We start from the raw sequence: 144,179 nt of genomic DNA, 5'->3' as shown, positions 1-144,179 counted from the left end.
CTGCTCCTGGATCCCACTCAAACCCATACACCTGCCTTCTCACCATATCCTCTCAATAAATGCAGAATAGAATAATAACTGTAATAAAATGAATAAAAGACCCCAAAAAATACCATTCAATCAACATGCAAGAGACAGCAAACTGTGCAAGCACAACAAGAAAGAAATAATAATAATAAATATATAAGCAATAAATATTGAGAACCTGTGATGACGAGTCCTTGAAAAGTGAGTCCATTGGTCATGGGATAGTTCAATGATGGGGCAAAGTGAAGTTGAGTGAGATTACTTACTCATACTTATGTGCACATGAAACAGAGAGAGGATTGAAAAGAGAGTCACTGATGCAGTTCAAAATAAATTTATTATCAGTGTATTTACTGTATACATCACCATATATTTCTCTGAGACTTATTTCCTTACAGGCATTCTCGGTAAAGGAAAGAAGTACAACAAAATATTGAGTATTGTGTGCAGCTTTGGGGTTCTTACCTTAGAAAGGATGTGCTGAAACCTGAGGGTTCAAAGGAGGTTCACAAAAATGATTCCAGGACTGAACAGCTTGTCATATGAAGAGCGTTTGATGGCTCTGGCCTTTATTCAATAGAATTCAGGTAAATGAGGAGTCACCTCATTGAAACCTATTGAATGGTGAAAGGCCTTGAGAGAGTGGATGTGGAGAGGATGTTTCCTATGGTGGGAGACTCTAAGACCAGACTACATGGTCTCAGAACAGAGGGGGGTCATTTTTGAACGGAGACGAGGGGGAATTTCTTGGACTGGAGAATGGTGAATCTGTGAAATTCATTGCCACAGATGTGGTAATATCACGTGTCAGAATGTGATTGGACAGAGTTCTGAGCATGCCCAGAGATCTATGAAAGACCTAGAAACATCTAGAAGCATGGCGCTGTAAGACACATGTGTAGTTGTTGCTGCTGTAAATAAAAGTTTTAGTTCTAGTCTTCCAGAATATGTTTTGTTATTAGAAACCCATGGTACGTATAAAGAACACAACATGGTGCCAGAAGTCGGTCTGGAAGAATAAACACGGGAGAAGTGAAGATAATCGGAAAAAAAGAGCGCAAACGTTTTTTGGGTTTGGTAACAGCTTTACAAATGGAAGGGCTGCAACCTCCGAAAACACTTTAGCTGACTGGGAACGTAGCTGAAAACTGGAGAGAATTCAAACAGCATTTTAAAATTTATTTATCGGCAACCAGAGCAGGAAATAAAATGGAAAAAATGAAAGCAGCAATCCTACTCCACGTAATAGGGGATGATGCAGTTGAGGTATATAACCATTTTACTTTTGAGAATGGAGATGGTTTGAATCTAAAAGCGATACTGGACAAGTTTGAAGCATTTTGTATACCCAAATTGCAATGTGACTTAGGAAAAGTACAAATTCTTTACCTGCCAGCAGAGAGCTGGTCAAACGATTGATCAATTTGTTAGCAAGTTGAGAAACCACAGTAAAACGTGTGAGTTTGCAGAGCTGATGGACTCTCTCATGAAAGACAGAATTTTTGTGGCATTTTGGATAATGGTCTGAGAGGAAGACTATTAAGAGAACCAGACGTGGATTTGGAAAAAGCTTTGATTCTCTACAAAGCTCCGGAATCTGTGACGTTGCAGGCTAAAGAGCTTTTTATTGAGAGCTACGTAGATGCTGTAAAGCGTGAACCTATTAGAAAAAGTAATGAAGTGACAACAGAACTGACAGAGAACAAAACATTGTTTGAAAGGAAAAAACTTTGTGATCGTTGTGGGTGGGAGCACCGACCTAAAAGTCAGAAAAATGTGCAATGACTGCGGTAAGAGCAATCATTTTTCACACCGTTGCAGAAGTAGAAAGAAAATAAAACAAATAAATGCAGCGCTTGAAGATGAACGTGAGGAGTTTTATCTAGATGTGCTTTGTGGAAACAAAGTAAGAGCGACTGGACTTTTCCATTGCAAGTGAATCAAAACAAAATTCTGTTTAAACTGGATACTGGAGCACAAGTAACTGTTCTTGCAGAATCTGAGTTTAATGCTTTAAAGCCAAGACCGAAGTTGCATCAGATGAATATAAAAGTGACTGGGTATTCAGGTGCAGACATTCCGGTTAAAGGATCATGTGTGGCAAATGTATCACACAAACATATTGTGCACACGCTTTCATTTGTGATCGTGCCAAAGAGTGTACAGTCAGTACTGGGTTTATCTGCCTGTGAGAGACTGAATTTGGTGAAAAGAGTCTTAGTCCTGGACAGTGACACAGAGTCAGAATAGAGTGACTTGATGAAAGAGCAAGAGAGAACAGAATTTGATTCCAATGCAGCAAAAGTAAAAGAAGTCATAAAGAAAGATCCCAGAGCCATCCCTTTGTTACCAGCACCTGGCGAAGCATTGCCACCTAAACCAAACTTGCCGGTACAGTACAATACTGATCTGAAGCCAAAGAGTAACAAGAATCAGGATCCAATTAAAGAAGTGAAAGCACAAGTGAAGGAATTGAAAAGTTTTATTGAAATGATAAAGTGTCAGTGTAAAAAAGAGATTACACAGTTAATGAATGAATTAGATGAAGAAAAGAAGATTCGTATTTCATTACAAATGGAAGTGGAAGGAATTCTTGAAGAAGTACGACCTAGATCATACATGGTCCAAACAGAAGAAGGAGCAGTGTTAAGAAGAAATCGCAAAGACCTCAAGAAAGAGCCAACTTCAGAGTTTCAGTTAACTGATGTAGACCAGACAAAACATGGAAATAACAACGAAACAAAAGAACTGTGTGAACCACTTAGAAGGTCTACTCGTGTTCATAAACCCCCAGAGAGACTGATAGAGACGTGTTAAATTATGCATTTGATTAATGTTAAGGAAAGGAAGATGTGGTGATATCATGTATCAGAACATGATTGGACAGGGTTCGGAGCATGCGCAGAAATCTATGAAAGATCTAGGAACATCAAGAAGCATGGTGCTGTCAGACACACGTGCAGTTGTTGCTGTTGTAAATAAAAGTTTTAGCTCTATTCTTCCAGAATAGGTTTTGTTATTAGAAACCCATGGTACATATAAAGAACACAACAACAGGTGACTGTGGAGGCTAAATCTTCATGTATATCTAAGGCGGAGGTTGATAGATAGTTAGGGTGTGAAGAGATACGGGGAGAAGGCGGGAGATTGAAGCTGAGAGGGAAAATGAATCAGCCATGATCGATTGGTGGTGCAGACTCGATGGGCCAAATGGCCTAATTCTGCTTCTATGTCTTATTGTCTTATGGTTTTATAATCAATGAAAAACTTCACACAAAGACAGACAAGCAACCATTTTGCAAAATACAAATAAACAGAAGTAATAAATAGCTAAGTAAATAAATATAACTGAAAACATGAGTTGTAGATTCCTTAAAAGTGAGTCTTTGGGTTGTTATTCAGGGTTGAGGGTTTGATAGTTGACTGTACCTGAACCTGGTGGTGTGGGACCTGAGGCTCCTGTACTATCTCCCCGATGGCAGCAGCAAGAAGAGAGCGTGGTGTATATGGCGTGGGCCTTGATGATGGATGCTGCTTTCTTGTGGCAGTGCCCGTTGTAGACGTGATCAATGGTGGGGAGGGCTTTACTTTTGATGGACTAGGCTAGATCCACTAACATTTGTAGGCTCTCCCATTCTTAAAAACATAAACAAGTTGCCATAATCATTGAAAAATAAATGTAGGGAATAGGCCACTTGGAACTTCAAACTGGGGAAAAAAGGATCAGCCATGATGGAAGGCAAAGCAGACTGAACGGCCTAATTCTGCTGCTACGCCTTATGGTCTTTTGCTTTAAGGATGGTTGTGGGCAGGGTACTGTATGTTGGCACCAGAATGTGTGGCTAAATATGTGGGCTGCTCCCAGCAGTTCCTTACATTTTGTTGGTTGTTAACACAGACAACATATTTTAAAGCAGCTTCGATATCCATGCGATAAATAACTCTGAAACTGAATCTGAGTGAGTTCGGGGCTGATTTTCAGAGTCACAGAGCACTGCAGCACAGAAACTGGTCCTTCGGCCCATCTACTCCATGCCGAACTATTAATCAAATTCCATTTAGACGATGGAATCGATGGTTTTCTTGCCAGGTTTGCAGATGATACAAAGATTGACAGAGGGGCAGGTAGTGCTGAGGAAACAGGTAGGATGCAGAAGGGCTTAGACAGATTATGAGAATGGGAAAGAAAGTGGCAAATGAAATAAATACAATGTTGGAAAATGCATGGTCATGCACTTTGGTAATAGAAATAAATGTGCAGACTAATTTCTAAATGGGGAGAAAATCCATCAATCTGAGAGGCAGAGGGACTTGCGAGACCTTGTGCAGAACAGAAGTTTAACTTGCAGGTAGAGTCGGTGGTGAGGAAGGCAAATGCCATGTTAGCATTCATTTCAAGAGGTCGAGAATACAAGAGCAAGGATGTGATGCTGAGGCTTTATAAGGCACTGGTGAGGCCTCACCTTGAGTATTGTGAACAGTTTTGGGCCCCTCAACTTAGAAAAGATGTGCTGGCATTGGAAAGGGTCCAGAGGGGGTTCACAAGGATTATTCCCGGAATGAAAGGGTTATCATACAAAGAACGTTTGATGGCTTTGGTTCTGTACTCACTGGAGTTCAGAAGGATGAGGGGAAATCTCATTGAAACCTTTCGAATAATGAAAGGCCTAGACAGAGTAGATGTGGAAAGGATGTTTCCCATGGTGGGACAGTCCAGGACAAGAGGGCACAGCCTCAGGATAGAGGGGTGTCCTTTCAAAACAGAGATGCAGAGAAATTTCTTTAACCAAAGGGAGGTGAATTTGTGGAATTGGTTGCCACATGCAGCTGTGGAGGTCAGGTCATTGGGTGTATTTAAGGCAGAGATTGATAGGTTCCTGAATGGTCATGGCCTTGTAGTTTACAGGGAGAAGGCCGGGAACTGGGGTTGAGGAGGAGATAGAAAAAAAGGATCAGCCATGACTGAATGGCAGAGCAGACTCAATCGGCCAAATGGCCTGATTCTGTTCCTATGTCTTATGGTCTTACAATATATGTGCACCCAGTACATGCAGTTCGGGGGGTGGGGGGAGGTTTTGCAGGCCACTTGGAGGAGCTACTGGTGGGCTTGCTTCTGAGACTGGCCAAGATGGCCGATGCCCATTTGCAGGTCCAGGTGGAGGGCAGATGAGGGCTAACTGCCTGCCCTCTTCCAGGGATTCATTCGTGCCCAGGTATCCTTGAAGAGGGAGCATGGGAGATTTCTGGGAATGTAAATATTTTATATTTGTATTTCAGGTATTTTATAGATTTGTAAAGAAAATGGCATGAAAATAAGCCATTTAGTCCAGTTTGTCCATTCTGACCAATGAGTACTCTTCCTCATGATCCAATCTCCAAGCACTTGGCCAATAGCCCCCTTTGCCCAAACATTCAAATGTTTGTCCAGAACCCTCTAAAATCTGCCAACAACTCTGCTTCCACTACTTGCTCCTGCAGTGCATTCGGAGTACTTTCCTCTTTCTGGGCAAAGCAGATCCCATAAGACACAGGAGCAGAATAGGGGCAGCTCAGTAGGATAGTAGTTGGTGCTATTGCTTCACAGCACCAGCAATCACTGACTAGGGTTCAATTCCCGCCACTGCCTGTAAAGAGTTATGCATCCGGACACAATGCTTTCAATGGTGCATCAATAGATGTGGATGTGGAGAGGATGTTTCCTGTGGTGGGGGAGTCTAAAACCAGAGGACACAGCCTTAGAATAGAATGCAAATGATGAGGAATTTCAGAGTGGAATATGTGGAATTCATTGCTACAGGCACTTGTAGGGGCCAATTCATGGGGTATACTTCAGGCAGAGGATGATAAATTTTTCATTATTTGGGGCATGAAAGGATACTGGGAGAAGGCAGGAGACTGGGGCTGAGAGGAAAAACGGATTAGCCACGATGGAATGGCAGAACACACTCGATGGGCCAAATGGCTTAATTCTGCTCCTAAATCTTATGGTATTCTGGTCAATAAAATTTGGTAAGAGTCGATGGGGACACACCAAATTTCTTTAGCCTCCTGAGGAAGTTAGAGTCTTTGATGAGTTTTCTTGTCCATCTGCTCCAAAATGAAGAATATTTCTTGGCAGGTGTAGAGTCCTTGGGCTGAAGTTTTTGCATCTAGACTGCCTGACTCTGTACTTATCCTGCGCCCAGGATGATTGGAAAGCAACAGATTTGGCCATTGCTTCTAAGGAAGGTTGTGAGCTTCCTTAGCCGCGATGTTATGCCTTGATCTGCCTCTTTTGATTGGGGAACTTTTATGGGATCTGAACATTTGTCACCTTACAGCAAATTGTTACTGCAGCGGGCCCTGGCACAGAGAAGCAATAAAGAGTGATGATCACTTCCTGAGATACCAGGTCTCCGGCTGGATAGCATGCTTTGTGTCTGCGTCCGAAGCGTCTAATGCAGACTGTTCAGGCTGCACCCTTCCATTGCCTTGCCGGCCACTAAAATACCCATTGGCAGAATGTTTCAGATGCTGCAACTTGTGGCCGGTGGTCTGTTTAATCTGCAAGGCTGCACACTTCGGGACATGTCCCACTCTGCATTTAAAACACCACATAACTTCTGTTTAATTACACGGCAGAAGCTTTGGAGAGGGAAACTCCTTTTTCCTGTCTGGTGCGGGGGCTTGTAAAAGATAATGTGCCTGGGCTTGCAGCCCTGTGGGGAAGTTCAAACGCCTTGGACGAGCGAGGAATTCCTTGTGCGGATTTTTGTAATTTCAAAGGACTGGCAGGGGGACCCCACAATTTCTGAGGCAGACTCTCCTTCCTGCCCTGAAGGCGGTAAGTTGCACAGAGGGTGTTGAGGGCTGGTGGAGGATCTACTTTATAACTCATACTTTAACAGAACCAGTCATTGCATGTCACCTGGACGACAACAGTCCTAGACTCACAGAGCATAGAACCAAGCCCATCAGCCCATCTAGTCCATGTTGACCTGATCTCCTACCTAGTCTGATCAATGTGCACCTGGACCACACCTTTCTAAACATTTCCCACTCAAACTTACAGAATCAGAATCAGATTTATTATCACTGACATATGCAATGAAATGTGCTGGTTTACGATGGCAGTACAGTGCAACACATAAAAAATTACTGTAAGATACAATGACAATACAGTACTGTGCAAAAGTGTTAGTCACATATATATATGACTAGGGTGCTAACACTTTTCATCGGTACTGTAGTAATTTTATACTAATTTTGCACTGGACTACAGAAAACAGAACAAATTTCATGACATATGTGAGTGATGATAAACCTAATTCTGATATGGGTTTCTATTGTGGACTGAGAGTGGAAAGGGGGCAATCATGGTTGGGAAAAGGGGACGGGAGAGGGGAGGAAGCAGGAAGCACCAGAGAACATTCTGTAATGATCAATAAACCAGCTGTCTGGAGTCAAATGACCTTGCCTGGTGTCTCAGGGCTGGGTGTATCCGCACCCTTGCTATCCTCCATCCCAGCACTCTTTCTCTGCCACCTGTCCCACACCCCTCCCACGGAGCTCCACCCTCGCCATTCCCAACATCCTTTGCTCCTGCCAGATTTACAAACTCACTCTCTGCTCCACCGTGACGAGTACAGCACTGGCAAAAGCCTTAGGCACCCCAGAGCCATGGTAGTGCAGCCATTAGCTTGACGCTATTACAGCTCAAGGCATTCCAGAACTTGGGGTTCATCATCGCTCCAAGTCTCCATCGCTCCAAGGAAAAAAGCCCGAGTTAACTCAATCTATTCTCAGAAGGCAGGCTCCCCAATCCAGGCAGCATCCTTGTAAATCTCCTCTGCAGCTTTTCTATTGTTTCCACATCCTTCCTGTAGTGAGGTGACCAGAACTGAGCACAGTGCTCCAAGTGGGGTCTCGGCTCCTAAACTCAATCCCACAATTGATAAAGGCCAATGCACTGTATGCCTTCTTAACCACAGAGTCAACCTGAATGTCCTATGGACTTGGATCTCAAGACCCCTCTCATCCTCCACACTGCCAAGAGTCTTACCATTAATACTATATTCTGTCATCATTTCATAGAGATATATGAGATCTTGACAGGATGAAGGCACACAGTGTTTTTTCCCAGAACTAGAAGTCATAGGTTTAAGATGAGTGGACAAAGATTTAAAAAGAACCTGAGGGCAATTTCTTTCATCCAGAGGGAGCTCTGCACATGGACCGAGCTGCCAGAGGAAGTGGTTGAGGTAGGTACATTAACAACATTTAAAAGACACTGAGACAGGTAAAAGAACAGGAAAGGTTTGGAACAATATGGGCCAAACACTGGCAAATGGAACTAGATTAGATCTGCATCTTAGTTGTCGTGGACCTGCTGGGACCAAGGGCCCGGTTCTGTGCTGTGTGGATCTACAGCTCCAGGATTCTAAATATTATCCAATAAACTATCCGCAATCGAAAGTGAGCAATAGTAACAATTAGTGCAAGAGCTTAAGACATAGGAGCACCATCTGACATTCAGCCCATCGAGTCTGCTCTGCCATTTAGTCATCGTGATTGTTTTACAGCCCTGTTCTCCTGCCTTCTCTCCATAACCTTTAACTCCACTGCCAATCAAGAACCAATCCATCTCTACCTTAAATATACACAATGATTTGGACTCCACAGTCATCTGTCACAATAAATTTCACAGATCACTACCCTCTGGTTGAAGAAGTTCCTCCCCATCTCAGTTCTAAAGGGTCATCCCTGTATTCTGAAGCTGTGACTCCAATCTGGAACTCTCCTTCTGATATCTAGTTCATCTAGGCCTTCCGGTAATCATAAACACAAGAAATTCTGCAGATGCTGGAAATCCAGAGGAGAAACTCAGCAGTTCACGCAGCGTCTATGGGAATGAACAAACAGTCAGCTCTAGAAGACTGAAAGGGAAGGGGGAAAGTACCATTTCTTCCTTCTTCCTTTCCAATTCTGAAGAAAGGTCTTGGCTCAAAACGTTGACAATTTCTTCATTTCCACAGATGCCACCTGACCCGCTGAGTTCTTTCAGCATTTTGTGTGTTTTGCTTTGGGTATTCAGTGGGTTTCAGTTAGCTTTCACCTTCATCCTTCTGCAGCCCATTGAGTACAGGCCCAGAGCCAGCAAACACTCCTCAGCAAACACTCCTCAGCCCCTCATTCCCAGCTTCATTCTTCTACACCTGCTCTGGAACCTCTCCAGGGACAACCCATCTTTCCTGAGATACCGGGCCCAAAATTGCTCAAAACATTCCAAACGTGATCTGACCAATGTTTCCAATCAACCTAATTACTATTAAGATTCATTGTTCTCCTTCAGAAAGGAAATCTTATGTGTTCAACCAGTAGGTGACCCCAGACTCGAGATATACGAGTACTGTGCAAAAGTCTCAGGCACGTATATATCACTAGGGTGCCTATGACTTTTGCACAGTACTGTAGTAATTTTACATATTGCACTGTACTGTTGCCGCGAAAAATAAACAAATTTCATGACAAATGAGAGTGATGGTAAACCTGATTCTGATCTGGGTCTCTATTGTGGACTGAGAGTGGGAAGTGGGCAGGGAGAGGGGAATCATGGTTGGGAAAAGGGCAAGGGAAAGGGGAGGGAATGGGAGGGACCAGCGAGTCATTCTGTAATGATCAATAAACCATTTATTTGGAATCAAATGACCTTACCCAGTGTCTCAGGGCAGGGTCTGTCTGCACCTGGGAAAAAGGGAAGGGAGAAAGGAGGGAATGGGAAGAACCAGAGAGACATTCTGTAACGGCCAATAAACCAATTGTTTGGAATCAAATGCCCTCAGTGCTGGGTGTGTCTGCACTCACACCACTCTCAGCCCCTGACAACTCCTCCTCTGTCAATTATCCCACACACCGACCTGCGGCACTCCACCCTCGCCATTCCCATCATCCTTTGCTCCCGCCAAATTTACAAGCTCATTCTCTTCTCTATGTTTGCAAGGTACTGTACAACTAAGAGCCACCCTTTGCCTCAAAACTTTTTCTTCAATCATTCCACAAGGTTTTTTGAAAGGACTGTTCTTTTTTTCTGCCTGTTACAACATCTCTGAGACAATATACTTCTAAAATCAGGAAGGAACTCAGCAACATCTATGAAGAGGAATAAAGATTCAATGTTGCTCCCTTGATGCTGCCCGACCTACTGAGTTCCTCCAGCATTTTGCGTGCTTTGCTCTGCATTTCCAGCAAATACAGATTCTCTTGTGTTTATGCCTCTTGAGATAATGTGCCCAGGCTTGCAATCTGGTGAGGAAGTGCAAGATTGCTGGAAGATAAATTAAATTCCTTCTGCTGAAGCTTGCAATTCCACAGAAATGGCATGGTAACAAACCAAAGATTCTTGCATACAAGTTAGGGAGCATTGGACAAAAATAGTCAGTCATCCCCCTTCCTTTCCTGAGGGCACAAGCTGACAAGAGTGGCTGGTTTCTGAATAAAGGGTGAAGCATGATGGAGTGCCCTACCCTACCATTGAAAGTAATGTCAATCTCTTAGCAGCCCGGCGTGTAACGTCTTGTAACCTTACTGTTGTGTAGGATGACACTCTTTAGTTTCATGTGCAGGGAGAGGCAATAAGTTTGATGTAAGTACAAGAGATTCTAGAAATCCAGAGTAACACACACAAAATGATGGAGGAATTCCATGAGTCAGGCAGCATCTTCAGAAATGAATAAACAGTCAACTTTCCAGGCCAAGACCCTTCACCAGGACTAAATAAATGAATTTGATCTGAGACAATCTCGAAAAGGGTAAAACAGATTGAAGTTGCTCCATTAACAAATGGTTCCGGAATGAGTGGACACCATTTCGTGGAGTGGAATGAACAGTTAATGTTTCAGGCCAAGGCCGTTCATAGAAACATAGACATCTACAGCATATTACAGGCCTTTCAGCCCACACTGTTGTGCCAACCATGTAGCCTACTCTAGAAACGGCCTGGAATTTCCCTACTGCATAGCCCTTCCTGATGAAGGGTCTTGGCCAGAAATGTTGACTGTTTATTCCTTTTCATGGATGTTCCCTGACCTGCTGAGTTCCTCCAGTATTTTGTGTGTGTTGTTTTAAATTTACTTTACTTTACATTGACTTAACATGTACCAAGGGACAATGGAAGACCTTGTCCTGCTTGCCATCTGTACAGATCATCTCATCACATCAGTGCCACGAGGTCGTACAAGGAGAAATAATTTCAGAATGAAGAATAAACCATTACACTTATGAAGAAAATGCATGTCCAGGCTCACAATCAGGTGCAAGGGCAAAATAAGGTCATTTGTGAAGAGTCCAAGAAGTACAAACAAGCCAAACAAAATGTCCGACATCATAGACTGAAAGTGGCCAATCTACAGAGTACCACGGATACAGAATCAGATTTATTATCACTGACTTTTATGACATGAAGTTTGTTGCTTCACTGAAGCAGCGCAGTGCAAAGACATAAAACTGTTATAAATTACAAAATAAATATTTTGTACCATAAAAAATGACTGATAGGGAAATGTTCTTGGGATCATTATCCATTCAGAATTGTACTGGCGGAGGGGAAGAAGCTGTTCCTAAAATGTTGAATGTGTGTCTTCAGGCTGCTGATGAGAAAAGGGCATATTCCAGACGATGAGGGTCCTTAGTGACAGATGGCACGAAAAAACAGTCAGTGAGGACTTCTGCAAAGAAAAGTGAAATACACGTCATTATTGTATGCTTACGTATACAAAACTAATTTCTGATTTCCCCCTCTCCCAGTTTCAAGCTACAGTAGAGTTTTTGTTCATTATAACTAATGTCTCATGCTCACTGGTATTTTCCTGCATCGCCCTGCTGTTTATGGGAACTGGCTCTGCATAAATTGACTGTCACATTTCCTGTATGAAAACCATGACTTCATGTCAAATGCATTTCATTGGCTACAAAGTGCTGGGGGGAATCACGAGGCCATGATAGGATCTATAAAAATGCAGCTCATTATTTTATTTCTAAATGAGAGCAAATTCTGCAGAAACACCACTTTTTAGGTGGTTTTGATCTGATATTTAGAATCCCCAGAGCTACAACGTCGGAGCGAAACACTTTCCAGTCAATATCTTACTTTCTTACTCTCTGATGGGAATTGTTTATTGTGCAGTATAAAATAAAGCCTCTGTACATTCTCACTTCACTGGTATGGTCCATTTAACCTTTTACCATCCGGTTGCAGGAAATTATCGTAATAGAATCATAGACTCATACAACACAGAAACAGGCTCTTCAGCCCATCTTGTCAATGCTAACCATAATGCTCATCTAAGCTAGTGCCACTTGCCTGCGTTTGGCCCATATCCCTCTAAGCATTTCCTAGCCACGTACCTGACCAAGTGATGTTTTTAATGTTGTTACTGTTTATTACTGTGCAAAAGTCATATATATATATTGTATAGCGTTGAACTGCTGCTGCTAAGTTAACAAATTTCACGTCACGTGCTGGTGATAATAAACCTGATTCTGATTTTATATATATATATCACTAGGGTGCCTATGATTTTTGCAGTAATTTTATGTATTTCAGTCTACTGCTACCACAAACAAAACAAATTTCATGTCATACATGAGTGATGATAAAGTTGATTCTGATCTGGGTCTCTATTGTGGACTGAGAGTGGGAAGGGAGCAGAGAGATGTGAATTATGGTCAGGAAAAGGGGAAGGGAAAGGGGAGGGAATGGGAGGGACCAGTGAGTCATTCTGTAATGATCAGTAAGCTATTTATTTGGAATCAAATGACCCTCTCAGGGGAGGGTCTGTCTGCACCCGTTCATCCCCCGCCTGTGGGATTCCTTCCCTGCCCCCTGTCCCACACCCCTCCTCTGGCGTTCCACCCCTACCATTCCCAACACCCTTCACTCCCGCCAGATTTACCAACTTGCTCTCCGCTCCACATTGTCATCAGTGCCCTGACTGATGAAGGCCAGTACATGATGCTTTCTTCACCACCTTGTCTGCCTGTGATGCCACTTCCAGATGTCCAAGAACAGTGATCTAATTCCGTTCATTAGAATTTTATGTTACTTATAAAATACCGTGTGCACAATATATACTCAGTGGCCTCTTTATTACGTACCTCCTGTACCTAATAAGGTGGCCACTGAGTGTGTGTTTATGATCTTCTGCTGTGTAGCCGATCCACTTCAAGTTTTGATGTGTTGTGCATTCAGAGATGCTTTACTGCACACCATTGTTGTAATGTGTGGCTCTTTGAGTTGCTGTTGTCTTCCTGTCAGCTTGAACCAGTCTCCTCTGACTTCTCTCATTAGCGAGGTGCCCACAGAATCAGAATCAGTTTTAATTTCACCGGCATATGTCATGAAATTAGTTAACTTTGTGGCAGCAGCACAGAGAAATACATGATAGATAAATACAGAGGGAAAAACTGAGTTATATTAATTATATATATATATATATATGTCTATAAAGTAGTGAAGTTAAAAAATTTAGTGCAAAATAACAGAAATTAAAAAATAGTGGGGTAGTGCTCATGGGTTCAGTGTCCATTTAGGAATCAGATAGCAGAGGGGAAGAAGCTGTTCCTGAATCGCTGAGCGACTGCAGCTTACTGGTGCAGCAAGACAAAAAAAATCTCACGACATATGTCAATAAAGATAAACCTGATTCCAGTTCTGATAATCCAACATTATTCTCCACTAAATTCTCATTAGGTCTATCACTCACCTACACAGCGGCCAATTAACCTGGCAACCCACATGTCTTGGGCAAGTGAGAGAACAGGAGCGGATGCGGCAGTGTAATTCTCATTGTTACTGTCAGGAAGGAGGTACAGGAGCTGGAGGCACACACACATCGATTTACATCTTGATTTGACCACGACATCTGCAGTGTACTTTGTGTTTACGATTCAAGAACAGCTTCTTCCCCTCTGCCATACGGTTTCCGAATGGACATTGAACCCTTGAACACTACCTCACTACTTTTTTTTAATTTCTTTTTTTTTGCACTACTTATTTAATTTACCCATTTAATATGTGTATATATATACATATTTACTGTAATTCGCAGTTTTTTCTCTATTATTTTGTACTGCATTTTACTGCTGTTGCAAAGTTAACAAATTTCACGACATGTTCCAGTGATATTAAACCTGATTGTGACTGTGATTATGATTCTGATTCGCACAGATTCCTTAAGTAAAGAGACTGAATTGTCTTAACGTGGCCTCCCATCCCTCGCTGTGCATTGGCAGGAGAGCCATAAACTGTGATCTTTCCCCAGAGAGCCTTTGCAGCCGCTACAGACAGACAGAGTACGAACTCAGAGACATCAAATACTCCTCGTACATTAAGCCTTTCATTACTGGGGTTATTCTTGTAAACCACCTCTGGACTCTCTCCAGGGCCAGCACATCTTTCCTTGAGTATGGAACCCAAAGTTGCTCCCCTAATGAACCACCATGAAAACCAGCTCACGACTTTTGCTCTCTTTTTACATACAGAAAAAGGGAGTTGTTTTTGTTGTTTTTATATATATAAGATCCTGTGGGACTTCCAAATACAGACTGATAAGCAGGTACTGGCCAACCAACCAGACATAGAAATACTGGACAAGGAACTGAAGAAAGCAATAGTAATAGAAATGGCAATCCCGAGTGACAGTAACATCAGGAAGAAAGAATATGAGAAGCTGGAGAAATACCAGGGCTTGAAAGAACAGACAGAAAGGATGTGGAAAGATCAAGTAAAACCAATGGTGACAGGAGCATTTGGAGCTGTGGCACCTGGACTGGGAGAGTGGCTCCAACAAATCCTGGGAACAGCATCTGAAATCTCAGTCCAGAAGAGCACACTACTAGGAACAGGACAGATACTGCGTCGAACCCTCAAGCTCCCAGGCTTCTGGTAGAGGAGCTGAGACTGAGGGAAAAATATACATTCACACCATTCATAAGAGGTGAGAAAAAAAAATTAAAATATATACTGTAAATGGCAGGTCTGCTCTGCCATTTCATCATGGCTGATCCATTTTCCCTCTCAGCCCCAGTCCTCTGCCTTCTCCCCCAGAGCCCATTAGGCCCTGAATAATCTAGAACCTATCAAACTCTGCCTTAAATTAATGACTTGGCCTCCACAGATGCCTGTAGCGATGAATTCCACAGATTCAGCACCTTCTGGTTAAAGAAATTCCTCATCGTTCCCGTTCGAATGGACGTCCCTCTGTTATGAGGCCGAGCCCTGTGAACAAATTTCACAATATTAAGATAATTCAGGGATAATAAACATGATGCTAATTCTGATTCTGATTTTCAGCCAGACTCAGGAAAGTGTTTCCACTGCCCTGACCTGTCTCAAGGCAGAGTGAGAGGCTTTCCTGGAGCTTGATGCTGATAAAAACTGTCATTGTTTGCCCAGAGGACTTCATCACATTATCACAGGTAACTCTGCGAATAATTGGATTATTTGGTTGATAGGAACTGCTGGAGGTTACTCCATCATTCAGTGATCTCATGCCTGAACCACATTATTTTTGATATCCTTATAGAAATCTCACAGTCTCGGCCTTCAGAGCTCCGGTTGACCCAGCATCCACAGCCTTAAGGGGCATAGCGCTCCAGATTGCTCCTCTCCTTTGTGTGCTGAAGAAATTTCTGATTTCCCTCCTGAGTGACCCAACACTAATTTAAAGATTACATCCCCTTGCCCTAGATTCTCCAACCAAATGAACTAATTGCAGTTTAGCTGCCCTATCGAAGCCTTTTATCTTTTCACATCAGATCACCTTTCTGTCTTTCTAACTTCCAGGGACAACAAGGCCTCACTGCTGGACACAGGCCTCATAAATTAACCTTTTAAGAGCCCTCACCCTGTGATTGAGTTTATTGTGTTGTGCCCGCAGTAGGGTGAGGTAGATGTAGAATGAAAGATTGTTTGTAGCAGCACAGACACGTAGGTACAACCATAAGTACCTACAGTATGAGGCCATTTGGCCCATTGAGTCTGCTGCACCATTCCATCATGGCTGATTTATTTTCCTGCTCAACCTCATACTCCCGCCTTCCCCCTGTAACCTTTGACACCCTTACTAAACAAGGACCTATAAATATAGATTCTCCTCCACTTTAAATATAGATTCAAGATTGCTTAATGTCATTTCCTGCACACAAGTGTAAAGGAGACTGAAATAATTGCTATAATGAAAAATTGCAATAAGATAAAGAACACAATAAGTACACATACGTAAAATAGCTTTCATATATAGATTGGTTGCATGTTCATAAAGTGACGCTGGTCTGTGCATAAGGCAGGAAATGATAAAATACTGGTGGAGTTAGTGGCTGGAGATATTGAACAGCCTTACAGATCAGGGGACGAAATGGCTTTTGAGTCTGGAGGCCCTGACATAGACTACAACTAAGCTGCAAGAAATTGGAAACTGTGATTTACATTTTGATGGTATGTTTTGGGGCCGATTGAGCGATCTTGCGCTTTGCTGTCCCCCCCCCAGGAGTTTGGTGAGGTTTGGAGTGGAGGGTGTGGCCTGGTGGCTTGGAAGCCTGGAGACGAGGATTGAGGCGTCAAGGGCACGAGCCCATGATTGACTCCTTTGCTTCTGTCCGATTAAGGTTGAAGTTGACGAGTTAGAGAGTGGAGGACGGGCGGGTGTTCGGCACCATCTGCCTGTGTTTGGTCAGTCTTTGTCTCTTTCTCACTAACTGCTGTTGGAGGAAAGTGCAGGAGTTTTGGGATCTACATTGTCAGGATTAATCAGTTAGGCAATGGATTCATTTTGGGGGGCTTTGGGGTTCGTGCTACATGCGCTTCTGGATTCTGGTTATTCTTCGTTTTGCTGTTTTTGAGCTGTTCGATCGAGGTGGACTGGGTCGCTTTGTCCAAGAATTTCCCGGTACCCTCCAATGGCTAGTGGCGCGGTGTTGAACTGAACTAAACCGAATACTACGGGTTAGATGTTTGATTTACTCTGTGTTGTTCACTCACTTTTTTGCTGCTCGCACTATTTATTTGCTTTTATTGCACATTCACTGTTTGATGTTTTCTTGAACAGGTTCTATGGTGTTGCTTTGTTTTGTAGCTGTCTGCGGAAAGACGAATCTCAGAGTGTATTTTGTGTACGTACTTTGATAATAAATATACTTTGAATCTTTGAAACTTCTGTCCAAAATACTTACCCTGCACAGCTCCTTCAAACTTCTCCCCTCTCATATTTTAGCTATGTTTTCTAGTATTTGACACTGGAGAAAGGCTCTGACTATTGACCCTTTACACTCTGTGGCCACTTTCCAGGGTCCACTTGCATCCCTATTTGTTAATGCAAATTTCTATCAGGCAATTATGTGGCAGCAATTCAATGCATAGAAACATGTAGACTTGATCAAGAGGTTCAGTTGTCGTTTGGACAAACATCAGAATGGGGAAGAAATGAGAGCTGAGTGATTTTGACGGTGGAATTATTGTTGGTGGCAATAACAGGGTGGTTTGAGAATCTCAGAAACGACTGATCTCCTGGGATTTTCATGCACAGCAGTTTCTAGAGTTTATAGAGAATGGTGTAAAGAGCAACAAACACCCAGTTCTGTGGGTAAAAACACCTTGTTCATGACAGAGGTCAGAGAAGAATGGCCAGACTGATTAAGGCTGACAGAAAAGCTACAGTAACTCAAGTAACCACATGTTACAACAGTGATGTGCAGAAGAGCATCTCTGAATGCACAACATCAAGCACAACACGTCGAACCTTGAAGGTTCCACATAAAGTCACCACAGAGTATAAATTCCCCTAACACTTTATAAATTACGTTTTGCACCTTGGCCAAGAGGAACCTTGTTTCAGTTGGCTATATTCATGGGTGGTTGAATGATAGTTGAACTTGAACTTAAATCTCTATCAGGTCTTCCAGCAGTACAGAGGAAACAGACCAAGTTGATCCAAACTCTTCCTGCAGCTTGTACTCGCAACATCCTGGCGAATCTCTTCTGCCTCCTTCCCAAGGCGTCCACATCCTTCCTGTAATGGGGAGATCAGAGCAGCACATAATATCTCAACAGTCTCTATTTCCTCAAGAGATTTACCAAGTTCCCTGTGATGCTCACAATTTGTAATCAAAGTAAACAGTTTGGTAAGGCAACTGTTCTGCCCAAGACCACAAGGAACTGCAGAGAGCTGTGGACACAGCTCAGCACGTCACGGAAACCAGCCTCCCCTCTATGGACTCTGCTGATACTTCTTGTTGCCTTCAGAAAGCAGCCAGCATAGTCAAAACCTCACCCATCCTGGGCATTTTCTCTTCTCCCCCCACCCATCAGGCACGAGTTGCAAAAGCCTGAAACCACGTACCACCAGGCTCATGGACAGCCTCTATCCCACCGTTGTAAGACTATTGAATGGTCCCCTACTACAGTAAGATGAATCCTTGACCTCATTATGGCCCTTGCACTTTCTCTATAACTGTAACACTCTATTCTGCTTTCTGTTGTTGTTTCTGTCTTGCACTACTCGATGCACTGTTCTATTGAGACGATCCGTGTCAATGCCATGTATACTTGTGATAATTATAAACCAACTTACTATCGTACTTTAACAATTTACTAACCAGAACTGCACCTGATTTAGGAACGTATTTTAAAAACATAAAAGACAAACAACATAAGTCCATGATATAGGAGCAGACTTTGCTCTGCTGTTCCATCATGACAGATTACAGCTCTACAACAGGTATTTAAAACTGCTTAACACATCACTGGCACCAGCCTACCTGCCATCAAGGCCTTACAGTCATAAACGTGCTGGAAAAAGGCCAGCAATATCATGACGGATCGAACCCACCCTGCTCATGGACTGTTTGTCCCATTGCCTACATGGAGGAGGCTACGTAGCATCCACACCAAAACGACCAGTGTCAAATACAGTTACTTGCCCCAAGCAATAAGGCTGATCAACACCTGCACCCACTAACCCTCCCCTCCACACCCTCAACCACCACTATATACACATCACTTAGTGTACATGCAATCAATGCATATGAAGTTACTTATACATTGTATTTATAGGATTGTTATTATATTTAAATTTGTTGTGTTTTTAAAAAATTTTAATTGTATTTTTATGCTTATTGTGGGGTTTTTTATGCTGCATCAGATCCAGAGTAACATTTACAGTATTTTATTCTCCTTTTCATTCAAGTGCTGAAAACGCAATCTTGAATCTTGATTCTTGAGTCTATTTCCCCTCTAAACCCCATTCTCTTGCATCATCCCATAACCTTAGATGCCCTTATCAATTATGCTCCTATCAACCCGATAGAACCTCCACAGCTATCCATGGCAGTAAATTAGACAAATTCACCACTCTGTGGCTAAAGAAATTCCTTCTCATTCCTGTTCTAAAGAGACGCCCTTCTATTCTGAGGCTGTGTCCCCTGGTCCTAGACTCTCCGACTGCTGGAAGGATCTCCACTCTGTCTACACTTTTCAAATTGACATTTCTTGTCAACGTACAATAACTGGCTTAACTTCACTTCTGGCTACAATGTTGATTTGAGGGTAGACACGATCCCAAACAGTTGGTTACAACAGGAAATGAGAATAAAGTCTGAAGTAAAATGTTGGAAACACTCAGCAGGTTTGGCAGCATCTGTGGAGAAAGAAGTATAATTAATACTTCAGCTTGTAGATCCATTATTTTTGGCACCTACAGATTTCTTTATTTTCATGCTAGTGAAAATTCTGCATCTAAGACCTCTGAAAACATTTAACCATTGAGCATGAATTAGCTCATTTTGTTGTGATTCAAGCACAGATTAACATAGCAAGGTTTCTGAAGTGAACGATTTGATATGTGCTTACAATGGCCCTATTGAGTCATTCAGAAATAGAACATAGAACACAGAAGACTACAGTACAGCACAGACCCTTTGGCCCACAATGTTGTGCTCACCTTTTAACCCACCCAAGATTAATCTAACACTTTTGTCCCACATTGCCCTCCATATTTTTATCATCAGTGAGCCTGTCTAAGAGTTTTTAAAATGTTCCTGATGAATCTGCATCTACCACTCCCTTGACAGCACTTCCATGCACTCACCACTCTCTGTGTGAAAAACCAACCTCTGATAACTCCCCCATACTTTCCACCAATCACCTTAAAATTATGAGCCCTCATCCTGGGTAAAAAAATTCCAGCTCTCCACTCTATCTATGCCTCTTATCATCTTGTATATCTCTATCACCTTTCATCATCCTCCACTCCAAAGGGAAAAGCCCCTGTTGAACCATAGAACCATAGAACATTACAGCACAGAAGCAGGCCTTTTGGCTCTTCTTGGCTGTACTGAACTATTTTTCTCGTCCCACTGACCTGCACCTGGGCCATAACCCTCCAATCCCCTCTCATCCATATACCTGTCCAAGTTTTTCTTAAATGTTAAAAGTGAGCCCACATTCACCACTTCATCTGGCAGCTCATTCCACACTCCCACCACTCTCTGCGTGAAGAAGCCCCCCCCCAATGTTCCCTTTAAACTTTCCCCCTTCACCCTTAACCCATGACCTCTGGTTTTTTTCTCCCCTAGCCTCAGTAGAAAAAGCCTGCTTGCATTCACTCTATCTATACCCATCATAATTTTATATACCTCTATCAAATCTCCCCTCATTCTTCTACGCTCCAGGGAATAAAGTCCTAACCTATTCAACCTTTCTCTGTAACTCAGTTTCTCAAGTCCCGGCAACATCCTTGTAAACCTTCCCTGCACTCTTTCAACCTTATTAATATCTTTCCTGTAATTAGGTGACCAAAACTGCACACAATACTCCAAATTCAGTCTCACCAATGTCTTATACAACCTCACCATTTATACTCAATACTTTGATTTATAAAGGCCAATGTACCATACCAAAAGCTTTCTTTACAACCCTATAGATCTGTGATGCCACTATTAGGGAATTATGTATCTGTACTCCCAGATCCCTCTGTTCTACTGCACTCCTCAGTGCTCTACCATTTACCTTGTATGTTCTACCTTGGTTTGACCTTCCGAAGTGCAATACCTCACACTTGTCTGCATTAAATCCATCTGCCATTTTTCAGTCCGTTCCTCCAACTAGTCCAAATCCTTCTGCAAGCTTTGAAAACCTTCCTCACTGTCCACTACACCTCCAATCTTTTTTTCATCAGCAAATTTGCTGATCCAATTTGCCACATTATCATTCAGATCATTGATATAGATGACAAATAACAATGAACCCAGCACTGATCCCTGTGGCACACCACTAGTCACAGGCCTCCACTCAGAATAGCAATCCTCCAATACCGCTCTCTGCCTTCTTCCATTGAGCGAGTGTCTAATCCAATTTACTACCTCTCCAGGTATACCTAGCGACTGAATCTTCCTAACTAACCTCCCATGCGGGACCTTGTCAAGGGCCTTACTTAAGTCCATGTATACAACATCCACTGCCTTCCCTTCATCCACTTTCCTGGTAATTTCCTCGAAAAACTCTAATAGCTTGGTTAAACTACCTTCGTAATTTGTTATCAGACACTGTGGGAAGATGGGCCGGCTCCTTCACTGTACTGTTCTGTTGTCTATGTTCTAATTTTGTGAAAAACTGTGGTCAGTCGCAAAGTGAGACAAGACAGTGAACAAGCCGCTCTCTTTGACACAGAGGTTGGTAGGTGCCTGGGGCATGTTGCCAGGGGAGGTGGTGGCGGCAGACATAACAGTAAATGTTTAAGAAGCATTTAGACAGATACATGAGCAAGTGGAGAATGGAGAAACAGAAACCATATGCAGGAACATACGATTATTTGTCATTAGCATAATCGTTGGCACATACATGGCAAGGCCATACTTACTTCTGGAAAATGAATGTATTATCACCAATTTTTTTAATGGGCAAATCGCACAGGAATCAGTTCAGCCTGTGTAGGCTGTGCAAGCAATCATTTCCTGGTGTTGCCACACCTGCCAGGCATTTCTGTGAAGCATTCACATTAACAACCCCCAGTTAGGAGTGCACCTGACAATGCCAGCAGTCACACGTTTCTCTCTTCCTTCCTCACCGATATACACTGAAGCTTAAAGCTGCAGTCCACAGCTACCATGGAAACACCATCTGAAACTGTGTGGCCAACCCTGACACCAGGTTCAGTAACTGCAATTACCCGTGAACCATCAGGCTCCTGAACCTGCCGAATGTCGAATGGACTAGATAGCTTGGACATGGAGAGGATGTTTCCTATGGTGGGGGTATCCAGAACTAGAGGGCACAGCCTCAAAATTGACGGGCGACCCTTTAGTACAAAAGTAAGGAGGAATTTTTTTAGCCAGAGAGTGGTGAATCTGTGGAATGCACTGCCACAGACTGGCCAAGTCTGTGTGCAGATTTAAGGAGGAAGTTAATCACTTCCTGATCGGTCAGGGCATCAGAGGATTTGGCAATAAGGCAAGTGTGTAGTGCTGAGGGGGATCCGGGATCAGCCATGATGGAATGGCAGAACAGCCTCAATAGGCAGAATGGCCTAATCTTCTCCTATGTCATATAGTCTTATGGTCTTATGAACCTTGTAGATAATCTGACTGACCAGTGAACATTCCACAACCTTTGGACTCACTTTCAAGGACTTTATAATTCACGTTCTCAGAATTATCTATCTATCTATCTATCCATTTATTTATTACTAATTTATTGTTTTTGCACATACACATTTATTGATTTCCTGTTTCTGTTTGTGTATAGTTTTTTATTGATTCTTTTGTATTCCCTTGTTCTACTGTGAATGCTTGCAAGACAATGAATTTCAAGGTTGCAAGTATATGGTTGACATATACATACTTTGAGTATAAATTAAATTTAAACTTAGAAGAATAAAAACAGGTAAATAAAAAGTTGTAGATTGTGAGGCCAAGGGTTCATCATTGTGCGTAAGGTCCATTCAGGAGTCTGATATCAATGGGATAGAATTTGTCTTTGAGCCTGAGGGTAATGTGCTTTCAAGCTTTTGATTTGGAGAGGGGGGAAGAGAGAGTGTCCGGGGTGGATCGGGTTTTTGATTACGCTGGCTGCTTTACTGAGTCAGTGAGAAGTATGGACAGAGTCCATAGAGTGGAGGCTGGTTCCTGTGACGTGTTCACAACTTAAGCCTTTTCTTACAGTCACATGCAGAGTGGTTGCCACACCAAGTTGTTATGCATCCAGACTGAAGGCTTTCTATAGAGCGTTGATAAAAATTGGTAAGAGTCGACAGGGACATAGCAAATTTTTCGAGCCTCCTGAGGAACAGAGCCGTTGGTGAGCTTTCTTGGTAGCGACATCAATTTTGAAGATGGGCAGGAGGTTTTGATGGGTGGCGGGGGGGGGGGGGTGGATTTCTTCCCTCGGTGTAATCTAAAGTTCTCAGAACTGTATGCTGGATATGATAAAGTCTGAGTGGGTGTGGAAAATAATCTTAAGAATGTTGCCTGGACTGGAGAGCTTCATAAGAGGTTGGATGGAGTGGGAAAGGAGGCGAAGGAATGACCTTACAGAGGTTTATAAGTCCATTGGGGCATAGATAACGTGGATAGCCACACAACGGTGATGCTAAAATCTGGATGAACACACACAAATTGCCGGAGGAACCCAGCAGGTCAGGCAGCACCTATGGAGGAAAATGAACAGTCGATGTTTCAGGCCAAGACTCTTCATCCAAACCTACTGAGATTCTCCAGCATTTTGTGTGTGCTAAGGCGGATGGTTACAGCCTTTTTATTTTCTCAGGGTAGCAGACTCTAGAACCAGAGACACTGGTTTTAGGTGAGAGGGCAAAATTTAAAGGAGATCTGAGGGACAAAGTTTTCACTCGGGGGGGGGGGTGGAATCTATGGAACAAGGTGTCAGAGGAAGTGGTAGAATTTTTTCATTCATTATGTGCCATGTCATATGACATGGGCCATCATGGTCTTTCCATGAGTATGATTGTTCTTGGCAAACTTTCCCACAGAAATAGTTTGTCATTGCCTTCTTCTGGGCAGTGTCTTTACAAGATGGGTGACCCCAGCCATTATCAATTCTCTTCAGAGATTCTCTGCCTGGTGTCAGTGGTCGCATAACCAGGAATTGTGATATGCACCAGCAGCTCATACGACCACCCACCACCTGCTCCCATGACTTCACATGATCCTGACTGGGGGGCTAAACAGGTGTTACACCTTGCCCAAAGGTGACCTGCAGGCTAACGGATGGAGGGAGCACATTAAACTTCCTTTGGTAGAATTATGTGTAAAAGACATTTAGAAGATTGATTAAAGGTTAAAGATTAGCTTTATTTGTCACATATGCATCGAAACATATAGTAAACTGTGCCACTTGCAACCCGTATGTCTATGGAATGTGGGTGGAAACCGGAGCACCCGGAGGAAACCCAGATGGTCAGATGAAGAATGTACCAATTCATTAAAAATAGTGGCTGCAATTGAAACCCTATCGCGGATGAACTCACATATATATATATATATATATACATATATATATATATATATATATTTATTTATTTAATATACCATATATTTCTTACTGTAATTTATAGTTTCTTTTTATATACTGCACTGTACTGCTGCCACAAAACAACAAACGTCACAAGAAATGCCAGTGATACTAAACCCGATTCTGAAGTTTGACGTGTTTGTGACAGAGAGTGACATTGACTCCCAGGATCTGGAGTTGTCATGGTCTGGTCTGAAGTACGCATTCTGGATCATGTTCTGGTCCGCGAACTACGGACTCCGGGTCCTCCGACCGTCCCTTGTTTCGGTTGGACTCAAGCATTTGCACCTGATGCTCATCTTGTTGGCTGGGAATATAAGTGGCTCTGGGACTGAGTGTAGTTGGGGTGTTGTCTTGTCAGTCTATGCTTGGAGTAACCCATCGGTTACTCAGTGGGTTATGGATTTGGCTGTTCCGGAGCTCGCCAAGGTTACCGGCCGCCTCGAGTCTTGGAGCCACCCCAGACCGAGCTCCCTTCCTGTCCCTCGCCTCCATCAGGTAAGCCAGGTTGGTTACTGTTACCCTGCGGTTGGTTCTGTCCCTTCCTGTCCCTTGCCTCTGTTGGGTAAGCCAGGCTGGTTGCTGTTACCCAGCAGTTGATTCTGTCTCTTCCTGTTCCTTCCCTCCATCGGGTTGTGTCCCGCTTCCTGCCCAGGAGTCCCGCGGCCCGCCCAGGAGGCTGGCTCCCTAGAACTCCAAGCCTCTGAGAACTCCAAGTCTCCAAGAGCTCAAGGAACCGAAGTCTCCCAGTCTCCAACTCCTAGAACCCAGGCCTTGTCACGCCTTTGCCTGGTTTGGGGGTCCGAGCCCGAGTCAAGGCCCAGGCTCTGGGTCTGTGTCCAGTCTCAAGCTCGGAGCCCACCCCAAGCTCCTTGTTCCCAGTCCCTCGTCCCAGTCCTGCATCCCCAGCCCTGTCTGCGGCCTGTCCCGTCCTTTAGTTTCATCCCATCCTGTTCCTAGTACTTCGGTGTCTGCGTCCTGCATTTGGGTCAGTCCCTTATGACAGGAGTTTGGTGATGTGTTTGCTTGGAACAATAGTCTGTCATGACGTGTTCCACCCTCTCCATGGGTGCCTGTTTTCCATAATGTAGACAACTTAATTCTCTTACATAATCTTCTGTTCAGGGTAGACCCATCCTTAACGAATGACCTGCATCATACAGACAGCCTCTTTCTGGGGCAAACACAAGGAAATCTGCAGATGCTGGAAATTCAAACAACACACACAAAATGCTGGTGGAACACAGCAGGCCAGGCAGCATCTATAAGGAGAAGCACTGTCGATGTCAAGGTTCAGGTTGGAGTCTACCCAGCCGGTATATAAGGTGTTGTTCTTCCAACCTGAGTGTGGCTTCATTTTGATAATAGAGGAGGCCATGGATAGACATATCAGAATGGGAATGGGACGTGGAATTAAAATGTGTGGCCACTGGGAGATCCTGCTTTCTCTGGCAGACCAAGTGTAGGTGTTCAGTGAAATGGTCTCCCAGTCTGTGTCGGGTCTCAGCAATATATAAAAGGCCACACCGGGAGCACCGGACGCAGTATTCCACACCAACTGACTCACAGGTGAAGTGTCGCCTCCCCTGGAAGGACTGTCTGGGGCCCTGAATTGTGGTGAGGGAGGAAGTGTAAGGGCAGGTGTAGCACTTGTTCTGTTTACAAGGATAAGTGCCAGGAGGGAGATCGGTGGGAAGGGATGGGGGAGATGAGTGGACAAGGGAATGGCATAGGGAGCAATCCCTGCGGAAAGCAGAAAGAGTGGGGGAGGGAAAGATGTGCTTGGTAGTGGGATCCCGTTGGAGGTGGCGGAAGTTATGGAGAATTATACGTTGGACCCGGAAGCTGGTGGGGTGGTAGGTGAGGACAAGGGGAACCCTACCCGAGTGGGGTGATGGGCAGATGGGGTGAGGGCAGATGTGCGGGAAATGGGAGAGATGCATTTGAGAGCAGAGTTGATGGTGGAAGAAGGGAAGCCCCTTTGTTTAAAAAAGGAAGACTCCTCCTTCATCCTGGAATGAAAAGCCTCATCCTGAGAGCAGATGCGGTGGAGATGGAGGAATTGTGGGAAGAGGATAGCATTTTTGCAAGAGACAGGGTGAGAAGAGGAATAGTCCAGGTAGCTGTGAGAGTCTGTAGGCTTATAGTAGATATCAGTAGATAGGCCGTCTCCAGAGATGGAGACAGAAAGATCAAGAAAGGGGAGGGAGGTGTTGGAAATGGACCAGGTAAATTTGAGGGCAGGGTGAACGTTGGAGGCAAAGTTAATGAAGTCAATGAGCTCAGAATGCGTGCAGGAGGCAGCGCCAATTGGCCAAAGGATCTGTTTCCATGCTTTATGGCTTTATGACTCTATATATCCATAGATTGAGGGATGTACATGGAAGTATAAGCATGTATTTTTGGAACAGTTACTAACCCTCAAACACCAAGCCCCTGAACCAGCGTGGATAACTTCACTCACCTCAACACTGAAATGAATCCACAACCGATGAACTCACTTTCAATTCATCTTCTTACTGTTAATTATTTATTCATGTGATTTGCACTATTTGTCTTTTTTTAAAATTTTATTGAGATACTCCACAGAGTAGTCCCTTCTGGCCCTTCGAACTGCACCACCCAGCAACCCCCAACTTAACCCTGTCCTAATCACAAGGCAATTTACAATGACCAATTAACCTACCAACTGATACATCTTTGGACTGTGGGAGGGAACCGGAAAACCCTGAGGAAACCCACAAGATCACGGGGAGAACATGCAAACTCCTTACAGTTAGTGACGGGAATTGAACCCGGGTCACTGGAATTGTAAAGCATTGTGCTAACCTCTATGCTACTGTGTCTTCTTTTGCACATTGGCTGCTTTTCTATCCCTATTTATGTATCATCATCATCATTATGTGCCATGTTGTATGATGTAGGTAATCATGGTCTCATGACCATGATTGTTCTTGGCAATTTTTCTACAGAAGGGGTTTACCATTGCCGCCTTCTAGACAGTGTCTTTACAAGATGGGTGACTCCAGCCATTATCAATACTCTTCAGAGACTGTCTGCCTGGCATCAGTGGTGGCATAACCAGGACTTGTTTACATCATTTGCTCATACGATCATCCACCGCCTGCTCCCATGGCTTGACATGACCTTGATCGGGGGGCGGGGGGGGGGGGGTAAGCAGGTGCTACACCTTGCCCAAAGGTGAAATGTTGGCTAGCGGTAGAAGGAACACCTTACACACCCTTTGGTAGAGACGTATCTCCACCACACACTCCAATTATGTATAATACTTCAAAAATTTTGATTGCATTTCTTTATTTTCCTCTAAATGCCTGGAAGAAAATGAATCTCAGGGTTTAAAATGGTGACATATATGCACTTTGATAATAAAATTCCTTTGACATTGACTTTGATTTCAGTTGTTGCTCAGGTTTCACTGCACCTCCTGAAAGCAAGCTTTGTCCTACTGGATCTGTTTGATTCTCTCTAGACAAGTCGTTTAACTATATTCATGTATATTGACAAATGAGACAATGTTTATCCAAACCAGTGTGTAAGTAACAGTAGTACACATAACACATATATAACTCAAAGTAATTTACAAAAGTAAAGATGAAGTCTGCATCAATAAAGAGTGCATAAATTAAATATTTTAAATATTGAGCTCTGCTGCTTCAATACCAGATGGAGATGCAGCTTGTCAGGATGCTCTCAATGGTGCTCCTAAAATTCAGTTAAGATGGGAAGGGATGGAGGTAACCTTAATCTCCTTAGGAAGTGGAGGCACTGCTATACCTTCTCATTCTGGGAGGTGATATTGAAGTACCAGGTCTGTGCTGTGAACTCCCAAAAACTTGGCGCACTTAACTCTTCTGCAGAGGAGCCATGTATGCGCAGAGGGGGGGATGGTTCAACTCATCTTCCTGAAGTCCACAATCATTTCCCGTAGCACAATGGTCCTGCGGCAAAGCGCATTCGATATATTCATGGACAGGATGTGGCAATGATGGCAGCATCGGCTGCTGAACTGACACTGAAGTAAAACTCAACCACATTGGTCCATCTGGAGTCATGTGCAAGCCAAACAGAGTGAGGATGGCAGATTTCCTTCCTCAATGAAATCTATGAATAAGGTAAGTCAGGATGAGGATATGGTTATTCAGTGGCCACTCTTACTGAGGATATTGGCAAAGGTCCATAACTGTATGTAATGGAACCAATATTAAGTCAGATTTCTTCCTTCCTTATCGTCTCCTTTTGCTCCAATTCCTTATTTTCCAGTACTCTGGATGGCTATCAAGTGTTGAATCATTCAAAGCAGAATTCCCCTTATCCTACGATAGATGTTCTGGCCCTGGACAGGGTCCAGCGGAGGTTCACAGGAATGATCTTAGGAATGAAAGGCTTTGCATCTGAGGAGTGTTTGATGTCCTGGCACCAGCACTGAGTGAAATGAAGGCGAAGGCCCACCAGTGCCTCTACCTTCTTAGATTTTTGCGCAGATTTGTCATGACATCTGAAATGCTGAAAAACTTCGATAGATGCATTGTGGAGAGTATCCTTACTGTATGCGTCACAGCCTGTTATGGAAACACCAATGCCCAAGAATGGAAAAACTTACAAAACAGCCCATCACAGGCAAAGCCCTCCCCAGCGTTGAACACATCTACAAGAAACCCTACCACAAGAAAGCAGTATCTACCATCAAGGACCCCCACAATCCAGACCATCCCCTCTTGTCACTCTGCCATCAGGAAGGAGTTACAGGAGCCTTAGATGCCACACCAGCAGGTTTCGGGACAGTTATTACCTTTCAACCAACAGGCTCCTGAACCTCACTCACCTAAAATCTGAACTGATTCCACAACCTATGAACTGACTATCAAGGACTGCTCTCAGAATTATTTATTTACTTACTCCTTTGTTATTATTATTATTATTGTTATTATTATCATCATTATTATTTAATTGCACAGATTGTCTTCAATTGCAGATTGATTGTTTGTCTGACTTTGCTTGTGCATAGTTTTTCATTGGTTCTGCTGTATTTCTTTGTTCTACTCTGAATTCCCACAAGAAAATGAATATTGTGACATATATATATAATCTGATGATAAATTTACTCTGAATTTATTTTATACTCAACAGAGTTCAGAAAGATATTATTAAAACCTGCCAGTACTGAAAGGCTATGGTAGAATGGACATGGTGGGAGAGTCTGGGGTTCAACAACACTGTCTCAGAAGGGGATGTAGCTTTTGAACAGAGATGAGATGGAAGTTCTTTGTACAGAAAGTACTGAATTTGTGGAATCTATTGACACAAAGGGCTATGAATGACAAGTCATTGGATATATTTTAGGCAAAGATTGATAGACTCTTGATCAGTAATGGGGTTTAGGGGTTATAGGGAGCAGGAGAATGTTTTGTTTTTAAATCTGCAATGATTGACCAGCAGAGAAGATTGATGGGCTAAATAGCATGACTCTGATCCTATGCCTTATACCTGATAAAGAAGCCAGTGAGTGTATATCCATGGTCTTCTGCTGTTGTTGCCCATCCACATCAAGGGTCAACATGTTATGCTTTTAGAGGTGCTCTTCTGCACATTTACGATCCTCCTAAGTTCCATCGAGTACAGACCCAGAACTATCAAGTGTTCCTCGTATGGTAACCCTTTCATTCTGTGAATCGTACTTGTAAACCTCCACTGAACCTCCTTTGAATGCCAGCACATCTTTTTATAGGTGAGGAGCCCAAAACTATTCACAATACTCAAGGTGATACCTCACCAGTGCCTTATAAAGCTTCAGCATCACAGCCCTGCTCTAGTATTCTAGACCTCTTGAAATGAATGCTAACATGGCATTTGCCTTCCTCGCCACCAAATCTACCTGCAAGTTAACCTTTAGGGTGTTCTGCACAAAGACTCCCAAGTTTCTTTGCCTCTCAGATTTTGGATTTTCTTCACATTTAGAACATATTCAGCACATTTATTTCTGCTCCTAAAGTGCATGGCCATGCATTTTCCAACATTGTATTTCATTTGCTGCTCTCTTGCCTGTTCTCCTAATCTATATAAGTCCTTCTGTAACCTACCTGTTTTCTCAACATGACCTGCCCCTCCACCAAACATCGTATCATCTGCAAATTTGGCAACAAAGCCATCTATTCCATCATCTATATTATTGACTTACAACATAAAAAGAAGTGGTCCTAACACCAACCTCTGTGGAACACCAGGTGAAGATCTGATTGATTGGTGGGGCAGGTTTGAGGGGCCAAAAGGTCTATTCTGCTTTTCATCCTTCTGTCCTTACATTTGAATGACAATAGACAATAGATAATAGGTGCAGAAGTAGACCATTTGGCCCTTCGAGCCTGCACCGCCATTCTGAGATCATGGCTGATCATCTACTATCAATACCCGGTTCCTGCCTTGTCCCCATATCCCTTGATTCCCCTATCCATAGGATACATATCTAGCTCTTTCTTGAAAGCATCCAGAGAATTGGCCTCCACTGCCTTCTGAGGCAGTGCATTCCACATCCCCACAACTCTCTGGGAGAAGAAGTTTTTCCTTAACTCTGTCCTAAATGACCTACCCCTTATTCTCAAACCATGCCCTCTGGTACTGGACTCTCCCAGCATCTGGAACATATTTCCTGCCTCTATCTTGTCCAATCCCTTAATAATCTTATATGTTGCAATCAGATCCCCTCTCAATCTCCTTAATTCCAGCGTGTTCAAGCCCAGTCTCTCTAACCTCTCTGCATAAGACAGTCTGGACATCCCAGGAATTAACCTTGTGAATCTATGCTGCACTTCCTCTACAGCCAGGATGTCCTTCCTTAACCCTGGGGACCAAAACTGTACACAATACTCCAGGTGTGGTCTCACCAGGTCTCTGTACAAATGCAAGAGGATTTCCTTGCTCTTGTACTCAATTCCCTTTGTAATAAAGGCCAACATTCCATTGGCCTTCTTCACTGCCTGCTGCACTTGCTCATTCACCTTCAGTGACTGATGAACAAGGACTCCTAGATCTCTTTGTATTTCTCCCTTACCTAACTCTACACCATTCAGATAATAATCTGCCTTCCTGTTCTTACTCCCATAGTGGATAACCTCACACTTATTCACGTTAAATGTCATCTGCCAAGTATCTGCCCACTCACCCAGCCTATCCAAGTCACCCTGAATTCCCCTAACATCCTCGTCACATGACACACTGCCACCCAGCTTAGTATCATCAGCAAATTTGCTAATGTTATTCTCAATGCCTTCATCTAAATCGTTGATGTATGAACCAGATAGTATTGGATATTTGTACAGTCAACATTACTAACTATATTCTTTTCAATGGTTCAGAGGTTGATTTAATATCAGAGTATGTATACAGTGTACAACCTGAAATTCTAACTCTTTGCAGGCATCCACAAAGCAGAGGAAAAACTCCAAAGAATGATTGACAGAAAAATGTTAGAACCCCAAACCACCCCCACCCCTCCCACACACAAATAGCAGCAAAGCATCATCACTTCCGCTCTCCCACCCCACTTGCACCAACAGGAGGCATCAGTGCCCCCCACCACCCACCAAGCAAGTATTGAGGGAGAGTGTTGTCACCTCTTCTGCAGCAAGAGTGGAGACCAGCAGGTCACTGTTTCGGTGTTACAGTCTGAAGCTAACGCTTATTCGAGCTCACCTGACTCGAAAATCAGAAGACTTTCGAGAGAGAGAGAATGGTTGCTCAAGTGCAAAGGACTCTGACATCTTCACTGTCTCAATTTTCCAACCTCCTGAATCACTTCAACTGGTGACACTGGTGGAGAATTGAGCCCACAGGGGCCACCCAAGGCTGCACCCTGAAGATGCCCATCTTCCAGACTACTGCAGAAGATATCAAAAGCGGCCAGTCGACGAGCTCTGAGAGTGGGAATTCACCATCATGAAGAAACGCAGTTTGAGTGCAGCTGTAGATCACAGTCTCCAACAGAACCCCGACACCTCGAAAGGAAAAAAGAAACATTAAAGAGAGGAATATAAGCTGTTTCACAGAAGAAATCAAAGAAGTCACCTGCTGGCACCATCTTATGTTTAAACATACTGAGCCACATTTAATGTTTGCCATAACCCTGTTTGAATCTGTGTAGCCAATTAGTTATCATTACTAGGGTACTGCAATGCTAATTTAGGTACAAGAAGTGTTAATGTTATCTCTCAATAATGAGTTTCCGAGCAACAGAACCTTACTGGACCTGCAGAACCAGAGCTGCTTCAGCACTGTCAGTAACAGCTGTTGCTGTCTGTGTGGAGTTTGTACGTTCCCGCTGTGTCTGCAGGTTTCTTTTGGGTGCTCCAGTTTCCTCCCACATTCCAATGACTCGGTAGATTAATTGGATGTTGTAAATTGCTCCCGGTGTTTTGGTGAAGGGCAGAAACTGTGTGTGGGGGGGGGGGGGTTGTGCAGCGGATAGTAGAGTGAGGAAAATAATTTGGGATTGGTGTAGATGTGAGGTTAGCCAGGACTCAGCGGGTCAAGCAGCTGAATGAAAGTATGATATCGCTGGGCCCGAAGCTAGGATTGCGAATGATAGGATCTCTCACAGATCCAGTACTGGTTCATTATAGTCACAAATAACAAGATACCATGAAAAGCTTGTCTTGTATACAGTTCATACAGTGCATTGAGCTAGAACAAGGTAAAACTACCAAAGCAGAATAAAGTGTAGCAGCTACGGAGAGAATTCATTCAGGTAAACCATCGAGTGCAAGATCGTAATGAGTGAGGTTGTGAGACAAAGAATTCATCTTATCATGAAAGAGGTCCACCTGAGAGTCTGATACAATGACGTTGCTCTTGAGCCTAGCGGATGTGCTCTCAGGTTTCGTATCCCTTACCTGATGGGATGGGGGGGTGGGGAGGAAGAGAGAATGTCCCGGGTGGGTGGGGGTTTTGCTTTACTGAGCCGGTGAGAAGCGTAGACAGAGTCCATGGAGGGGAGGCTGGTTCCTTTGGTGTGCTGAGCTGTGTCCACAACTCTCTGCGGTTTCTTCTGGTCACACGCAGAGCAGTTGTCACACCAAGCTGTCATGACGCTTTCTATGGCACATTGATAAAAATTGCTAAGAGTCGCCGGGCAAATGCCAAATTTCTTTACCCTCCTGGCAAAGTCGAGGTAGTGGCGAGCTTCCTCGGCTATGACATTGATATTTAGATTGTATGGGGCGAATAGTCTCCAAGTTCATTAGAAAAGATGTGAAATGGATCAGTATTGGAGCTATGATGTGGTGGCCATTACAGAGACTTGGATGGCTCAGGGACAGGAATGGTTACTTCAAGTGCCGGGTTTTAGATGTTTCTGAAAGGACAGGGAGGGAGGCAAAAGAGGTGGGGTTGTGGCACTGTTGATCAGAGATAGTGTCACGGCTGCAGAAAAGGTGGACGCCATGGAGGGATTGTCCACGGAGTCTCTGTGGGTGGAAGTTAGGAACAGGAAGGAGTCAATAACTTGACTGGTTGTTTTTATAGGCTGTCCAATAGCAGATAGGGAAACATCCTGGAAAGGTGTAACAATAGCAAGAGTTGTCATGATGGGAGATTTTAATTTCCCAAATATCGATTGGCATCTCCCTAGAGCAAGGGGTTTAGATGGGGTAGGGTTTGTTAGATGTATTCAGGAAGGTTTCTCGACACAATATGTAGATAAGCCTACAAGAGGAGGGACTGTACCTGATCTGGTATTAGGAAGTGAACCCGGTCGGGTGTCAGATCTCTCCGAGGGAGAGCATTTCGGAGATTGTGATCACAATTCCATCTTTACAATAGTATTGGAGAAAGGGAGGAGCAGACAAGTTAGAAAAGCATTTAATTGGAGTAAGGGGAATTATGAGGATATCAGGCAGGAAATTGGAAGCTTAAATTGGGAACAGATGTTCTCAGGGAAAACTATGGAAGAAATGTGGCAAACGTTCAGGGGATAGTTCTGCATAGGCATGTTCCAATGAGACAGAGAAGTTATGGTTACAGGAACCGTGGTGTACAAAGACTAATAAATCTAGTCAAGAAGAAAAGCTTACAAAAAGTTCAGAGAGCTAGGTAATGTTAGAGATCTAGAAGATTATAAGGCCAACAGGAAGGAGCTTAAGAAGGAAATTAGGAGGGCCAGAAGGGACCATGAGAAGGTCTTGGCAGGCAGGATTAAGGAAAACCCCAAGGCATTCTACAAGTATATGAAGAGCACGAGGTTAAGGCATGAAAGAATAGGGCCTATCAAGTGTGACAGTGGGAAAGTGTGTATGGAACCGGAGGAAATAGCAGAGGTATTTAATGAATACTTTACTTCAGTATTCACTATGGAAAAGGATCTTGGTGATTGTAGTGATGACTTGCAGCAGACTGAAAGGCTTGAGCATGTAGACATGAAGAAAGCTGGAGCTTTTGGAAAGCATCAAGTTGGATAAGTCGCCGGGACCAGATGAGATGTACCCCATGCTACTGTGGGAGGTGAGAGTGGAGATTGCTGAGCCTCTGGTGATGATCTTTGAATCATCAGTGTGGACAGGAGAGGTTCCAGAAGATTGGAGGGTTGTGGATGTTGTTCCTTTATTCAAGAACTGGTAGAGATAGCCCAGGAAATTATAGACCAGTGAGTCTTACTTCAGTGGTTGGTAAGTTGATGGAGAAGATCCTGAGAGACAGGATTTATGAACATTTGGAGAGGTATAATATGATTAGGAGTAGTCACATGGTTTTGTCAAAGGCAGGTCATGCCTTATGACACTGATTGAATTTCTTGAGGATGTGACTAAACACGTTGATGAAGGAAGAGCGGTAGATGTAGTGTATATGGATTTCAGCAAGGCATTTTGATTGGGTACTCCATCAAAGGCTTATTGAGAAAGTAAGGAAACATGGGATCCAAGGGAACATTGCTTTGTGGATCCAGAACTGGCTTTCCCACAGAAGGCAAAGAGTGGTTGCAGATGGGTCATATTCTGCATGGAGGTCGGTGATCAGTGATGTGCCTCAGGGATCTGTTCTGGGACCTTTACTCTTTGTGATTTTTATAAATGACCTGGATGAGGAAGTTGAGGGATGGGTTAGTAAGTTTGCTGACGACATAAAGGTTGGGTGTGTTGTGGATAGTGTGGAGGGCTGTCAGAGGGTGCAGCGGGACATTGACAGGATGCAAAACTGGGCTGAGAAGTGGCAGATGGAGTTCAACCCAGATAAGTGTGAGGTGGTTCATTTTTGTAGATCAAATACGATGGCAGAATATAGTATTAATGGTAAGACTCTTGGCAGTGTGGAGGATCAGAGGGATCCTGGGGTCTGAGTCCATAGGACACTCAAAGCAGCTGCGCAGGTTGACTCTGTAGTTAAGAAGGCATACGGTGTATTGGCCTTTATCAATCATGGAATTGAATTTAGGATCCAAGAGGTAATGATGCAGCTATATAGGACCCTGGTCAGACCCCACTTGGAGTACTGTGCTCAGTTCTGGTTGCCTCACTACAGGAAGGATGTGGAAGCCATAGAAAGGGTGCAGAGGAGATTTACAAGGATGTTGCCTGGATTGGGGAGCATGCCTTATGAGAATAGTTTGAATGAACTCGGCCTTTTCTCCTTGGAGTGACGGAGGATGAGAGGTGACCTGATAGAGGTGTATGAGATGATTGAAGGCATTGATTGTGTGGATAGTCCGAGGTTTTTTCCCAGGGCTGAAATGATCACCACAAGAGGACACAGGTTGAAGGCGCTGAGGAGTAGGTACAGAGGAGATTTCAGGGGTGTTTTTTACGCAGAGAGTGGTGAGTGCGTGGAATGGGCTGTTGGCAAAGGTAGTGGAGGCAGATACGATAGGGTCTTTTAAGAGACTTTTGGATAGGTACATGGAACTTAGAAAAATAGAGGGCTATGGGTAAGTCTAAGGTAGGGATATGTTTAGCACAACTTTGTGGGCCAAAGGGCCTGTGTTGTGCTTTAGGTTTTCTATGTTTCTATGAAATCAGACTGACCCTGCCATCAAGCACAGAGAGTGCCCTGTGCTCAGCACAGACACATTGGGCTGAAAGGCCTCCTTTGAACTGTACAACTCTCATTCTTCGGTTGTCCATCAGAATTCGCTGACAGCATCCACTCCTTTAACGGTGAGATCTTTGATGACTATACAGTCCTATCCTGGACCCACAAGCTCTATTGCAGGTGGGACATGTATATGTGGTGGTGGCGGTAGTGATGACAACCATGGCTGTATTTCTCCTGGCTCTCTCCTGCTGTCTTCTGGTTGATCTTTCCATCTCCAGAATACGAACCCCGTCCCTACACAGCTGTCACCAAGTGTTACGGTCAGCAGCAACATCCTCCAGGTCCTCAGGTCTGATCTTGCACTTCCTTAAAGCATTCTTCATCTGATCCTTATAGTGCTTCTTTGGCCCTCCAGCTGAGCGTCGACCATGATGTAGCTGGCCGTATAACGCTCTGCGGGGTAGCCGACATTGGGGCATGCCCCCATGTACAACTATACATTTCATGACGTCCTCACCTGGTCAATGGATCAATGCTTAGGTGCGCTCATCTAAGCCCATTAATGTGGCTTAACTCAGAACTCAGTAGCATTTTCAGGAAGTTTGGAAGAAACATTAATGTTGACTAAATTGTGGGTGATGGGGGGGTGGGGGTGGATGGAAACTGGAGAGTTTGTATATTGGGATGAAGAATATTGATGATATCCATCTTATTCTCGTGTGTGTATCATTAAAGTAATTGCCTCGGGAGACGAGAGTCCACTTCAATTCTGAATGCTCAGCAAACTGTTCTAATGGATGAGCTCAGCCCCAGTTCTAAATTCCTGGGCCATGCTGACGTAATTCCTTGCCCAGAGGCACGAGGAATCTGTAGTTGCAAGCAGAGTGGAATGATTCGCCTCACCACTAAAAGCCCTGCCAGAAAGAGGCTCAAACAACACACACAAAATGCTGGTGGAATGCAGCAGGCCAGGCAGCATCTATAGGGAGAAGCGCTGTCGACGTTTCAGGCCGAGACCCTTCGTCAGGACTAACAGAAGGGAAAGATAGTAAGAGATTTGAAAGTAGTGGGGGGAGGGGAATGCCAAATGATGGGAAAAGACAGGAGGGGGAGGGATGAAGCTAAGAGCTGGAAAGGCGATTGGCGAAAGTGATAGAGCTGGAGAAGGAAAAGGATCATGGGACGGGAGGCCTCGGGAGAAAGAAAGGGGGGGGGAAGCACCAGAGGGAGATGGAGAACAGGCAGAGGGAAGGGCAGAGAGAGAGAAAAAAACAAACAACTAAATATATCAGGGATGGGGTAAGAAAGGAAGGAGGGACATTAACGGAAGTTAGGGAAGTCAATGTTCAGGTTGGAGGCTACCCAGCCGGTATATAAGGTGTTGTTCCTCCAACCTAAGTGCGGCTTCATTTTGATAGTAGAGGAGGCCATGGATAGACATATCAGAATGGGAATGGGACGTGGAATTAAAATGTGTGGCCACTGGGAGATCCTGCTTTCTCTGGCGGACCGAGCATAGGTGTTCAGCGAAACGGTCTCCCAGTCTGCATCGGGTCTCACCAATATATAAAAGGCCACACCGGGAGCACCAGACTCAGTACACCACACCAGCCGACTCACAGGTGAAGTGTCGCCTCACCTGGAAGGACTGTCTGGGGCCCTGAATGGTGGTGAGGGAGGAAGTGTAAGGGCAGGTGTAGCACTTGTTCTGTTTACAAGGATAAGTGCCAGGAGGGAGATTGGTGGGAGGGGATGGGGGGAGGAGTGGACAAGGGAGTCGCGTAGGGAGCAATCCCTGCGGAAAGCAGAAAGGGGGGGAGGGAAAGATGTGCTTGGTAGTGGGATCCTGTTGGAGGTGGCGGAAGTTACGGAGAATTATATGTTGGACACAGATGCTGGTGGGGTGGTAGGTGAGGACAAGGGGAACCCTATCCTGAGTGGGGTGGCGGGCGGATGGGGTGAGGTCAGATGTGCGGGAAATGGGAGAGATATGTTTGAGAGGAGAGTTTATGGTGGACGAAGGGAAGCCCCTTTGTTTAAAAAAGGAAGACATCTCCTTCGTCCTGGAATGAAAAGCCTCATCCTGAGAGCAGATGCGGCGGAGACGGAGGAATTGTGAGAAGGGGATAGCATATTTGCAAGAGACAGAGTGAGAAGAGGAATAGTCCAGGTAGCTGTGAGAGTCTGTAGGCTTATAGTAGATATCAGTAGATAAGCCGTCTCCAGAGATGGAGACAGAAAGATCAAGAAAGGGGAGGGAGGTGTCGGAAATGGACCAGGTAAATTTGAGGGCAGGGTGAAAGTTGGAGGCAAAGTTAATGAAGTCGACGAGCTCAGCATGCGTGCAGGAGGCAGCGCCAATGCAGTCATTGATGTAGCAAAGGAAAAGAGGGGGACGGATACCCGTATAGACTTGGAACATGGTCTGTTCCACAAAGCCAACAAAAAGGCAGTCATAACATTGACCTAACATAACTTGGGCCTATTTTGTCCTTGTTGACCAAGATGCCTCTCCCATTTGCTCACATTTGGCCCACATGATTCGAAACCAGGTGATCCCAGCCTTCATTATACCATGGACCAATACCATTAAGCAAGGGGACGTCACATTGCAAACCCCTACTCTAAACCCATGCTGTTATTCAGGTTTTACACTATTTATTTTTGTTATGTGCAGTACTTTTTAAGTCTTGCACTGTACTGTTGCCACAAAACCACAAATTTAATTACATTTAGTGACAGTGAACCTCATTCAGATTCCAGTTCTGTTTCTTATCCTAGTACTTGTCCAACGGTCGTCCAATAGTCATTATGTCTGTTGGAAATAATTCGGAAAATGTGTAGCTCAGGTAGTTGATGGTTGGGTCGAGTTGTTCTCCAATCTTGGCAATTTTGTTTGTCACCATGCGAGGAGACACAGCACAGTCAACAGCGTGCTGATATTGTCTTCTTGCATGGTGATGAAATGTTTGCATGCAAATTGCCAAGATCTGAGATCAACTCACCCAACCAGTTATTATGTCTGCTTCAAGCACTACCTCTGGCAGCTCATTACATATACAGTGCCTTCCACCATCTCTGGAAAATTCCTGTCCCTAAGCTCCTTTTAAATCTCACCTTTAACTTATACCCTCTTGATTCCCCAAACGTGGGGAAAAAAGCTGTGCTCATTCACCCTCTATATGTTACTCATGGTTTTAAGCACCTCTGCAAGATTACTTCTCAGTTTCTTATGCTTCAGGAGAATTTAAGGCAGTAACTGATTGGTAAGGCTGCTGGAAGGTGGTAGAAAGGAAACAAAAAAAACTATGATTAAATGGTGCAGATTCAATGGGCCAAATGGCCTAATTCTGTTCCTACATACAATGATTTTGGAAAGAAAGCCTGTCCAATCTCATCCTCTAACTCAATCCCTCAAGTCCTGGCAATGTCCTTACAAATATTTTCCATTTTCCTCCCACATTAATAACATCTTTCCTGTGATAGGGCGACCAAACCAAACATAACACACTAAGTACATTCATACAGAATTTATTCTGGCTTCTTCCCCCTTTCTTAGAAATCTTAATGAAGCTTCTTGGCCTGCAATATCGATTGTTTACTCATTTCCATATGTGCTGCCTGACCTGCTGAGTTCCTCCAGCGTTTTGAGTGTGCTGCTTCGGATCTCCAGCATCTGCAGATTCTCTAGTGTCAGCATAATTTGTTGTTTCTTGCTCACTGGTTGAACGCCCAAATTGGTGTCTTTCTTCATTGATTCTATTATGATTATTATAGATTTATTGAGTATGCCCACAAGAAAGTGAATCTCAGGGTTGAATATGGTGTCATATATGTACTCTGATCATAAATTTGCTTTGAACTTCGAACTTTAGTCTTTTTAGGTTTGCCTACAGGATGTGGTCTTTGCTGGCAAATTCAGATTTTAGTTGGCATGATTAATCTCTCACCTTTATATTCCATTCATACTTCCTGTACAGTCAACTTGTAGAGGTCAGTGCTATTTTCCAGACTGGGTATACTTTAGTCACAGTCTGGTTGTTCCAAGAATCATGTTCACACATACTAGCTTTATTTAATTACTTAATTACATCAATTTGATGGTGGGAGTCAGACTCATATTCTCCAGATGATTTGAACAAAGGAACAGTTCATCACAGGAACAGGACTTTGCACCCACAATATCTATCAGATCATAAATCATACGAGTAGAACTAGGCTATTCAGCCTATTCAGTCTCAAACCCACCATTAAACTAGTATAATAATAAGATAAACATAAATTCAATAATTTTTTACAATAAAAAATTGTAACTGGCTGCAACACCGTCTGGTATTGGGATGGGGGTGGGGGCGAAGGGCTACGACACTGGATCGAAATAAGCTGCAGAAAGTTGTAAACTTAGCCAGCTCCATCATGGGCTCTGGCCTCCACCATATCCAGGACATCTCCGAGGAGTGGTGCCTCAAACAGGTGGCATCCACCGTTAAGGATCCTCCGCCACCCAGGAGGAGGGCCCTTCCCGTTGTTACTATCAGGAAGGAGGGACAGAAGCCACACGAAGAAGGCACACACTTAATGGTTCAGGAACGGCTTGTTCTCCTCTGCCATCTGATTTATGAATGGACATTGAACCCTTGAACACTACCACACTATTTTTTTGGTACATGGAGCTTAGAAAAATAGAGGGCTATGGGTAACCCTAGGTAATTTCCAAGGTAAGGACATGTTCAGCACAGCATTGTGGGCCGAAGGGCCTGTATTGTGCAGTAGGTTTTCTATGTTTCTACTCTTTTAACTATTTAATACATATATATACTTACTGCAACTTTTTCTTCTCTATTATTATGTACTGCACTGTACTGCTGCCGCAAAGTTAACAAATCTCACAACATATGCTGGTGATATAAAACCTGATTCTGATTCTGATTCTGAAAGTAAGCCTTGCTTTTGTGTAAAGTGTGAGGGACTAAATCTCAGAGGATCACCACCTTGTTGGGGTGGAGTGTTCCTGAGATCCTGAGAGCGATGTCGTTTGGAGTTCAGCCATCCGTTGCTTAGGTCCTGGTAGGGTCACCCATGACTGTAAGGTCAAAGGGAGGTTCTAGACAAAGAGTGATCCACCAAGACCTTAGCGGTGGAGCTGTTGGAAGTTGATGACACATCACAACGGTGAGGAAGGTCTCAGCAGTGAAGATTCTCCAGTCATTTTGCACTCCATGCCACTGGACCCTGACCCCAATATGCCAATGGATGTCTGGTTGCAGTCCAGGCATCAGTCACCTGAGGAAGCACCTTAGGAGGACAGGTACAATGGAAGAAGAATTCCAGATCCAGTCACAAAAAAAACATACATAACTTTCACACAGATGTACATAATTAAGACAAAAAATTCCATTGTGGTGTAAATTGGTCAAAGTGTTTTTATACTGAGGTATAGTGTTAATATACTGAGTAGTGATTAGGATTCTGCAGCTTGGTTCAAGAGCCGAGTAGTTGAAGGGAAGGAGCCTCAGATGGTGCAGGACCTCGAGCTTCAGCACCTCCTGTCCAAAGGTGGCTGCGAGAAGATGGCATGCCTCAGATGGTGAGGATCTTTAATGATGGATGTTGCCTTGAGGCAATGCCTTGTGTATATACTACTGATGGTGGGGGTGGAGGTGGGCCTGTGAGGTATTGGACAGACCTACTCTCTGAAGGTGCTTACATTCTCATGCATTTAAATTGCTGTACCAGACCAGTAGGATACTTTCAATAGTACATCCACAGGAGTTTGTTAGGGTGCTTCTCCTGCTTTATATATAACATTCTGATGACCTTGTTTGTTGAGGTGAGTATTGGCCAGAACATCCTCATTCCTCCTGAAATAGTGAGGGCAATTGTTTTCACGCAGTGGGTGGCTGGTAGCTGAAACCACCCTGACAAGGTGGTTGCAGTAGGTACAATTGCTAATTTTAAAGATCAGTTTGACAGGTACATAGATAAAATAGAATAGAACTTTATTGTCATTGCTCAAGGCAACAAGCTTACAGTGTTACTCCTGTCCCTGCAAATACAGATATTTACAATGCATGCGGTATGGTTTAATTTTTTAAAAAATTCCCATCCACGCAACAGTGGACCTTGATAGTCCATGACACTCAAAGGCTATTGGCAAGCCTGGGGACAGTGATATTCAGCTGCACAACAGCTCCGGGAAGAAGCTGTTTCTCAGTCTTATTGTCTTGACTGAGATGTTTTGGTATCTCCTACTGTAAGAGATTGAACAGACAGTGTCCAAAAAGGGATGAGTCTTTAATGATATTACAGGAGTGTCCAAGGCATCGATTTTCTCCATGTCTGGAAGTTGAGTTCTATTGAGATGGTAGGAAAAGGTCAGAGGGATTCGGGCCAGATACAAGCAAGTAGGACTGGCTCAGGATGGCAACTTGGTTGGTATGGATGAGTTGGGCCAAATGGCCTGCTCCTGCGCTGTGGGAACACTTCAATGATGGAGCAAGTGAAGGTGAGTGAAGTTATTCCCTTTGGTTCAAGAGTCTGATGGCTGAGGGGTGATAACTGTTCCTGAGCTGGTGGTGTGAGTCTTGAATCTCCAGTATCTTCTTCCTGATGGCAGCAGCGAGAAGAGAGCATGTCCTGGGTGGTGGGTGTCCCTGATGATTGATGCTGCTTTCCTGTGACAGCGTTTCAGATAGATGTGCTCAATGATGTGTAGGGCTTTACCCATGATGTACTGGGCCATATCCCCAACACAGGTGACACATGCCGTTCTATGATTTAATGTTTCAATGTATATGTGACCAAAAAAAGCTAACCTTTAATCTTTAAAACATTCCTCCGCCAATCCAATGACACCTGTTCCGCTGAACATATCCTGTTTTCACTATATCAAGAAGTTCTCTTGTTTCGCTGCAGGAGTTTGCCAGGTTAATTGAACTCATCAGTGCCAGAATCAATTAATTAAGTATGTTATTATCGTGGTATGGTAGCGTAACGGTTAGCAGAGTGCTGTTACAGCTCGGGGCGTCAGGGTTCAGAGTTCCATTCCATCGCTGTCTGAAAGGAATTTGTACATTTCTCCCAGTGACCATGAGGCTTGCTCCAGGTATCTTCCCAAAGTACAAATACTTACCAGTTAGTATGTTAATTGGTTGTTATATATTGTCCTGTGATTATGCTAGGGTTAAATATGGAGGTTGCTGGGCGATGCAGCTTGTTAGGTCAGAGGGGCCTGTTCCATGTTGTATCTCTAAATAGAGAAATAAAATAAACAGCGAGTGCTAGTCAATTAATTAATTATGGTTTATTATTAATTAACAAAATTCTGTGGTTGATACTAAATGTGCAAAAGTTGATAATGTTTATCCTTGCTGTCAGGAGTCCATGTACAGTAATATTTTTAATAATCTCACCCAGTGCTTCAGAATGAACAGTGGATCATGCATAATGCAGCTTCTCCTCTTCAAAGCACCAGGTACAATTGGCAGAAGGAATAATTATCAGTTATTAACAGTTGGAGAGCATGGTGTCATATTGGGTGCCTTTGTAGTTCTCCAGAACGCCTGATGCAAGGGAGTTAGTGGTGCAGGTATGACTCACGCTGTTCAATTATCTGACAATCATGGGCTTGATGGAGCCTGGACAAGGCAGATCATTGTAAGCCTCAAGACTAAACCTGCTTTGATAAGAAGCTGCCACAGCCTGTTCAACAACAGTTCAGATTCGGGTACTTTTATCAAAACGCACATATTAACATAAAGTGAAATGCGTCATTTATGTTAATAACCATCACGACTTAAGAATGTGTTGGGGAAAATCTGCAAGTGTCACCACACATTCCAGCGCCAACATAGCGTGCCCACAGTGCTCAGCAGAATCACAACAGTAGAACAAGCCCCTTTCCTCTCACCCATTCGCACACATGAACAGTCCTCCAACTCTAGAAAATCATAAGAAACTGTAAAAGATAAGACATAGGAGCAGAATTAAGCCATTAGGCCAATCGGGCCTGCTCCACCATTCCATCATGGTTGATGAATTATCCTTCTCAACCCCATTCTCCTGCCTTTTTCCCATAACATTTGGCACCTATCAAACTCAGTCTTAAATATACCCAATGACTTGGACTGCACTGCTATTTGTGGCAATGAATCCACTGATTCACTACTGCCTAGCTAAAGAAATTCCTCCTCACCTCTGCTTCAAATGGATGTCCCTCAGTTCTGAAGCTGTGCCCTCTAATCCTAGACTCAGCCAATATAGGACAAATTCTCTCCATATTCACTGTATCTAGGCCTTTCAATAAGCAATATTCCAATGGCAGACAATTAGAAAAAGACTCCTTTATTCTCATTCTTTGCCTCCTGCCAGTCAGCCAATCCTCTACCCATAGCACACCAATGCAGCTGAGCAGCAACGTGGGAAAAGCAAGGAAGGTGCAGGATGGATGTTTTCCATAGATGATGAAATATTCAAATGGCAAAATAGTACAACCATGGCTGACAAGGGAAGAAAAAGCTAACGTGAAAGCGAATGAGAGGGCATACAACAAAGCAAAAATTAGCAGGAAGAGAGAAGAACTGGGAAGCTTTTAAAAAACTACAAAGAGCAACTTGTGGTGAACTACATGTGCCTGTCTGGACACGCCCCCTGCTGACTGCTCCTGTGGCTCCTCCCACAGGCCCCGGTATAAAGGCGATCGAGGCCTGAGCCCGGCCTCAGTCTCCAGGATGTAGTATGGTGGTCACTCACTGCTTGTTCCTTCTTCCAATCAATAAAAGCCGATGTCTCGCCTTTACGTCTCAGAGTGAGTCATTGATGGTGCATCACACCTAAAAGAATCATTCGGTGAGAAAAGATGAAATATGAAAGCAAGCTAGCAAATAATATCAAAGTGGATAGTAAAAGCATCTTCAAGTACGTAAAAAGTAAAAGAGAGATGAGAGTGGATATAGGACTGCTAGAAAATGAGGCCAGAGAAATAATAATAGGGGCAAAAAGATGGCTGATTAATGAAATGAGTATTTTGCATCAGTCTTCACAGTAGAAGACATGAGCAGTGTGCCTGATGTTGTAGTGTGTGAAGGAAGAGAAGTGGGTGCAGTTACTATTACAAAGGGAAAGGTGCTCAAAAGGCTGAAAGATCTAAAGGTACATAAGTCACCCGGACCAGATGAATTGCACCTGAGGGTTCTGAAGTTGGTAGCTGTAGAGATTGTGGAGGCATTAGCGATGATCTTTCAAAAATCGTTGGACTCTGGCATGGTGCCAGATGACTGGAAAATTGCAAATGTCACTCCACTCTTTAAGAAAGGAGGAAGATAGCAGAAAGGAGATTATAGACTAGTCAGCCTGATCTCAGAAGTTGGGAAGATTTTGGAGTCAATAGTTAAGGATGAGCTTATGGAGTACCGGGTGACACAGGACAAGATAGGACAAAGTCAGTGGGGTTTTCTTAAGGGCAGATCTTGCCTGATGAACCAGTTGGAATTCTTTGAAGAGATTACAAGTAGGATGGATAAAGAGGATGCAGTGAATTTTGGACTTTCAGAAGGCCTTTGACAAGGAGCAACACATGAGGCTGCTTACCAAGTTCAGAGCCCGTGGTTTTACAGGAAAGTTACTGGCATGGTTAGAGCATTGGCTGATTGGTAGGAGGCAGTGAGTGGGAATAAAAGGATCCCTTTCTGGTTGGCTGCCAGTGATTGGTGGTGTTCCGCAGGGGTCGACAGTGATGATGCGAAGATTGGTGGAGGAGCAGGTAGTGTTGAGGAAACAGGGAGGCTGCAGAAGGTCTTAGACAGATTAGAAGAATGGGCAAGAGAGTGGCAAATGAATTAAAATGTTGGAAAATGCATGGTCATACACTTTTGTAGTCAAAATAAATGTGCAAAAAATAGCACAAAGGGCAACAAGAACATCAACCACCCCTCATGCACTAAAAACAAATCTTGCAGACAGCAACAAGAACGTCAACCCCCAACCCACCTCACAAAAAAAAACAAATGAATCCCTCAAATGACAACAAGAACCTCAAACCCCAAACATCCCTCCACACAAAAATCAAGTTGTGCAACAAGAAAGTACGGCCAAAAGCACAGAATATAAAACAGAAAGCAGAGAGCATCCAAGAGAACCACAGCCCAATCCATAAATCGTAGTCCCAGAACTTCAGTACCATCCTCTGATGGCATCGTGGGAGAGAGGGAGTCCAACCGGGTGCAGGGGCTCTGCACCTGGAGCAGCGAGTGAGAGGCTGGTAGACAGTGTTGAAAACTCACTTACCCTCCGCACTTGCCTCACTGTCTCAATCTTTCTTGATGCTTTAATCAGCAAAATCTGCGAAAAATGGAGTCCATCGTGGGCTTGTGCCCTGTCTCTTAGCTTCCAGGCCTTGTGGCTGCTTGCCTTCTGGAATGTTCTCAGAGACAGCAAGGCACCAGATCACTAAATTTATCTTCAAATTGTTGATCACAAGCTTTAACAACACCAGAAACACATTTAAGATAAAAAGACTGAGAAAATGTAACAGAAACAGTTTTGTGGACTGTCTGAAAAATGTCATCTGATATAGTGTTTTTCGCTGTCTTTAGAATTTCTAGAATTTACAGAAAATGGTGCAGAAACCAAAAATATCCAGTGGCCAACAGCTCTGTGGGTAAAGACACCCTGTTGGGGAGAGTTCAGAGGAAAATGGCCAGACTGGTTCAAGCTGACAGGAAGGTAGCAGGAACTCAGATAACCACGATAGTGATGTGTGGGCATCTCTGAATGCACAACGTGTCGAACCTTGAAGTGAGTGAACTACAGCACCAGAAGACCATAAACCTACAATCAGGAGAGCATGCTTAATAAAATGGCCACTGAGTGTATATCAAGAAATCTATTAAGTATAGATTTAGATCTATGAAGATAGTCAATATGACTCTAAGATATAGGAGTAGAATCAGGGTGTTCAGCTCATTAAGTCTTCTCTACAATTCACTGTGGCTGATTTATTTTTAACCCCTTCCTCTAGCTTTCTCCCCACTTCATTAGGTGTGTATATACTGTATATAGTGCCAATATATATATACATACACAGTATATATAGTGCAGATATATAAATGTATGTTCAGTTTACTCACACTCACCAACGAGATAATGGGCATGTAATCTAATTTTTACTGATACTGACTATGCTTTTGGGTTAACCATTTCCTTTTCCTTGAATTGGTTCCATGTGATCTTGCAGATTCAGATTAGCTCTTTGCGTATATACCAGGGTGCAAAGAAATTCCTCGTTTGTGTGAGAGTCACTATGTAAGCAATGTAGATGGTAATAATAGAACGGTCAGCACAAAACAACTCAATGGTTAAAAAAAACACCCCAGAGATACACTTCACCCCCCAGGCTCCTTCAATATTACTTGCCAACCAACAGGCTCTGGAACCAGGGGGGATAACTTCAGTCAATCCCAACACTGAACTGTTCCCACAAACAATGGACACACTGTCAATGACTCTTCATCTCATGTCAGCAATATTTATCACTTATTTATTTATTACTATCTTTGTGTTTGTTTTTATTATTTTTGTATGTGCATAATTTGTTGTCTTTTGCACACTGGTTGTTTGTCCATCTTTGTTGTGTGTAGTTTTTCACTGATTCTGTTGTGTTCCTTTGTATTTACTGTGAATGCCCCCCCACTAAAATGAATCTCTGGGTAGCATATGGTGACATATATGTACTTTGATAATAAATTTATTTTGATCAAGTTCAAGTTTATGGTCATTCAACCATACACATGTATACAGCTAGAAGAAATAGCATTCTTCTGAGTGCAAGGTGCAAAACATAGCACATACAGTCATACACATCACATTTAGTAATGATAGCACAGACAGTCACAAAAGTAACGTTAGCACAAATGTGTCATGGTATGAAGACTGATGGTGCATGGGATGTTGTCCTGGAGCCACGTTTCTGCTCGAACATGTACACAACGATTCCTCATCTCCCGCAGTCGCAGACGAAGGCAATGCAGCTTGTCTTCAGGGAGGGAACACTGGGGAGCAGCACTGACGGGAGGGGCTAGGCCCCAAACCACACAGATTCCAGCATGCCCGCCATGCCTCTGCCTCATCTCGCTTTGAACCCGTGCCCTGCCGTTTTAGGTGCAGTGTGAAGTGGTGCTAAACATGAAACACTGAAGGGATAGGAATGGAATAACAAAGAGAGATGGAGTTAGGAGCCTGAGAACGTGGCATCACTGCCGGGAAGGGGATGTGAAAGCGGTGATTGGTTCAGAAGTCTGATTAGCAATGGGGTGAAGGCAAAGTCATTGGGTATATTTAAAGTGGAGTTTGAGAGGTTCTTGATTAGTAAGGGGCTCAAAGGATACAGGGAGAAGGCAGGAGAATGGGGTAGAGAGGGATAATAAATCAGCCATGGTAGAATGGCAGAGCAGACCCAATGGGTGAATAGCTTTATGTTATTATGGTCATAACCCGTACCTAAGAAAAACAGGGTAACATGCGTTAATAACTACTGTACAGCGGCTCTGACATCTGCCATCCTGAAGTGTTTTGAGAGGCTGGTCGTGGCACGCAGTAACTCCAGCCTCCAGGTCAACCTCAATCCAGCTGCCACAATAAGTCTGTGGTAGATGCTATCTTCCTGTCCTTGCACGCATAGCTGGCACAGCTAGACACAAAGATACCTACACCAGAATCCAGTTAAATGCCAAAGGCTCTGCTTGAGATACAATCATTCTAAGCCACAGCATCTTCAAGTTCCTTGATCTAGGGATCACCTCGCTTCTCTACATCAGGATCCTCAACTTCCTGCCCAACAGATCACAATCAGGAAGGATGGGCATCAACGCTATGATTATCCTCTACACTGGTGCCCCACAAAGGTGTGGATTCTACTCCGTGTACACTCACAGCTGTGTGGTCAGACTCTGATCTAACTCTGCCTACAAGTTTGCAGATGATGCCGTCGTAGTGGGCCATATCTCAACTAATAATGCGGAGTACAGGAAGGAGATAAAGAGCCCAGTGACGTGGTGTCACAACAACATTTCCCTCAATGTCAGAGAAAAAGAGCCGATTATTACTTTCAGAAAAGGAGGCAGTGCACATGCTCTAATGTGTATTAATGCCACGAAGTTGAAGATCTCTGACAACATTGGGTTGCCAGATGCAGACATCATCAATAACTTATCCTGGTCCAAACCACATCGACGCTGTGGCCAAGAAAGCTTGCCAGTGCCTCTACTTCCTCAAAAGACTAATGAAGTTTGGCATGACCGCAGTGTCCATCGCTAATTTTTATTGATGTGCCATCCTAACCAGATGCATCATAGCTTGGTACGGCAACAGTTCCTCATGACCTCAACAAATTGCAAAGAATCTGGACACAGTGGAGGCCATCATGGAAACCAACTTTCCCTCCATGATCTCTGTCCATACCACGCCAGGATATCAGTCAACATAATCAACATAGCCCATTCTTACTTCTTCTCTCTTCCATTGCGTAGAAGATAAAAGAGCTTGAAAACACACATCACCAGGATATCCCACTGTTATCAGACTCTTGAATGGATCTCCTGTACTATAAAGCTGAACTCTTGACCTCAAAATCCACTGCACTTTCTCTATAATTGCAACACCACACTCAGTGGCCACTTTATACCTGTACACATGTTCATTAATGCAAATACCCAGTCAATCATGTGATAGCAGCTCAATACATAAAAGCTTGCAGACATGGTCAAGACGTTCAGTTGCTGTTCAAACCAAACATCAGAATGGGTAAGAAACATGACCTAAATTATTCTGACCATGGAATTTTTGTATCTCAGAAACTGCTGATCTCCTGGGATTTTCATGCACAACAGTCTCTGGAGTTCACAGAGTAAGGTGCAAAACACAAAAAAAACATCCAGTAAGTGACAGTTCTGTGGGTGAAAACACTTCGTTAATGAGAGAGGTCAGGGGAGTATGGCCAGACTGGTTCAAGCAGAGAGGAATGTGACAGTAACTCAAATAACCACGTGTTTCGTCATTGGTGTACAGAAGAGCATCTCTGACTGAGCGTATATTCTGCTATTACTTTCAGCATTGTGCTATTTGGATGCAATTAGGCGAGCGGAGGGCAAAATGTCTTTTGATGGCTGGTGGGATTGCTCTGCTATGGAGAGAGGAGACTGTCTTTTCATTGCTGATGTAATCGCCCTGCTACAGAGAGAAGAGACTGCCTTTTGATCACTGGTCAGATCACTCTGCTATGGAGAGAGGAGACTGTCTTTTCATTGCTGATGTAATCGCCCTGCTACAGAGAGAAGAGACTGCCTTTTGATCACTGGTCGGATCACTCTGCTATGGAGAGAGGAGGTTGCCTTTTTACTGCAGGGTATCACACTGCTGCCAGAGAGGCAAATGCCTTCTGCTGTGTCTGGAGAATATTATCCAGGTTTTCTGCATTTTGGATATGGACTTGGACTGTAGCTTTTTTATATTCTGTATTTTCGCCCAATCTTTCTTGTTTTTTGTGTGGGGGGAAAGGGATTTGGGGGTGGATGTGCCTGTTCCATTTTGGTTCATTTTTTGTGCAGGGAGGGGAGATTTGGGGGTTGATGACTGTGCTGCTGATCCTTTCTTGTTTGGTTTTGTGACTATCTGAAAAATAGGGATTTGAGAGCTGTATACTTTGATAATAAATGAACCTTTAAACCTTTGAACAATACCAATAATAGCATTTAGACTGGTTATATTTCTGGCAATATTACCAATATTACTGAGAACGTGGTGCGGCCACAGGGCACGGCCTGAGGTTTGTATGATTCAAGCACAGGGCCAGGTTGAAGAGATTAGTGTGTTGGGGCTGAAGGTGAGGGATGGGTCTGTTCAGCTTGCTGCTCAGCAAGGTTTAACTGTCGTAGCACTGAACTGAAGCTGTGGTCTACAATCAACAGGCCCGCTGGCCTCATTCTGCCAACTCACTTTCATGAACTTCAGTTCTGCAAGCTACTTGCTTACTTTTATTGTTGGTACGATTTGTTTTTCTTCCCCCGAACATTGGGTGTTAGACAGTCTTTTTTATAAACGGGTTCTATTGAGTTTCTTTGTATTGTTGCTGCCTGGAAGGAGACAAACCTCAAGGTTGTCTATAGTATGTATACTTTGAGAATAATTGTACTGCGAACTTCGAACAACTGAAGTCAATCGCTGGCTAACGTTGTGACTGAATGAACCGTACAAAGCTCTAGATGTAATTGTCTTTATCCAGCACAAGCAAACGTTCAGGAGAAAAGATGATGGAAAACTCTCTCCTGGATAAATCTCTCAGAAGAATCTCTATGAATTCAAAGTACCTCACATTTTTATACTCTTAAAGTGCAAATATGACAGCAGGTGATTACATACAGTCTTAATCATTACAATTACATAGCTTATTTTGACATTTTGAAAGCCGGAAAGTTGCTGCATGGAAATACAGATTTACAAAGGGAGGAATCCTCAAGTGGCAAGAACACCTCTCTATTCAGATACCTTTGTTCAGAAGTGACACATTTAAAATAGCTTTCTTTCTCCACTGCAGTGAGAGATGGCTCTTTGCAGAAAATGGTGTCAGATTACTACCGCAATTTACGTGTGAAGTGATTTTTTTTGAAGACTGGTTCTCATTTGCATTACCCCCATAACACCTGATTGAAATTAGTTTTCAACCCCCCACACGTCAGAATCAGGATCAGAATCAAAATTAGGTTTAATATCACGGGCAGTGTCGTGAAATTTGTTAAACTTTATGGCAGCAGTACTCTGAGTTACATGATAAATAAATAGAGGAAAAAAATTACATTATATGTACGTCTATTAAATCATTAAAATAAGTAGAGTAAAACAGAAATAAAAAAAGGAGTGAGGTAGTGTTCATGGGTTGAATGTCCATTCAGAAATCGGATGGCAGAGGAGGTGAAGCTGTGCCTTCTTCCTGGTGGTAACAGTGTAAAGAGGACAAGGTGGGGATGTATGCCAGCTTTCTTAGGCACTGCTTCTTAAAGATGTCTTGGATACTATGCAGGCTGGAGGCTAGTGATGGAGCTCACTAATTTTAAACGTTTCTGCAACTTATTTCAACCGCCACTCCACCCCCCCCCCACCCCATACCAGACGGTGATGCAGCCAGTCAGAATATATTTGTAGGTACTTCATGGTACTTCAACACCAAACTAACCAATTACTCTCTGAACTCTCTGACAAACTCCTACAGAGTAATGTTAGAAGTATCCTAACTGGCTGCCTAAGGTTCAACGTACAGGTACAATAGAAGCTGCAGAGAGTAGTGAACTCAGCGCAATGCATCATACCACATCCCTCCCCACCATCGGTAGTATCTACTTAAGGTGCTGCCTCAAGATCCATCACCATCAAAGAACCCTATCGCCCAGGCCATGCCATCTTCTCACAGCTACCATCAGAGAGGAAGGACAGAAGCCTGAAGTCCCACACCATCAAAGACAGCAACTTCCCTTTAAACAATCACAACGAAATGCTGGAGGAATTCAACAGGCAGGGCAGCATCTATGGAAGAGAATAAACAGTCGATGTTTCAGCCCAAGACCTTTCATTAGGACCTGTCTACTCTTTTCCATGGAAGCTGCCTGGACTGCTGAATTCTGCCAGGTGTGTGAGTGAGAGAGAGTGTGTGAGAGAGAGAGGGTGTGTGAGAGAGTGTGTGTTGTTTGGATTTCTATCATCTGGAGATTTTCTCTTGTTTGTGATTGCACTTTCCTTCAACCATTCAGTTCTTGTAATAAGGTGGGTGTTGGGAACGGACCCAAATGCAAGACACAGACACTGAAGTACTGGGGAGAGGACTAGGTGTATCAAGAAAGCAAGGGAAGTGGGGAAGAAATGGCACTGGACAAGACACAGGCCCTGGACAAGACTAGGAGACAGGGCATGGGCTAGGACTAGAGTAGGAAAGTGAGACCTGGACAAGGAACTAGGAACTGGGAACTAGGAACTAGGAACCTGGATAAGGATTCCGAGCCAGAGACTGGACAGGGACCGGGAACCTGGGTCTTGCCGCAGGCTTGGACTCCGGATTCAGGCAAGGACTGGATGTGGCAAGGCAACAGGACTGGACGTGGAGGTAGGATGCGGGACTCCAGGGCTGGACAAGGACATGAAGTTCAGACTTGGTCTTGATCGAGAGAGAGCAGGAACTCAGAGCCTAGGTCGAGGGAGAGCAAAGCAGAAGCAGGGAGAGGCGTAACTGTACATGGACACTAGCTCTGGAGGAGACCAGGACTCAGGGCCTAGGCTACGACTTGGACTTGGACACAGACTGGAACCTCCTCGGAGCCTTGAACATGGACTGGAACCTCCTCAGAGCCTTGGACTGGACCCCTCCTTGGGAACAGGACGTAGGGCCAGGGCTTTTCACAGAGCCAGGACCCCTCCTTGGGAACAGGACATAGGGCCAGGGCTTTACACAGACACTAAACACAGGGACACAAAGAGACAGTTCCAAGCTCAACAATAGATAGTTCCTTCTGTTGACATGACAAGGCTCCGGTCTCACTCCAGCAGCTGAACTTGACAGCGATACAGGTGAGGACACAGGCAAGGTTACCAGTAGGGTTTCAGGCACGGGTAGCTGGCAGGACTGCAGGCCAGGCTTCAGAGGGAAGGAAGGGAACAGTCCAGTCTCAGGGTAACATCAAAGACAGCCTGACTTAGACCACAGAGGCAAGGACAGGATACCAACAAGACAAACCAACAACCACATTTGAACCCAGGGCCACTTATATTCCAGCCCCGATATGAGAATCAGGTGCCTGTGATTAAGCCGAACTGAAACAACGGACAGCCAGAAGACCTGGAGTCTGGTGTCCACGGACCGGACCGTGACAGTCCTTGAGCCAAATGACACAACCCTAATCGCCTAATTACACTGTGACTACTTAGCACTAAAATGGAATTTTTTTCTTGGTTCTAGTTGTGCCCTTACTTGAAAAAACTGTGTATAATTTATGGTTAATTCATGTTTTTCTTGTGAATGTTGCTATGTGCCGGTGATGCTTCTGCAAAGTGAGTTTGCCATCATAGCTATGCATTCATGGACTTGTGCAGATGACCATATGCTTAACTTCGACTCAGGTTGGACTTTAGAAAAATACCCTCTGAAGGAGAAGTGATGTATCAGAACCTGGTATGGAAGCTCCAATGAGAAGAAATACAAGGGGCTACAGAGAGCAGTGGACATTAAACACAAGAAAGTTTGGAGACGCTGTAAATCCAGAGTAACAAGCACAAGATGCTGGAGGAACTCAGAAGGACAGGCAGCATCTATGGAATCCACTGCTAAGATGGCGGATAATATGGTCTCAGTCCAAAGGTCGACTGTTTATTCATTTCCATAGATGCTGCCTGACTGGCTGAGTTCCTCCAGCGTTTGTGTTTGTCGTTAGAGAGTGGTGGACTCAGTCAGTTAAATACCAACTCTCCCCACCATCAGAACACATAACAGTATATCACAGGAACAGGCCGTCAGTCCCACAATTTAGTCCCGAACCATCTAAAAAGCAAATCAAAAACAACCAAGCATCATGCCCATATCCCTCCATCTTCCTTACATCTATGTACCTATCCAAACATCTCCTAAAAACCTCGAATGCATTTACCTCCAGCACCATGCCAGACAACACATTCCAGTCACCCACTACTCCCTCAGTAAAAAACTTACTCCTCACATCTCCCTTGAATCTACCCTCTCTCACATTCAATGCATGCCCTCTGGTATTGGACATTTTAACCCTGGGAAACATATACTCTCTGTCCGCTCTATCTATGGCTCTCATAATCTTATAAATATCTATTAAATCTCCCCTCAGCCTCCAGCAATCAAGAGAAAACAACCCAAGTTTATGCAGCAGCATCCTGGTAAACCTTTTCTGCACTCTCTGCAAAGCTCCAACATCTTTCCTATGGTGGGAGGACCAGAACTATACGCAATACTCCAGATACGGCCTAACTAGAGTTTTATAAAGTTGTAACATTATCTCTTGACTTTTGAACTCAATGCTTTGACTATCAAAGCAAGCACTCCATATGCCTTTTTTAATCACCTTATCAACCTGTGTAGCCACTTGCAAGTAGCTATGAACTTGGATCCCAAGATCTCTCCGTTCAGCAACACTGTTATGAAACTTGCCCTTAACAGTGTACTGTCTCTTTGCTTTTTCCCTACCAAGGTGCAACATGTCACATTTATCTGGTTAAACTCCATCTGCCATTTCTCAGCCCATATCTGCTACTGATCTATATTGTGCTGTATTCTTTACCAGTCTTCTATACTACCCACAACTCCACCAGTCTTGGTAACATCCACAAACTTACTAACCCACCCATCTACATTTTCATCCAGGTCATTTATATACATTTGAGTGGCAGCACAGATCCCTGCAGAGCTCAACTAGTCACAGAACTCTGCTGGAATAAATCACTTCAACCACTATCCCCTGTCTTCTATGCGCAAGTCAGTTCTGAATCCTGAAACAGGAACAGAAAGAAAAATTCTGAAACAGCCATGGACCCTATGCATCTTAATCTTCTGGATTAGCCTCCCATGAGGGAATTTATCAGACGCCTGACTAAAATCCATGTAGACAACTTCCACTGCCCAAACCTCATCAATCTTTCTCATCACCTTGTCAAAAAACTCAATCAAATTGGGAAGGCATGCCCTGTCAACCACAAAGCCATGCTGACTCTCCCTAAGGACACTCAGGATACTTCATTGTCACCATCTACAAAAAATGACATTTCAGGAAGGTGATATTTACCTTCAAGCACCCCTATTATCTGGGCATTGCCTTCTTCTCAGATTCACCACCCTCTGGTTAAAGAAATTTTTCCTCATCTCTGTTCTAAATGCATATCCCTCTAACTTGATGCTGTGCCCTCTGAGCTAGACCTTCCCCCTTATAGGAAACATCCTCTCCCATCTACTGTATCTGGGCCTTTCAATATTTGATAGGTTTCAATGAGATTCCCCCTCCCCCTTCTTCTAAACTTCAGCAAGTACAGGCTCAAAGCCATCAAATGCTTCATAGACTGTATATTAACCCCTTCATTCCAGGAATTATTCTTGCGAATATCCTCTGGACCTTCTCCAATGCCAACATATCTTTTTAGGAAAGAGGCCAAAATTGCTCATGATACTCCAAGTGAGGTCTCACAGTGAGGCCTCACCAGTGCCTAAAAAGCCTCAACATCACATCCTTCCTTCTGTATTCAATTTGTCTAAGTTCTTCTGCAATCTCCCCTTGGGGAAATCTTGTGTGACAAACCTGTTGGAAATCTTTAAGGAAATAACAGGCAGGATAGACAAAAGGGAGTCAGTGGATGTTGTTTATTTGGATTGTCAGAAGGTCTTTGACAAGGTGCTGCACTTAAATCTGCTTAACAAGATAAGAGACCAGGGTGTTACAGGAAAGATATTAGCATAGATAGAAGAGAGGCTGACTGGCAGAAGGCAAAAATTGGGAATAAAAAGAGCCTTTTCTGGTTCACTGCCAGTGACTAGTAGTGTTCCACAGGGGTCTGTGTTGGCACCACTGCCTTGGGACAGACTAGGGGCATGGGCAAATACGTAGTAGATGGAATATAATGTAGAGAAGTGCATGGTCATGCATTTTGGTAGAAGGAATAAAGGCATAGACTATTTTCTAAATAGATGTGATGTTGAGGCCTCATTGTGAGAAGTTCTGGGCCCCTTCCTTATCTAGGAAAGGATATGTCGGTATTGGAGAGGGTTCAGAGAACGTTCTTGAGAACGATTCTGATATGAAAGAGTTACTATATGTGCACCAATTAATGGGCCTATACTCACTGGAATTTGGAATGAGAATGAGAAAGAGAATCGGGTTTATTATCACCGGCATGTGCATGAGATTTGTTAACTCAGCAGCAGCAGAACAATGCAATACATGATAATACAGAAAGAAAAATAAATGAATAAATTACGGTAAGTCTATATGTATGTATATTGAATAGACTAAAAATAGTGCAAAAAATATATTTTAAAAAGTGAGGTAGTGTTCATGGGTTCAATTTCCATTTTGAAATCGAATGGCAAAGCGGAATTCCAGAGCAATTGAGTGTGTGCCTTCAGGTTTCTGCACCTCCTTCCTGATGGTAACAGTGAGATGAGAGTATGTCCTGGGTCCTGGGGGCCCTTAGTAATGGACATCACCTTTCTGAGATACCGCTCCTTGAAGATGTCTTGGCTACTATGGAGACTAGTACTCAAGATGGAGCAGACTAATTTTATCACTCTCTGTGGTTTCTTTTGGTCCTGTGCAGCAGCTCCCACATGTCAAACAGGGATGTAGCCTATCTGGATGCTGTCCTTTGTACATCTATTGAAGTTTTTAAGTTTTAAGTTTTTATTTGACAAACCAAATCACTCCAAACTCATAATGAAATATAGGCATGATCTTGCCTTCTTTGTAGGTGCATCGATATGTTGGGGCCATGTTTGATCCTAAGAGATCTTGACAGCCAGGAACTTGGAATTGCTCACTTGCTCCACGTCTGATGAGGATTAGAAACATAGAAAACCTACAGCACAACACAGGCCCTTCAGCCCACAAAATTGTGCCGAACATGTCCCTACCTCAGAAATTACTAGACTTCCCCATCGCCCTCTATTTTTCTAAGCTCCATGTACCTATCTAAAAGACCCTATCGTATCCGCCTCCACTACTGTTGCTGGCAGCCCACTCCACGCACTCGCCACTCTCTGAGTAAAAAACTTACCCATAACATCTCCTCTGCAGCCAGCACCTTAAACGTGTGTCCTCCTGTGGCAACCATTTCAGCCCTGGGAAAAAGCCTCTGACTATCCACACAATCAATGCCTCTCATCATCTTATAAACCTCTTATCAGGTCACCTCTAAAAAGGCCGAGTTCGCTCAACCTGTTCTCACAAGGCAACCTGTTCTCCTCAATCCAGACAACATCCTTGTAAATCTCCTCTGCACCCTTTCTATGGCTTCCACATCCTTCCTGTAGTGAGGCGACCAGAACTGAGCACAGTACTCCAAGTGGGGTCTGACCAGGGTCCTATATAGCCGCAACATTACCTCTCGGCTCCTAAATTCAATTCCACAATTAATGAAGGCTAATACACTGTATGCCTTCCTAACCACAGCGTCAACCTGCGCAGCTGCTTTGAGTGTCCTATGGACTCGGACCTCAAGATCCCTCTGATCCTCCACACTGCCAAGAGTCTTACCATTAATACTATATTCTGCCGTCATATTTAACCTACCAAAATTGAACCACCTCACACTTATCTGGGTTGAACTCCATCTGCCACTTCTCAGCCCAGTTTTGCAACCTATCAGTGTCCTGCTGTAACCTCTGACAGCCCTCCACACTATCCACAACACCTCCAACGTTTGTGTCATTTGTATGTGCTCCTTCGTCTTACCCTTCCTGAAGTTCACAATCAGTTCTTTCATCGTCCTGACATTGAGTGCAAGGTTGTTGCTGCGACATCACTCAACTGGCTAGTATATCTCGCTCCTGTACGCCCTCTCATCTCTATCTGAGATTCTACCAACAATGGCTGTATCATCTACAAATTTATAGATTGTATTTAAGCTATGCCTAGCCACACAGTCATGGGTATAGAGAGAGTAGAGAGCAGTGGGCTAAGAACACACCCCTGAGGTATGCCAATGTTGATCGTCAGCAAGGAGGAGATATTATCACCAATCCACACAGATTACGGTCTTCTGGTTAGGAAGTTGAGGATCTAGTTGGAGAGGGAAGTACAGAGCCCCAGATTCTGTAGCTTTTCAATCAGGATTGTGGGAATGATGTTAAACTCTGAGCTATAGTCGATGAACAGCATTCTGATAATCCAGGTACATAACATCCACTGATTCTCCTTTGTCGATCCTGCTTGTTATTTTGTCAGGCAAAATTTCCCCTGAAGTAAACCATGCTAACTTTGGCCTATTTTATATGTTGAACCCTCCTCCTTAATGATGGACTCCAAAATCTTTCCAACCACTGAAATCAGACCAACTGGCCTATAGTTTCCTTTCTTCTGCCTCCCTCCCTTCTGAAACAATGGAGTGATATTTTCAATTTTCTAGTTTTATGGAACCATTCTAGAATTCAGAGAAGCTTGAAAGATCATTATGAATGCCTCCACAATCTCTTCAGCTATTTGTTTCAGAACCCTGGAGTGTATTTTACTCCTTTCAGCTTCCCAAGCACCTTCTCCTTAGTAATAGCCAAAGCCTTGGCATACTTTCTATAATGCACGGATCGAAATGTATGCAATACTCCAGAGCTGGCCTAACAAGAGTTTTATAAAACTGCAACATAATGTCCTGACTTTTGGACTCAGTGTCTCAACTAATAAAGGCAATCAAGCCTTATGCCTTCTTAACTACTCTCTCGCACAAGAGGTCCTTTCAAGAATCTTATAACAGCAGGTAGTTTAATTTATTTCTGAAGTGCGGACATGGAAGGAAAAATCAACTTTGATAATTTTCATAATTGCTTTGAACTGAGGAGACCATGAAGGGTTAACAGCATTAGAATCGCAGAGAGCTCAGGCAGCGTAAGGAAGATAGGATTCCTTCCCTGTAGGGAAGGAGTGGAAGAAGTGTTCTTTTGACAATCCAGCAATTTAGTAATCTCCGTTACTGAAGATGCTGGCTGAAGTTTGTCACGTTAGTAATAGTGTGATCATTCGAGTTGAGTATGATGTTCACCAAAGGGAGTCTGTGAGTGAGCGACTTTGTTTAACTTGGGGAGGTTGATGCACGAGCAGCTACCACACCAACCCCGGCAGATCTGGTCAGGGAACAGTAACATGGAATGCAAGACAACCATGTATCCACGTGTTCTGCAGCCTTCCTCCCCCACCACTGCCATTGTGAAGTGTCATCATCTTCTGCCATTGGGGTTTTGGTCTGGAAACCCCTCCTTGACCTTACCTCCACTGGTGGCCCTACCAGGAGCTTTGCGCCGGAAGGCTAAAATCCAGACGGACTCACTCGTGGGATCTCAGGAACTCTCAAGCCTGTCCAACATGACAAGATGACGAAACTCAGAGAAGATTGTCTTAATATGTTATGATTGGCGCAATATAGCTTCGTCTCAGAACTAAGCTGAACTACATAACTTCCCAATAGACTATGCCTGCTCCTGTTCTTTATGTCGTAGGGCTGTGAGACTCAGCTCTCAATTGTTTTCAGATTGATATATTCCTGGATGTTAATGGGATCATGGGACATGGGCATGTGTCAGATACGACGAGGTAGATCATCCATGAACATTAAATAGTGGGCAAGGTTGAGAGATCAAGTTACAATCCAGAGTAACCGCGACTAGCATTTGTGGGCTGTGGGGCCTATTTTCTGTGCACAAACATTTGTATTTAAAATCTGATATTTTAATTTTAATTACAAAGTTATAGACTTGCTGGCCTCTTCATTAAGAACACCTGCGCATCTGCTCATTAATGTAATTATCTAATCAACCAGTCGTGTTGCAGCAACTCAATGCACAAAAGCACCCACAGACATGGTCAAGAGGTTTAGCTGTTGTTCAGACCAAACATCAGGATTGGGAAGAAATGTGATCTTTGACCATGGAATGGTTCTTTGTGCCACATGGGGTGGATTGATGATCTCAGAAATTGCTGAACTCTTGGGATTTTCATGCACAACAGTCTCTAGAGTTTACAGGGAATGGTGTGAAAAACAAAAAAAGAACCTAGTGAGTATCGGTTCTGTGGGCAACAACACTAATGAGAGAAGTCGGAGGAGAACGGCCAGACTGGTTCAAGGCGACAGGTGACTCAGATAACCAAACATTACAATAATGGAGTGCAGAAGATCTTCTCAGAACATGCAACCTTTTGAACCTACAGCATCAAAAGCTGTTGCTAAAACGTTGAGTTTGGGTCTTCAGGTTCCTTGACCTTCCCCGATGGTAGAAATGTTGGAATGATTCTGACTAGGAGTGAGCAAGAGGCTGAAGGTGGAAGAGGGCTGTGGGTTGAAAGATAATATAGGGAAATGGATGGGCGTGGTAATGGAAGCTCTTAATAACACGATAGCGGAAGGCATCTTGTGAAGTTCTCATTAGCTTCCTGGATATCTCTTCCTTCTGTGAAAGTTGGTCACATAGGATATCCATTAGGAAGCTGGCCTCTCATTGACCTTTCTCTCCTTCAGCTCAGTACATCCTGGAAAATGCTGGCTGGGATAAATAACGGTCAAACCTCCACGATCAAACGATGGAAGCAATTAGTGATGTTGCTCAACCTAGAACATAAAACATTTCACTTAAACAACAGGGTTGGTAAGTGTCCCAAAGGGAGTGAAACTAGGCATGACATAACATCACAATATCCTACTTTGTTACTCACTCAAACAGTTGGACAGACCACAGTGGAATATTGTGAGCAATTCTGAGCCTTGTATCTAAGAAAGGTTGTGTTGCCCTAGGAGAGGGTCCAGAGGAGTTTCACAAGAATGGTCCCTGGAATGAAAGGCATAACATACGAGGAGAGTTTGATGGCTCTGGACCTGTACTCAGGGGAGTCTAGGTTGAGGGGACATCTAATTGAAACCGACCAAATATCAAAAGGCTGGGTAGAGTAGATGTTGAGAGGGTGATTCCGTTAATAGGAGAGTTTAGGATTAGAGGTCACAGCCTCAGAATAAAGGATGTCCCTTCAGAACAGATTGAATCTGTGGTGAGGAAGGCAATGTCAGCATTCATTTCAAGAGGACTAGAATATAAATGTAAGAATGTAATGTTGAGTCTTTATAAAGCACTGGTGAGGCCCACTTGGTGTTTTATGAACCGTTTAGGGCCCCTTATCTTACAAAAGATGTGCTGAAACAGGAAAGGTTTCAAAGGAGATTCATGAAATTTATTCTAGGGCTGAGTGGCTTGTAATAATAAGGGGCAAAAGTTAAAGGGTAACACGAGGAGGAACTTCTTTACTCAGAGAGTGGTAGCAGTGTGGAACGAGCTTCCAGTAGAAGGTTTGGTATTGTCATTTAAAAAAAAATTGGATAGGTATATGGACAGGAAAGGAATGGAGGGTTATGGGCTAAGTGCAGGTAGGTGGGATTAGGTGAGAGTAAGTGTTCAGCACGGACTAGAAGGGCCGAGATGGCCTGTTTCCGTGCTGTAATTGTTATATGGTCGTATGGTTATAATATCAAGAGTGTTTGATAGCTCTGGGCTTGTATTCACTAGAATTCAGAAGAATTTTTTCACTCAGAGAGTGGATGGTGCGTGGAATGCACTGCCTGAGTCAGTGGTGGAGGCAGATACACTAGTGAAGTTTAAGAGACTACTGGACAGGTATATGGAGGAATTTAAGGTGGGGGGTTATATGGGAGGCAGGGTTTGAGGGGCGGCAAAACATTGTGGGCCGAAGGGCCTGTAATGTGCTGTACTATTCTATGTTCTATGTTAATAAGGGGTGACCTCATTGAAGCCTATGATGAAATGGTGGAGCAGATTTTATGGGCAAAATAGCCCGTATCTTATGGTCTTATAGTCCAGAACAGAGATGAGGAGGAATTCCTTTAGCCGGAAAGTGGTAAGTTTGTGGGATTCATTGTGTATACTTGAGAAGATCTTGATAGGTAAGGTGGTTAAGGTTACAGGGAGAAGGTCAGAGAATGGGGCTGAGAAAAATAAAAGTCAGGCATGATACATATTTACACTCGCTGGCCACTTCATTAGGTTCCACTGTACATCTGCTTATTAATGCAAATATCTGGTCGGCCAATCACATGGCAGCAACTCAATGCATTAAACCATGCGGACATGGTCAAAGAGGTTCAGATATTGCTCAGACCAAACATCAGAATGGGGGAGAAATGTGACTGTGGAATGATGGTTGGTACCATACAGTGCGGTTTGAATATGTCAGAAACTGCTGATCTTCTGGGATTTTCACATACAACACTCTCTAGAGTTTACAGAGACTGGTGTGAAAAACCAAAGAAAAAGCATCGAGTGAGTGTCAGTTCTGTGAATGAAAACACCTCGTTAACGAGAGAGGTCAGAGGAGATTGGCCAAACTGGTTCAAGCTGACAGGGAGGCAGCAGAAACTCAATTAGCAGCGTCTTACAACAGTGATTGCATAAGAGAATCTCTGAGCACATAACACGTTGAACCTTGAAATGGATATGCTAAGCAGCAGACGACCACAACCTTACACTCAGTGGCCACTGTATTCTGACACCTAATAAACTGGCCACTGAGCACAGAATGAGTGGCCACCACTGATTTTACAAGGGAGAAATGGCCACAACCAGAGGACATCCATTTAAGGTGAGTGGAGAAAAGTTTAGCAGAGATGTGAGAGGCAGATTTTTTTTACAAAGAGAGTGGTGGGTGTCTGGAACACCCTAGAGGTGCTAGAGGTTGATACAATTGGGATATTCAAAATACTTAGATAGACACATGGGTGCAGGAACAATAGAAAGTCACGGGTTATGTAGGAGGTATGATTGTTGAGATGGTTTGTATAAGTTGGCACAACATCGGGGGCCGAAAGGCTTCTACTGTGTTGTACTGTTCTGTGCCCTATGTTCGATACAATTACATTCAGATCCTGCAAAGACACACTGACATACCTGGTGGAGACACTTCCTCACAAATCTATAGACTCAGTTTCAATCCTGACCTCAGATGCTGTCCGTGAGGAGTTTGCACATTCTCCCTGTCTCTACATGAGTTTCTCCAGGCTTGGAGTAGACTTAATGGACAGAATGACCTAATTCTGCTCCTATATCTTATGTTCTGGTCACTGGGCACCAGAACCTAGGAGCTCTTCACCTGAGGGAAAGAAGGGCATTATGACCATAAGATCATACAACATAGGAGCAGCATTAGCAGTTTGGCCCATCGAGTCTGCTTCACCATTCTTTCATGGCTAATTTATTATCACTCTCAACTCCATTTTCTTGCTTTCAGCCCTCAACCCTTGACACCCTTCCTCATCAAGAAAGTACATCCACATTAAATGTATGCAATGACTTGACCTCCAAACCTACATGACTTGGATTTCCACAACCTTATCCATGCAGAATCAGAAACAAAGTCATGCTCATTATAACTGATGTTGGCTTATTTATGGAAACCATACTGACTTTGGCCTTTTTTATCATGAGCTTCCAACTATCCTGAAACCTCATCCTTAATAATGGACCCCAACACCTTCCCAACCATTGAAGTCAGGCTACTGGCCTATAACTTCCTGTCTTTTGTCTCCCTCCCTTCCTAAAGAGCAAGTGGCACTTGAAAATTTTCTGTCCTCTGTAAGCATTCCAGAATCTAATGATTCTTGAATGATTACCACAATCTCTTCAACTACCTCTTTTTGAACCATCGTATGAAGCCCATCTAGTCCAGGTGATTAATCTGCTTGCAATCTTTTCCGCTTCTCAATCTCCTTCCTCTCAGTAGTAGATCAATTCTGAAATCCTACTGGTGTGTCCCACAGCACAGAGATGAAGGGCCATATAGCCTCTCTCCTCACTGTGTTACTCTATGACAACTGCTGCCCACATTATGAGGAGAGAATAAGAAAAGGGTAAACAATATCTTTACAGATAACGCCTGCCGGAGAGGTGATGCCTTCAACCCATCCAAACAGCCTCACCCTTTCAACTCGATCACAGCTGAGCTGAGCTCCTAGTTCACCTGCCTTAACTCTGTAAACATGTCTGCTCGTGCTCAGCTTACTGTAAATCTCTGCCCTTGCAGTTTCACTGGACTCTCAACATCAACAGACTCATATAAATATTACTGGATCCACAATCCTATCTGTGCAGAACCAGAATCAGAGTCAGGTTTATTATCACTGACATTAGTTGTGAAGTTTATTGTCTTGTGGCAGCAGTACAGTGTAAGACATTTAAAAATTGCTATCGGTTACAATAAAAAAGTTAAAAAAAAGCAATCAATAGTGCAAAAGAGGAATAGTGAGTCAGTGTTCACAGTTTCATGGACTGTTTTGACATCTGATGGAGGAAGAAGCTGTTTGTAAAACATTGTCAGGTTCCTGTGCCTCCTCCCCTTTGGCAGTAATGAGAAGCGGGCAAGCACCGCATGGTGAGAGTCTTTAATAATTGATGCCTTCTTGAGGCATCAGTTTTTGATATCTCTCCAGCAGACTTTATCTGGAAAGTAAAAATATTGTTTACCCTTTTCTTTTTCTCTTGTAAAAATGTAGGCATCAGTGGTCAGAGTCAGGGAAAGTGCCACAGCAAGGGAACAGGCTTTTTGGCCCTTCATGTCTGTCTGTGCTGGCCATCAACCAATAATTTATTCTAATCCTATATTCAACACAATTCATTCTCCCCACAGTTTCAAACTCTTTCTTGATATACTTGGGGCAATTTAGAATGTGGGGTATACCAGGGACAGGATTGAACCCGGGTCTCTGGCACTGTGAGGCTGTCTCTACTACCTGTGCCACCTGGTCAATAATTGTTTCTTGGTTGGCACAAAGTCAAAACTATTAAACCACATGCTTCATATGTTCACTTTGTGTGTGTGTGTGTGTGTGTGTGTACAACCCTGAGATTCATTTTTTGTGGGTATTCACATTACTACAAAGAGATACAACAGAAATGACGAAAAACTACACACAAAGACTAACAAGCAATCAATATGCAAAAAAAGGATAAACTGCAAATACAAATAAACAAAAATAATAATAATGAAATGCGGAGGAACTCAGTAAGTCAGGCGCATCTATGGAAATAAATTAAGTCAACATTTCGAGGCCAGGTGAGTGGGATGGGAGAAGGGGAATGAAGTAAGAAGCTGGGAGGTGATAGGTGGGAAAGGCAATGGGCTAAAGAAGAAGGAATCTGATAGGAAAGGACAGTGAAGCATTGGAGAAAATGAAGGGGGGGGGGGGGGTTTCCAGGGGGAGGTGATAGGCAGGTGAGGAGAAGAGATAAGAAGGTGGAGAGGGGAATAGAAGAAGAGACAAAGGGAAGAGCTAAAAATTACCAGGAGGCTACCTAAACAGAATGTGAAATGTTGCTCCTCCACCCTAAGAATTGCCTCTTCATGGCAGAAAAGGAAGTCATGGACTGACATGTCTAAACAGAAATGAGAATAGGAATTAAAATGTTTAGCCATCTGGAAATCCTGCTTATTATGAATGAAACAAAAGGGTTGAGAAAGCAGTCTCCCAGTCTACGTTGAATCTCACCAATATAGAGGAGGCTGTATCAGGAGCAACAAATACAGTAGATGACCTTAACAGATGTTCAGGTGAACTGTTGCCCCACCTGGAAGGACAATTTGGGGCACTGAATGGAGGTGAAGGAGGAGGTCAATGGACAGCTGTAGCATTTCTGACACTTGCATGTTTATGTGCTCGGAGGGAAATTAGTGCTGAGGGACAAGGGAAGCACGAAGGGAACAATCCCTGTGAAAAGCATGGAGGTAAAGATGTGTTTGGTGGTAGGGTCTAATTGAAGATAGTGAAAGTTACAGAGAAATATGTGTTGGATATGGCAGGTGAGGCCAATCATTTTAATTCCTATCCCAGTTCCTGTTCAAACATGTCAGTCCTTGGCCTCTTCATCTGATGACACTGATGAAGTCACTCTCAGGGTGGAGGTGCGACACTATGTTGTAACTGAACAAAGCCACAAGAAACAGGTATCTTATTGACTAAAGATCTAAAGTAATAGCAGGACAATTCTATCATTACAATGTAACTTCAATGCTTTCTTTGAATTACATATAGGTTTCAAACACCTCCTTATTTGCACCCACACTCCAGGCACCAAAAGGAATGTTAATCAGGATTGTCTAGTGTGTAATCAACTTCAGTCTACAGCTCCAGGAATACTATTGTTCAGGGCTGTATTTCAAATTTAATTTACAATCCACATTCAGGTCTGACGATTGGTTGCCGGTGAAATTAGTATTTGCTATATACCCTAATTCCAGAATACACGCTAACTCACCTCATATCCTATCTATGAATTATTATGTGCTCCTGTACACTGCTGGTTAATAACTAATCATCAATCATATGGCAGCAACTCAGTGTGTAAAAGCATGCAGACACCGTCAAGAGGTTCAGACGAAATACTAGAAATGTGATCTAAGTGACTTTGACCATGGAATGATTGTTGGTGCCAGATGGGGTGGTTTGAGTATCTCAGAAACTGCTGACTACCTGGGATTTTCAAGTACAACAGTCTCTAGAGTTTAGAGAAAGGTGCAAAAAAAGAGCAACAAAATAAACATCCAGTGAACTGCAGTTCTGTGGGCGAGAACACCTTGTTAATGAGAGAGGTTAGAGGAGAATTGCTTGGCTGCTTCAAGCTGACAGGAAGGTGACAGTACTTCAAATCACCACGCATTAAAACAGTGGTGTGCAGAAAAGCATTTCTGAACACACAACACATCAGACCTTGAAGCGAATGAGCTACAGCAGTAGCAGAGCATGAACATACACTCAGTGGCCACTTTATTAAGTTCAGGAGGTACCTAATAAGATGGCCACCGAATGTACGTCAGTGACAATAAGCCTAAATCTGATTGTCTTTGATGGACAGCAAGGACTCAATGGGCCGAAGGGCCGGTTTCCATGCATCATGGCTTCAGGACTCTCATTCTCCATATAACTCACACTGCAAGCAAATCAATAGAAGTCCAGCTCTATGATGCTGGACCCTACACAGATCCACTTATCAATAATAACTGGGTTTTGCATCACAACTCACATTAATCACTCCCTGAACATCGGTTCATCATGAATAGAAAGCATCTTAACAATCATTAGCCCAGTGAGGCAGGGTGGTTGGAACAGATCCACTAAGCCATTCAGATCTAGACCACTGTTTGGCATGTGTCCATTGGTATAGTTGATTGTCATACTCAATGAAAGAGCAGCTACTGGCCAAGTGGACTCTTTCTGTGCTGCGTCACCACCTATTACAGTGGGCTTTAAGAGGTAAAGATCACATCACCGTCTAGAATGTGCATAAACAGCATGGGCTTCAGCTCCATATGAAGGGCGCTGGATGGCTTGATGAACATGTACTCGCTGGAATTCAGAAGAATAAGGGGAGACTTCATTGACACCTATTGAATGTCAAAAAGGCTTCGATATAGTGGATGCGGAGAGGATGCTTCCTATGGTGAGGAAGTTTAAGATCAGAGGACATAGCCTCAGAATAGAAGGGCGTCCTTTTAGAATGGAGATTGGGAGAAGTTTCTCTAGACAGAGATTGGTGAATCTGTGGAAGTTGTAGCCACAGGCAGCTATGGAGACAATTCATTGGAAGGCCAAGGCAGAGGTTGATAGATTCTTAATTCGTCAGGGCCTAAAGTTATATGGGGAGAAGGCAGGAGAATGGAACTGAGTGGGAAAATGGAGGAGCCATGATGAAATGGTGGAGCAGACTCAATGGGCCAAATGGCCTAATTCTGCTCCTATATCTTATGGTCTTATGGTCTAATTTTAGACTGAAGGGATTGGAAGTAGGGGGGCAGATGGTGAGAAGGTATTCATTTAACAATAATTGCATTTGTGGCAGTCTTTGAGACTCTCCCAAGTGCACAATTTACAGGGAAAGCTGTAATTAATTATTCTTGTTATGATAGACTTGGATTGGTGGGGGAGGGCAGTGAGGGAGGGGGCGTGACAAGGGATAAAGATGATTAGCCCCCCATGTAGTTATATTGCTGAAGAAAGAAAGTGAGTATGCGTGTGGAGTATGTCAATGAGGCAGTGCAGAGAAAATGCAAGGGAGATGTGATGTGTGGTGCTGTGCTCCTACAAGCAGCTTGAATACTGATATCTCTCAGAGCACTCGCTTGTCTGGAGAGGAATTTATGCAGATTAGTGGACTGGGAAAACACTTCGAGATTTCAGGTTCCTTATGTGAATGAAAACCTCTTTGCCTTGAACTAACCAGACAGAAATTCTCACATAAGTGGATTCTATCTTAAGACGTAAATCCATTGGAGCAGAATTAGGCCATTCAGCCCATCGAGTCTGCTCCACCATTCCATCATGGATGATTTATTATCCCTCTCAACCCCATTCTCCTGCCTTTGCCCCCTAAAATTTGATACCCTGGCTAATTAAGAACCTATCAACCTCTGCTTTACCTCAACCTCTGCAGTGACTTGGTCTCTCAAGGTCCAACCCTCAAAGTCGTGAGAGGTGGAAATGGGTATGGTTATCCAACAGAGCTCCGGTGAAGCTGTATAAGCCAATCCCCTGTACAGTGGATACAATGGATTACAGAAACAATAGCCTCCCATCAAAAGGTTGAAGAAGAAGAAGATAGACTTGGCCTCCACAATCTTCTGTGGAAATGAATTTCACAGATTCACCACCCTCCGGCTGAGGAAATTCCTCCTCATCCCTGTTCTAAATGAATGTTCCTCTGGTCCTAGACTCTCACACTATAGGAAACATCCTCTCCACATCCACATTATCCAGGCCTTCCAATATTCAACTCTAAACAGCAAAACATCAAGGGTTAACAAGATACTTTTTGTCATCCTAGCTCAATCTGTGAAATGGAACCAACTGGGAACATAAAGGAGATCTAGAAGCAATGTAGATTCTAACAGGAATGCACAGAGGATCTGCCCTATGTACAGAATCAGGTTTATTATCACTGAGATATGTTGTGATATTTGTTGTGTTGTGGCATCAGTGCAGTGGAAGACATAAAAAATTCCTGTTAAGTTGCAACAGGAATTAAAAATGCAAACAAATAAACAGTGTGAAAAGGGAGATATTATAAAGGAGTACAATAGACCAAATAAGGGGAGAATGAACAGCCATACATCTTGGTACACATTGATTCAAAGATTCAAAGAATGTGTGCAGGCATACAACCCTGCGATTCATCTTCCCATTGACGGCTACAAAACGAAGAAACACCACGGAACCTGTTGAAACACAAGCGAAAAACACAGACATCAGGCGACACAGTCATTTAAAAAGTCTCAGAATGTTTGGTTTCATTAGTTATTGGCACCAATAGCAGAGGTAGGAAAAGGGAGGAGGTCCGGAAGAGAGAATTTAGGGAGTTAGGCGGAAAGCTGAAATGCGGAACCTCAAGGTGAGTAATCTCTGGAGTGCTGCCTCTGCAATCCAGACGCCAAGAACAGGATGATTTGGCAGATGAATACAGCTAAGGGACTGGGGCAGGGGGCAAAGCTTCAGGACTGCCAAAGGGTTTCGGTCCAAAGCATCCATGGATGCTGCCTGGCCTGCTGAGTTCCTCCAGAATTTTGTGTGTGTTGCTCCAATCATGAATCTGTCAACTTCTGCCTTAAATATACATAAAGACTTAGCCTCCTCAGCTGCCTGTGGCAAAGAATTCCACAGATTCATTTCCCTCTGGTGAAAGACATCCCTCCTTATCTCCATTCTTAAAGAGCAGTGTCCTCTGGACCACCATAAGAAACATACTCTCCTCATCCACTCTACCAAAGTCTTTCACCATTCAATAGTTTTCAGTGAGGTCACCCCTCATTCTTCTGAACTCTAGTGACTACAGGCCCAGAGCCATCACATGTTCTTCATATGATAAGCCATTCAATCTGGAATCATTTTCATGAACTTCCATTGAACCCTTGCCAGTTTCAGCACATCCTATATAAGATAAGGGGTACAAACCTACTCATAGCACTCCAAGTGTGGCCTCACTGGTGCCTTATAAAGTCTCAACATCACACTCGTGCTTTTGTGTTCTAGTCCTCTTGAGAAGAATGCCAACATTGCATTTGCCTTCCTCACCACAGACTCAACCTGCAAATTAACCTTTAGGATATTCTGCACAATGACGCACAAGTCCTTTTGCAGCACAGTTGTTTTGAATTTTCTCTCAACTTAGAAAATAATCAAGCCTTTCATTTCTTCTACCAAAGTTCATGACCATACTGTGTATTCCATCTGCCATTTCTTTGCCCATTGTCCTTGTGTTGCCTTTATGGCAGTTATTTAGTTTATAATATTTTTGCTTAGTAATTCGTTTGTTAGCATTTTCTAGTTAAAGTTAGGATTGTTTAAAGTAAATTCATTGTCTGTGATATATCGCGGCATGTGATGATGTCACATCTGGTTTTGCCGCATCCTGTGGGAAAATACTGGTTTGGAGAAACGGGAAGGTGGGGGCTGACATGTACGAGTCCAGCACAAGAAAAGTTGTCTTCTACACATTACAAACATAGTGAGGCAATGCCATAAGTCATGAGATAATCAATATGTTGAATTAAAATGTTAACGTCGATCCTGTTAAAAGTAATGACGGCCGATAAGGTTTAAGTTTTCGTTAGTTAAAGAGTTGTGGATAGTTTGTGTTGAAGTGTATTTAAAGCAGTCAATGGCATAGGTAGATTCTGACTGTATGCTGCACTTTAATGTAATGTAGTTGTTGTAATTTTACTCTTGCAAGTATTTACGATGTAAATGTAATATCAAGAAGGAAACAAATGCTGTACAAATCTTGTATTGTTTTATCAACAGTTTTCACCATACGTTAATGTGGAAGAGTGAACAGTAAACGGTTAATCTTACTGTGATCCTGTCTTCATTGACAACAGTTTACCTTGGTGTTTAGTTCAGCGTTATCTTATATGCCGAGCGAGAACACTACAGTCCTAATCTGTCCTTCTATAGCATCTCTACTTCCTCAAACTACCTGCTCTTCAACCAACCTTCATACCTCTTACAAATTCTGCAACAAAGCCATCAATTCCGTCATCCAAATCATTGACATATAACTTAATTCTTTATTTTTTGGAGCATAGAAAGTTGAGAGGGGATGATAGAGGTATTTGAAATTATGAGGGGAATAGATAGAGTTGACATGGATAGGCTTTTTCCATTGAGAGTAGAGGAGATTCAAACAAGAGGATATGAGTTGAGAGTTAAGTGGCAAAAGTTTAGGGGTAACACGAGGGGGAAGTTCTTTACTCAGAGAGTGGTAGCTGTGTGGAACAAGCTTCCAGTAGAAGTGGTAGAGGCAGGTTTAGTATTGTCATTTAAAAAAAAATTGGGTAGGTATATGGACAGGAAAGGAATGGAGGGTTATGGGCTGAGTGCAGGTAGGTGGGATTAGGTGATTATAAGCATTTGGCATGGACTAGAAGGGCCGAGATGGCCTGTTTCTGTGCTGTAATTGTTATATGGTTATATAGTTATAATAAGAATCGGTTAATCACAGACCACTGTGGAACATAACAAGTTACCGGCAGCCAGTTAGAAAAGGCTCCCTTATCCCCACTCTTTGCTCTCTACCAATATGCAACTGCTTTCTCAATGTTCAAGTCTTTCCTGTAATTCCATCGGCCCATAGCTTGTTAAGCAGCCTCATGTGTGGCACCTTGTCAAAGGCCTTCTGAAAATCCAAGTACACAATATCAACCGATTCTCCTTTGTCTATCCTGTTTGTTATTTCTTTAAAGAATTACAACAGAATTGTCAGGAAAGATTTTCCATTGAGGAAACTATGCTGACTATGGCCTATTTTATCAAGTGCCTCCAAGTACCCTGAGATCTCATCCTTAATAATTGACTCCAACATCTTCCCAACCACAGAGTTTAGATCAACTGCCCTATATTTTCTTTTCATCTTTCTCTATCCCTTCTTGAAGAGTGGAGTGACATTTGCAATTTTCCAGTCTTCAGAACCATTCCAGAAACTAGAGATTCTTGAAAGATCATTACTAAAGCCTTCGCGCTCTCTTCAGCCACTTGCAGCGAAGTTGGAAATTGGCAGGAATGATGTTTTGGGCAACACTAAGTCAGAATCCGAATCAGGTTTATTATCACCGGCATGTGTTGTGAAACTTGTTAACTTAGCAGCAGCAGTTCAATGCAATACATAATATAGAAGAAGAAGACACTGCTCCTTGAAAATGTCCTGGGTACCTTGTAGGCTATTATCCAAGATGGAGCCAACTAAATTTATGACTGTCTGCAGCTTCTTTTGGTCCTGTGCATTAGCACACCTGCCCCCCATACCAGACAGTGATGCAGCCTGTCAGAATGCTCTCCACAGCACATCTATAGAAGTTTTTGAGTGTATTTGTTGACATACTGTTATGTTACTTCTGTTTAAATGTATCTTGGGTTAACAGTAAAGAATCATATTTTGGAAGAATTAGTGAACTTTTATTTACAGTAATTAAAAAAACATGTCTTAACCCAGCCATGTGCTGGAGCATTCTAGCAATCCTGTGCACGTTCAATGCTCTGTCCAATCATGTACTGGCACATCATTGCACGTGATCTTCCTTTCCTTAAAAAGAAAAACAATTAACAATGTTAATCAAAACACATCTGTATCAGATAACTGAAACTCTGAAGTTGGCTCTTTCTTAAAGTCTTTGTGATTCTTTCTTAACACCGCTCCCTCCTCTGTTTGGACCATGTATGATCTGGTCTGTGTCCATGTTTCCTTTTATCTTGTATCCTTACTTTGTCTCCTTATCCTTCAGACAAACATCTCCTTACATTGGTCAATTCATGTTCCACATCCATTTGTAATGAAATATGAATCTTCTTTTCTTCATCCAATTTATTCATTAACTGTGTCATCTCTTTTTTATTCTGAGACTTCATCATTTCAATAAAACTTCTCAATTCCTTCACTTGTGCTTTCACTTCTTCCTTATACTGTGCCTACTGTAAGCATTATTGCTCTAAATGGTGATGAAACGGAATCTCATATTCTCTCAGTGTCTCTTTCATTATCGCTTGCATTGAAGCAACCTCGTCCTGCCATTGCTTTTTCACGTCATCAGTTGCCTCCCACTTGGTCGTCTCAGACATTGCAGCTACTGCTTTTATATTCTCCATGTCAGCATTTGCCTCCATGCGCTGGACCTGCAGTCAAGTTACATCACCTTCAACTGACTGTAATGCAACCTTCTGTCGCTTCAGCTCTGTGTCACTATCCAAGACTAAAACTCTTTTCACCAAATAAAGTCTTTCACAGGCAGATAAACCCAGAATTGACTGTATAATTTTTGGCATGACCACAAATGAAAGCGTGTGCACAATATTTTTGTGTGATACTTTTGCCATGCATGTTCCTTTAACCGGAATGTCTGCAGCTGAATACCCAGTCACTTTTATATTCATCTGATGTAACTTCAGTCTTGGCTTTAAAACATTAAACTTAGATTCTGCAAGAACAGTTACTTGTGTTCCAGTATCTAGTTTAAACAGAATATTGTTTTGATTCACTTGCAATGGAATAGTCCAGTCACTCTTACTTTGTTTATTTTCACAAAGCACATCTATATAAAACTCCTTACGTTCATCTTCAATCACAGCATTTACTTGTTTCATTTTATTTTCCTTCTTTCTACTTTTACAACAGCGTGAAAAATGATTAATCTTACTGCAGCCATTGTAAATTTTGCCATATGCGGGACACTGATTTGGACGATGTTCCTGCGCACAGCGATCACGTGACTTTTTTCTTTCCAATGCCGTCATGTTCTCTGTCGATTTTGTTGACATATTATTATATTTCTTGATGTATTTGCACTTTTTTACAGTGTTTACATTGCAGTTTTCAACAAAAAGCTCTTCAGCCTGTAATGCCACAGTCTCAGAAGCTTTGCAAAGCACCAAAGCTTCTCCAAAATTTAAATCTTGCTCTCTCAACAGCCCTTCTCTCAGAGCAATATCTCAAATGCCACAAACAAGTCTATCTTTAGTGAGTCCATGAGTAACCCAAACTCGTAAGTTCTGCTCTGCTTTCTTAACTCAGTAACATACTGATCAATTGTTTCAGCAGATCTCTGCACACATGTGAAGAATTTATATTGCTCATATGTTAAATTACACTTAGGTACAAATACTTCAAATCTGTCCGTTATCGACTTTAAATTGAAGTTATCTCCACCTTCAAAGACAAAATTATTATATACCTCTACCACATCATTCCCAATTACATGGAGCAAAAGCGCAGCTTTGGTTTTTTCCGATTTTTCTTCATAATCAATGGCTGATAAGTACAGTTCAAACTGTTGCTTGAATATCCTCCAATTCTCAGCTACATTGCCAGTCAGCTGAAGTTTCGGTGGGGGTTGTAAACCTTCTATTTTACCGTTTACAGTTCAAAGGTTTTTCTTTGTTTTTTCTGATTATCTTCGATTCTTGATTCTCCCGTATTATTCTTCCAGAACCGCTTCTAACACCATGTTATGTTACTTCTGTTTAAACGTACTGTGGGTTAATAGTAAAGAATCATATTCTGGAAGAATTAGGTAACTCTTATTTACAGTAATAAACAAACATGTCTTAACCCAGCCATGTGCTGGAACATTCTAGCAATCCCGCGCATTCTCAGTGATCTGTCCAGTCATGTACTGGCACATCATTGCGCATTATATCACTATACATACCATATGTCTTCAAACTGCTAATGAAGTATAGTCACTGTCTTGCCGACTTTATAACTGCATTGATATTTGGGACCAGGTTAGATCCTCAGAGACCTTGATGCCCAGGAACTGAAACTTGAAACTGCTCACTCTCTCCACTTCTGATCCCTCTGTGAGGATTGGTATGTGTTCCTTCATCTTACCCTTCCTGAAGTCCACAATCAGCCTTTTTGTCTTACTGACATTATGTGCCAGGTTGTTGCTGCGACCCCACTCCACTAGTTGGCATATCTCATTCCTGTACATACTCTTGTCACCATCTGAGATTCCACCAACAATGGCTGTATCATCATCAAATTTATAGATGGCACGAGCTATGATAGCCATGGAGTGATGGGTATGGAGAGAGTAGAGCAGAGGGCTAAGCACACACTCCTGAGGTGCACCAGTGTTGATCGTCAGCGAGGAGGAGATGTTATCACCAAACTGCACAGATTGTGGTCTTCTGGTTAGGAAGTCAAGGATACAATTACAGAGAGAGGTATGGAGGCCCAATTTCTGTAACGTTTCAATCAGGATTGTTGGGAATGATGGTATGAAATGCTGAGCTAGAGTCAATGAACAGCATCCTGACATAGGTGTTTGTGTTGTGCAAGTGGTTTAAGTTTGTGAGGAGAGCCACTGAGATAGCGGCTGCTGTTGACCTATTGTGGCGATAGGCAAATTGCAATGGGTCCAGGTCCTTGCTGAGGCAGGAATTCAGTCTGGTCATAACCAACCTCTCAAAGCATTTCATCACCTTCGATGTGAGTGTTACCGGGTGATAGTCATTAAGGCAGCTCACATTATTCTTCTTAGGCACTGGTATAATAGTTGACTTTTTGAAGCAAGTGGGAACTTCTGCCCATAGCAGTGAGAGGTTGAAAATGTCCTTGAATACTCCCATCAGTTTGATGGCACAAGTTTTCAGAGCCTTACCAGGTACTCCATTGGAACCTTCCACCTTGCAAGGGTTCACTCTCTTTAAAGAAAACCTAACATCGGCCTCTGAGACAAAGATCACAGGGTCATCAGGTGAAGCAGGAATATTCACAGTTGTAATTATATTCTGCTTTTCAAAGTAAACATAGATAGCATTGAGTTCATCTGATAGTGAAGCATCTCTGCCATTCATGCTATTGGATTTCACTTTATAGGTCTTGCAAACCCGGGCAGAGTTGTCATACATTTGATGATGCCTCCAACCTTGTTCAAAATTGTCTCTTCGCCTTTGAAATTGCCCTCTGCAAATCATACCTGCTTTTCTGGTACTGGCCTGGGTCACCAGACTTGAATGACACAGAAGACGTACCTCCTGGTTCATCCACGGCTCTTGGTTTGGGAATGTACAGTAAGTCTTTGTAGGCACACACTCATCCACACAGGTTTTAATGAAGTCGGTAACAACTGCAGCATACTCATCCGGCTTCAAAGATGAATCCCTGAATACAGTCCAGTCCATCAATTCAAAGCAGTCCTGTAGGTGCTCCTGTGCTTCCCTTGTCCATAGCTTCTTGGTCCTTATTACTGGTGCTGCAGACATTAATCTCTGCCTATACTCAGAGAGTAGAAGATCAGACTTTCCAAAGTAACAGCGTGGAATAGCACGGTAGGCATTCTTGATTGTGGTGTAACAATGGTGCGGTGTGTTGTTTCCTCTAGTATTGCAAGTGATCCGTTGATTGTAGTTGCTTAGTGATTTTTTCAGACTGGCCTGGTTAAAACCCCACAAAACGATGGTGAAAGCGTTCAGGCGTGCTGTTTTGTGCATGTTGATCCCATTGCTCAGATCATCTAAAACCTGATTGACATTGACCACAGTCGTGGCTGAAAGTGGATCATAGTTGGGAGCTTAACACCCACTGCATCAAAAGGACATCCAGGTAAGCAGAGGGGGTAGGGTGGCTCTGTTGGTAAAAAAATGAAATCAAATCCTTAGAAAGGGGTGACATGGGATTGGAAGATGTAGAATCTTTATGGGTAGAGTTTAGAAACTTCAATGGTAAAAAAATCCCTGATGGGAATTATATACAGGCCTCTAATCAGTAAACATGAGGAAATCTGCAGATGCTAGAAATTCAAGCAACACAGACAAAATGCTGGTGGAATGCAGCAGGTCAGGCAGCATCAATAGGGAGAAGCGCTGTCGACGTTTCGGGCCGAGACCCTTCGTCAGGACTAACTGAAAGGAAAGATTGTAAGAGATTTGAAAGTGGGGGGGGGAGGGAAAAATGCGAAATGATAGAAGACCAGAGCGGGTGGGGTGAAGCTGAGAGCCAGACAGGTGATTGGCAAAAGGGATACAGAGCTAGAGAAGGGAAAGGATCATGGGATGGGAGGCCTAGGGAGAAAGAAAGGGGGAGGGGGGAGCACCAGAGGGAGATGGAGAGCAGGCAGAGTGATGAGCCGAGAGAGAAAAAAACTAAATATATCAGGGATGGCGTAAGAAGGGGAGGAGTGGCATTAACGGAAGTTAGAGAAGTCAATGTTCATGCCATCAGGTTGGAGGCTACCCAGCCAGTATTTAAGGTGTTGTTCCTTCCTTTTTTAAACAAAGGGGCTTCCCTTCTTCCACCATCAACTCTGCTCTCAAACACATCTCTCCCATTTCCCGCACATCTGCCCTCACCCCATCCGCCCACCACCCCACATGGGATAGGGTTCCCCTTGTCCTCACCTACCACCCCACCAGCCCCCGGGTCCAATGTATAATTCTCTGTAACTTCCACCACCTCCAACGGGATCTCACTACCAAGCACACCTTTCCATCCCCCCCCTTACTGCTTTCCGCAGGGATCGCTCCCTACGCGACTCCCTTGTTCATTCACATCCTCCATCCCTTCCCACCGATCTCCCTCCTGGCACTTACCCTTGCAAGCGGAACAAGTGCTACACCTACCCTTACACTTCCTCCCTCACCACCATTCAGGGCCCCAGACAGTCCTTCCAGGGGAGGCAACATTTCACCTGTGAGTCAGCTGGTGTGGAATACTGCGTCCGGTTCTCCCGGTGTGGCCTTTTATATATTGGTGAGACCCGATGCAGACTGGGAGACCGTTTCGCTGAACACCTACACTCTGTCCGCCAGAGAAAGCAGGATCTCCCAGTGGCCACACATTTTAATTCCACGTCCCATTCCCATTCTGATATGTCTATCCATGGCCTCCTCTACTGTCAAGATGAATCCATATTCAGGTTGGAGGAAAAACACCTTCTATACTGGCTGGGTAGCCTCCAACCTGATGGCATGAATATTGACTTCTCTAACTTCCATTAATGCCCCTCCCCTTCTTACCCCGTCTCTGATATATTTAGTTTTTTTTCTCTCTCTGCCCATCACTCTGCCTGTTCTCCATCTCCCTCTGGTGCTCTCCTCCCCCTTTCTTTCACCCTAGGTCTCCCGTCCCATGATCCTTTCCCTTCTCTAGCTCTGTATCCCTTTTGCCAATCACCTGTCTGGCTCTCAGCTTCACCCCACCATCTCCAGTCTTCTCCTATCATTTTGCATATTCCCCTCCCCCTCCTACTTTCAAATCTCTTACTATCTTTCCTTTCAGTTAGTCCTGATGACGGGTCTTGGCCCGAAACGTCGACAGCGCTTCTCCCTATAGATGCTGCCTGGCCTGCTGTGTTCCACCAGCATTTTGTGTGTTTTGCTCTGAACAGTAGCCTGGATATGGGCTATAAGTTACATTGGGAGTTGGAAAAGGCATGTCAAAAGGGCAAAGTTATGATAATCATGGGGTAGTTATATATGCAGGTAGATTGGGACAATTAGGTTGGTGCTGGTTATTAAAACACCTGTAGATAAGTGGGTTCCCATGAACTTGATCATGGTCTACCCCAATCAGAAGTCCTGGATGAACCATGAAATCCAGATCAGAGATATCCAAGTCTGTAGATCAGGAATGATACAAGAGGTGCAGGTATGATCTCTGGAAAGCCATCTCACGGGCAAAATGGGGATTCTGGACGAGACTGGAATCAACGAGGTATGCTGAACAGCTGTGGTGGGGTTAGAATGCTGTGACCTCCTGCAAAGTTAACTCCAGCAACATGGGGGACAGCAGAGCTTCACTCTCAGCTAAGTGCAATGATTTGTATTCTCGCTTTGACCTCCAGAATAGGGTGGAACCATCACGCACAACGCCCTCCCACATCTCTCGATCATCCTTTGATTTTAGTAACTGAAGATGATGTGCAGGATACCTTCAAGGGGATGAATCCAAGGAAAGTATTTAGTCCGTTCGGAGAACCTAGCCAAGTACTGAAGACCCATGCTAACTAACAAGCTGGTGTGTTCACAAATATCTTCAACCTGTCGCTCTGGAAGTGTGTGGTACCCAATTGCTTCAAGCGGACTTCAATTATACTGGTGCCCAAGAAGAGCACAGTAACTTGCCTCAATGACTATCGCTCAGCAGTACTTACATCCACAGTGAAGTGTTTTGAGTGGCTGGTGCTGAAACACATCGACTCCTGTCTGAGCGGCAGTTTGGATCTGCTCCAATTTGCCTTTGGGAGCAACAGGTCCACAGCAGACGCCATCTTATTGTCTCTTCACACAACCCTGGAACATCTGGACAGCAAAGAGAGGCGTACATCAGGATGCTCTTTATCAATTACAGCTCAGCATTTAATACCATCATCCCTTCAAAATTATTCACTAACTCCATGGTCTGGGCTTCAATACCCAATCAGATCCTGGGATTTCCTCTCTCGTGAACCCCGGTCAGTTCAGGTTGGCAAAAATATCTCCTCCACAATCTCCATCAGTACAAAGGCACCACAGGGATGTGTGCTTAGCCCCCTGCTCTACTTTCACTACACCAATGTCTGTGTGGTTAATTACAGCTCCAACACCATATTCAAGTTTGCTGATAACACTGCTGTTGTAAGCCGTATCAAAGGTGGTGATGAATCAGCATGGATGAAGGAGACTTAAAATTTGGCTGAGTGGTGTCAAAATAACAACCTCTTACTCAATGTCGGCAACACTGTGGAACTAATCGTAGACTTCAGGAGAGGGAAACCAGAGGTCCATGAGGTAATATTCATTGAGGATCAGAGGAGAGAGGGTCTGTAACTTTAAACTTCTGGTTGTCACTATCTCAGAGGACCTGTCCTGGACCCACAATTATAAATGTAATTGCAAAAAAAGCACAGCAGCACCCCTATGGAAAATCCTACAAAAGGTAATGGATTCGACCCAGGTCATCACAGTAAAACCCTCCCAAACACTGAGCACATCTACGTGGAACACAGTTTCATTTTTCAATCTTTTGTATTGATTTCCAAATAAAGAATATACAAATCGGAGTTTAACAAGTAGATAATATAAAAGACATAGAAACAGCAATAGTAAAAACAAAAAGTATATAATATCAAAATCAATTAAGTAAAATATTATGCTGTTATATATATATATATATTGGTCAAAAAAAACTACAACTCCTCATAACAATCATAAAAAAAAGATTGGAAATTTTATTGATAAGGAAAAAAAACCCCACTAACTAAACTGAAACCAAAAAAAAGAAAGAGAAAAAAAGGAAAGAAAAAGAAAGATTGGGCAGTCCAATTGAGGATAAAATTAGAAACAAAAGAGGGAAAAAAACACATCCTTCCAGTCATCTCCGAACCTTCATGGACAAGGATTTTCCCCAAAGAGAATAAAAAAAATAAATTAATAATAATAAATTAAATCATGTGAAAATATTGAATAAAGGGTCACCAGACTTGTTCAAAATTAAAGGATGTTTCAAATGTCCGGCTTCTAATTTTCTCCAAGCTTAGACATGACGTAATGGAGGAGAGCCAATAGAACACAGTATGTGGTTAGATTCTTTCCAATGTAGCAAAATAGCTCTCTTTGCCAGTAAAGTTAAAAAGCTATCACATGTTGGGCGGAGGCAGACACTTTGCTTGCTTCCTCTGGAATATTCCCAAAAATTGCTGTAAGTGGATTAGGTTGAACATCCATATCTATAACTTTAGACAATATTCCAAACACATCCCTCCAAAAACTATTTAAACTTACACATGACCAAAACATATGAGTTAGAGTAGCCATTTCTGCATTACATCTATCACAAATAGGGCTTATATTTGGAAAAATATGCGCCAATTTATCTTTGGACATATGGGCCCTATGTACTATCTTAAACTGAATTAAGATATGGCCTGTGCAGATTGATGAATTATTGACTAAATAATAAATTTTACTCCATTGATTATCTGAAAGTGAATGTTGAAGTTCTACTTCCCAGGTACATTGAACCCTATCATTAGGCGACATGCGAGCATTCAATAACTGTTTATAAATGATAGCTATTAATCATTTTTGAAGAGGTTTAAACTGAAAAATAACATAAGCCAAATTTGAAGAGCAGGCCAAGGGGTAATTTGGTAAAAAATCATGTAAAAAAATTCCTAACCTGTAAATACCTGAAAAAATGTGTATTAAAGATATCATATTTATCAACTGTGAAAAAGACATTAAACAGTCTTGTAAAAACAAATCTAAAAAAGTTTTTATTCCCTTAATTTTCCATGTTAAAAAAGCCTTATCCAAAGTTGATTGTTTAAAAAAGAAATTAGAATCAATATTATTAGAAAGTAAAAAATCATTTAATTCAAAAAATCTACGAAATTGAAACCAAATTTTTAAAGTATGTTTAACTTTCAGACTTTCCAGGCGCAGATCCATGGTCTTGTGAGTCTTAACGGATGCCACACACAATAATAAAGAGGATACGAGAAGTTTTTTTTCAGATATTTCAAGAGTAAAAGGGAGGTGAGAGTATTTCTGGTGGAAAAAGATATTGGAGAGGTAGTATTAGGGGACAAAGAAATGGTAGGTGAACTAAATGAATATTTTGCATCCATTTTACTGTGGAAAACACTAGCGATATGCCAGAATTTCAAGTGTGTCAGGGGGCAGAAGTGGGTGCCGTTGTTGTTACTAGGGAGTAGATGCTTAGAAATCTGAAAGGTCTGAAAGTAGATAAGTCACCTGGTCCAGATGGACTACACCCCAGGGTTCTGAAAAAGATATTTAAAGAGATTGGGGAGACAATAGCAATGATCTTTCAAGAATCACTAGATTCTAGCATAGTTCTGGAGGACTGGAATATTAGCAAATCTTGCTCCAGTCTTCAAGGGGGCAGAAGAAAGGAAATTATAGGGTGTTTTTTCTGATTTCAGTGGTGGGGAACTTATTAAGGTTGATTGGTGAGGAAGTGGTCTCAGGGTCCTTGGAGGAACATGATAAAATAGGCCAAAGTATCCATGGTTTCCTTTAGGGAAAATAATTTCCTGAAATTTGTTGGAACTCTTTGAGGAAATAACAAGCAGGATAGACAAAGGAGAATTAGTGGATGTTGTGCACTTGGATTTTTAGAAGGCCTTTGATAAGATACTGCACAATAGGCTGTTTAGCAAGGTAAATGCCTATAGTATCACAGGAAAATACTAGCATGGATAGAGGATTGCCTATTGGCAGGAGACAAAGGTTGGGAATAAAGGGAGCCGTTTCTGGTTGACTGCCAGATAGTGGTGGTGTTCTGCAGGGGTCAGTGCTGGTACTGTTCTTTTTACATTATATGTCAATGATTTGGTTGATAGAATTGATGGCTTTCTGGCTAACATGTGGATGATACGAAGATTCGTGGAGGGGCTGGTAAACTTGTGGAAGAAGGAAGGTTGCAAAAGGGCTTTGACAGATTAGAAGAATGAGCAAACAAGTGGTAGATGGAATATAGTGTAGGGAAGAGTATTGTCATGCCCCTTGGTAGAAGGAATAAAGGCACAGACAATTTTCTAATTGTGGAGAAAATTTTATAAATCCAAGGTGCAAATGGACTTGGGTGTCCTCGTGCAGAATTTCCTCAAGGTTAACTTGCAGGTTAAGTTGCTGGTGAGGTAGGTAAATGCAGTGTTAGCATCTATTTCAAGAGGACTAAAATATAAAAACAAGTATTGTACTGCTGAGGCTTTAGAAAGCAATGGTGAAGCCTCACTTAGAGTATCGTGAGCACTTTTGGGCCCCTTTGTCAAAGGAAGGATGTGCTGAAATTGGAGAGGGTTCAAAAGGGGTTGTTGGGGATGAAAAGGTTATTTTATGAGGAACATTTTTGCCTCTGGGACCTGTACTCGTTGGAAGAATGAGAGGGCATCTATTGAACGTTATTGAATGTTGAAAAACTTGGATAGAGAGGATGTGCGGAGGATGTTTGCTGGATTGTGGGAGTCTGGGACCAGAGGGCACAGCCTCAGGATAGAGCAATGCCAACTTAGAACACAGATGAGGAATTTCTTTAGCTAGAGGGCAGTGAATCTGTAGAATTGACTGCCATGAGTGGCTGAGGAGGCCAGGTCATGGGGTGTATTTAAGGCAAAGATTGATAGGTTCCTGATTAGTGAGGGTGTGAAATGTTTACAGGCAAAATGCAAGCGAATGTGATTGAGAGAGAAAATAGATCAGCCATGATGAAATGGTGGAGCTTAATGTCCTAACTCTGCTCCTATACATTATGGGCTTAAAAGGCAGTTACATTCGGAACCTTTTAGAGATGTTTATATAGCCACATGAATGTGAGGTAAAATGAAGGATATAGACATTGTGTAAGCCGGAGAGATTAATTTAGCTGACCATTTGATTACTAACTTATTTGGTTTGTCACAACATTGTGGGCTGAAGGGCCTATTCCTGGGCTGTACTGTTCTATGTTCTATTTTCTACAATGGTGAGTCGAGAGATTCTGCAGATGCTGAAAATTGTGAAAACACACATATATTAAAAGGTCTCCACACGAAACTCCGACTGCTTATTCCCCTCAACCCAAGATGTCTGACTTTCTGAGATCCTCCAGCATTTTATGTGTGTTGTGCAAAATAGTGAGGTAGTGTTCATGGACTGTTTTTTCTCCCAGAAGCATGTCAATTTTGGATCCAATTTGCTAACTTGCTTTGGATCTTTTTGGACCATTTAAAACTAACAAAGACCATCGAGGACATTGTCAAAAGTTGAATTTTTCACCTTTCACCCTTAACCCATGACCTATGGTTGTAGTCCCATCCAACCTCAGTGGGAAAGGCCTGCCTGCATTTACCCTATATCTATATCTCTTATAATTTTGTATACCTCTATCAAGTCTCCACTCAATCATCTAAGTTCTAAGGAATAAGGTCCTAAACGGCAATATCCTTGTAAAATCTTTGCAATCAGCAATATCCTTGTAAATTTTCTCTGTACTCTTTCAAACTTGTTTACGTCTTTCCTTTAGGTAGGTGACCAAAACTGCACACAATACTCCAAATCAGGCTTCACCAACTTCTTAAAAAATTTCAACATAGCATCCTATCTCCTGTACTCAATGCATAGACTTATGAAGGCCAATGTGGCAAAATCTTTCTTTACGACCCTATCTACCTGTGACGCCACTTTCAATGAATCACAGACCTGTATTCCTGGATCACTTTGTTCTACCACACTCCTCAGCAACCTACCATTAACTGTATAAGACCTTACCAGTTTGGTCCTACCAAAGTTGCAAAACCTCGCACTTGTCTGCATTAAATTCCATCTGCCATTTTTCAGCCCATTTTTCCAGCTGATGCAGATCCCTCCAAAAACTATGATTGCCTTCCTTGCTGTCCACTACACCTCCAATTTTGATGCCATCTGCAAATTTGCTGATCCAGTTAACCTCATTATAATCCAGATCATTGATATAGAAGACAAACAACAAAGGACCCAGCACTGATCCCTGTGGAACACCACTAGTCACAGGCCTCTGGTCAGAGAGGCAACCATGCTTTGGTTTCTCCCACAAAGCCAATGTCTAATCCAATTTACTACCTCATCGAGAATGCTGAGTGACTGAACCTTCTTGACCAACATTCCATGCAGGACCTTATCAAATGAGTCCATGCAGACAACATCCATATACTTGCCATCATATGCTTTCCTGGTAACTTGCTTGAATAACTCTATAAGATTGGCTAGATATGATCTACATTGCACAAAGCCATGCTGATTATCCTAAATCAGTCTATCTTTATCCAAATACTTATTTATCTGGTTCCTTAAAATACTTTCCAATAACTTTCCCACAACTCATGTCAGACTCATTGGCCTATAACTTTCTGGTTTCTGTTTAAACAGCGGAACAACATTAGCTATCCTCCAATCCTCTGATATCTCTCCTGTCTCTAAGGATGATGTAAATATCTCCGCTAGGCCCCTGGCAATTTCTGCATTTGCTTCCCATAGGGTCAGAGGAAACACCTTGTCAGGCCCTGGGGATTTATCCACCTTGATTTGCCCCAGGACAGCAAACACTTCTGCCTCTGTAATTTTTACAGAGTCTGAGAAGCTGATGCCACTTTTCTTCAGTTCTATAGACTCTGTATCCGTCTCCCGAGTAAATGCAGTTGCAAAAAATTTGTTCCACTCATGAATTACCATTCTGGTCTTCCAGAAGACCAATTTTCTCCTTTGTAATCCTTTTACTCTTCACATATCTGCAGAATCCCTTAGCCGCCTTCTTCACTTTGCCTGCTGGAACAACTTCATGTCCTTTTTATAGCCTTTCTGAATTCTTTCTTAAATGTTCACTTCCATTTCTTATTCTCCATAAGTACCTCATTTGTTTCTATCAGCTTATACCTGCTAAGCACCTCATTTTTTTCTCTTAATCTGGGCCTCAATATCTCTTGAAAACCAAGGTTCCCTACACTTGTTATCTTTCACCTTTTATTCTGAAAGGTACATACAAAGTTTGTACTTTCCAAACTTCACTTTTGAAAGCCTCCCACTTACCAAGTATACCTTTACCAGAATACAGCTTGACCCATGCACACTTGCCAAATCACTTCTGATTCCATCAAAACTGGCCTTTCTCCTAATTTAGAATCTCAACCAGACCTATGTTTTTGCAAATTTACTTTGATACTAATGTCATTGTGGTCACTGGATACAAAATGTTCCTTTACACAGACATCTGTCATCTGCCCTGTCTCATTCCCTAATACCTGATACCTGATCTGGTATCTTCGTGGTCTCTCATTGGGACATCTACCTACAGATTAAGGAAGTTTTCCTAAATACATTAGACAAGCTCTATCCCATTGAGTCCTTTTACAGTATGGGATTCCCAGTCAAACTGTGGAAAGTTACAATCACCTATTATAAAAACCTTATATTTTTCTGCAATATTCTGCATTCTCTGAACAAGTTTGTTCCTTTAAGCCTCTAGGACAGGGGTGGGCAAACTTTTTGACTTGAGGGCAACAAAGGGCTCTAAAATTTGACAGGGGGGCCAGACCAGGAGCAGATGGACGGAGTGTTTTGGTAATACACCTCATAAGAGAAAATAAAATATCATGGGATATGTAGAAAACATGTGCTTTAATTTCAATTGAAAATGAACAAATGCATTACAACAAAATATCTGTCTTTGAAGTCCCATGGTATTTAGCTATTTATTGAAATGTCTTTTAAAACACTGAAAATTAAATGAATAAAATACAGCTTTTTTTAATAGTAACAGTTATTATTTTAAAGCACTGAAAATTCTGTTATCCTTCAAGATATTATCATCATCACTCTCCTCCTGACTGTCTTTATTTCAAAAACAGTAGGAGATGCAGGTCTACTTGTCCTGCTCCTTCTTATTCAATTGTCCCCTGTGCCAAAACTCAACAACGACCCGCACAATGACAGAACAGTGAGAGCGCTGTGCTCGCAAATCCCCGCAGGCTATCTCCCTTAGCCGGAACGCTGGCTAATTGTGAGCCGGTTTGGATGTGCCAGGAAATGGGTCGCCACAAGGTCACAAAGTAAAGCGCAAATGTGGAGTAATACGCTGCACCTCAACAAAGGTCAATGTATATAGAGTGCATCATCTATTGGGAAGATGCCAGAATTGCGGGGAAAAAACTTTAACAAGGTTTATTAATATAATTTCATCAAGTTCTGCGGGCCGGATTAAAAAGCTTAACGGGCCGCATATGGCCCGCGGGCCGTAGTTTGCCCATGCCTGCTCCAGGAGATTTCCTACCCAAGATCCACAAACCTGCCTGTCCAGGTAGACCCATTGTCTCAGCTTGCTCCTGCCCCAGCAAACTCATTTCTGCATATCTTGACACTGTTTTATCCTCCCTTGTTCAATCCCTTCCCACCTATGTTTGTGACACTTCTCACACTATGAATTTTTTCAATGATTTTAAGTTCCCTGGCCCCCACTGCCTTATTTTCACCATGGACGTCCAGTCCCTATATACCTCCATCCCCCACCAGGAAGGTCTCAAAGCTCTCTGCTTCTTTTTGGATTCCAGACCTAACCAATTCCCCTCTACCACCACTCTCCTCCATCTAGCGGAATTAGTTCTTACTCTCAATAATTTCTCCTTTGGCTCCTCACACTTCCTCCAAACCAAAGGTGTAGCCATGGGCACCCATATTGGTCCCAGTTATGACTGCCTTTTTGTTAGCTTTGTGGAACAGTCCATGTTCCAAGGCTATACTGGTATCCATTCCCCTCTTTTCCTTTGCTACATCAACAATTGCATTGGTGCTGCCTCCTGCACGCATGCTGAGCTCGTTGACTTCATTAACTTTGCCTCCAACTTTCACCCTGCCCTCAAATTTACCTGGTCTATTTCTGACAACTCCCTCCCCTTTCTTGATCTTTCTGTCTCCATCCTCTGGAGACAGCCTATCTACTGATATCTATGTAAAGGGGGTTTCTTCTTTTTTCTTTGTTACTGTTGGGAAAGGGTTTCTTTTTGTTAACTAGCAGGAATGCTAATTTACTGATACTGAGAATGGTATTCCTTTGTAAACCAAATGGGGATTAATGTTCTTTCTTCTGAGTCTGTAAGCTTTTATTGACGGGCTTTTGGGCAGATCGGCACGAGGGGGTCGAGAGAGAGGACACAATGCTCTAAGCTGGGCGAGGATCGGACCCCAAAGGGGGGTCCGAGGCCGGGAGATTCTCCGAGGAGGGGGTTGACCACTCGGAGGGTCCTGAGCTGTTTGGAGAGTCGAGGAGTTCGGAGGCTCCTGAGCTGCGAGTCGAGGAGTTCGGAGGGGATCGAATGGTGGCCAGAAGACTTCAGAAATTGAGCTCCAATGGCTGTGCACGAAGTGGTTTGGACTTTGATAAGTTTGGCGCCTTTTCTTTAATTTTCTCTTCATATATACTGTATCGTTATTAATCACTTAGTTATAGTAACCTTTATAAATTGTACTCATTTAATCGCATATGGTGTACTGTCTGTTTTTGGGTGAGGCGGGGACATCACACAGCATCCACACCAGCTGATTACCCAGTTTGGCGGGGCCGAAGGCTGCTCCCCCTAGACGAAATGAGCTGAGCGAGCCTGAGGCGACCCAGGGGGTTACATCTACTATAAGCCTACAGACTCTCACAGCTACCTGGACTATTCCTCTTCCCATCCTGTCTCTTGCAAAAATGCTATCCCCTTCCCACAATTCCTCTGCCTCGCCACATCTGCTCTCAGGATGAGGCTTTTCATTCCAGGACGAAGGAGATGTCTTCCTTTTTTAAACATAGGGACTTCCCTTCTTCCACCATCAACTCTGCTCTCAAACACATCTCTCCCATTTCCCACACATCTGCCCTCACCCCATCCGCCCACCATCCCACACGGTATAGGGTTCCCCTTGTCCTTACTTACCATCCCACCAGCCCCCGGGTCCAATGTATAATTCTCTGTAACTTCCACCACCTCCAACGAGATCCCACTACCAAGCACATCTTTCCCTCTCCACCACTTTCTGCTTTCCGCAGGGATCGATCCCTACGCAACTCCCTTGTTCATTCATCCCCCCCACATCCCTTCCCACCGATCTCCCTCCTGGCACTTACCCTTGCAAGCGGAACAAGTGCTACACCTGCCCTTACACTTCCTTTGTCACCACCATTCAGGGCCCCAGACAGTCCTTCCAGGTGAGGCGACACTTCACCTGTGAGTCGGCTGGTGTGGTATACTGCATTCAGTGCTCCCAGTGTGGCCTTTTATATATTGGTGAGAGCCTATGTAGACAAGGAGACCATTTCGCTGAACACCTACGCTCTGTCCGCCAGAGAAAGCAGGATCTCCCAGTGGCCACACATTTTAATTCCTCGTCCCCATTTCCATTCTGATATGTCTATCCATGGCCTCCTCTGCTGTCAAGATGAATCCACACTCAGTTTGGAGGAACAACACCTTATATACTGGCTGGGTAGCCTCCAACCTGGTGGCATGAACATTGACTTCTCTAACTTCCGTTAAAGCCCCTCCTCCCCTTCTTACCCCATGCCTGACATATTTAAAGGCAACATGAGTGAATCTGCAGATGCTGGAAATAAATAAATAAAAAAACACAAGATGCTGGTAGAACTCAGGAGGCCAGACAGCATCTATGGAAGGAGGTAGTGACGGTGTTTTGGGCCAAAACCCTTCGTCAGGACCCTCCTGATAAAGGGTTTCGGCCTGAAATGTCGTCACTACCTCCTCCCATAGATGCTGTCTGGCCTGCTGAGTTCTACCAGCATCTTGTGTTTTTATTTATTCCTGATATATTTAGTTTTCTTTTCCCCTCCTTTTTTTTCTCTCTTTCTGCCCATCACTCTGCCTGTTCTCCATCTCCCTCTGGTGCTCCCCTCCCCCTGTCTTTCTCCCTAGGCCTCCTGTCCCATGATCCTTTCCTTTCTCCAGCTTTGTATCCCTTTTGCCAATCACCTTTCCAGCTCTCAGCTTCACCCCACCCCCTCAGGTCTTCTATCATTTCACATTTCCCCTCCCCCCCACTACTTTCAAATTTCTTACTATTGTTCCTTTCAGTTAGTCCTGACGAAGGGTCTCGGCCTGAAATGTCGACAGTGCTTCTCCTTATAGGTGCTGCCTGACCTGCTGCGTTTCACCAGCATTTTGTGTGTGTTGCTTGAATTTCCAGCATCTGCAAATTTCCTCGTGTTTGCTCTTGAAAATCTCTAGGAGTGTTGGGTGGTCTGTAAATTTGCCCCATTAACGTTCTTTCTTAGTTCTCAGTTCCACACATAGTTACAGTTTCTCAGTTTTATCCCTCAGGTTCTTCGAATATTTTAAAATCATTAATATAGGCTTAGTACGCTATAATTACCTGGCTTAATCAGATTCATTATTATTTATCACATGTACATTGAAACGTACAGCTGTTTGCATTATGAAACAACATGCCTAAGGATATGCTGGGCCAGCCAACAATGGGTTTAGACACGTTACCTTTCTTTTAATCTTTTATTTAAAGTGAAAATGACTAAGTAATCAATGTTAATCAAGATATCTGCAATGAGAAGTCTTGCTGAAGGATCTCCACCCAATACATTGACTGTCCCTTTCGCTAAGCAGATGCTGCCTGACCCACTGAGTTCCTCCCGCATTATTTTTTTTTGCTCCAGGATTCAGTATTTGACATCTTTGGTGTCTGCTAACGGTGGTTTTCCGGCCGCTGTGCAAAAAGACACTACGTAACCCCCTACCATATGAAGGGATTGAGGCAAATTCAGTGAGCTGGGCTGGCGCGAGAGAGAAGAAGGGAGTCAAGTTATCAGCAGGTACTGGAAATCTGAAATCAGAATGGAAAATGGCAAAAATGCTCAACAAATCAAACAGCATTTGCAAAAAATGAAACAGAGTTCACGTTTCAGGCTGAAGAGCTGCTGAGTTTCCTCAGCATTTTCTGTCCCTGCTTCGAGTTTGCACCATCTGTAAACTTTTTCAAATGATAGAATATATTAGTCTTAGGGTTATAGAACACTGAAGCACAAAAACTGGCTCTTTGGCCCATCTAGTCCATGCTGAACTCTTAATCTACCTAGTCCCATCAACCTGCACCTGGACCATATCCCTCTCAGCCACGTAGCTATCCAAATTTCTTGCTAGTGTTGATATTGAACCCACATCCACTACTTGCACTGACAACTCATTCTACACTCACACCACCCTCTGAGTGAAAAAGATCCCCCTCCTGCTCCAATTAATCATTTCACCTTTCATCCTTAACTTGTGACCTCCAGTTCCAGTCTCTCCCAATTTCAATGGAAAAAACCTGCTTGTATTTACCCTATCTATACCCCTCTTAATCTTGTTTAACTTTATCAGCCTCCCCTCATTCTCCTGCGCTCTAGGGAAAAATGCCTAACTGATTCAATCTTACCCTATAACTCAGGACCTCAAGATTTGGCAGTATCCTAGTAAATTTTCACGGCATATTTTTTGATATTTTTCTTGTAGGCAGGTGTTCAAAACTGCACATGATACTCCAAATAAAACTCCAATTTTCCTTTCCTGGGATGAAGAAAAAATGAGAAAATATTAAATCAGATGATTAACGTGTGGGACCCTGGCAATTGGTTCCTCTCCCGTAAGCTCTACAAATTGTTTGATTTTATGGTCCCACTTCAGAGGGTAGACCATTTCTGTGAGAAGCAGCACTCCCCTATTCCCTGCTCTGGGACGGATGATCTGTTTCCTGCCCTGGGCTCTCTGGAGCAAAGTAGTGATTGGTAACCGTGCGAGGAGTGTTGTGGTGTGGAAAATCAGAGTCAAAGGAGTCAAACATTTCCCAAGGACTGCTTTTGTCACCAGGGGTTGTGTGCTATCGATATCGGGGACTCATACAGCCTAGTAGTTCACTGCACCCTCAGCGGCCGGACACATGAACATAGGGTCAGAAAAGGAAATGGTTAATTCAAGCAAGTCACACACACACACACACACCATACTCTGCCTATAAAAAGTATTCATCCCCTTGGAAGTTTTCATGTTTTATTGTTTTACCACATTGAATCACAGTGGATTTACTCTCATGTCAAAGTGACACTGGCGCAGCCAACTGGTTTCAGAAGTCACATAATTCATGAAATGGAGATCACCTGTGTGCAGTCAAGGTGTTTCAATTGATTGTAGTAAAAATACACCAGAATCTGAAATGTCCAACTCCTGGTGAGTCAGCATCCTGGCAAAAACTACATCATGAACTCTGCAAGCAACTCTGAGAAAGGGTTATTGAAAAGCACAAGTCAGTAGATGGATACAAGAAAAATTCCAGGTCATGGAATATCTCTTGGAGTACAGTTAAGTCAATCATCAAGAAATGGAAAGAATATCTGTAAGTAGCTGTAAATCTGCCTAGGGCAGGCCATCCTCAAAAACTCAGTGACTGTGCAAGAAGGGGACTAGTGAGGGAGGCCAACAAGAGACCTGTGACAACTCTGGAGGAGTTAGAAGCTTCAGTGGCTGAGATGGGAGAGACTGAACATACGACAACTGTTGCCCAGGTGTTTCACCAGTCACAGCTGTATGGAACAGAGGCAAAGAGAAAGCCACTGTTGGGAAAAAAAAACTCATATAAAAACTTAGCTAAAGTTTGCCAGAAGGCATGTGGGAGATTCTGAAGTCAGCTGGAAGAAAATTCTGTGGTCTGATGAAACAAAAGTGATCTTTTTGGCCATAAGACCAGATGCTATGTTTGGTGTAAGCCAAGCATCACACATAATCAAAAACACACCATCCATGCTGTGAAGCAGGGTGATGGCTGAATCATGCTGTGGGGATGCTTCACTGCAGCAGCCCCTGGAAGGCTTGTGAAGGAAGAGGGTAAAATGAAAGCAGCAAAGTACAGGGAAATCCTGGAGGAAAACATAATGCAGTCTGCAAGAGAACTGCAACTTGAGAGAAGATGTATTTTCCACCAAGACAATAACCCCAAGCACAAAGCTGAAGCTGCACAGGAATGGCTTAAAAACAACTAAGTTAAAGTCTTGGAATGGCCAAGTCAGAGTCCAGACCTCAGTCCAACTGAGAGTTTGTGGCTGGACTTGAAAAGAGTTGTTCACTCATGATCCCCATGCAATCTGACAGAGCTTGAGCAGTTTTATAAAGAAGAATGGGGGGAAGATTGCAGTGTCCAAATGTGCAAAGCTGATAGAGACCTATCCACACAGACTCGAGGCTGTAATTGATGCCAAAGGTGCATCTACTAAATCAAGGGTCGGCAACCCGTGGCTCCGGAGCCGCATGCGACTCTTTCATCTCTGCGCTGCGGCTCCCCGTAGTTTGTTAGTTTTTGAAATGTAATTCGAAATTTGAAGATTATGGTGATCTTGTACAATCTAAAAACATTGTGGAGACCCCATTTCCTGGCACATCCGAACCGGCTCACAATTAGCCACCGTTCCGGCTAAGGGAGATAGCCTACGGGGGTTTGTGAGTACATGTCTTTTGGAGCATCTGCGCCCACGGCGACGGGTTGAGGGAGGCTTTAAATCAAGGCTGTTTAGTTCGAATAAAGTTACCTTTGACTGCAGTGTCTTTATTTTAGCGCTGCGTGTAGCACACCGCTACAACGTGTTTTTTATCGCTATTAATATACATCACCACTGCCAATGCCTGACACCCGCCAGTGCGCGCTTTCTTTTAATTCTTCGATCCAGGGTAGGCTACCTTTGGAGTAACCTTCAACCCAACGTCTTTTTTTCGGAGTTCAAAATGTTTTTGTTGCATGCAGAAATGTAATTTTGTTTTCTCTGCAGAAGTTCATCAATTTCATAAATGCAACACATTATAGTTTGTTTATACATAGCATAAAGGCAAAAAAAAACATTGTATGCAGTGTTATTTCATTTTAAATGTCAAACGGGTTTTGTGGCTCCCAGTGTTTTCTTTTCTGTGGGAAATGGGTCCATATTGGCTCTTTCAGTGGTAAACGTTGCCGACCCCTGTACTAAATACTGACTTGAAGGGCATAAATACTTAGGCAATCAATTATTTTGTGTTGTATATTTGTAATTAATTTAGGTCATCTTGTAAAGATCTGTTTTCACTTTGACACAAAAGAGTATTTTTCTGTCGATCAGTATTAAAAAACAAATTAAATCCACTGTGATTCAATGTTGTAAAGCAATAAAACATGAAAAATATCTGGGGGGGTGAATACTTTGTATAGGCACTGTAAATACACTCACACACAGATACATACACAAATACAAACAGAATGTTACGGACAGTACAGGCGCTTCGTCCCATAACATTGTGCTGACAATTTAACCTACACTAAGATCAATTTAACCCTTCCCTCCTGCATTGCCCTTTATTTTTCTATCATCCATGTGCATAACTAAATGTCTCTCATGTATCTGCCTTGACTAGCACACCTGTGTAAAGAACTTACCTCTGGCACCCCCCTATACTTTCCTCCAGTCACCTTAAGATTATGCTATCTGCTGTTGGCCATGCAGATACACACACAAACACAGTCACACACACACACACACACACACACATTTTAATTATGAAATAAATTAAAAGCATAGATGCAATGGGCTGAATGGCCTCCCCTCTGTACCTGTCACATCAGGAAGAGGTGTGTCAGGATGTGGGAGCAGCCCATGAACTGAGAGTGTGACCAACTAATAACAGAACCATGGAGATTGTGCCCCTGTTCCACAGGGAGAATTGGGTGTTTCTGTGGGGTAGGAGAGGACCTGACCCATATGAAGCACTTCAGCCTGTGTAGGCGGTTAACATGAATGCTGATCTAGCAGATTATTTGAAAAAAAACGCACGCCAGAAGTCAGTGATTGCATTATCATCCTTCGGAAACCACAAGCAGAGTCATGGGATGTTCACCCTGAAGGCACTTTGCAATCTTTGAAAGAGAAACTGCACACAATAGCCAGCTTGTGTTTAGTATCTAGTTGACACTGAACTAGGAATGCATTTAAACATTTTTTTAAATTATTGCATATTATTAAATAAACAGCTTTATTCATCACCGGGATAAACTCCACGAAGGTTGAGCTAAGTGGAACTATTGTGGTAATATATACAAAGACTGAAACTGTGCTAGATATTGCCACACACTGTGATGCAGAAGGGAGATAAAAATACAATAAACACAAGAAATTCTGCAAAGTCACCTACAGCATGCTGGAGGAGCTCGACAGGTCAGGCAGCTTCTACGGAGGGGAATAAACAGTCAAAGTTTCAGGCCGAACCTTCTGCAGGCCTGAAAAGGAATGGGAAAAAGCCAGAATAAGACGGTGGAGAGAGGAGAAGGAGTCCAAGCTGGAAGGTGATAGGTGCTGGGGAAAGGGAAGTGGATTTGAAACGGTTAACATATGAGGAGCATTCGATGGCTCTGGTCCTGTACCCATTGGAGTTTAAAAGAATGAGGAAGGATCTCATTGAATATTGAAAGGCCAAGATAGAGTGGATGTACAGAAAATAGACAATAGACAATAGGTGCAGAAGTAGACCATTCGGCCCTTCGAGCCTGCACCACCATTTTGAGATCATGGCTGATCATCTACTATCAGTACCCGGTTCCTGCCTTGTCCCCATATCCCTTGATTCCCCTATCCATAAGATACCTATCTAGCTCCTTCTTGAAAGCATCCAGAGAATTGGCCTCCACTACCTTCCGAAGCAGTGCATTCCAGACCCCCACAACTCTCTGGGAGAAGTTTTCCCTTAACTCTGTCCTAAATGACCTACCCCTTATTCTCAAACCATGCCCTCTGGTACTGGATTCTCCCAGCATCTGGAACATGAAAGAGGATTTCCTTGCTCTTGTACTCAATTCCCTTTGTAATAAAGGCCAATATTCCAATAGCCTTCTTCACTGCCTGCTGCACTTGCTCATTCACCTTCATTGACTGATGAACAAGGACTCCTAGATCTCTCTGTATTTCTCCCTTACTTAACTCTACATTGTTCAGATAATAACCTCGACGACCTGCCTGGCTGAACCTCGAGGACCTGTCTGCCTGAACCTCAAGAACCTGTCTACCTGAACCTCGAGGACCTGTCTACCTGAACCTCAGGGACCTGTCTACCTGAACCTCAGGGACCTGCCTGCCTGAACCTCGGGGACCTGTCTACCTGAACCTCGAGGACCTGTCTACCTGAACCTCGGGGACCTGTCTACCTGAACCTCGAGGACCTGTCTACCTGAACCTCGGGGACCTGTCTACCTGAACCTCGAGGACCTGTCTGCCTGAACCTCGGGGACCTGTCTACCTGAACCTCGAGGACCTGTCTACCTGAACCTCGAGGACCTGTCTACCTGAACCTCGGGGACCTGTCTACCTGAACCTCGGGGACCTGTCTGCCTGCCTGAACCTCGAGGACCTGCCTGCCTGAACCCAGGGACCTGTCTACCTGCTTGCCTGAACCCGGGGACCTGTCCACCTGCCTGCCTGAATCTCGGGGACCTGTCTACCTGCCTGCCTGAATCTTGAGGACCTGTCTACCTGCCTGCCTGAACCTCGAGGACCTGTCTACCTGAACCTCGGGGACCTGTCTACCTGCCTGCCTGAACCTCGAGGACCTGTCTACCTGAACCTCGGGGACCTGTCTACCTGAACCTCGAGGACCTGTCTACCTGAACCTCGGGGACCTGTCTACCTGAACCTCGAGGACCTGTCTGCCTGAACCTCGGGGACCTGTCTACCTGAACCTCGAGGACCTGTCTACCTGAACCTCGAGGACCTGTCTACCTGAACCTCGAGGACCTGTCTACCTGAACCTCGGGGACCTGTCTACCTGAACCTCGAGGACCTGTCTACCTGAACCTCGGGGACATGTCTGCCTGAACCTCGGGGACCTGTCTACCTGAACCTCGAGGACCTGTCTGCCTGCCTGAACCTCGAGGACCTGCCTGCCTGAACCCAGGGAACTGTCTACCTGCTTGCCTGAACCCAGGGACCTGTCTACCTGCCTGCCTGAACCCAGGGACCTGTCTACCTGCTTGCCTGAACCCAGGGACCTGTCTACCTGCTTGCCTGAACCCGGGGACCTGTCTACCTGCCTGCCTGAATCTCGGGGACCTGTCTACCTGCCTGCCTGAACCTCGAGGACCTGTCTACCTGCCTGCCTGAACCTCGAGGACCTGTCTACCTGAACCTGAACTTTGGGAGCTGCTCTGCTCTGCCTGCTTGGACTTCGGGAGCCGTTCTGCTCTGCCTGCCAGAACTCTATCTGCCTGAACCCCAGCTACCCTTAAGTGCCATGGCATCCCCATCCTGTCCTCCCCCTAGTACTTCAGTGCCTGTGTCCTGCGTTTGGGTCCATCCGGCCCCTCCAGAAAGGACTACTCCTATTGTAGGGAAGTCTAGGACCAGAGGGTACAACCTCAGAATACAAGGACGTTTCCTTAGAACAGACATGAGGAGGAATTTCTTTAGCCGGAGTGCGGTGAATTTGTGAAATCTATTGCCACAGGTGGCTGTGGATGCCAGGTCATTGGACACATTTAAAGCAGAAGTGATAGGTTCTTGATTTGTCAGGGCATCAAGGCAGGAGAATGGGGCTGAGAGGGATAATAAATCAGCCATGATGGAATGAGGAAACAGACTCGACTTCTTCTGGTGTTATTATTTCTCGTTTTTTTTACCATTCAACTATTCAGCCCATTGGTAAGTTGTCAGCTCTTGAGTGTCCCATGCACCCAAACATTTTCCTGTAGTAATTGAGGACAACAAGATAGTGGACGAACTGAAGAAGTATTTTGCATCAGTCTTTACTGTCGAAGACTCTAGCAGTGTGGTGGAAGTTCCAGGTGTAAAGGGCCATGAAGTGTGTGAAGTTACCATAACTGGAGAGACATTATTAATGATTTTCAAGAATCACTGGAAGACTGGAAAATTTCAAATGTCACCCTTTGTCTTCAGGAACCCAATTTCCCCTTGGGATCAATAAAGTATGCCTGTCTGTCTGAAAGAAGGGAGACAGGCAGAAGAAGGGAAACTCTAGGCCAGTTAGCCTGACCTCAATGGTTGGGAAGATGTTGGAGTCGATTATCAAGGATGAGGTCTCAGGATTCTTGGAGGCACGTGATAAAACAAGCCGTTGTCAGCATAGTTTCCTCAGCAGAAAATCCTGCCTGACAAATCGGTTGGAATTCTGCGAAGAAATAACAAGCAGGTTGGACAAAGGAGAATCAGTTGATGTAGTGTACTTGTACTTTCAGAAGGCCTTTGACAAATTGCAATACATGAGGCTGCTTAACAAGCCACAAGCTCATGGAATTACAGGAAAGATTCTAACGTTGAGAAAGCAGTGGCTGATTGGTGGTAGGGGGCAAAAAGTGGGAATAAAGGGAGCCTTTTCTCACTGGTTGCCAGTGACTAGCAGTGTTCCACAGGAGTCTGAATTGGAACTGATTCTTATTACGTTATATATCAAAGATTTGGATGATGGCTTTGTTGCAAAATTTGATGCTGATATGAAGATAAGTGGAGGGGCAGGTAGTTTTGAGGAAGTAAAGAGGCTACAGAAGGACTTAGGTCAGGACAATGGGCGAAGGAATGACAGATGTAATACAGTGTCATGAAGTGTATGCTCATGCATTTTGGTAGAAGAAATGAAAGAGTTGACTATTTTCTAAATTGGGAGAAAATACAAAAACATGAGGTGCAAAGGGTCTGGCACTCCTTGTGCAGGATTTCCTAAAGGTTAATTTCAGGTTGAGTCTGTGGTGAGAAAAGCAAATGAAGTGTTAGCATTCATTTCAAGAAGACTAGGTTTCAAAAAAGGTTCACAAAAATAATTCGGAATGCAGAAGAATGACGGGTGACCTCATTGAAATTTATTGAATGGTGAAAGGCCTTGATAGAGTGGATGTGGAAAGGATGCTTCTATGGTGGTAGAGTCTAAGACCAGAGGACACAGCCACAGAATAGAGCGGCAGAGATGAGGTGGAATTTCTTTAGGTAGAGAGTGGTGAATCTGTGGAATTCACCAGCCTAGCTGGAGTAGACATTGGATTGGTTCTAGAGGTTCATGAGAATGATTCCAGGAATGTAAGGGTTAACATAAGAGGAGTGTTTGATGGTTCTTGCTTGTATTTGCTAGAATTTAGAAGAATGGGGGGGGGGGCTAATTGCAACCTATTGTATATTGAAAAGCCTAGATAGAGTAGACGTGGAGTAGACATAGTACACTCTATTAATGATGGTTCTTACAGCCGAGGAGTCTGTGACCAGAGCGCAGAGCCTCAGAATAGAAGACTGTTCCTTTTGTGCAGAGATGAGGAGGAATTTCTTTAGCTAGAGGGTCGTAAATATGTGGAATTCATTGCCACTGATAGTTCTGGAAGCCAAGAAAGTGGGTGTATTTACAGTGAAGGTTTATAGGTTCTTGTTCAGCCAGCGTGTCAAAGGTTACAGGAGCAGGCAGAAGAATGGTGTTAAGAGGGATAATAACTCAAACATGATGGAATTGTGAGTGGACTTGATGGGCTGAATGGCCTAATTATGTTCCTATGCCTTATGCTCTTATGAATCGTAGAGAAGTCAGGAAGGATGATATAGCCTTCTCTTGTCTATATTTATGTTATTATGTTGTTAAATGCTCAGCAAATCAGGAAGCAACTGTTGAGAGATGAAAAGAATTAATTATTAATGATGGTTTATCAATATTCACTCCAAAATGTCCTGCATTCCCTTCATGTTGACTCAGACTTCTAGTATCTGTGATATCTTTTTTTGGATTACTACGGGAGGTTAGGGGAGGGATTGCTGCACCTTTGCTGATGATCGTTGCTTCCTTGCTGGTCAACGGAGAAGTATCAGAAGACTGGAGGGTGGTAAAGGTTATTCTTTTCTTCAAGAAAGGTAATAGGTTAGTCCTGTTCATTAAAGGCTACTGAGCTTTATATCAGTGGTGGGCAAACTATTGGAGAGGATAATGAGAGACAGGATTGATGAGCATCGTTTGATTAGGGTTAGTTAGTACAGCTTTGGGAGGGGCAGCTTGTGCCTCATGAGCCTGATTGAATTACTCCAGGTAGTGACAAAATAAATCAATGAAGGTAGTGCAGTGGATTTGGTGAATATGGATTTCAGTGAGACACATGACAATGTTCCCCATAGTCAGAGAGTCAGGAGGCATGGGATACCGCAAAACTTGGTAACGAGAATTCCGGATTGACTTGCTTGTAAAAGGCAGATGGTAGCTGTAGGTGGGAAGTATTCTGTCTGGAGATTAATGACCAATAGTGTCTGACAGGGATCTGTTCTGGGACTTTAAGTTCAAAGTAAACTTTATTTGTAGAATACATACATGTCACAACATACAATGCTGAGGTTCTTTTCCCTCGGGCATACTTAGCAAATCTATAGAACAATAACTGTAAGCAGGGTTAATGAACAACAAACTTTTAAAATGCAAATAGAAATAAATAACGAGATCATGAAGTAACAAGATAAAGTGTCATTAAAGTGAGATCATTGGCTGTGGGAACATCAGAAATAGAATGAATGTAGTTATCCACTTTTGTTCAAGAGCCTGATGGTTGAGGGGTTGTAACTGTTCTTGAACCTGGTGGTGCGAGTCCTGAGGCTCCTGCAGCTTCTACCTGATGGCAGCAGTGAGAAGAGAGCATGGCCTGGGTGGTGAGGATTTTTAATGATGGATGCTGTTCTACTACAGCAAAGTTCCATGCAGATGTGCTCAATGGTTACCACACTCCTGCTCCTTCTAACTTTTCTAACTGATCTGAATGAAGCAGTGGAATTCTGTGTTAGTAACCTTGCAGGTGAGACAAAGGTTGGTGGTGTTGTAAATAGTGTTACAGGTTGTCATATGTTACAACAGGACATTGATAGGATGCAGAGCTCGGCTGAGAATTGGCAGAAGGATTTAAATTCAGAATAGAGCGAAGTGACTTGAACTTGAAGGCTGAAGACAGGGTTAATGGCAGGATTCTTAGCAGTGTGGGCTTGACATCCAAAGATCCCTCAAGGCTGCTGAACAATTTGACAGGGTGATTAAGAAGGCATATGATGAGCTGGCCTTCGTTAGCTGGGGGATTGAGTTCAAGAACCACAAGATAATGTTGGAGGTCTGTAAAACCCTGGTTACACCACGCTTGGAATATTGTGTTCAGTTCTCGTCGCCTCATTATAGGAAGGATGTGGAAGCTTTAGAGAGGATGCAGGGAAGATTTACCAGGATGCTGTCTGGATTAAAAGCATGACTTTAGAAGACAGAAAGAGCATGCCAAGCAGAAATTTGTTCATAGGGTGGAAATGGCTGATATGAGATGGTGATTGTAGAAAAGTATAGAGGGGATGTCAGAGGAATTGTTTTCATTACACAGAGAGTGGTAGGAGTGTGGAATGAGATACCATGAGTATTGGTAGATGTAGATACATTAGTGACATACACGGACCACTATGGAAAGCACTATAGGGCTATTAACAAAAATCTTCACACCAGCTTGAAAGTTTCTTCCCACAGATAGTTAATCTGATCAACCTTTCTAATTACATACTCCACTCCCCCTCTATCTATTACCTGTAACTGCACTGCAATGTAAACACTTAAAATTGTTTTTTATAATACTGTTTACATTGTCAATACATGCTGGCATTTAGGCACATTGTATTTCATATCTGTACCTTTAAGTTTATATTTTATAACATTTTTTATTTGTTGAACATATAGAACATCAAACGTTCAATCAGCTCAGCAAGATCTGGACAAAATGCAAGGCTACGGATGAATAGCACGACATGGTTTGCATGAAGTATTCTCTGCCAGCCTAGATAAATACTCATCAAGTCAAATTGAGTTCATTGTCACGTGTACACAGTATGGTGAGATAAAGTTTCAATGAAAAATTTGCTTGCGGCAACTTCATAGACATGTGGGCACTGATAACCCACAGAACATAAATTATACAAAACTGAATAAAAAGTCAATAGAAATCATTAATGCAGAAGCAATTCATGATAAATCCATGAGAGACGAGAGCTGGTCAGCCGTGCTACGTTGCCAAGAAAGGAGTTAGTGCGGTGCAGGTCTGTTCAAGAACTTGACGGTTGGAGTTAAGTAGCTGTTCCTGAAACTGCTGGTGCCGAGTGTCAGTTTGTGACACTGCGCTGCACTGAAGTGATGAGAGGAAATAAGAAATAAAGAGGAAGTATTTTATGTCGATTAAGTAGTTTTGGTATGTACCTCTTTAAGAGATGTTGTATGTGATCAATGTCTCCTTGTCGCTGCTTGGGATTGATCCCACCCCAGAGGAAATGCCAGCAGCCAGCTCTATTTCTGAATGAGTTGTGCCATTAGGAACAGAGGTCGACCAATCAACCCTCTGAGTGTCTGACCATGGCTCATTCAGAAAAAAAATCTTTTATTTTATTGAGAGTAGAGTGCAGAACAGGCCTGCAGGCCCAACAAGTCACACCAGCCATCAACCCCCCCAATTTAACACTAGCCAATTTACAATGACTAATGAACCTATTAAATGTTACGTCTTTAGAATGTGGGAGGAAACCAGAGCGCCCAGAGGAAAACCACGCAGTTCATGCAGAGGCTGTACAAATTCCCTACAGATAGCAGCAGAAACGAACTAGAAACTCCGACACCTGAGCTGCAATAGCTACACGCTAAACACTACCCTATCATGGCTATCCAAGTCTCATTCTTTAACAAATAACCAGGCTTTCATTTAATAACAAAATAAGCCCTTTCACATGTCGGATAGCCCTAGCATCATATGCATCATCATCTCTGAAATGTACCATTTTATTATTTAGAGGTAAAGGTTAACAAGCCTTTTCTGCCCATGTGAACAATTAACCTTTGGAAAGTGGGAAGAAACCGGAACCTCTGGAGAAAACCCATGCAGTCGTGGGGAGATCATACAAACTCTTCATAGGCAGTGGCTGGAATTGAACCTGGGTCATTGTCACTGTAAAGCATTGCATAACCACTAAAACAATACAAAAGAAATTATATCTCCATTGTACAGGTTAAAAAAATTAGGGAAAAAATGTCAAATCAGAATGAATTGAGAGATTACTAAAAAAAACATACATATCAACTGTCCTTTTCCCGTAAGAACAGAGAATGAAATATATTTATTATAATAGGACAATTTAAAGAGAACTCACTACAAAAAAAAAAGCCAGTTTGGTATGTACAGTACATTCATCAACAAGGAAATAGTGATTCGGAGAGATTGGCTCAAGCTAATGTACCTGGTGTGAGTGCCGAGTCTTTCCTGAAATAAAGGTCTAAGACCAGTACTCATCCCTAACAAAAATCTGATAGTCTCTGTCTTCAAAACTTCAATTAACTCACATTATCCATAGAGGGAACAGCCTTAGAATTATAAAGATGTCCCTTTAGAACAGAGAAGAGGGGGGATATCTTTAGCCAGACAGTCGTGAATCTGTGGAATTCATTGCCAAGAACGGCTGTGGAGGAATATATTTAAAGTGGAAGTTGATAGGTTCTTGATTAGTAAGTATGCTTAATGTTGGGGGTGAGGGCAGGAGAATGAGGTTGAGAGAGAAGATAAATCGACCATGATCCCATTGTGGAGTAGACTCGATGAGCTGACCGGCCTAATTCTGCTCCAATAGCTTGTAGCTTATGGTCCCTCAGGAGGGGTAGTTCCAATTCCCTTCTACTCCTGTGTGAAAAGTGTCCTTGTTTGGAAGAGAGTTCCAAAGACATTTTAGGTTAGGATTTCTTCTCATTCCTCCCTTGAGCGGGTGATTGTAAAAGGTGACCTGTTGTTGGAGATTGGGGAGAATAGAGTTCCTTTTGTGGGGCCTTCATCTTTCTAAGTCTCCTTGGCATAATACAGGTTTTAAACATCCCCTCTTGCTCTTTAACCTCCAGTGGACAGAGCTCTAACCTTTCCTAACGGAACAGCCACCCTGTTCACGTCATGGATCTACCTATAACACACACTAAGTTCAGGAGGAACTCAGCAGGTTAGGCAGCATCTACACAGGGAAATAAACAGTCAATTTTCTGGACCAAGGTCCTTCATCAAAATCTAGTAAATCTTCTCTGACTGCTTCCCATATCATCGCAACTTCCCTTAAATATAGAGAATAATATTGCACAAAGTTCTCTAGGTGAGATGACTCACAGTGGCCAGCACTTGGGTTTGAGTCATGGAGTCAGTCAGCCACAGAACACTAGAGCACAAAAACAGCTGACTTAGTCCACGTAATTCTGCCTAGTCCAATTAACCCGCACTTAGACCAGAGCCCTCCATACACCTGTCATCCATGTACCCATCCAAAAGTCTCATAAATGTTGAAATTGAACCGATATCCACCACTTCTGCTGGCAGCTTGTTCCACACTGGCACCACCTGAGTGAAGAAGTTCCCTCTTAGGTTCCCCTTAAACATTTCACCTTTCAACCTTAACCCTTGACCTCCAGTCCTGGTTTTGCTCAACTGCAGAGGAAAGAAACCTGCATTCATTTACCCTATCTATACTCCTCTTAATTTTACATAGCTCTATCAGATATCTCCTCATTCTCCTTCACACCAGCTACTGCAGTCCTAACCTATTCAACCTTTTCCTATAACTCAGGTCTTCAAGTCCCGAGAATATCCTTGTAAATTTTTCTGTATTATTTCAATCGTATTGATTTCTTTCCTGTATGTAGGTGACCAGAACTACATACAATGTTTCATATTTGGACTCACCACTGTCTTATACGACTTCAACACAACATCCCAACTTCTGTCCTCTGATTTATGAAGGCCAGCACGCCAAAGGCTCTCTTTATGTCTGTATTTACCTGTGATACCACTTTCAAGGAATTATGGATCTGTATTCCCAGATCTCTCCGTTCTACCACACTCCTCGGTGCCCCACTATTCACTGTGTCAGCCCTGTGAGTTCTACTGGCATTTGTTAATTGGGGATTCTGCAGGTAATTTTTTTTGTCATCAGAATGAAATTCGCCCCTGACATTTTTTAACAGGGTTATTCAACAATCTTTGGATTTTTTTTATGTGATTTGATTTGACACTGGCAGCATCCATTTATATCACAAGGGATCAACACTAACATCTTTTGGTATTGGTTTATTATTGTCACAGGTACCATGATACAGTGAAAAGCTTGTCTACCACCCCATGATAGAGTCCCCTTGCCCTTACCTACCACCCCATGAGCCCCTATATCCAACAAATTATTCTCTGCATCTTCCGTCATCTCCAAGGGGATCTGACCGCCAAACATCTCTTTACCTCCCACCATCTCCGCTTTCCAAAAGGATTTCTCCCTCATGATTCCCTTGGCAATTCTTCCCTCCCGGCACTTGTCCTTGCAACCAGCCAAAGTGTGACACCTGCCCACTCACCTCCTCTCTCACCTCCATTCAAGGCCCCAAACAGTCCCTCCAGTTGAGGCAACGCATCACCTGCACATTTGCTGGGGTCATTTATCGTGCCTGGTGCTCATGATGCAGCCTCCTTTTTATTGGTGAAACTCGTTGTAATTTGGGGGACCATTTCATTCAGCACCTCTGCTCTATCTGCCAACAGTGAAACTTACCAAACATCTTAATTCTGACTCCCATTCCTGGTCCAACATGTCGGTTCATGGATTCCACTTGTGGCACAATGAGGCCACCCTCAGGGTGGAGGAGCAACACCTTATATTCCATCTGGGTAGCCTCCAACCTGATGGAATGATTATCAATTTCTCCTTCTGGTAAAAAAAAAATCCATCTTCCCCTTCTTCTATTCTTCACTCTGGCCTCTTACCTTTTCTCTCTGCCTATCAACTCCCCCCCCCCCCGCCATGTTTCTTAGTCCTACCCTTTCTCTTATGGTCCACTCCTCTCTCCTCTTAGATTCCTTCCTCTCCAGCCTCTACCCACCTGGCTTCACCTATCACTTCTAGCTATCCTCCTTTCCCTCCCCTCAACTTTTAATTCTAGCGTCTTCCCCCTTCCTTTCCAGTCCTGAAGAAGGATCTCAGTCCGAAATGGTGACTGTTTATTCATCTCCACAGATGCTGCCTGACCTGCTGAGTTCCTCCAGCATGTGATACAGTAAAAAGTTTGTCTTGCATACTGTTCATACAGATTAAATCAGTACACAGTTCATTGAGGTAGAACAATGTCAAACAATAATGATGCGGAATAAAGTGGAACAGTTACAGAGAAAGTGAGAATGAATGAATAAAATTTTATCTCAGTCAGTACAAACAAAAAGTGGATTGCAGGTGGACAATAAAGAGCAAGATCATAATGAAGAAGATTGTGAGGTCAAGAATCCATGTTATTTTATCTACGTAGAAGTTTCGAGTGATAGCCACTATGACTGACTGCTTTCATGCAGCAATGGAGACTGATCCATCCCAGCAGTCACTGCATCAAGGAAACACCCCTACTGGCTGAATCAGCAGGGTGAGTTGCTATTATTTATTTGCACATAATGCCAACAGGATTGCAGAATGATGCTGAAGGCCATTCAGCCCTTTGTAGCTGTGCTGTTTATCTCTGCTCTGAAGCTAAACTTGAAATTCTTGCAAAAGCTTTTCTTGTGAAATACTTTCTACAGAAATCAGGCCCATATCCAAGGATGTGTGAATCACCTCCTCTCCCCAAAATGGGGAGGAATTGGGGTGGTAGGATGAAAGTGATAGATGTGGGGAGGGCGATGGAAGAGAGCGAGAGAGAGAGAGAGAGAGAGAGAGAGAGAGAGAGAGAGAGAGAGAGACATATCAGAATAAAGAGTTTACTTTTCAGATCTGCACACTGACAACCATGATCAATGACCCAGGTTGTGCGACATTGAATTATTGCTGACTGCAGAGGAGGAGGGTTTCACTTCTAAAAGAAAATGCCAAGAACACAGCATGAAATGAGGCTTTTATTGCTGCACCACATCATAAAGTCTGACCCTAAATCGATCATTGGCTGAGCACACAGCCCAGTCAGAATGGAGATGCTGCCCTTTGACACGACTTCAACTTAAAGCCAGCTGTAAGCACTGGGCCGGCCCTGTGATCTACAGAGGCTGGCTCTCCCCACCCCCATCCTATCACCCTCCCAAACAGCCAAGCGCCCGCCACTTGCTCATTGTACGCAGGCTGCGAGTGAGCGCGCACACATGAATGGTCATTTGTACGGTGCTTGCTCGCATTCCGCATGACAAGTAGATGATGAAAGGAAGACTGTGTTGGGACGTCCCAAAGCACTCTACAGCCAATGAAGTGCTTTTGAGGTGTAGGCACTGTGGCAAAGCAGGAGCCAATCAGCAAACAGCAAGGCCCAAAGTAATGAGATAAATAACCACATCTGTATCTGGAAATACAGATCCGTAATCCCTTGAAGGTGGCATCACAGGCAGACAGGTTTGTAAAGAAATCTTTTGGAACATTGACCTTCATAAATCAAAGTACTAAATACAACAGTTGAGATGTTATGTTGAAGTTGCATAAGACGTTGGTGAGGTCCAACTTGAAGTATTGTGTGCAGTTCTGGTCATCTCCTACAGGGAAGGTAGATTGAAAGAGTGCAGAAAAAACATCTACAAAGATGTTGCCAGGACCTGCGAGCCTGAGATATGGGGAAAGGCTGAATAGGTTAGGACTTTATTCCCTGAAGAATGAGGGAAGATTTGGTAGAAGTATACCAAATCGGGTGGCAGGGTAGAGATATGTGTCTACCAAAGGAGGTGTAAGGTGCTCCTTCCCTCTTTACGCTTGAAGGCCACCCTTGGGAAAGGTGTAGCCTCTGATTTGCCCGCCCACAGGGTCACGTGAAGCCATGGGAGCAGGTGGTGGATAGTTGTCTGAGCAGCTGGTGCAGATCACAAGTCCTGGTTATGCGACCACTGATGCCAGGCAGACAATCTCTGAAGAGTATTGATACTCGCCTGTCTTGTAAAGACACTGCCCAGAAGAAGGCAATGGCAAACCACTTCTGTAGAAACAATTGCCAAGACCATGATCACTTATGTCATATGTCATGGCACATAATGATGATGATACAAAATTATGAGGGGTATAGGTAGAGTAAATGCAAGCTGTCTTTTTCCCACTGAGATTCAGAGGAACTAGAGGTCATGGGTTAAGGTTAAGAAAATAAAAAAGTTTAAGGGGAACAAGAGAAGGACTTCATTCAGAGGGTGGTGAGAGTGTGGAATGAGATGGTGGATGCAGGTTCAATTGCAACATTGAAGAGATAGGGATACGGATGGGTGGCATAGGAAGGACTATGGTCTGGGTATGGGTAGATGGGAGTAGGCAAAATAAAACAGGTCAGCATGGACCGGATGGACCAAAAGGCCTAATACTGTGCTGTGTTCTGTGGAATGTGAAAGTGAAAAGTCTTTACATGCCGACCACACAGATCATTTCATTCAATGAGGCAGTGCAAAACAAAAACAAAAGAGATGCAGAGTGCGAAAATGTGTAGTGTAGGTAACCAAATAAAATAGTACACACTCAGTGGCCACTTTGTTAGCTGCCTCCTGTACTTAATACAGAGGCCACTGAGTGTATGCTCATGCTCTTCTGCTGCTGTGGTCCATCCACTTCAAGATTCAATGTGCTGTATAGAGATGCTCTTCTGCACGTGACTATTGTAACGTGAGGTTATTTGATTTGCCGTCGCCTTCCTGGCAGCTTGAACCAGTCTGGCCATTCTCCTCTGACCTCTCTCATTAATGAGGTGTTTTCACCCACAGAACTGCTGCTCACTCGATTTTTTTTTGCTTTTTCACACCATTCTCTGTGAACTCTAGATACTATTGTGCATGAAAATCCCAGGCGATCAGCAGTTTCTGAAATACTCAAATAACTTTGTCTGGCGTCAACAATCATTCCACAGTCAAAGTCACTTAGATCATAATTCTTCCCACTCAGATGTTTGTTCTGAGCAATAAATGAACCTCTCGACCATGTCTGCTTGCTTTTATGCATTGACTTGCTGCCAAACGATTGGCCGATTACATATTTTTTATTAACGAGCAGGTGTACAGGTGTAACTAATGAAGAAGTCACTGAGTGGACTTTATTCTGAATTGCTATTTTTCTACCTTGCCCTGCTTTAATACACCATTTAATGGTTTGATCTGCTTGAACATTAATGTAAAACAAACTTATCTTGGTACATGAGACAACAATAAACCAAACCAATACCAAAACTAATGCCAATGTTCTGCCTTTATTGATTCATACTGTATGGATTCATCGCCGAAGATTGTCACCTTGTCACAGTGCGGGAGGCCAATGGATTCCTCTGGCCCTGACAGTAATGCCACCTGGTGCTTAGCTCCTGGTAGGGTCAACCATGGTGGTAAGACCAAGGGGGATTTTCTAGATGAAGATCAATCCAACCAAAACCTCAGAAGTGGAGCTGGCAGAAGATGATGACACATCATAGTGGCAGTGAAGTTGGAGGAAGCTGCAGCAGTGAAGGGTCAGAGCCGTCTCTACTTCCTGAGGAGATGGAGGTCCTTTAACATCTGCTGGACGATGCTGAGGATGTTCTACGAGTCTGTGGTGGCCAGTGCTATCATGTTTGCTGTTGTGTGCTGGGGGTAGCAGGCTGAGGGTAGCAGACACCAACAGAATCAACAAACTCATTCGTAAGGCCAGTGATGTTGTGAGGGTGGAACTGGACTCTCTGACGGTGGTGTCTGAAAAGAGGATGCTGTCCAAGTTGCATGCCATCTTGGACAATGTCTCCCATCCACTCCATAATGTACTGGTTAGGCACAGGAGTACATTCAGCCAGAGACTCATTCCACCGAGATGTAACACTGAGCGTCATAGGAAGTCATTCCAGCCTGTGGCCATCAAACTTTACAACTCCTCCCTCGGAGTGTCAGACACCCTGAGCCAATAGGCTGGTCCTGGACTTATTTCCACTTGGCGTAATTTACCTATTATTATTTAATTATTTATGGTTTTATATTGCTATATCTCTGCACTATTCTTGGTTGGTGCGGCTGTAATGAAACCCAATTTCCCTTGGGATCAATAAAGTATGTATGTCTGTCTATCTGTCAGTCATCTTGCATCCCATGCCACTGACCCCAACCTGTCAAGAATCATGTAGTAGTTGCCCGTGCACCAGCTGCCCAATGCTACACAAAGTCACACACAGGTGTTCTCCATCAAGGGAATCCACCCTAACATCCTGGATTATCTGAATCCTGGACTGGCCTCTGCAGCCACTTGAGTACCACCCCCCCCCCCCCAGATCAACAACCCCTTTAAAGAACATCATACTCACCTTGATTAATTGCACTCCTAATTCTGCATGGAAATAGGCAGTCTGACTCTGCTCAAGACCACAAGCATGGGCACAGCCAGTCTATGATGAAGACCAGTTTCCAATCCATTGACTCAATCTACACTCCTGCTGCCATTAGGACAAAGAAGAAGTAGATCACCCCATATCCAGGGACGATCTGCAGCAGGAAAAAAAGACCATGGAAACAACAACTGAGATCTGCCTTTGGCAACAAAAGCCAGTCTATGGTTATTCTATTGCTCATACAGAGAAATGAGTGGTTCAGGGGTTTGCAGAATTCACTTCATAGACACATCAACATGCTTGATGAGGATTTGAGGAGATACGGAACATTAAGGCCCACATCAGGTTCAGCAATAGTTATTACTATTCAACCAGCATGGATAACTTCACTAACCTCAACACTCAACTGATTCCACAACCTATAGACTCATTTTCAAAGACACTAGAACCCATGTTCTCAGTATTATTTATTACATGCTCTCTTCTTGCTGCCGTCATTGGGAAGGAAGTACCGAAGTCTTTAGTCCCACATCATCAGGGTCGGGAACAGTTATTACCCTTCAGCCATCAGGCTTCTGAACCAGCAGGATAACTTCATTCATCTCTATCCTGAACTAATTTCACAACCTACAGACTCACTTTCAAGGACCTACAACAGAGTATTATATAATTACTTTACAATTATTTACACAATTAGTCTTCTTTTGCACTTTGGATGTTTATCAGACTATTACTTACAGATTGTCATAAGCTCTAAGTATTTATTTATTTTGCTGTAAATGCTTGAAAGAAAACTAATCTCAATGTAGGTTATGGTGACATACACGTACTTGGATAATAAATTGACTTTGAACTTTGAAACTTGAACTTTGACCAAGCCATGAACTTGGAATCTTCAATATACAATGGAAAGAGATGAACTTTACTGGCAGCCCCTTGATCATGAACTAGAAATTAATCTTGCTTTCTGATCCTTTAAAGCAGGGGTTCCCAACCTGGGGTCCACAGACCTCTCAGTTAATGGTAAGGGTCCATGGCACAGTGAACGTTGTGAACTCTGTTTCAAAGGATCTTTTAAATATCTGAAGCATGAACTAGATGGGCCAAAGGGCCTACTTCTGTGCTGTTCTATGACACTGACTCTATCCTGCAAGCTCTAATAAACTTGGGTCTCTGCAGATCCGACCTTTGTATCTGGTATGATCACCCGTACCATGGAAATCTGAGGAGGTGTTATCACATGCAACAGCCATCTTGGTCCTCCAGACTGGGCTAACAAAGGAACTCATGAGGAACATCATAAGCCTTTCACCAATTGACAACATCACCAACACTAGCAGAACATGTCCCGTGAAGCTCCTTATATGGCTGCTAATATGTATAGTTCTGCCTCTATGTTCACCCCATTGGCTGTCCGGTGAGTCCATCATTGGTATTGACATTGCTATTGGTTTATTATTCTCACAAGAAACAGAGACAAGCTTGTCTTGCATACTGTTTTCACAGATCTAATCCTTACATTGAGCTGGAACAAGGTAAAACAATAACAATGCAGAATAAAATGTGAAGGCAGTATAAGTAAGCAATAAAGTGCCAGATCTGAATGAGGTAGAATGTGAGGTCAAGAGTCCATTTTATCTTACAAGACATCTGTTCAAGGATTGTGACAGCAGTGTCGTAGAAGTACCAATCCATACCATTTCCTGCTAATTGGGAAGGAATTCCATCCTCTGAGGGAGGCAAATGTGCAGTCTGTTGGACCTCAATTCCAATTTCAAGGTTCAAGGTTCAAGGTAAATTTATTACCAAAGTATGTATATGTCACCATATACATCTCTGAAATTCACTTTCTTGCAGTCATTCACAGTAGAACAAGGAAATACACCAGAATCAATGAAAAACTACACACAAAGACTGACACAACCAATTAGAGTTTATATAAATGAACACAGGTGTTGAAAGGTTGTTTTTCTTACCATCCCTGTGATCTTTCTCCTTGCTTTGTTGTGGATGTTGTTAAACTTCAATAAGTGGAGACTCCCAGGCATTCCTGGGACAGCACTATTCCTACATCTGTGTGATGTTAATCAGATACAGATCCAATTTTACTCAGCAATTTTATAGGCCTGTCCCCTGCTGAGTGTGCCTTGATTTGCAGGAACAGCCCGCAGGTTCCAATGAACTTAGGTCTCCGCAGAGCAGGCCTTTGTATCTGGAATGTTCACCAATGCTCATGTGAGTCTGAGGAGGAGTTATCACACTGAACAGTCAACTTGGTCCTTTGAGAGAAATTTGTGAGTGAGTGAAACTCTAATAGAAAGTTTCCTATCCGGTTGCATCATAGCTACACTCTGTTGAAGACAAACTGGATTAACTGCGCCTGAGCTAGCTCAAGGGAAGCTGATTTGCTTCCATCTGCAGCTGAACCAGTGTGAGCCGAGGAACTGCTGCGTACCTGTTCTTGCAGAAATGTGACTCCAGGACAACATTCCACGCACCATCAATTTTCACGCCATGTCTACTTTGTCTGTCTACTCTGTCTATGCCTCTCATAATCTTATAAACATCTATTAGATCTCCCCTCAGCCTCCACCACTCCAGAAAAAAACATCTCAAGTTTGTCCAACCTTACATTATATCACATGCCCTCTAAACCAGGCAGCATCCTGGTAAAACTCTTCTGCACTCTCTCTAAAGCCTCAACATCCTTCCTATAATCAGGTGACCAGAACTGTATGCAATTCTCCAGATGTGGCCTAACTAGAATTTTATAAAGCTGCAACATAACTTATGGACTTTTGAACTCAGTACCTTGACTAATAAAGGCAAACATGGCATGTGCCTTCCTTGTCACGGTCCGGTCCGTGAAGTCTGCATTCCGGTACATGGTCCGGTCCGTGGACAATGGACTCCGGGTCTTCTGGCTGTCCGTTATTTCAGTTGGACTTAATCACAGGCACCTGATCCTCATATTGGGGCTGGAGTTAAGTGGCCCTGGGTTTGAGTGTGGTTGCTGGTTTGTCTTGTTGGTATCCTGTCCTTGCCTCTGTGGGGTAAGTCAGGCTGTCTTTGCTGTTACCCTGAGGCTGGACTGTTCCATTCTTTCCCTCTGAAGCCTGGCCTACAGCTACCTTGCCTGTGTCCTTGCCCTAGTACTTCAGTGTCTGTGTCTTGCATTTGGGTCTGTTTCCAATGCCCACCTTATGACATTCTTAGTCACCCTGACAACCTGTGTAGCCACATTCAGGGAACTATGAACTTGAACCCCAAAAATCACTCTGCTTATCAACATTGTTAAGGGTCTTGCCCTTAAACAGCATATTTTGCCTTTAAGTTTGACCCACCAAGGTGCAACACTTCACATTAGTCTGGGTTAAAGTCCATCTGCCATTTCTCGCTTATATCTACATCTGATCTATATCCTGTTGTATTCTTTGCCAGTATTCTACGCTATCCAAAACACCACCAAGCTTCATATCATCTGCAAACATCATCTACATTTTCATCCAGGTTGCTTATATACCTCACAAACAGCAAAGATCCCAGTACAGATCCCTTTGGAACACCATGAATCACAGACCTCCAGCTAGAATATGTCCCTTTGACCACTATTCTCTTGCTTCTATGGACAAGCCAGTTCTGAATGCAAACAGCCAATTCACCATTGATCCCACACACCTTAATCTTCTGAATGAGCCTCCCATGTGGGCCTTGTCAAGCACCTTACTAAAGTCCATGTAGACACTGCCCTCCTCATCACCTTATCAAAAAACTCAATCTAGTTGGTAAAACACAAGTTGTCTTGCACAAAGCAATGCTGGGTCTTTTTTGTTAGGCCAGGTTTTTCCAAATGCTCATAAATTCTATCCCTGAGAACCCAGTAATGTCCTTACCATTGATATGAGACTTCATCCATCGAGGATTATCACTGGTTCTCTTCTTGAATAGTGGAACAATGTTATCTACTTACTAATTCTCCGGGATCTTGCCCAAAGCTAGAGAGGACACAGGGATATTGGCATCATTGAAGGTCATGGCATCAAGTAAACAAAAGCAGAAAGCCTCCTGATTGCCATCTACTGCCCTCCCTCCACTCACAAAGCAGTGCTCCTTCATGATAAATTATTCTTAGGAAAGGCACACATGGATTTTTGAAGAGCCCTTTATTTTGTGTTCTCCCAGGGAAATTGGCATTGCTCCGAAGGGTGGCACATAACTACCATCTGCTGCATTCCTGAGAAGGGTGGTTGGAAAGGGAGGGAGTAGGAGGGTGGATCTTGAAGGAAGCTATAGAGAGAAAAGAACATGGGTGGTGGATGGATTACCTTAAACTGAAAAGAAAGGTCATATCATTGGGTTTTTTCAAGAGGAATATGTGGCTCATTTTGTGTTTGGCCTCATCCTGTCCGTGGAATATAACACAGAAACATAGAAAACCTACGACACAATACATGCCCTTCGGCCCACAAACCAACACATATACAACATGACAGCATAGTACAGACCCTTTGGCTCATGATGTTATTCTGACCTTTTAACCTACTCTAAGATCAACCTAACCCTTCACTCTCCCCTTTTTTTCATCTAAAAGGCTCTTAAATGTTCACAATGTGTCTGCCTCTACCATCACTGCTGACAGCATCTTCCATACATCTACTGTGTAAAAAAAACTACCTCAGACATTCTCCCTGTTCTTTACTCCAAGTTATGCTCCCTCCAGTTAGCCACTTCGCCATGGAAGAGAGTTTCTGGCTGTCCACTCTGTCTATGCCTCTTATCATCTTGTACACCTCCATCAAGTCACCTCTCATACATCTTCAGTCCCAAGAGAAAAGTTCTAGTTGGCTCAGCCTATCCTCAGAAGACACGTTCTCTAATCCAGACAGCGTCCTGGTAAGTTTCCTCTGCACCCTCTCTGAAGCGTCCACATTCTTCCTATCATGAGGCTGAGGGTAGTCAGATTGTGAAGGGATGGGAAGGTGAGTTACAACTTGGAACTCAAAGTGCCAATTGTGGACAGAGTGCATGTGCTTAATAAAACAGTCACCTGGTCAGTGGTTGGTCTCCCAGCAAAGAGGAGGCTACATTGCAAATACTGAATTCAATAGCTGAAAACAGAGGAGATGCACTTGGACAGCCTTACAATGTCCATGGATGGTGGTGAGGAGGCAAGTGTTTCTCCTACATCTGGGGTTGGGGTTAAAGTGCTGGGGACAGAGTGGGATGGGTAGGTAACAACGAGGGTATCAGGGAGAATGTTCCCAAAAGAAAGCAGAAAGGGGAAGACGTGACTGGCAGTGAGATCATGGCATAGCTGGCAGATGTGACAACAAGTCAAGTTTAATCTTGTACAATATTCAGAGTCAACTTAATTAGCAAGCAACAAACAGTCTATTTAATCAGAACACAACAGAGTCTATTAAAACTAATTCACTGCAACAAACTGGACTATACTCCAATGGCATCTAGTTAGTCTTCCAGAGATGGCGTTCTGTATGATGATAGATCTCCTGAACTTCAATAGATGCACGGCGGAGAGCATCCTGACTTGCTGCATCGCAGTGCAGTGTGGAAACACCAATGCCCAGGAACGGAAAAGTCTACAGCAGGTGGTGGATACGGCGCAGTTCATCATAGGAAAAGCCATGTCTACCATTTACAAAGAGCACCACCACAAGGAAGCAGCATCCATCTTCAAGGATCCAGGCCATCCCCTCTTCTCACTGCTACTTTCAGGTGGGAGGTACAGGAGCCTTGGGTCTCACACCACCAGGTTTCTGCAACTCATTTTCACAGCATTTATTTATTTATTCTGCACAATTTGTCTTCCTTTGCACATTGCCTATTTGTCAGCCTTTGATTCCGTTTAGTTTTCATAAATTCTACAGTATTTCTTTATTTCCCTGTAACTCCCTGCAAGAAAGTGAATCTCAAGGTAGCATATGGTGACGTATATACATACCTCGATGATATATTTACTTCAAGTTTAATGTGAGAAGACTCTGTAGAATGAGTGTAGGGAATATACTGACAGAGAAAGAGTCTGTCACTGCCATGTGACAACGAAGGAAATGGAGAGGAAGGGAAGCCCCTGACGACGAGAGTGGCAGATGCAAGAACCAGAAATGTTATCAATGCAGGAATTAAAATCTCAACAGGCGAATGTCTGTATGCAAACCTTCCACCCAAGCTATCAGCAAATGAGATCTTCCTTTCACCAAAATAATCCCATCTTTGTTCTTGAGCTTATTTTGTAACTAAAGTTTAGCAGCGAGCTGAATAAATGCGTTTGGCTTTGACCCAGTTGGATGTGCTGAACTTGGCTGGGTTCAATGGTTAGCTGGTGCCAGCCTTCAGCTCGATGGGCTTGTTCAGACACCTCAGCCTCCTGCGTCCAAATCACTCGGTGTCATTGGCTGGCAGAGATTTGCATTTAAAAATGTTTGGAGCAGACAGCCTCATTAGCATGCGCTGCTGCCTGCTTATTCGTACATCCTCCCTGTTTTGTTACTGGGACTTGAAAAAGCAGGCATGAATCAATAAAAAAAATCCAGAAAATGCTAATGAAATCCTACTTAGAATATCAGTGTACTTTGCCGCAGATAAAATTTCATGCCGGCAGTATATGTCAGCCACACAGATTGACATTTTCAATCATTGCTCTTTAAGAAATGCTGCTGTTTGCTGGTTTTCACCATGAAGATTATTGTCCACAACATTTGTTTTATTTAGGATGCACAGCTCGATAGTGGTTACTTGCTGCTTGGTACACAGTGGCCAGAGGAGTGGAGCCCGGCATGGTCTCCTGCAGCCATAGCCCATCCACTTCAAGGTTCGATGTCCTGTGTATTCAGAGATGCTCATCTTCACACCACTGTTGTAATGTGGGTTTTTTAAAGTTACTGTCACCTTCCTGTCAGCTTGAACTGGTCTGGCCGTTCTCCTCTAAGAAGGCATTTTCACCCACAGAACTACGGCTCAAAGGATGTATTATGTTTTCTACACTATTCTCTGTAAACTCTAGAGACTGTGGTGCATGAAAATCACAGGAGATGATCAGTTCCTAAGATACTCAAACCACCCCGTCTGGCACCAACAAAACTCACTTAGATAATATTTCTTCCCCTTTCTGATTTTTGGCTTGAATAAGTACTGAACCTTTTGACCATGTTGGCATGCTTTTATGCATTGAGCTTCTGCCACGTGATTGACTGATTAGATATTTGCATCAACGAGCAAGTGTACCTAATAAAGAGTATTTTAATAGCTTAGCTTCTCCATGGATTGGAAACTTGTCGTGGTGGAGAAGCTCGTGAGGTCCTGAGATCCCGAGAGCGATGCCGTCTGGAGCTATGCTTCTGGTAGGGTCACCCATGGCGGTAAGGTCGAGGGTGAGATCCCTGACAAAGAACAATCCAACCAAGACCTCAACGGTGGAACAGGCAGAACAAGCCACTTCAAACTCAACGGCTGTGAAGGCGGATGAAGGCTGCAACAAATTGATCAGCTCCAATTGTCATGGTTTACATGCCATTGGAATCAGTTGATTGATTTGTGAAATATCATGTCCTTCTTGGAGTACAACATAAAATACACGTTAAACAAATATACGCGCTGGCATCTTTGCTCTGTATGGAACAAAGACCATCATCCTTGACCTGGGCATAGCCACAACGATGACAAATAGGTTAATAACTTTGCGTGCAGGTGTGTTCTTATTACTAGTTTCAATTTAGTTTCACTTTATAGAAACCGAGAATCAATGCTTCCCTTAATTGAGATATTTTTAGTAATTGAAAGTACCCAGTTTCTTACTGATCACAATGAAATTACAGAAAACTTTCCAAACAGAACATAGAGTAAATCTGGGTTAACACACAAAATGATAGAGAAATTCAGCAGGTCAGTTGATGTTTTGAGCTGAGGCTCTTCATCAGGACTAGAAAGGATGAGGTAAAAGCCAGACTAAGAAGGCTGGGGAAGGGGAAGGTTAGAAAATGATAGGTGAAGACAGGTGAGGGGGAAGGTTGGTGGTTGTGGGAGAGGAGATGAAGTGAGAAGCTGGGAGATGATAGTGGGAAAGGGGCTGAAGAAGGAATCTGATCGAAGAGGAGGGGGGAGAAAGTGTAAGAGGAGGGACACCAATGGGAGGTGTTAAGTTGGATGTGTAGAACATACAAATCTATAGCACATTACAGGCCCTTCAGCCCACAATGTTGTGCTGATCATGTTACCTACTCTAGAAACTGCCTGAAATTCCCCTAATTCATGGCCCTCTTTTTTTTAAGCTCCATGTACCTATCTAAGAGTCTCTTAAAAGACCCTATTGTATCCAGTTCCACCACCGACACTTACAGTGCATTCCACATACCCACCACTCTCTGTGGAAAAAGCTATCCCTGATATCTCCTCTGTATCTACTTCCAAGCACCTCATGTTTGCCATTTTAGCCCTGGGAAAAAGCCTCCGGCTATCCACACAATTAATGCCTCTCATTATCTTATACATCTCTATCAAGTCACCTCTCATCCTTCGTCTCTCCAAGGAGAAAAGGCCCATTTCACTCAACCTATTCTCATAAGGCACACTATCCAATCCAGGCAACATCCTTGTAAATCTCCTCTGCACTCTTATAGTATCCACATCCTTCCTGTAATGATGTGACCAGAACTGAACACAGTACTCAAGTGGAGTCTGACCAAGGTCTTATATAGCTGTAGCATTACCTCACGGCTCTTGAACACAGTCCCATGGTTAGTGAATGCCAACACACCATCCGCCTTCTTACTAACATTGTCAACCTGTGCAGCAGCTTTGAGTGTCCTATGGACATGGACCCCAAGATCTCTCTGATCCTCCACACTGCCAAGAGTCTTACCATTAATATTATATTCTGTCTTCAAATTTGACCCACCAAAATGAACCATTTCGCACATGTGGGTTGAACTCCATCTGCCACCTCTCAGCCCAGTTCTGCATCCTATTGATGTTCTGCTGTAACCTCAGACAACCCTCCAGACAATCCACAACACCTTATCCTTTGTGTCATCAGCAAACTTACTAACCCATCACTCCACTTCCTTGTCCAGGTCATTTTATAAAAATTACAAAGAGGAAGGGTCCCAGAACAGATCCCGGTGGAAAAGCACTGGTCACTGGCCTCCACCTACAATCACCCTTTGCCTTCTGTGGGCAAGCCAATTCTGGATCCATGAAGCAAGATCTCGTTGGATCCCATGCCTCATTACTTTCTGAATGAGCCTTGCAAGGGGAACCTTATCAAATGCCTGACTGAAATCCATATACACTACATCCACTGCTCTACCTTCATCAATGTGTTTTGTTACATCCTCAATGTGTAGAAAAGAAGAGATCAGTGGAGAGCTGGAGTGTGGAATTGAAGAAGGCAGGAGGAGAGGGAAAAATTTCTGAAGGTTAGAGAAATTAAAGTTCACTGTCAGGATGAAGGGAAACTGGACAGAAAATGACTTGTTGCTCCTCCAGTTTCATTGTGGCAGCAGAAGAGGCCACAGACTGACAAGTGAGAACGTCAATGTGAAGTGAAATTCAATTGGGAATTCCTGCCTCATATACAATGCACAAAATTGCTCTCAGTATTCCAAATACAATTTGACCAGCTCCTTAACGCCTAGCAGCATGTTACTAATTTATTAACATCATCTCAGAGTGAATCCTGACACTGCATTTGCCTTCTTTACCTGCAGCTCAACTTATACATTAACCTTTAGGGAATCCTACACCAAGTCTGGCAAATGGCTTTGCAACTCCAATTTTTGAATTCTCTCTTCGCTTAGAAATTAGTCTGCACCTTTATTTTTTCCTTCCAAAATGCATAACTGCACTTCCGGTTGCCATAGTTCCAATGGCTGCAGTAAATGGCCCCGAGAGTGTGGTGTGTGCTGAAATCTGGGGGAGGGGGGTGGAGCTGATGGGATGGGAATGAATGGAGAATAAAAGGTGCTCGGTAAAGATTGGAGCTTTTGTAGCCCATCCACTTCAAGTTTTGGCACATTGTTTGTTCAGAGATGCTTTTCTGCAGACCAGTAATGTGAGGTTATTTGAGTTACTGTCAGCTTGAACCAGTCTGGCCATTCTCCTCTGACAAGCCATCTTTACTCAAAGAACTGCTGCTCACTGGAGGTTTTTACTTGTCTCTCATTCCGTTCTCTATAAACCCTACTTTGGAGGACCTGTCCGGGGCCCAGCACGTACGTGCAATTATGAAGAAAGCAAGGCACTGCCTCTCCTGCATTAGGAGTTTGAAGAGATTTGACATGACATCTAAAACTTTTACAAACCTCTGTAGGTGTGTAGTCGAGAGTATATTGACTGGCTGTCTCACAGCCTGGTTGGAAACACCAATACCTTTGAATGGAAAATCCACCAAAAAGTAATGGATACAGCCTAGTCCATCACAGGTAAAGGCCTCACAACCATTGAGCACACCTACATGAAAGGTTGTTGCAAGGAAGCAGCATCCATCGTCAGAGACCCCCATCAGGACATGCTGTCTTCTGGCTGCTGTCATCGTACAGGAGCCTTAGGACTCACACCACCAGATTCAGGAGCAGTTACTGCACCTCAGCCATCAGGGTCTTGAACAAAAGGGGATAACTTCACTTCACTTGCCCCATCACTGAACTGTTCCCACAACTGATGGATTCACTTTCAAGGACTCTTCATCTCTTATTCTTGGTAATTGTTGGATATTTATTTGATTTCTTTCCCTTTGTATTTAGATTGGTTGTTTTTTTCAGCACTCTGGTTGAATATCTATGTGGGGCAATCTTTCATTGATTCTATTATGGTTATTATTCTATGCAGTATTGAGTATGCATCCAAGAAAATGAATCTCAGGGTTGAAAATGGTGACATATATGTACTTTGATAACAAATTTACTTTGAACTTTGAATAGTTGTGCATGAAAATTGCAGGAGACGAGCAGTTTCTGAGATAATTAAACCATCCCATCTGGCACCAACAATTATTCTACCGTCAAAGTTACTGATCACATATCTTCCCCACCCTGTTGTTTGGTCAGAACAACAACTAACCTTTTGCCATGTCTATATACTTCTATGCGTTGAGTCGCTGCCAGATGATTGACGGTACAGGTGTACCTAATAAACTGGCACTGAGTATACAATGGTTGTCCATCGTATCTGACGTTGACAGGAAACCTGTGCAGGAAAGTCTTTAAAGTGGAAAAGTCATTGCACTTTCTCAACTTTGTATATCCAAGTCCAGCGGTATGAGTAGTCATTACAGCAGGAGTCTTCCTGGGCAGCTGTGAATGACCATGTCATCTACTGTGTCTTGTCATTCCCTTCACTCTCCGTGGAGCATTGCAGAACCACCTTCCTGCCTCCTTGTGAATTGTAGTCAGAGTCACTATCGCTGTCATGAGATAGTTATTTTCTGATAGCAGCACTGTGAAAGGCATAAAAAACTATAAATTACAAAAATATGTAAGTAATGCAAACCAGGAATTTTGATAGAGGTGATATTCTTTGGTTCATGGACCAATCAGTAAACTGATAGTGGAGAGGAAGAAGCTGTATCTCACAACATCTGTCTAATTTCCATGGGACATAACCTTTCAGGCCAGCTAACAATGGAAAAGTCCTGTCAAAGACCAACAGGCAACATCCACTGCACTAATCTCATTTATATTTTTGATTACCTCTTTAAAAAAAATTGCGTAAGTGTTCCTTTTCACGTTCATAGCCGCACTGTCACTTCATAATTAGACTGTTTATTCAAATGTTGATAGAATCTGTCTGTCAGACTCCCTTCCAGTAACTTCCCCCCACTGATATCAAGCTGACTGTCCTGTAGTTAAACACAGTAACTGCTGAATGACCTCCCTTGTATTTATGACATGCTAGTTCACTGCAGAGACCCTTCGAAGAGACCCTATGTCCAGCCTGAAGGAATTTAAATCTTCTCTGAGCTCATCCAGCATTTTGTGTGTGTTTCTCTGGGTTTCCAGCATCTGCAGAATATTTTGTGTTCTTGTCATTCTTCTTATCAAGTGCAGAGCAGCAGACTTTTGCCTTTTATAACATGGCTTTGTCCTCAATAATAGGCCACTAATGACCCTACTCTCCATGATGGCACCAACCATAATTTAGAACTGCTTTCAGGAAAGCACAGTAGCTCAGCTCCAGAGACCTAGCTTCAATCCTGACCTCTGGTGCTGTCTATGTGGACTTCACACATTCTCCCAACAACTGGCTGCTCCACTTTCAACCCGTAACCTAAAGACCATAAAATCATTTGATATAGAGCAGAATCCGGCCATTCAGCCCGTTGAGTTTGCTCTGAGCATATGCCCACCTTGAAGAAATCTAAATTCTCTTTGAGTTCCTCCAGTACTTTTTGTGTTGGTACGGATTTCCAGCAACTGTAGAAAATCTTGGGTTTGTGTTCTTCTGTAGTCCTTGTCCTAGTCTTCTTAAACCAGAGGACTACATTAGCCATCTTCAAAACTGGTCACATGACTACATTGTTAAGGCAGTGAGAAGTGTGGACTGAATCCATGGAGGTGAGACGAGTTTCTGTAATGTGATGAGCTGTGTCACAACTCTCAAGGTCTCAGGCAGAGCAGTTACTATACCAAAAGGAGGTGTATCTGCATAGGATGTTTTTCATGGTGCATCTGTAAAAGTTAGTGAGGGTCAAAAGGGGACTTGCCAAATTTCCTTAGCCTCCCATTTTGGGAAAGATATTGAAGCTTTGGAGAGGGCACAGAAGAGGCTTTACCAGGATTTCCGGCATCTGCAGACTTGCTGAGTTCCTTCGGCATGTTGTATGGGGATGCTGTCAGGATTAGAGATGTAGGCCTCAGTTAATCTCGTAAAACCATGGATTTGCGCCTTGGAAAGTTTCCAGGGTGCAAGCCTGGGCCAGGTTTGTACAGAAGACCAGTAGTTGCCCATGCTGCAAGTCTCCCCTCTACTTGTCCAAGGGAAGGGCATTAGGACCCATACAGCTTGGCACCAGTGTCGTCGCAGAGCAATATGTGGTTAAGTGCCTTGCTCATGGACACACACACAGCCTCAGCCAAGGCTTGAACTAGCGACCTTCAGATCACTAGACAAACGCCTTAACCGCTTGGCCACGCGCCAACACGGATTAAAGAGCATGTGCTATAAATAGAGATTGAACCAACTTAGTAGGCTTTCCCTGGAGCAGCAGGAACTCAGAGGAGATCTGATAGAGGTTTATGAGATTATGAGGGGCATAGTGTAGACAGACAATATTCTATTCCCAGGATGGAGATGTCCAACATCAGAGGGCATGCATCTAATGTGAGAGGGGATAAATTCAAAGGATATGTGCAAGGAAAGCAACTTGCACAGAGTTGTGGGTGCCAGGAATGTGCTGCCTGGGGTGGTGGTAGAGGCAAAGACATCAGTAACTTTAAGAGATGTTTAGATAGGCACATGAATGTGAAGAAAATGGAAAGACATGGGCTTTGTGTAGGCTGAAGGGATTAGTTCAGTTGGCCATTTATTTGGGTCAGTAGAACATAGCGGGGTGAAGGGCCTGTTCTGGTTTTGTGCTCTATGTAGCGGTAATACAAACATAACTGAATAATTAATGCTTTGAACAGAAATGTAGATTGGATCACTTCACGGAATTTGCCTTCCTGGAGGTCTGGCTTTCAAAAGTGAAACTGCAAGCTGTCTATTTCCCCTCAGACAAAGCAAATTCCGGTGACTCACCCCGTTACTCGCTCACGTGCCTTCTTGTTCTGCAGCTCTGAGCCATGCAGGAAGGATGCTAAAACCACATGACCAAAAAAAAAACTGTACAAATGATTGTGTCAAATTATTCATGGCTATCTCATCTTTATCCTGAACTTGGTTAAACATTAAAGTGTATCTGTGTGGAGAAGTCAGAACCAGTCACATTGTTGTGTTAATGTTCAATCAGTAACAGAATCAGGCTTGTCACTGAGTGCACGTTCGTGGTCTTCTGCTGCTGCAGCCCATCCACTTTAAGGTTGAATGTGTTGTGCATTCAGAGATACTCTTCTGCACAGCACTATTGTAACACATGGTTATTTGAGTTACTATCAGCTTGAACCAGTCTGGCCATTCTCCTCTGACCTCTCTCATTAACAAGATATTTTGCCCGTTAGACTTACACTCATCGGATGTATTTTTGTTTTTCACACCATTATCTGTAAACACTAGAGTAGGGGTTCCCAACTTGTTTTATGCCATGGCCCAATACCATTAAGGAAGGGCTGTGTGCATCTGAGGTTGGGAATGCCTGATCTGGAGACAGTTGTGTGTAAATAAAAAATAAATAAATAAATTCTGAAATACTCAAACCACCCCGTCTGGCACCAACAATCATTCCACAGTCAAAGTCAATTAAATCACATTTCTTCCCTGTTCTGGTGATTGGTCCGAACAACAACTGAATCTCTTATCCATGCCTGCATGCATTTCTGCTAGATGGGGTGGTTGTGGAGAGGATGTTTCCTATGGTGGGGGTATCCAGAAATAGAATGCACAACCTCAAAATTGAGGGACAACCCTTTAGAACAGAGGTTAGGAGGATTCTTTTTAGCCAGAGTAGAGAAACTGTGGAATGCCCTCCACAGACTGCCATGGAGGCCAAATCATGCAGATATTTAAGGAGGAAGTTGATTGTTTCCTGATCAGTCAGGCCATCAAAGGATATAGTGAAAAGGCAGGTGTATGGGGTTGAGTGGCATCCTGGATCAGCCATGATAGAATGGCAAAGCAGACTGAATGGACTAGTTCTGCTCCTATGTCTTTTGGTCTTCTGGTCTTATGCATTGTTGATGACACATGACTGGCTAATTAGATATTTGCATTAACAAGCAGGTGCAGATGTATCTAATCAAGTGGCCATTGAGTGTATGTTATGAAATTTGTGCTTTGTGGCGGCAATACAGGGCAAGACATAATCTTCCCACCATTACAGACATTTACACCACACGCTGCATCCGCAAAGCTAACAGCATTGTGAAGGACCCCACTCACCCCTCATACAAACTCTTCTCCCTCCTGCCAGCTGGCAAAAGGTACTGAAGCATTCAGGCTCTCATGACCAGACTGTGCAACAGTTTCTTCCCCCCAAGCCATCCTCAATACCCAGAGTCTAGATTGACATCTACATCATTTATTATTATATTGAAATTTGTCCTCTACTGTGCTTATTGTCTTGTTTATTAATTATTTATTAATTAATTGTACTGTCCTGCACTGTTTTGTGTGCTTTGTGTAGTCCTGTGCAGGTCTGTTGTCCAGTGTAGTTTTTGTGTTGTTTTACGTAGTCTAGCGTAGCCTCGAGTTGTCCCACATAGTCTAGTGTAGTTTTGTGTTTATTCATGTAGCACTATGGTCCCGGAGGAACATTGTTTCATTTTTACTGTGTACTGTACCAGCAGTGTATGGTCAAAATGACAATAAAAAGCGACTTGATATATAAATAAATCGTGCAGAAGACAAATAAAGTGCTGTTGATAGATTCATGGGCTATTCCGAACTCAGATGGTGGAAGGAAAGAAACTGCTTCTAAATAAGAATCATAAGAACATAAGACCATAAAATATAGGAGCAGAATTAGGTAATTACGCTTATCAAGTCTGCTCCACCATTCCATTATGACTAATTTATTTTCCCTCTCAATCCCATTCTCCTGCCTTCTCCCCATAACCTTTGCTGCCCTGATTAACTAAGAACCTATTAACCTGAGGGAATATATTCCACAGGTTCACTGCCCTCTGAATCTGACTAATTCCTCTGTCCCTCCATTTTGAGGTTGTGCCTCTGGTCCTAGACTTCCCCACTAGAGGAAACATCCTTTCCACATCCACTCTATCAACAGCATTCAATATTTGATAGATTTCAATGAGATCCACCCTCATTCTTCAGAACTCTAGTAAGTGCAGGCCAGAACCATCAAAAATCCCTGTACGTTACCCGTTTCACCCTCAGATCATTCTCATAATCCTCAGGAATCAGGTTTATTATCGCTGACATGTGTCATGTGATATGTTGCTTTGTGGCAGCAATGCAGTCCAAAACATGAGAAAATTAATATAAGGTACAATAAATATAAATAACTCAATCATGCACAAGAGGTAGATCGAGTTAGTGTACATGAGTTGAGAGCTCAGGCTCCTGTATTTCCTCGCCAAGGGCAGTAATGAGAAGAGCGTATTTCCACATGATCAGCTTCTTTAAGATTGGATACTGCCTTCTTGTAGCACCTTCCTTCTTTCCCTTCACTTGTTCGCAGGAGAAGTCTTTAGTGCTTTTATGCCTTTTATGCCGCCACATAAGCCTCAGAAGTGGGTGATCTGGTGGCCAATTCATCAGGCAGGTCAACCGAAATGGACTGTGCCAAAGTCACAAGTAGGTCAAAGCAGGTCAGGTCAGCAGATTCACTTCCCTGAATGTCAGTCGCAAGCCAGATATATATTTTTTCCCAAACCATGTCATTTTGCGGTTATTATTGCTGATTTTTGCCCTTTAATTCCAGACGTAATTGAATTTCTTTCTGTAGTTGCTATTGTGAAAGGGGAATTTGTTCAGCCAGAGAGTGGTGTGGAATTCATTGCCTCAGACAGCAGCGGAGAGCAAGTCATTGTGTATATTTAAAGCAGAGGTTGATATGTTCTTAGTTAGTCAGGGCTTCAGATGAGGAAAAGACAGGTGAATGGGATTGAGAGGGAGAATAATGGAATGGCAAAGCTGACTCGATGGGCTGAATAGCCTAACTTTACTCCTATGCTTTATAGTCTCTGTGATTTGAACTCACGAAGGGCACCGGCCCAAAAAAAATCACCTCTCCATAGATGCTGCCTGACCTGCTGGGGAAATGTTGAAGAGGCATTTTAGACAAGAACAGGAATATACTGAGAATGGACAGATATGGATCATGACCAGGAGGCATAAGGGGTATTTAAATTGGCATCATGTTCGGCACAGACATTGTGGGTCAAAGGGCCTGGTCCTGTGCCATCCTTTTCTATATTCCATGTTAACCAAAACAAAGCAGGAACGCTTCGAGGCCCAGAGTTGGCAAGTAAAGTTAATACAAAAGACTGAATGTGTGAGGAGGGCTGCTTTGTCGATTGGCGATGAGATTACGCAGACAGGGCTTTGTTGCCCAGAGACTAGAAGGATGAAAAGTAGTTTGAAACAGTGAATTTGATGTGGTAGTCGCCAAGTTGATATTACCTGTTGGCTCAGGTTTTCAGAACAAGTGGCTCTGGCCAAATGGGTCTGAAATGAGCTGAAGGGCCTACTTCTGTACTAAAGTGCACTGGGGGAACCCTGCACAGTCACAGGAAGAATGCATAAATGCCACACAATCAGTGCTGTTGGATCAGAGTGTAAAATTGTTAACTTTCTCCTTTACTCGGCTCACTTGTATTTTTATATTACCACCTATAAAGTGTAATTGTTCACTAAATTTTCAATAATTGTAGTACAGCTCGTTCTGTATTTTTCCAGAAGCTTCTTAGTTTTTCGCAGCAGATGTCACACCACTTAAATGTATTTCATAGGTTACTTCTTATCAGAGCAAGGTGCCTTGTCTCACCAGTGAGCTACATTTAGTACTTCTTTTTATTGCTAAAACATCAAATTAAATGGCTGTAATTACTTATAAGACCAAATTACCATAAGATATGGGCCCAGAATTAGGACATCCAGCCCTTTAAATTTGTTCCACCTTTCCATCATGGCAGATCTATTTTCCTTCTCAACCCAATCTCCGTGACCTTCGACGCCCTGATTAATCAAGGACTTATCAACCTCTGTTTTAAATATACTCAATGGTCCCCATAGCTGTATTTGGCAATGATTCACCACCCTTTGGCTGAAGAAATCCCTCCTCGTCTCACTTTTAAAGGGATGTCACTCTAATGCAACAGCAGTGACCATGTCGAGTTTCTACACTATTCTGGTGAGTGTGTGGGTTTCCCTCAGGTGTCATAGTCATACAGCACTTTAGCGCATCAGCAGTCCCTTCAGCCCATCTAGCCCATGACGAATGGGTGTTCTGCTTAGTCTCATTGACCCAGGTTTGGACCATAGACCCCCAAACGACTCACATCCATGTACTTATCCAGTCTTCTCTTACAAGTTGTAATTCAGCCCATATCCACAACCTCTGCTGACAGCTCATTGCACACTCACCCCACTCTCTGAGTGAAGATGCTCGCCCGCACGTTAGCCCTAAATATTTCATCTTTCACCCTTATCCCATGATCTTTAGTTCTCGTCTCACCCAACTTCAGTGGAAAAAGCCTTATTGCATTTACTCTGTCAATACCATTCATAATTTTCTATACCCTCATTCTCCGACGCTTCAGGGAATAAAGTCCTAACCTATTCAGCCTTCACTATAACACAGGTCCTCAAGTCCTGGCAATATCCTTCTAAGTTTTCTCTTTTCTCTTTCAATCTTACTGATACTGTATCTTTCCCGCAGGCCATGGCCCAGAGCTGCACCCAATACTCCAAATACGTACTCTGCTTTCCTCTGTAGTCCAAAAGATGCGTTGTTTGGTTGGGTAAATGGCCACTGCAAATCACCTTTAATGCAGGTGAGTGACAGGGAACCAGGACAGAAATGACAGGAATGTGAGAGAGAATAAGTTACTATGAAATAAGTGTGATTAGTGAATTGACAAGAATGCTCTGATAATCAGCTGAGAGGATGTAGGGGAATTTTCTCAGACAATTATCACCTTGTTGTAGTAGAGAGGCTTGTGAGTTCCTGAGAATGATGCTGTCCGGTGCTTAGCTCCTCGCAGGGTCACCCATGCTCATGGGAGAGGTTCTATTTTAATGTCATGGACCAATACCATTAAGCACAGGGTCCATGGACTGTAGGCTGTGAAGCCCCCGTTCTAGAGAAAGAGCGATCCAACCAAGACTTCAACGGTGGAGCTGTCAGAAGGTGATGCTGCTTCACAATGGCAGTGAAGGTGGAGGAAGGCAGCAGCTGGGACGGGTCCCCAGTCATCTGGCATTCCATGCCACCTGATCTGCCAAGGACCACATGGTGGCTGCTCGTGCATCAGTCTCCCAGCGTTAAATAAAGTCATGCATACGCATTCTCCATGAAGGGGATAACCACTTAAGGGAACATCATACTCAACTCAATTGCTGCTACACATAGGGGAATGGGAATTTAAAATCAGCCGCAATCTCATTGAATGACAGTGAATTCATGCGGGCCTAAATGGCTTACCTCATCCATCCATTTCTTTTCAAATTCTGTGGGCATGATTATAATCCATTTCTGCTTGTCAAAAACTGGAAGTTAAAATGAGGAACGTGTTTGAGGTTTTCTTACAATTTCCGAATTTTAACTTGTTCTATGGAGCAAGCCAATAGTATGTACTTAGTGTTAATCCTCATAGGTGCGTATAGAAAATCAGTGCAGAGGAGTTATAGAACATGGAACAGTATATCACATATCCTTCTGACCACAATGATGTACCAAGCTTTTAACTTACTCCAAGATCAATCCTTCCCACATAACACTCCATTTTCTTTCATCCATGTGCCTATCTAAGGATCTCTTAAATATCCTTAATGTATCTGACTCTACCACCACCCTGGCAGGACAGTTCACTCACCTTCCACTCGCTGTGTAAAAATTCTATCCGGATATCCCCCCTATAACTTCCTCCAATCACGTTAAATGTACGCCCTCTTGCGTTAGTCATTTGCCCACTGGGAAAAAGTCTCTGGCTGTCTCTCTCTCTCTCTCCCTATGCCTCTTAACATCTTCTGTGCTTCCATCAAGTCAACTCTCATTCTCCTTCATTCCAAAGAGAAGAACCCTTGCTTGCTCAACCTTTTCACATAAGAGATGCCCTCTAGTCTAGGCAGCAACCTGGTAAATTTTTTCTGCAAAGTTAGAACATAGAACATATAACAGAGAACAGGTCCTTCAGTCTAGAAATGGGAAGTAAAAAATGAGAGAAGGTCTCACAGCAAGCTATAAAATCCCTTCAGGACTAGACAGACTAGTTAAAGGGAGAGTGTTCTCAATAGCTTGAGGTCGAACCAGATGTCATGCCATTTATAACTGAGATCAGGGGAAATTTCCTCATCCACAGGACAGTGAACCTTTGGGATTCTTTAGTAATGGAGGCCAAATAGTTAAATATATTCAAGGAGGGTGTAGATAAATTTCTAAAAGCAGGGATGTAATGCTGAGGCTTTATAAGGCAATGATCAGATCATATTTGGAGTATTGTGAGCAGTTTTAGGCCTTTTATCTATTTAAGGATATGCTGGCATTGGAGACGATACAAAGAAGGTTCACAAAGAATAATGGTTAAGGTATCAGGAGCATTTGATGAACTAGGCCTGTACTCACCAGAGTTTAGAAGAATGAGGGGAGAATCTCAGTGAAACTTACGGAATATTAAAAGATAGAGTGGACATGGAGAGGATGTTTCCAGTAGGTGAGAGATTCTGAAGAGACATCCTTGTATCCTGAGGCCATGTCCTTGTATCTGAGAATCTGGTTTTAGATTCTCCAATTACTGGAATCATCACCAGTTCTGATTCTATGATGGAAGGAAGCTACTTATCCAGCAGATGGCTAGGCCTCATATGTTTCCTTAAACAACTCCTTCAGTGACGTCCAAGGACAGGATGCTTGACCTTATCAACCACATTTCTCTTCCTTTATAAAAGTTATGACTCCAACCATTGGAGTGTTTCTCCCTTGATGACCATAGGTCACAGTTTTACTGAGCATTTTGTCATGCTCGGTCATTGCTGCCTTGATGTCAAGTGGATTTAATGGAGTTTGGCTCTTCAGCTCAGCTTTCGACCGAAGCTGTGATGACGTGCGGAACAGAGCAAGTCTTGGCAAAACACAAGCTGGTCACCGGTGAGTGGGCTTTTGGTGAATAAGTGCCACTTGATAGCATTGTACATGGCACTTTTCCACAGTTTAATGTTGATTGAGGGGGGACTGATTGGGCAGTAATTAACTGGATTGGATTTGTTCTGCTTTTTTTGCTTGAGTGAAAGCAGCTGCCAAGCCATTTGTAGTGGGTGAAGCACTTTGAAAAGGTTCATTCAGAATCGCAATCAGGTTTAGGATCATGAAATTTGTTCTTTTGTAGCATAAGTACAGTGCATCATCATCATCGTTACGTGCTATGTCATATCATGCGGTTGACCATGGCCTTGATCATGATTGTTCTTGGCAAATTTCTCAACAGAAGTGGTTGCCATTGGCTTCTTCTCAGCTGTGTAGTTACAAGACGGGTGACTTCAGTCATTATCAATACTCTTCAGAGATTGTCTGCCTGACACATAACTAGGACATGTAAAAATGCACCAGCTGCTCATACAACCATCAACCACCTGGCCCCATGGCTTCACCTGACCCTGATCTGGGGGGATGAAGCAGGTGCTGCACCTTGCCCAAAGGTGACCTGCAAGCTAGTGGAGGGAAGGAGTGCTTTATACCTCCTTTGGTAGAGATGATTCTCCACACCAGTACCCTCGTACAGTGCAAGTCGTAATCAATGAGCTTCAATACCTCCTTGTGCAACTGGATTTTTGATTTCCTGACTTGCAGACCCCAATCAGTTCAGATTGGTAAAAACATTTTCATCAGCATAGGTGCACCATAAGGCTGTGTGCTCAGCCCCCTGCTCTACTCGCTGTGCATTTATGACTGTGAGACTAAGTCCAGCTCCAAAGCCAGACTAGCTTTCTGATGACACCACTGTCATTGGCTGGATCAAAGGTGGTGACCAGTCATCATACATACATGAGGCAGATTGAAAATCTGGCTGAATGGTGCCATAACCACAACTTCTCCCTCAACTTCTGCAAAACCAAAGAATGGATTATTGACTACAGAAGGAAGAAACCGGAGGTCCCTGAGCTAGTCCTCATCAGGTTCAGAACACCAGACCTAGAACCTCCCCCTTGACCTTATCGACATGGGTGACCTTACCAGGAGCAAACCACCAAACAGCATCATTCTCATAAAATCAGGAAGTCACAAGCCTCTCCACCACGACAAGGTAACAATCCTGAGATGATTCCCCTACATCCTCTCAGCTGATTGTCAGAGCGTTCTTGACAATTCCCTAATCATACTTGTTTCATAGTATCTCATTCTCCCTCACATTCACGTTATTTCTGTCTTGGTTCCCCTGTGTCTCATCTGTAAATGTTTCACCTATCACCTGCCATCATGTACTCTTCCCCCTCCCGTCACCTCCTAATTCTGGTTTCTGCCCCCTTCCTTTCCAGTCCTGATAAAGGGTCTTGGCCTAAGACATCAGTTGTTTATTCCCCTCCATTGAGGCTGCCTAGCCTGTTGAGGTTCTGCAGTGTTTTGTGAATGCTTCCCTGGATTTCCAGCATCTGCAGAATCCCCTGAGTTTATTATTGTTTTCACTGCCTGTCACCATCCCCTCTCAATATCCCCTCCTCTGCTTATCATAGTATAAAAAGCTGGTATCCGTGGAGCGGCCTTTGTTGGAGTGGTCAGCCTTTGGCACAGCTGTCTTGGGCATGAACAGGCCACAGGCTTGAACTTGAACTTGAGAAGTTAAAGGGTATAGCAAGTGTAGGCAGGTTGGTAGTTCAGGCAATGGAATGCTCTTCCTGTGAGAGCTGGGACTTCAGAAAACCTGTTGGCTACATCTGCAGGAGGTTCACCCATCTTCAGCTCCGGGATGACAAGGTCAAGGAATTGGAGATGGAGTTGGATGGACTTCGGACAATCCGGGAGGGTGTAAACCTCATCGATGAGACCTTTACTAAGGTAGTCATACCCAGAGTGCAGGCTTCAGATAGTAGATGGGTGACCACCAGGAGAAGTGAGGGAAGTGAGCAGTTAGTGCAGCGTCCCCTTGTGGCCATTCCCCTCAGCAACAAGTACAAACCTTTGCATACTGCTGCGGGGTAACCTATCAGGGCACAGCAACAGCGGCCAAGCCAATGGCACTATGGTCTGCTCTGAGGCTCAGCAGGGAGCGATAAAGTCAGGCAGCATGGTAGAGATAGGAAACTTGATATTTAGCAGATTCTGTGCCCAGAATGGTATGTTGCCTCCCAAGTGCTAAGGTCCAGAATGCCTCAGAGCAGTTGCAGGAGGTTTTCAAGAGGAATGTTGAGCAGCTCAATATTATGGTACACATTGGCACTAATGACATATAGAGAAAGGTGGAAGAGGTCCTGCGTAGTGAGTATAGGGAGTGTGGAAAGTGGCTAAAGGGCAAGACCTCCAAGGTAATGATCTCTGGATTACTCCCAGTACCACCTGCTGATCAGGGTTGGAGTAGGATGATAGTACAATGAATGAGTGGCTGAGGAAGTGGTGCAGGGGACAGGGTTTCAGATTTCTAGATAATTGGGATCTCTCCAGGGGAAGGTACAACCGGTACTAAAAGGATTTAAACCTGAGGGGGATCAATCATCTTCTTGTCCTTCCTCACAGTCTCACTATTTGTGTACCTACTGTCTCATCCTCAGCCCTATTGTTCCGGGTCTCACCCGCCTGCAAAATTAGTTTATACCCTCCACAACAGCTCCAGTAAACCTGCCCACAAGTATATTGATCCCCTCACAAATAAGAGAAAATGTGCAGATGCTGGAAATCCAAGCAACACACGTAAAATGCTGAAGGAACTCAGCAGGCCAGGCAGCATCTATGGAAACAAGTACAGTTGACATTTTGAGCCAAGACCATCTGGCATGACCAAAAGGCCATAAGACATAGGAGTAGAGTTAAGCCATTTCAGTCATCGAGTATGCTCCACCATTCAATCATGGCTGCTCCTTTTATTCCCCTCCTCAGCCCCACTCCCCGGCCTTCTCCCCATAATCTTTGATGCCATGTCCAATCAAGAACCTATCAATCTCTGCCTTAAGTACACCCAACGACCTGGCCTCCACAGCGGCCTGTGGTATCAAATTCCACCCTCTGGCTGAAGAATTTTCTCCACATCTCAGTTTTAAAGAATGCCCCTCTATCCTGAGGCTGTGCCACCTTGTTCTAGACTCTCCAGCCATGGGAAATATCCTTTCCACATCTTCTCTGTCTAGGCCTTTCAACATTTGAAAAGTTTGAATGAGATCCTCCCTCATCCTTCTAAATTCCAGGGAGTACAGATCCAGAGCCATCAAGTGCTCTTCATATGATAACCCTTTCATTTCCAAAATCATCGTCTAAACCTCCTCTGAACCCTCTCCAATGCCAACACATTTATCTATTTTCTTAGATAAGGAACACAAAACTGTTCACAATACTCAAGGTGAGGCCTCACCAGTGCCTTATAAAGCCTCAGCATCACATCCCTGCTCTTGTATTCTAGACCTCTTGAAGTAAATGCATTTGCCATCCTCATCACTGCCTCAACCTGCAAATTAACCTTCAGAGCATTCTGCTCGAGGATTCCCAAGCCCCTTTGCTTCTTAGATTTTTGGATTTTCTCCCCGTTCAGAAAATAGATTGCACATTTATTTTTTTTCTGCCAAAGTGCTTGACCATGCATTTTCCAACATTGTATTTTATTTGGCACTTTCTTGTCCATTCAACTGATCTGTCTTAAGTCCTTCTGCAGCCTACCTGTTTCCTCAACACTACCTGCCCCTCCACCAATCTTCATATCATCTGCAAACTTTGCAATAAAGTCATCTATTCCATCAACTAAATCATCAACTACAGCATAAAAGTAAGCAGTCATAACACCGACCCCTGTGGAACACCATTTATTACTGGCAGCCAACCAGAAAAGAATCTTTTTATTCCCACTCGCTGCCTCCTACCAATCAGCTAATGCTCAAACCATGCTAGAAACTTTACTGTAATTCCATGAGTTCATAATTTGGTAAACAACCTCTGAGATGTTGTCAAAAGCATTTTGAAAATCCAAATATATAACTTCCACTAAATCCCCTTTATCTACCCTATTTGTAATCTCCTTAAAGAATTCCAATAGGTTTATCAGTCAATATTTTCCCTTAAGGAAACCATGCTTTGTCATAGCTTGTCCTGTGTCACCAAGCACTTCATAACCTCATCCTTAACAATTGACTCCAACATCTTCCCAACCACTGAGGTATGGCTAACTAGTCTATAATTTACTTTCTTCTGCCTCCCTCCTTTCTAAAGAGTGGCGTGACATTTCCAATTTTCCAGTCCTCCGGAACCATACCAGAGTCCAATGATTCTTGAAGGATCATTACTAATGCCTCCTCAATCTCTACAGTTACCTCTTTCAGAATTCTAGCATGCAGTTCATCTGTGCTGGGTAACTTTATGTACCCTTAGGTTTTTTTTTAGCTCTTTGAGCACCTTTCTCCCTTGTAATAGTAACTGCACTCACTTCTCTTCCCTCACACCCTTCAACATCTGGCACACTGCTAGTGTCTTCCTCAGTGAAGATTGATGCAAAATACTCATTTAGTTCAACTGCCATCTCCTTGTGCCCCGTTATCATTTTTCCAGCCTTATTTTCTTACAGGTTGAGTGGTGAAAAGGAAAGCAAATACAATATTAGCATTCCGTTTGGAAGGATGAAAATAACAGGGCAAGGATGAGGGTTTCTAAGGCATTGATCAGACCAGATGATGAGCATTGTGAGCAGTTTTTGGCCCCTTATGTGAGAAAAGGTGTGCTGGGATTGGACAGAGTCCAGAGGTGGTTCACAAGAATGGTTGAAAAGTTTAATGCATGAGGAGCATTTGATGGCTCTGGGCATGTACTCGTTGGATTTTAGGAGAATGAGAAGGGACCTCATTGAAACCTATTGAATGCTGAAACACCTAGATAGAGTGGATTGGAGAGAATGTTTCCTATGGGGAGAATGGGAGAATCTAAGACCAGGAGCACAGTCTCAAAATAGAGGGATGTCCATTTAGAATAGAGATGGAAGAATTTCTTTAGCCAGAGGATGGTGAATCTGTGGAATTCATTGCCACTGAAGACTGTGGAGGCCAGGTCATTGAGTATATTCAAAGAGGAGTTTGATACGCTCTCAGTTGCTCAAGGTATCAAAGATTACATGGAGCAGGCAGGAGAATGGTGTTGAGAGGGACAATAAATCAACCATGATGCAATGGTGGAGCAGAATTCATGGTCTGAGGGGCCTATACCACTCCTATGTCTAATGGTCTTATCTAACCTCTGGTTAATTAGGATTGGGTAATAAATGCCAAACTCTGCCTGGCCGTGAAAGGAGGAGGCTTGGACATGGGGCTAGTAATCCCACCCCGTTAAAAACCCTGAACTACAGAATGGCAACCGAAGCTCCAAATCCTCAACCCTAGATGAGGAAGGATCTTCGAAGATGGGCTACACCTGGGGTTAACTTGACAGACTGGCCCAGGACAACTGCTGAGCTGCTGTCGGCGGCCTATCCTCTGGTAGATGTAATGGGCTTAAATAAGTAAGGAAGTAAAAATGCTCCTTACCCTGCAACAACATGCATAAAAAAAAGCATTCATTCAATACTATTCCTGACGATTACCTAATATTCTAAACTGCACGGTTGGGCTCTAATAGGGCACTTAACTGAAACGATTAGACAAAGGTGAAAAAAAATTAAGTTGTTAACCATGGTCTACCGGGGCTGAGTAAAACAGCCGACGTCTCCTGGAGCCGTGAAGAAAGCTCTTTCCTAATGAATACTCTTTTGATTTCACTGCGCTCTCAGTGGAACTGGCAAGAGATAATGAATGCCAATGTGTTTGAAAATTACTATAAGATGTTTTCATTCTGATCCCTGCCTGTTTTATTTATTTTTTCTTGGCATTCTTTCCTGATTGTTGAATTGCAACAAACTCTCTTCTGGTTTGCCTTTTTAAGAAAAACGCTAATTTCACTTCCTTTTGTCAAGTCAAAGCATCAAGAGAGTCTGCAGCAGTCCATCAATCAGTGCACCATTTAGGAATAAACAGGCACTCGGTGTTCGAGGTCAAATGACAGACACACAGAACCGATTACATTCGGTGCATTCTAAGCAGCCATTCTAATCCATTAATGTGTGCCTGAGTACGTAAAGGTGATCTGCATGTAAATAACAAAAGGCCAGTTCATTAAACATCCCTCACTTTCTGCTGGAATTATTTTTATTTCAAACGGCCAGCATTTTTAATGTCCGACAAAAGGTCTCACAACGGAAACGTTGACTGTTTCTTTTTCCTCAGATGCTGACTGACCAGCTGAGCTTTTCTCCACCATTTGTTTATATTTCAGATTTCTAGTGTAGTTTATTTAATTTTATTTCCGTGTTTTAGTATCACCAACAATTAGTCCTGGTCTGATCAGGTAAAACTGCAACCAGGGAAGCATTCTGGCATCTCTACTTCCTCAGAAGACTAAGGGAATTGGACACGTCCCTGAAGAACCCCACCAATTTTTACAGATGCACTATAGAAAGCATCCTATCTGGATGCATCAAAGATTTAAAGTACATTTATTATCAAATAATGTCTACAGAGTGTACCCCTGAGATTTGTTCTGAGCATCACGGTTTGACATGAGTACTGCTCTCCTTCTGGTAAAAAAAAATCCTCTTACCCTCCCTTCTTCTGTTCCCCACTCTGGCCTCTTACCTCTTCTCATCTGCCTATCGCTTCCTCCTGGGTCCTCTCCTTCTTCCCTTTCTCCTATGGTCCACTCTCCTCTCCTATCAGATTCCTTCCTCTTCAGCTCTTGACCTTTCCTACCCTCTTACTTCAGCTATTACCTTCTAGCTATCCTCCTTCCCCTCCCCATCCACTCCACCTTTTTATTCTGGCATCTTCCAGTCCTGAAGAAGAGCTGAATTTTCATAAATTCTGCCTGACTTACTGAGTTCGTCCAGCATTTTGTGTGTGTTGCTTTGGGTCATATATTGACCAGGGGAGAACAGCAAATTTTCTGTTGTTAAGGAAAATTGTACACCAGTTAAGCTTTTCAAAATGGTCTGGTGGTTTCTTTGAATATGGATGAGCGTTTGAATTGTTGAGGCATAGAAGTCTACAGACACTGTGCCCTCTGGTGCTAGACTCCCCCACTACTGGAAACATCTTCTCCACATCCACTCTGTATAGGCCTTTCAATATTCAACCCCCCCACATCACCCACCGTCATTCTGAACTCTAGCAAGTACAGCCCCAGAGTCACAAAACTCACCTCACACCTTAACCCTTTCATTCCTGTAACCTTATTGTGAACCTCTTCTGGACTCTCACCAGACTTCCGTAACCAAACCAATGCTCTCACCAACTCACATCCTCAATCCAATGACAGCAAAGTTGTACAGAGGTGCACAAAATTATAGGGGGTCTAGATAGGGTTACTGCAAACAGGCTTTTTCCACTGAGTTTGGGTGAGACCAGAACTAAAAGTCATAGGCTTAGAGTGAAAGGTGAAATATTTACGGAGAACTTCACTCAAAGGGTGGTGAGAGTGTGGAATGAGCTGCCAGTGGAAGTAGTAGATGCCAATAGTAGATGGTGGTTCAATTGCAACATGTAAAGGAATCATGGGACGGGTAGATATCTGGGAGGGGTAACAGACGGCTATGGTCCAGGTGCATGTGGATGGGACTAGGCAGAATAACATATTAGCATGGACTAGATGGGTCAAAAGGCCTTTTCCTGTGCTTTATTGTTCTTTCTAGCACTCACACTGATCCAATTTTACTTTCTTCACCATTCTTAGTGACAACCTAGCCTACCCGGGTATATTTAACTGGCTATATAACCTGGGTATGTTTAAAAGAGAGGTTGATATGTTCTTGATTAGTAATGGTATCAAAGACTATGAGGAGAATGCTGGGAGAACAGGGCCTGAGTGCTAATGGAATTGAAGGCTTTGAGGCGAAGTTTGTAAATGATACACAGACAGGTGTAGGGGTAGGTAGCGCCGAGGACGAATGTGTTTGCTGAAGGTCTTAGACAAATCGGAAGAATGGACAAAGAAGTGGCAGATGGAATACAGTGTTGGGAAATGCATTTTGGTAAAAGGAACAATAGTGTGGACTGTTACCTAAAGGGGGAGAAGGTTCAAATATCAGAAGTGCAGAAGGACGTAGCAGTCCTCGTGCAAGACTCCTGGAAGGTTACTTTACAGGTTGCGTCTGTGGTAAAGAAGGCAAATTCAGTGTCGGCATTTATTTCAAGGGGGATAGAATATAAAAGCAAAGAGATAATGCTGGGGCTTTATAAGACACTAGTCAGGCCACACTTGGAATATTGTCAACAACTTCGGGCTCTATATGTCAGAAAGGATGTGTTGTCATTGGAGAGAATCCAGAGGAAGTGTATGAGGATGATTTTGGGAATGAAGGGGTTAACGTGCAAGGAGCATTTGGCAGCTTTTTGTTGTATTCACTGGAATTTAGAAGAATGTGGGGGGGGGGATCTCATTGAAACCTACTGAATATTGGAAGGACTGGATAGGGTGGATGTGGAGAGGATGTTTCCTGTGGTGGGGGTATCCAGAACTAGAGGGCACAGCCTCAAAATTGTGGGGCGACCTTTCAAACAGAGGTAAAGAGGAATAATTTTAGCCAGAGAGTAGTGAATCTGTGTCACAGACTGCACTGGAGGCCATGTCCATGGGTACATTTAAAGAGGAAGTTGATAGTTTCCTGATTGGTCAGGGCATCAACAGATATAACAAGAAGGCAGGTGCATGGGGTTGAGTGGGATCCCGGATCAGTCATGATGGAATAGTGGAACAGATTCAATGGTCTGAATGCCTAAATCTGCTCCTGTCTTATGGTCTTATAATAAATCATCTATAATGGAAAGAGGAACAGACTGGATGAACCAAATGGCCTGATTCTCCCCCTGTGCCTTATGGTATCATGACCCTATGACTCTATGATCATCTTAATTCTGTGCTTTTGTGTTGTCAATATAATGTTGGCTTTGAAGAATTAAACATGGAAAAACAAGAAAGAATTAAAGTTCTTGTATTGAAATTCATGATGGTCTACAACTATGCAAGTTAAAGTTCAGTTTACATCCAGCAACCTCCCACATAAAATAATGACCAAATGATTATTGATCACAACATAATCAAAGACTCCAACTCATTAACATGAGGAATTCTGGAGATGCTGGAAATCCAGAGCAACACACACAAAATGCTAGAGGAACTCAGCAGGTCTGTCAGCATCTACAGAAATGAGTAGGCAGTCGAAGTTTCCATCCAAGGATTCCTGGAAAAGGATCTCAGCCTGAAACAGTGCACGCTTAGTCCTTTCCATTGATGCTGCCTGGCCTGCTGTGTTCCTCTAGCATTTTGCATGCATTGGAAAGACCCCAGCTATCCCCGGCATTCTCTTTTCTCCCCCTTCCCACCAGGCAGAAGATACAAAAAACAAAATGCACATACCACCAGGCTCAAGGACAGCTTCTTACCCTGCTGTTATAATTCTATTGAACAGACCTCATGAATGAAAACATCTATACTGTCTTGCTCTCACCATTTTCCCTGTCATGGGCTTGCACCATATTATCTCTCTGCATTGCACTTTCTCTGTAACTGCTGCACTTCATTCTGCATTCTCTTATTGTTTTACCTCAATGCACTGTAATAATGAAACAATCTGTATGACTGGCATCCAAAACAAAGTTTTTCACTGTACCTCGGTCAGATGTGACAATAAACAAACAGTTCACTTGTTTAGTTTACAAATGAGATAACCTGGTTTAATGACGTTTGGCAACGAAAGTAGGTCAGAATCAGAATCAGGTTTAATATCACCAACATGTGTCGTGAAATTTGTAAACTTTGTGTCAGCAGTACAATGCAATACATAATAATAGAGAAAGAACTATGAATTAGAGTAAGTTATTTAAAATATTACTACTGGTTTATAAAGCACTGAATGGTCTAGGGCTAAAGTACATCTCTGATCTCTTGCTGCATTGAGAACCTTCCCGAGCTCTCAGGCCTTCTGGGACGGGTCTGCTTACCGTCCCCAGGGTCAGAACTAACCATGGTGGAGCAGCTTTTAGTTACTATACTCCACATATCTGGAATGACCTGAAGTCTGCCCCTACTTTAAGCTCTTTTAAAATGAGGTTTAAAGCTTCTCTTTTCGCTGTAGCTTTTCATTAGAATCTCCTGCACTGCAATTTCTATTTATCATATCTATTATTTCTGTGATTTTATTTTTTATATATCAGCTGAAATTTGATGTTTGATTTTTATATTTTGCTCTATGTAAAGCACTTTGAACTGCCTTGTGTTTGAAAAGTGTTGTATAAATAAATTTGCTTGCTAAGAACATATATATTAAATAGTTAAATTAAATAAGTGGTGCAAAAGTTAAAAATAAAAATGAGTTCAATGTCCATTCAGAAATCCGATGGCAGAGAGGAAGAAGCTGTTCCTGAATCGATGAGTGTGTGCCTTCAGGCTTCTGTACCTCCTCCCTGGTGATAACACTGAAAAGAGGGCTTGTCCTGGGTAATGGGGTCCTTAATATTAGATGCTGCCTCACTTCTAGACTCTGTTGTATGAGACATTGGCGGGGTCTAATTTGGAGTATTGTGTGCAGATTTGAATGAACTGTACAATATTATGAGGGATAAAGATAGGGTAAGTACAAGCAGGCTTTTTCCTCTGAGGTTGGTTGGGACAACAATCAGAGGTCATGGGTTAAGGGTGAAAGGTGAAAAGTTTAAGGGGAACACAAGAAGAAACGTCTTCTCAGAGAGTCATGAGAGTGTGGAATGACCTGCCAGCACAAGTGGTATTTCCAAGCTTGATTTTAACGTTTAAGAGAAGTTTGGATAGGTACATTGATGGTAGGGTTATGGAGGGCTATGGTCCCGGTGTAGATGAATGGGAGTAGGTAGTTTAAATGGTTTGGCATGGACTAGAAGGGCCAAATGGCCTGTTTCTGTGCTGTACTTATGTCTGACTCTATTCTCCTCTGACCTCTGTCATTAACAAAACCCTTTCACCCACAGAACTGCAGCTCACTGAATGTTTTTTTTTGTTTTTTGCACAATTGTCTGTAAACTCTAGAGTCTGTTGTGCATGAAAATCCCAGGAGATCAGCAGTTTCTGAGATACTCAAGAACCAACCAGCACCAAAAATTATTCTATGGTAAAGGTCACTTAGTTCACGTTTGTTCCCCATTCTGGTATTAGGTCTGAGCAAGAACTGAACCTCTTGCCCATGCCTGCATGCTTTTATAAGTTGAGTTGCTGCCACATGATTGGCTGATTAGCCATTTCCATGAACCAGCAGGTGTATGGGTGTACCCAATAAAGTGGCCACTGAGTGGATAAAGCAATGATCAATTAATCCAATTAATGAAAGAATGATGGAATATTTCTTACCAGGAGGACATTTTTTGTGATTCAGACCAAACATATAAAACTGAATTATAGAACAGATACTTCAATCCGATGACAGCTAACATGACGCCAGAACAAGTCAGAAGTGTGAATGAGTGAGAGTGTGACAAATGCTGAAAACAAGTAACAAGTCAGGTGGCATCTATGGAGAGAGAAACTGTTTTCAGCTCCAATGACCTTCCTCAGTGTTGGTGCCAAAAAGATCAAATGCACAGTGTAGATCCAGTTATCGGACACAAAATGTAGATCCGGTGATCATAAACACCATGTAACTCCAGTGATCAGACACACAGTGTAGATGTAGTGATCAGACACACAGTGTGGATCCAGTGATCAGACCCACAGTGCAGAGCCAGAGATGACCTTTGTGCCAATCCCCCTGAGGTCTGTGTGCTCACTCCACCTGCAGTTGGTACATTGCCCCTTCCCTCCCACACAATGCAAATACATCCACTTTGTACAAAGGATTTAGCTCAGTCAAACACCCACTGAGCTGTCTCCACATTTCACATTTCCAAGCAGCAACAAATATAAATGTTAATGTGAAGCCCCACGTATTCAGAAC

This window comes from Hypanus sabinus, chromosome 2 (assembly GCF_030144855.1).
Source record: "Hypanus sabinus isolate sHypSab1 chromosome 2, sHypSab1.hap1, whole genome shotgun sequence".
In the NCBI taxonomy this organism is placed as follows: domain Eukaryota; kingdom Metazoa; phylum Chordata; class Chondrichthyes; order Myliobatiformes; family Dasyatidae; genus Hypanus; species Hypanus sabinus.
Note: the sequence above shows the minus strand (reverse complement) of the source record.